This window comes from Oncorhynchus kisutch, linkage group LG27, assembly GCF_002021735.2.
Source record: "Oncorhynchus kisutch isolate 150728-3 linkage group LG27, Okis_V2, whole genome shotgun sequence".
Taxonomy (NCBI): domain Eukaryota; kingdom Metazoa; phylum Chordata; class Actinopteri; order Salmoniformes; family Salmonidae; genus Oncorhynchus; species Oncorhynchus kisutch.
Window position 1 is genome coordinate 15,693,213 of NC_034200.2, and position 144,179 is coordinate 15,837,391.

At 41.6% G+C, this 144,179-nt stretch overlaps 4 protein-coding genes across 12 annotated transcripts; 2 read left to right on the top strand and 2 right to left on the bottom strand.

Moving 5' to 3' along the window:
• Positions 1-24,874: 24,874 nt before the first annotated feature.
• LOC109871689 (serine/arginine-rich splicing factor 11) lies at positions 24,875-31,834 on the top strand. Of its 7 annotated transcripts, none has more exons than XM_031807148.1 (13): positions 24,887-25,188; positions 25,503-25,636; positions 26,415-27,797; positions 28,095-28,210; positions 28,413-28,499; positions 28,641-28,690; positions 29,101-29,246; positions 29,365-29,443; positions 29,567-29,692; positions 29,858-29,947; positions 30,070-30,153; positions 30,456-30,615; positions 30,824-31,829. In XM_031807148.1, the coding sequence occupies exons 4-13, from the start codon at positions 28,196-28,198 to the stop codon at positions 31,025-31,027; spliced, it is 1,041 nt and encodes a 346-aa protein (XP_031663008.1). In that variant the 5' UTR covers positions 24,887-25,188; positions 25,503-25,636; positions 26,415-27,797; positions 28,095-28,195; the 3' UTR covers positions 31,028-31,829. The 7 variants fall into 7 exon arrangements, with proteins under 7 accessions (XP_020318244.1, XP_031663007.1, XP_031663008.1 ...); XM_031807150.1 differs by having other exon boundaries at positions 24,890-25,188; positions 27,680-27,797; positions 30,824-31,832; XM_031807146.1 differs by having other exon boundaries at positions 24,890-25,188; positions 27,680-27,797; positions 28,095-28,252; positions 30,824-31,786.
• Positions 31,835-32,355: 521 nt separating this feature from the next.
• LOC109871688 (ankyrin repeat domain-containing protein 13C-like) lies at positions 32,356-42,993 on the bottom strand. 2 transcript variants are annotated; one of them, XM_031807144.1, is made up of 14 exons: positions 42,120-42,993; positions 41,461-41,892; positions 40,632-40,673; positions 39,880-39,984; positions 36,900-36,985; positions 36,408-36,453; positions 35,976-36,042; positions 35,692-35,836; positions 35,353-35,484; positions 34,904-35,065; positions 34,683-34,762; positions 34,391-34,489; positions 34,014-34,114; positions 32,356-33,885 (listed from the first exon to the last, which is right to left on the bottom strand). In XM_031807144.1, the coding sequence occupies exons 2-14, from the start codon at positions 41,858-41,860 to the stop codon at positions 33,755-33,757; spliced, it is 1,596 nt and encodes a 531-aa protein (XP_031663004.1). In that variant the 5' UTR covers positions 41,861-41,892; positions 42,120-42,993; the 3' UTR covers positions 32,356-33,754. The 2 variants fall into 2 exon arrangements, with proteins under 2 accessions (XP_031663004.1, XP_020318242.1); XM_020462653.2 differs by having other exon boundaries at positions 41,461-42,993.
• On the top strand, positions 42,264-43,850 carry LOC109871691 (zinc finger protein 830). The gene has a single exon (XM_020462656.2). The coding sequence runs from the start codon at positions 42,567-42,569 to the stop codon at positions 43,608-43,610; it is 1,044 nt and encodes a 347-aa protein (XP_020318245.1). The 5' UTR covers positions 42,264-42,566; the 3' UTR covers positions 43,611-43,850.
• A 2,343-nt stretch (positions 43,851-46,193) lies between these two features.
• On the bottom strand, positions 46,194-68,323 carry LOC109871945 (EF-hand calcium-binding domain-containing protein 14). Of its 2 annotated transcripts, none has more exons than XM_020462986.2 (10): positions 67,505-68,323; positions 60,926-61,074; positions 60,532-60,677; positions 60,242-60,340; positions 58,269-58,379; positions 57,661-57,750; positions 57,178-57,342; positions 54,987-55,113; positions 54,755-54,877; positions 46,194-47,098 (listed from the first exon to the last, which is right to left on the bottom strand). In XM_020462986.2, the coding sequence occupies exons 1-10, from the start codon at positions 67,681-67,683 to the stop codon at positions 46,920-46,922; spliced, it is 1,368 nt and encodes a 455-aa protein (XP_020318575.1). In that variant the 5' UTR covers positions 67,684-68,323; the 3' UTR covers positions 46,194-46,919. The 2 variants fall into 2 exon arrangements, with proteins under 2 accessions (XP_020318575.1, XP_020318576.1); XM_020462987.2 differs by having other exon boundaries at positions 60,926-61,071; positions 67,505-68,277.
• Between the last annotated feature and the right edge of the window lie 75,856 nt (positions 68,324-144,179).

Genomic DNA, 144,179 nt, shown 5'->3' on the forward strand with positions numbered 1-144,179 from the left:
CCTCATTGCCAAATCCAGAACTATCCCTATAATGACTGATCAGCTGTCCTGATTTGCATATTCCCAGAATTTCACTTCACAACCACAGACAACTGTACCTAGGTGTGATTGTTCATTAACAAAAAATATCATATGTAAAATATATACTTTGCCCATGATTTTTTTCAAGGGTACTTTTCAAAGTAGTTGTAAAACCGTAATAGATGAGGTCGAGGCTGCTGTGGCACTATATAACAACATCAACCCTGTCTCTGTTTCTGTGGGTGGAAGCTCATCATAGAGGTCACATGCAGGGTGCTTGTCACTCAACCAATCACCTTGGGGAAGGTCTGAGACAAGAGCCAATCACTTCCCTAGCAGGGTATCACCTGATCTGGGTGAGTGAGTGCACAGAGAATATGAGCCATTGTGAGTTGTCTTTACAGGAGAAACCAGCCAGTGCAGCTCTCCAGCACTACTGGTGGATGTGACCTCACTGGCTTGGAAACACTCATGGCTGGCATATGAGTGCAATGTGTGAGTTGGAGTACACCTCCAGAACCCAATTCAGACTACTCTCTGCCCACAGTTTTATTCTCAAACTACATTTACTCTTTCAACTAAATAAACAAACACATTTATTATTCAAATTTCCGTTACTATGTGACTACCCACAGATAAAGAGCCTCATTGCCAAATCCAGAACTATCCCTATAATGACTGATCAGCTGTCCTGATTTGCATATTCCCAGAATTTCACTTCACAACCACAGACAACTGTACCTAGGTGTGATTGTTCATTAACAAAAAATATCATATGTAAAATATATACTTTGCCCATGATTTTTTTCAAGGGTACTTTTCAAAGTAGTTGTAAAACCGTAATAGATGAGGTCGAGGCTGCTGTGGCACTATATAACAACATCAACCCTGTCTCTGTTTCTGTGGGTGGAAGCTCATCATAGAGGTCACATGCAGGGTGCTCGTCACTCAACCAATCACCTTGGGGAAGGTCTGAGACAAGAGCCAATCACTTCCCTAGCAGGGTATCACCTGATCTGGGTGAGTGAGTGCACAGAGAATATGAGCCATTGTGAGTTGTCTTTACAGGAGAAACCAGCCAGTGCAGCTCTCCAGCACTACTGGTGGATGTGACCTCACTGGCTTGGAAACACTCATGGCTGGCATATGAGTGCAATGTGTGAGTTGGAGTACACCTCCAGAACCCAATTCAGACTACTCTCTGCCCACAGTTTTATTCTCAAACTACATTTACTCTTTCAACTAAATAAACAAACACATTTATTATTCAAATTTCCGTTACTATGTGACTACCCACAGATAAAGAGCCTCATTGCCAAATCCAGAACTATCCCTATAATGACTGATCAGCTGTCCTGATTTGCATATTCCCAGAATTTCACTTCACAACCACAGACAACTGTACCTAGGTGTGATTGTTCATTAACAAAAAATATCATATGTAAAATATATACTTTGCCCATGATTTTTTTCAAGGGTACTTTTCAAAGTAGTTGTAAAACCGTAATAGATGAGGTCGAGGCTGCTGTGGCACTATATAACAACATCAACCCTGTCTCTGTTTCTGTGGGTGGAAGCTCATCATAGAGGTCACATGCAGGGTGCTTGTCACTCAACCAATCACCTTGGGGAAGGTCTGAGACAAGAGCCAATCACTTCCCTAGCAGGGTATCACCTGATCTGGGTGAGTGAGTGCACAGAGAATATGAGCCATTGTGAGTTGTCTTTACAGGAGAAACCAGCCAGTGCAGCTCTCCAGCACTACTGGTGGATGTGACCTCACTGGCTTGGAAACACTCATGGCTGGCATATGAGTGCAATGTGTGAGTTGGAGTACACCTCCAGAACCCAATTCAGACTACTCTCTGCCCACAGTTTTATTCTCAAACTACATTTACTCTTTCAACTAAATAAACAAACACATTTATTATTCAAATTTCCGTTACTATGTGACTACCCACAGATAAAGAGCCTCATTGCCAAATCCAGAACTATCCCTATAATGACTGATCAGCTGTCCTGATTTGCATATTCCCAGAATTTCACTTCACAACCACAGACAACTGTACCTAGGTGTGATTGTTCATTAACAAAAAATATCATATGTAAAATATATACTTTGCCCATGATTTTTTTCAAGGGTACTTTTCAAAGTAGTTGTAAAACCGTAATAGATGAGGTCGAGGCTGCTGTGGCACTATATAACAACATCAACCCTGTCTCTGTTTCTGTGGGTGGAAGCTCATCATAGAGGTCACATGCAGGGTGCTCGTCACTCAACCAATCACCTTGGGGAAGGTCTGAGACAAGAGCCAATCACTTCCCTAGCAGGGTATCACCTGATCTGGGTGAGTGAGTGCACAGAGAATATGAGCCATTGTGAGTTGTCTTTACAGGAGAAACCAGCCAGTGCAGCTCTCCAGCACTACTGGTGGATGTGACCTCACTGGCTTGGAAACACTCATGGCTGGCATATGAGTGCAATGTGTGAGTTGGAGTACACCTCCAGAACCCAATTCAGACTACTCTCTGCCCACAGTTTTATTCTCAAACTACATTTACTCTTTCAACTAAATAAACAAACACATTTATTATTCAAATTTCCGTTACTATGTGACTACCCACAGATAAAGAGCCTCATTGCCAAATCCAGAACTATCCCTATAATGACTGATCAGCTGTCCTGATTTGCATATTCCCAGAATTTCACTTCACAACCACAGACAACTGTACCTAGGTGTGATTGTTCATTAACAAAAAATATCATATGTAAAATATATACTTTGCCCATGATTTTTTTCAAGGGTACTTTTCAAAGTAGTTGTAAAACCGTAATAGATGAGGTCGAGGCTGCTGTGGCACTATATAACAACATCAACCCTGTCTCTGTTTCTGTGGGTGGAAGCTCATCATAGAGGTCACATGCAGGGTGCTTGTCACTCAACCAATCACCTTGGGGAAGGTCTGAGACAAGAGCCAATCACTTCCCTAGCAGGGTATCACCTGATCTGGGTGAGTGAGTGCACAGAGAATATGAGCCATTGTGAGTTGTCTTTACAGAGAAACCAGCCAGTACAGCTCTCCAGCACTACTGGTGGATGTGACCTCACTGGCTTGGAAACACTCATGGCTGGCATATGAGTGCAATGTGTGAGTTGGAGTACACCTCCAGAACCCAATTCAGACTACTCTCTGCCCACAGTTTTATTCTCAAACTACATTTACTCTTTCAACTAAATAAACAAACACATTTATTATTCAAATTTCCGTTACTATGTGACTACCCACAGATAAAGAGCCTCATTGCCAAATCCAGAACTATCCCTATAATGACTGATCAGCTGTCCTGATTTGCATATTCCCAGAATTTCACTTCACAACCACAGACAACTGTACCTAGGTGTGATTGTTCATTAACAAAAAATATCATATGTAAAATATATACTTTGCCCATGATTTTTTTCAAGGGTACTTTTCAAAGTAGTTGTAAAACCGTAATAGATGAGGTCGAGGCTGCTGTGGCACTATATAACAACATCAACCCTGTCTCTGTTTCTGTGGGTGGAAGCTCATCATAGAGGTCACATGCAGGGTGCTTGTCACTCAACCAATCACCTTGGGGAAGGTCTGAGACAAGAGCCAATCACTTCCCTAGCAGGGTATCACCTGATCTGGGTGAGTGAGTGCACAGAGAATATGAGCCATTGTGAGTTGTCTTTACAGGAGAAACCAGCCAGTGCAGCTCTCCAGCACTACTGGTGGATGTGACCTCACTGGCTTGGAAACACTCATGGCTGGCATATGAGTGCAATGTGTGAGTTGGAGTACACCTCCAGAACCCAATTCAGACTACTCTCTGCCCACAGTTTTATTCTCAAACTACATTTACTCTTTCAACTAAATAAACAAACACATTTATTATTCAAATTTCCGTTACTATGTGACTACCCACAGATAAAGAGCCTCATTGCCAAATCCAGAACTATCCCTATAATGACTGATCAGCTGTCCTGATTTGCATATTCCCAGAATTTCACTTCACAACCACAGACAACTGTACCTAGGTGTGATTGTTCATTAACAAAAAATATCATATGTAAAATATATACTTTGCCCATGATTTTTTTCAAGGGTACTTTTCAAAGTAGTTGTAAAACCGTAATAGATGAGGTCGAGGCTGCTGTGGCACTATATAACAACATCAACCCTGTCTCTGTTTCTGTGGGTGGAAGCTCATCATAGAGGTCACATGCAGGGTGCTTGTCACTCAACCAATCACCTTGGGGAAGGTCTGAGACAAGAGCCAATCACTTCCCTAGCAGGGTATCACCTGATCTGGGTGAGTGAGTGCACAGAGAATATGAGCCATTGTGAGTTGTCTTTACAGGAGAAACCAGCCAGTGCAGCTCTCCTAGCACTACTGGTGGATGTGACCTCACTGGCTTGGAAACACTCATGGCTGGCATATGAGTGCAATGTGTGAGTTGGAGTACACCTCCAGAACCCAATTCAGACTACTCTCTGCCCACAGTTTTATTCTCAAACTACATTTACTCTTTCAACTAAATAAACAAACACATTTATTATTCAAATTTCCGTTACTATGTGACTACCCACAGATAAAGAGCCTCATTGCCAAATCCAGAACTATCCCTATAATGACTGATCAGCTGTCCTGATTTGCATATTCCCAGAATTTCACTTCACAACCACAGACAACTGTACCTAGGTGTGATTGTTCATTAACAAAAAATATCATATGTAAAATATATACTTTGCCCATGATTTTTTTCAAGGGTACTTTTCAAAGTAGTTGTAAAACCGTAATAGATGAGGTCGAGGCTGCTGTGGCACTATATAACAACATCAACCCTGTCTCTGTTTCTGTGGGTGGAAGCTCATCATAGAGGTCACATGCAGGGTGCTTGTCACTCAACCAATCACCTTGGGGAAGGTCTGAGACAAGAGCCAATCACTTCCCTAGCAGGGTATCACCTGATCTGGGTGAGTGAGTGCACAGAGAATATGAGCCATTGTGAGTTGTCTTTACAGAAGAAACCAGCCAGTACAGCTCTCCAGCACTACTGGTGGATGTGACCTCACTGGCTTGGAAACACTCATGGCTGGCATATGAGTGCAATGTGTGAGTTGGAGTACACCTCCAGAACCCAATTCAGACTACTCTCTGCCCACAGTTTTATTCTCAAACTACATTTACTCTTTCAACTAAATAAACAAACACATTTATTATTCAAATTTCCGTTACTATGTGACTACCCACAGATAAAGAGCCTCATTGCCAAATCCAGAACTATCCCTATAATGACTGATCAGCTGTCCTGATTTGCATATTCCCAGAATTTCACTTCACAACCACAGACAACTGTACCTAGGTGTGATTGTTCATTAACAAAAAATATCATATGTAAAATATATACTTTGCCCATGATTTTTTTCAAGGGTACTTTTCAAAGTAGTTGTAAAACCGTAATAGATGAGGTCGAGGCTGCTGTGGCACTATATAACAACATCAACCCTGTCTCTGTTTCTGTGGGTGGAAGCTCATCATAGAGGTCACATGCAGGGTGCTTGTCACTCAACCAATCACCTTGGGGAAGGTCTGAGACAAGAGCCAATCACTTCCCTAGCAGGGTATCACCTGATCTGGGTGAGTGAGTGCACAGAGAATATGAGCCATTGTGAGTTGTCTTTACAGGAGAAACCAGCCAGTGCAGCTCTCCAGCACTACTGGTGGATGTGACCTCACTGGCTTGGAAACACTCATGGCTGGCATATGAGTGCAATGTGTGATTTGGAGTACACCTCCAGAACCCAATTCAGACTACTCTCTGCCCACAGTTTTATTCTCAAACTACATTTACTCTTTCAACTAAATAAACAAACACATTTATTATTCAAATTTCCGTTACTATGTGACTACCCACAGATAAAGAGCCTCATTGCCAAATCCAGAACTATCCCTATAATGACTGATCAGCTGTCCTGATTTGCATATTCCCAGAATTTCACTTCACAACCACAGACAACTGTACCTAGCTGTGATTGTTCATTAACAAAAAATATCATATGTAAAATATATACTTTGCCCATGATTTTTTTCAAGGGTACTTTTCAAAGTAGTTGTAAAACCGTAATAGATGAGGTCGAGGCTGCTGTGGCACTATATAACAACATCAACCCTGTCTCTGTTTCTGTGGGTGGAAGCTCATCATAGAGGTCACATGCAGGGTGCTTGTCACTCAACCAATCACCTTGGGGAAGGTCTGAGACAAGAGCCAATCACTTCCCTAGCAGGGTATCACCTGATCTGGGTGAGTGAGTGCACAGAGAATATGAGCCATTGTGAGTTGTCTTTACAGGAGAAACCAGCCAGTGCAGCTCTCCAGCACTACTGGTGGATGTGACCTCACTGGCTTGGAAACACTCATGGCTGGCATATGAGTGCAATGTGTGAGTTGGAGTACACCTCCAGAACCCAATTCAGACTACTCTCTGGCCACAGTTTTATTCTCAAACTACATTTACTCTTTCAACTAAATAAACAAACACATTTATTATTCAAATTTCCGTTACTATGTGACTACCCACAGATAAAGAGCCTCATTGCCAAATCCAGAACTATCCCTATAATGACTGATCAGCTGTCCTGATTTGCATATTCCCAGGATTTCACTTCACAACCACAGACAACTGTACCTAGGTGTGATTGTTCATTAACAAAAAATATCATATGTAAAATATATACTTTGCCCATGATTTTTTTCAAGGGTACTTTTCAAAGTAGTTGTAAAACCGTAATAGATGAGGTCGAGGCTGCTGTGGCACTATATAACAACATCAACCCTGTCTCTGTTTCTGTGGGTGGAAGCTCATCATAGAGGTCACATGCAGGGTGCTTGTCACTCAACCAATCACCTTGGGGAAGGTCTGAGACAAGAGCCAATCACTTCCCTAGCAGGGCATCACCTGATCTGATTGAGTGCACAGAGAATATGAGCCATTGTGAGTTGTCTTTACAGGAGAAACCAGCCAGTGCAGCTCTCCAGCACTACTGGTTGATGTGACCTCACTGGCTTGGAAACACTCATGGCTGGCATATGAGTGCAATGTGTGAGTTGGAGTACACCTCCAGAACCCAATTCAGACTACTCTCTGGCCACAGTTTTATTCTCAAACTACATTTACTCTTTCAACTAAATAAACAAACACATTTATTATTCAAATTTCCGTTACTATGTGACTACCCACAGATAAAGAGCCTCATTGCCAAATCCAGAACTATCCCTATAATGACTGATCAGCTGTCCTGATTTGCATATTCCCAGAATTTCACTTCACAACCACAGACAACTGTACCTAGCTGTGATTGTTCATTAACAAAAAATATCATATGTAAAATATATACTTTGCCCATGATTTTTTTCAAGGGTACTTTTCAAAGTAGTTGTAAAACCGTAATAGATGAGGTCGAGGCTGCTGTGGCACTATATAACAACATCAACCCTGTCTCTGTTTCTGTGGGTGGAAGCTCATCATAGAGGTCACATGCAGGGTGCTTGTCACTCAACCAATCACCTTGGGGAAGGTCTGAGACAAGAGCCAATCACTTCCCTAGCAGGGTATCACCTGATCTGGTGAGTGAGTGCACAGAGAATATGAGCCATTGTGAGCTGTCTTTACAGGAGAAACCAGCCAGTGCAGCTCTCCAGCACTACTGGTGGATGTGACCTCACTGGCTTGGAAACACTCATGGCTGGCATATGAGTGCAATGTGTGAGTTGGAGTACACCTCCAGAACCCAATTCAGACTACTCTCTGGCCACAGTTTTATTCTCAAACTACATTTACTCTTTCAACTAAATAAACAAACACATTTATTATTCAAATTTCCGTTACTATGTGACTACCCACAGATAAAGAGCCTCATTGCCAAATCCAGAACTATCCCTATAATGACTGATCAGCTGTCCTGATTTGCATATTCCCAGAATTTCACTTCACAACCACAGACAACTGTACCTAGGTGTGATTGTTCATTAACAAAAAATATCATATGTAAAATATATACTTTGCCCATGATTTTTTTCAAGGGTACTTTTCAAAGTAGTTGTAAAACCGTAATAGATGAGGTCGAGGCTGCTGTGGCACTATATAACAACATCAACCCTGTCTCTGTTTCTGTGGGTGGAAGCTCATCATAGAGGTCACATGCAGGGTGCTTGTCACTCAACCAATCACCTTGGGGAAGGTCTGAGACAAGAGCCAATCACTTCCCTAGCAGGGTATCACCTGATCTGGGTGAGTGAGTGCACAGAGAATATGAGCCATTGTGAGTTGTCTTTACAGGAGAAACCAGCCAGTGCAGCTCTCTAGCACTACTGGTGGATGTGACCTCACTGGCTTGGAAACACTCATGGCTGGCATATGAGTGCAATGTGTGAGTTGGAGTACACCTCCAGAACCCAATTCAGACTACTCTCTGCCCACAGTTTTATTCTCAAACTACATTTACTCTTTCAACTAAATAAACAAACACATTTATTATTCAAATTTCCGTTACTATGTGACTACCCACAGATAAAGAGCCTCATTGCCAAATCCAGAACTATCCCTATAATGACTGATCAGCTGTCCTGATTTGCATATTTCCAGAATTTCACTTCACAACCACAGACAACTGTACCTAGGCTGTGATTGTTCATTAACAAAAAATATCATATGTAAAATATATACTTTGCCCATGATTTTTTTCAAGGGTACTTTTCAAAGTAGTTGTAAAACCGTAATAGATGAGGTCGAGGCTGCTGTGGCACTATATAACAACATCAACCCTGTCTCTGTTTCTGTGGGTGGAAGCTCATCATAGAGGTCACATGCAGGGTGCTTGTCACTCAACCAATCACCTTGGGGAAGGTCTGAGACAAGAGCCAATCACTTCCCTAGCAGGGTATCACCTGATCTGGGTGAGTGAGTGCACAGAGAATATGAGCCATTGTGAGTTGTCTTTACAGAAGAAACCAGCCAGTACAGCTCTCCAGCACAACTGGTGGATGTGACCTCACTGGCTTGGAAACACTCATGGCTGGCATATGAGTGCAATGTGTGAGTTGGAGTACACCTCCAGAACCCAATTCAGACTACTCTCTGCCCACAGTTTTATTCTCAAACTACATTTACTCTTTCAACTAAATAAACAAACACATTTATTATTCAAATTTCCGTTACTATGTGACTACCCACAGATAAAGAGCCTCATTGCCAAATCCAGAACTATCCCTATAATGACTGATCAGCTGTCCTGATTTGCATATTTCCAGAATTTCACTTCACAACCACAGACAACTGTACCTAGGTGTGATTGTTCATTAACAAAAAATATCATATGTAAAATATATACTTTGCCCATGATTTTTTTCAAGGGTACTTTTCAAAGTAGTTGTAAAACCGTAATAGATGAGGTCGAGGCTGCTGTGGCACTATATAACAACATCAACCCTGTCTCTGTTTCTGTGGGTGGAAGCTCATCATAGAGGTCACATGCAGGGTGCTTGTCACTCAACAAATCACCTTGGGGAAGGTCTGAGACAAGAGCCAATCACTTCCCTAGCAGGGCATCACCTGATCTGAGTGAGTGCACAGAGAATATGATCCGTTGTGAGTTGTCTTTACAGGAGAAACCAGCCAGTGCAGCTCTCCAGCACTACTGGTGGATGTGACCTCACTGGCTTGGAAACAATGGCTGGCATATGAGTGCAATGTGTGAGTTGGAGTACACCTCCAGAACCCAATTCAGACTACTCTCTGCCCACAGTTTTATTCTCAAACTACATTTACTCTTTCAACTAAATAAACAAACACATTTATTATTCAAATTTCCGTTACTATGTGACTACCCACAGATAAAGAGCCTCATTGCCAAATCCAGAACTATCCCTATAATGACTGATCAGCTGTCCTGATTTGCATATTCCCAGAATTTCACTTCACAACCACAGACAACTGTACCTAGGTGTGATTGTTCATTAACAAAAAATATCATATGTAAAATATATACTTTGCCCATGATTTTTTTCAAGGGTACTTTTCAAAGTAGTTGTAATACCGTAATAGATGAGGTCGAGGCTGCTGTGGCACTATATAACAACATCAACCCTGTCTCTGTTTTTGTGGGTGGAAGCTCATCATAGAGGTGGTCACATGCAGGGTGCTCATCACTCAACCAATCACCTTGGGGAAGGTCTGAGACAAGAGCCAATCACTTCCCTAGCAGGGTATCACCTGATCTGGGCGAGTGAGTGCACAGAGAATATGAGCCATTGTGAGTTGTCTTTACAGGAGAAACCAGCCAGTGCAGCTCTCCAGCACTACTGGTGGATGTTATCTCACTGGCTTGGAAACACTCATGGCTGGCATATGAGTGCAATGTGTGAGTTGGAGTACACCTCCAGAACCCAATTCAGACTACTCTCTGCCCACAGTTTTATTCTCAAACTACATTTACTCTTTCAACTAAATAAACAAACACATTTATTATTCAAATTTCCGTTACTATGTGACTACCCACAGATAAAGAGCCTCATTGCCAAATCCAGAACTATCCCTATAATGACTGATCAGCTGTCCTGATTTGCATATTCCCAGAATTTCACTTCACAACCACAGACAACTGTACCTAGGTGTGATTGTTCATTAACAAAAAAGATCATATGTAAAATATATACTTTGCCCATGATTTTTTTCAAGGGTACTTTTCAAAGTAGTTGTAAAACCGTAATAGATGAGGTCGAGGCTGCTGTGGCACTATATAACAACATCAACCCTGTCTCTGTTTCTGTGGGTGGAAGCTCATCATAGAGGTCACATGCAGGGTGCTAATCACTCAACCAATCACCCTTGGACAAGAGCCAATCACTGCCCTAGTAGGACTTCACTTGATCTGGGTGAGTGAGTACACATAGGATATTGGCCATTGTGAGCGCTCTTCACAGGAGATTACCAGTCAGTTAGACTCTAGTGATTGTGACCTACCTTGCTTGTAAACACTCATGGTTGGCATATGAGTGCAATGTGTGATTTGGATTATACCTCCAGAACCCAATTCAGACTACTCTCTGTCCAGTTCTATTCTTAAACTACCATCTCTCTTTCACATTTACTCTTTCAACTAAATAAACAAACATATTTATTAGTCAAATTTCCGTTACTATGCGACTACCCACAGATAAAGAGCCTCATTGCCAAATCCAGAACACTCCCTTTAATGACTGATCAGCTGTCCTGATTTGCATATTCCCAGAATTTCACTTCACAACCACAGACAACTGTACCTAGGTGTGATTGTTCATTAACAAAAAATTATCAAATGTAAAATATATACTTTGCCCATGATTTTTTTCAAGGGTACTTTTCAAAGTAGTTGTAAAACCGTAATAGATGAGGTCGTGGCTGCTGTGGCACTATATAACAACATCAACCCTGTCTCTGTTTCTGTGGGTGGAAGCTCATCATAGAGGTCACATGCAGAGTGCTCATCACTCAAAAAATCACCTTGGGGAAGGTCTGAGAAAAGAGCCAATCACTTCCTTATCAGGGTATCACCTGATCTGGGTGAGTGAGTGCACAGAGAATATGAGCCATTGTGAGTTGTCTGTACAGAAGAAACCAGCCAGTACAGCTCTCCAGCACAACTGGTGGATGTGACCTCACTGGCTTGGAAACACTCATGGCTGGCATATGAGTGCAATGTGTGAGTTGGAGTACACCTCCAGAACCCAATTCAGACTACTCTCTGCCCACAGTTTTATTCTCAAACTACATTTACTCTTTCAACTAAATAAACAAACACATTTATTATTCAAATTTCCGTTACTATGTGACTACCCACAGATAAAGAGCCTCATTGCCAAATCCAGAACTATCCCTATAATGACTGATCAGCTGTCCTGATTTGCATATTCCCAGAATTTCACTTCACAACCACAGACAACTGTACCTAGGTGTGATTGTTCATTAACAAAAAAGATCATATGTAAAATATATACTTTGCCCATGATTTTTTTCAAGGGTACTTTTCAAAGTAGTTGTAAAACCGTAATAGATGAGGTCGAGGCTGCTGTGGCACTATATAACAACATCAACCCTGTCTCTGTTTTTGTGGGTGGAAGCTCATCATAGAGGTGGTCACATGCAGGGTGCTCATCACTCAACCAATCACCTTGGGGAAGGTCTGAGACAAGAGCCAATCACTTCCCTAGCAGGGTATCACCTGATCTGGGCGAGTGAGTGCACAGAGAATATGAGCCATTGTGAGTTATCTTTACAGAAGAAACCAGCCAGTGCAGCTCTCCAGCACTACTACTGGTGGATGTGACCTCACTGGCTTTGAAACACTCATGGCTGGCATATGAGTGCAATGTGTGAGTTGGAGTATACCTCCAGAACCCAATTCAGACTACTCTCTGCCCACAGTTTTATTCTCAAACTACATTTACTCTTTCAAATAAACAAACACATTTATTATTCAAATTTCCGTTACTATGTGACTACCCACAGATAAGGAGCCTCATTGCCAAATCCAGAACTATCCCTATAATGACTGATCAGCTGTCCTGATTTGCATATTCCCAGAATTTCACTTCACAACCACAGACAACTGTACCTAGGTGTGATTGTTCATTAACAAAAAATATCATATGTAAAATATATACTTTGCCCATGATTTTTTTCAAGGGTACTTTTCAAAGTAGTTGTAAAACCGTAATAGATGAGGTCGAGGGTGCTGTGGCTCTACAGTGCCTTGCGAAAGTATTCGGCCGCCTTGAACTTTGCGACCTTTTGCCACATTTCAGGCTTCAAACATAAAGATATAAAACTGTATTTTTTTGTGAAGAATCAACAACAAGTGGGACACAATCATGAAGTGGAACGACATTTATTGGATATTTCAAACTTTTTTAACAAATCAAAAACTGAAAAATTGGGCGTGCAAAATTATTCAGCCCCCTTAAGTTAATACTTTGTAGCGCCACCTTTTGCTGCGATTACAGCTGTAAGTCGCTTGGGGTATGTCTCTATCAGTTTTGCACATCGAGAGACTGAAATTTTTTCCCATTCATCCTTGCAAAACAGCTCGAGCTCAGTGAGGTTGGATGGAGAGCATTTGTGAACAGCAGTTTTCAGTTCTTTCCACAGATTCTCGATTGGATTCAGGTCTGGACTTTGACTTGGCCATTCTAACACCTGGATATGTTTATTTTTGAACCATTCCATTGTAGATTTTGCTTTATGTTTTGGATCATTGTCTTGTTGGAAGACAAATCTCCGTCCCAGTCTCAGGTCTTTTGCAGACTCCATCAGGTTTTCTTCCAGAATGGTCCTGTATTTGGCTCCATCCAGCTTCCCAGCAATTGTAACCATCTTCCCTGTCCCTGCTGAAGAAAAGCAGGCCCAAACCATGATGCTGCCACCACCATGTTTGACAGTGGGGATGGTAGGTTCAGGGTGATGAGCTGTGTTGCTTTTACGCCAAACATAATGTTTTGCATTGTTGCCAAAAAGTTCCATTTTGGTTTCATCTGACCAGAGCACCTTCTTCCACATGTTTGGTGTGTCTCCCAGGTGGCTTGTGGCAAACTTTAAACAACACTTTTTATGGATATATTTAAGAAATGGCTTTCTTCTTGCCACTCTTCCATAAAGGCCAGATTTGTGCAATAAACGACTGATTGTTGTCCTATGGACAGAGTCTCCCACCTCAGCTGTAGATCTCTGCAGTTCATCCAGAGTGATCATGGGCCTCTTTGCTGCATCTCTGATCAGTCTTCTCCTTGTATGAGCTGAAAGTTTAGAGGGACGGCCAGGTCTTGGTAGATTTGCAGTGGTCTGATACTCCTTCCATTTCAATATTATCGCTTGCACAGTGCTCCTTGGGATGTTTAAAGCTTGGGAAATCTTTTTGTATCCAAATCCGGCTTTAAACTTCTTCACAACAGTATCTCGGACCTGCCTGATGTGTTCCTTGTTCTTCATGATGCTCTCTGCGCTTTTAACGGACCTCTGAGACTATCACAGTGCAGGTGCATTTATACGGAGACTTGATTACACACATATGGATCGTATTTATCATCATTAGTCATTTAGGTCAACATTGGATCATTCAGAGATCCTCACTGAACTTCTGGAGAGAGTTTGCTGCACTGAAAGTAAAGGGGCTGAATAATTTTGCACGCCCAATTTTTCAGTTTTTGATTTGTTAAAAGTTTGAAATATCCAATAAATGTCGTTCCACTTCATGATTGTGTCCCACTTGTTGTTGATTTTTCACAAAAAAATACCGTTTTATATCTTTATGTTTGAAGCCTGAAATGTGTCAAAAGGTCGCAAAGTTCAAGGGGGCCGAATACTTTCGCAAGGCACTGTATGTCAACAAACATGGCTACACAGCTGGAATTAGCTTAGCTCATCATAATCAGTACAACCTTCAAAAAAGTATTTTACACACATAATATGTGCTCATTACAATCTGTGCAAGAATCGGAATGCATGATTTGTCACCTAGAATTGAAAACGTGAATAAAACCGTAAATACACAAATAATTGCCACACAAAACATTTTCTGATAGTGATTTATTGATACAAGTGGCGCGTGCCGGCAGTCAACCACGTAACCTCCCACTCTGGGCCATTCAGTGTTGTTGTTTATGTATGTAGCTAGTGAGCTAAGCTGTAGCATTAACAATGTCTTTCAAAAGGAGACAACTCACAAATGTGGAAATTCTGGAGATTTTTTAAAATTCTGACAATGAGTCTGAGTATGAAAGTCAGGAATCAGATTCTGACAGTGAGGAGCTGCCCCCCAACCTTGTAGCCATTGAGAACCCTGAATCTGAATTTCCCTTGTCCACTGACGAAGTACCAGGTCCCTTTGAAGATGCTGGTGGTGATGGAGGCAGACCGACAGTGGATAAAGTACAGGAGTTCTGTGGTAGCTGGAAGGCCACCAGTCATTTCACCGCTTCCTAGTTTTGCTGCGATGCCTGCATTTCGTCAACAATGCTACTGCCAACCTAAATGACCCGTTACACAAAATAAGAAATGTTCTTATCAGCCTGACATCAGCATTTGGTCGGGTCTTTGTGCCATACAAGGACCTATGCATTGATGAGTCCCTGATGTTATGGAAAGGTAGGCTGGCGTTCCGTCAATATATTCCCTCCAAAAGGCACAGGTTGGAGTCAAGTTCTTTGTCATGTGCTACGTGAAGACAGGATTTGTCCAGGACATTATAGTTTACACAGGGTTCACCATTGACATCAAACATTATGAGGGGCTTGGGGTGTCAGGGTCCGTGGTGATGACCATGCTGGCTCCTCATCTCGGCAAGGGACACACTTTGTACGTGGACAATTGGTACAGCAGTCCCACACTCTTCCAGCATCTGCTCTCCAACAGCACAGGGGCCTGTGGCATAGTCAGGTCGAACCGGAAGGGGATGCCGGCATTCGGATGCAGGAAGATACAGAGAGGGGAGGTGGAGTTCCAGGAGAACGGTCAACAGCTGGCAGTAAAGTGGCATGACAAGCGAGACGTCCATGTCCTCTCCACTGTCCATACAGCAACCATGTCGGCCACAGGGAAGGTGGACCACCTGACCGGAGAGAGATTGATCAAACCAGATTGTGTGCTTGATTATAACCTCAAAATGGGGGCCGTGGATAAGGCGGACATGATAGACAGCTTTGTGGAATGCACTCGGAAAACGACCAAGTGGTATAAGAATATATTTTTTCCATCTGATCGACACTGCTGTCCTCAACGGCAGCATAGTTCACCGCCAACTAACAGGTGAGATGATTACTGAACAAGGTATTTTTGTCATTGGATGTACAGTTCACATACAAATCCATTATGCAATTATAGTGACAATATCTCACCCACCTACCCACTGCCTCATCATCCTCTAACTTTCCTCATCCTCCCCACTCCCTCATAGGTAAAGTAATTACCTACCAAAAATACAGAGAGAACCTCATGAGAGAGCTGCTAGAGGAGCACCACACCCCTCTGCGCCCATCCACTGGGGGTCGTCCTGCTGCAGACAATCCCCTACGCCTCACTGCACGGCATTTTCCCTGCAAAGTCCCTCAAACTGATTCTCAAGGTAGTCGCACACGGAGGCATTGCAAAGTCTGCCTGTCTGGCGCCAGGAGAAGTAAGCAGAGGAAGATGACAAAATACATGTGTTTAGCTTGTGATACACCTCTATGTATTTCACCATGCTTTGAGGAGTATCACATGCTCAAGCATTATTGAGCACATCTGCAGCAATAAGTGACTGACTGACCTGACAGGTGACCTGCCATGATACTATGCCTTTAGAGATGGGGGTGGAAATGCAGTTGTTGTTCAGTCACTGCATGGATATTAAATATGGGTTATGCATATTCAGTTTTTTGTCCTCTAGTAAAACAAGTTGTTGAACCAACTACCAATACTGCAATAAAATAGATGACTATTACATATTGGCATACGTGTTTTCTTGCTGTGTTTTCATCCAGTAAAACTGTCAAGGAGTGTACGTTAGCATACAAAAGCTGTCCTCATTCTTCAGCTCCAAAGATGTCCAGCTCCAGTTATGATATTGGAAAATAATGTTTCTAGTTTCTGAAAGCACAGAATAAAGAGGAATTATTCATTAGAATACAATATAAGGATATAGCAATAAAACAATACTACAAAGAAGTAACATAATAAACACTGCTATAAAAAATAGTTTATTGCATTGACAAAATCACAGATTTGAGTTATAACAGTAAGAATCTAACTTTTGAGCTCCACAAGGGGGCAAGGCAGGGCAGAACAGAGCTATGCTGAATAGACCAAATAAACAAACCATGGTCATATTTTATATTTATTTAACAAGGCAAGTAATTTAAGAACAAATTATTATTTACAATGATGGCCTACTCCAGCCAAACTCAGACAACACTGGGCCAATTGTGCGCTGCACTATGGGACTCCCAATGACAGCCAGTTGTGATACAGCCTGGATTTGAACCAGGGTGTCTGTAGTGATGCCTCTAGCACTGAGATATAGTGCCATAGACCACTGCACCACTTGGGAGTCATAAGGCCAGGGTAGCTTCAAAATACAACACAAGCTAATAGTTTTCTGACGCAACTAGCATTGTTTTACAGAGCTAATAGAATAATGTAGCTAGGTAAGCATGATTGACAATAACACCATAAAGGTTATAAAATGTGTAACGTTACCTCACGTTACCTTAAAACAACCTATAAATATAAACAGGCTGCGTGCTTTAGTTTGAGGGCAGCGCGGATAAAATGTACTGTTACGTATCAATCACATTCTGGAATGGAGAGAACATTCTAACATCACGTGCATAAAAAAACTCGTTAGAGATATTTGGAACTCACACATGAAAGGGTGGCCTAATGGAAGCCTCTCAAACATAATCCAGATAGAATCAGGAATTCCCCAGGGCAGCTGTCTAGGCCCCTTTTTTCTTCAATCATTACTAATGACATGCCAGTGGTTTGGTCAGCTACTACAATGACTGAAATGACTGCAACACTTAACAAAGAGCTGCAGTTCATCTCTGAATGGTTGGGAAGGAATATGTTAGTCCTAAATAGTTCAAACTAAAAACATTGTATTTGCGACAAATCATTCACTAAAACCTAAACCTCAACTAAATCTTGTAATAAATAATGTTGAGAGTAACCTTGCTTGGTAAGTAACCCTGCTTGGAGTAACCCTGGATTGTAAACTATCATGGTCAAAACATATACAACAGTAGCTAAGATGAGGAGAAGTCTATCCATAATAAAGCGCTGCTCTACCTTCTTAACAGCACTATCAACAAGGCAGGTCCTACAGGCTCTAGTTTTGTTGCACCTGGACTACTGATCTGTTGTGTGGTTAGGTGCCACAAAGAGGGACTTAGGAAAATTGCAATTGGCTCAGAACAGGGAAACATGGCTGGCCCTTGGATGTACACAGAGAGGAGAGATTGACTTCATCACTACTTGTATTTGTGAGAGGTATTGACATGTTGAATGCATCGAGCTGTCTGGTAAAAGACTAGCACACAGCTCAGACACCCATGCATACCCCACAAGACATGCCACAAGAGGTCTCTTCACGGTCCCCAGGTCCAGAATAGACTATGGGAGGTGCACATTACTACATAGAGCCATGACTACATGGAACTCTATTCCACATCAGGTAACCGATGCAAGCAATAGAATCAGATTTTAAAAAACTGATAAAAATACACCTTGTGGAACAGCGGGGACTGTGAAGCAACACAAAGATAGGTACAGACACATGCATACACACACATGATAACATACTCACTATACACACATGTACACATAGATTTTTTGTTGTAGATATATGGTAGTGGAGTATGGGCCTGAAGGCACACACTTAGTGTGTTGTGAATTCTGTAATGAATGTATTATAATGTTTTTAAAATAGCTGCCTTAATTTTGCCAGACCTCAGGAAGAGTAGCCTAAAAGGGATCCATAATAAATACTAAATACAAATTCTAATGAGGAGTACTCAAAACCATACCATATTTTGCTGTTAATTGTCCATCTGATGATTTCTCAATTTCTTTTATTTTGGTTCTGGTCGTGGAAGTTTCCTTGTATACAAGCTAGTTCTTGAGCTAGCTAGCTGATCTGGCTATCTAATATCGTTGCTACCTTATGAGTTTTAGAGGTGAATAACTTGCAGAAAGTAATCAATTACTTTTGTAAACTAACTAAACCATATTCAGACAGGGGTTTTATACCTTAGAAATGACCAAATTGTCATATTTGGATGAGGAAATCCAATAATTCCTTCAGCTACCAAAAAACGCATCTGCAATAACTGTCAACTTGCGTGCGCCCCATTCCAGATGTATAAATGTGAAGCATCCGCTTGGCGTAATGAGGAGAAGTGCAGTGGACAGAAGTGGGAGAAGATGGAATGATTTTGTCTGATATTCCGCAAATGTGGTGGGAAACGGTGGTGGGAAATGGTGAAGGGTAGGACGAGGACCTTCTTCAGAGAGATAGGAAAGACGAAAAGGAAAGACACAGATAGACGCATGGTGGGACTGCAGAGGCGACTGGAAAGGTATTTTAATCTAGGTCAACAGGGCTTTGATTTTAACCATGAAATTAAAGAAGTAAAAAAGGAAACTGCATTTTTTAGCAGAACAGAAAAGTAAGAGGGTTATTTTAAGAAGTAAGGAAAGGGAATTAGAAGAGGGGGAGAAGTGCACAAGGTACTTTTTTAAGAAAATAGTTAGTAAAGGTAGAACAATGACAGATAAAAAAAAATTAAGATGGGCTTTTAAAAACAGATACAGAAGGAATAAAGGAAGTAGTTTTTATGGGGAACTGTTTGGAGTAAAGGATGTGTGTGAGGAAACCATGGGGGACGTTTTAACATACAGTCGTGGCCAAAAGTTTTGAGAATGACACAAATATTAATTCCCACAAAAGTTTGCTGCTTCTGTGTCTTTTGATATTTTGTCAAATGTTACTATGGAATGCTGAAGTACAATTACAAGCATGTAAAAGGTTTTTATTGACAATTACATGAAGTTGATGCAAAGAGTCAATATTTGCAATGTTGACTCTTCCTTTTCAAGACCTCTGCAATCCGCCCTGTCATGCTGTCAATTAACTTCTGGGCCACATCCTGACTGATGGCAGCCCATTCTTACATAATCAATGCTTGGAGTTTGTCAGAATTTGTGGGTTTTTGTTTGTCCACGCGCCTCTTGAGGATTGACCACAAGTTCTCAATGGGATTAAGGTCTGGGGAGTTTCCTGGCCTTGGACCCAAAATATCGATGTTTTGTTCCCCGAGCCACTTAGGTTGGGAGAAGTTGCTCTCGGAGGATGTGTTGGTACCATTCTTTATTCATGGCTGTGTTCTTAGGCAAAATTGTGAGTGAGCCCACTCCCTTGGCTGAGAAGCAAACCCACACATGAATGGTCTCAGGATGCTTTACACAGGACTGATGGTAGCGCTCACCTTGTCTTCCCCTGACAAGCTTTTTTCCGGATGCCCCAAACAATTGAAAATGACTTTACCCCAGTCCTCAGCAGTCCAATCCCTGTACCTTTTGCAGAATATCAGTCTGTCCCTGATGTTTTTCCTGGAGAGAAGTGGCTTCTTTGCTGACGTTCTTGACACCAGGCCATCCTCCAAAAGTCTTTGCCTCACTGTGCGTGCAGATGCACTCCCACCTGCCTGCTGCCATTCCTGAGCAAGCTCTGTACTGGTGGTGCCCCGATCCCGCAGCTGAATCAACTTTAGGAGACGGTCCTGGCACTTGCTGAACTTTCTTGGGCGCCCTGAAGCCTTCTTCACAACAATTGAACCGCTCTCCTTGAAGTTCTTGATGATCCGATAAATGGTTGATTTAGGTGCAATCTTACTGGCAGCAATATCCTTGCCAGTAAGGATAACTGTGGTTGACAGAGGTAACTGTGGTTGACAGAGGAAGAACAATGATTCCAAGCACCACCCTCCTTTTGAAGCATGTCTGTATTTCGAACTCAATCAGCATGACAGACTGATCTCCAGCCTTGTCCTCGCCAACACTCACACCTGTGTTAACAAGAGAATCACTGACATGATGTCAGCTTGTCCTTTTGTGGCAGGGCTAAAATGCAGTGGAAATGTTTTGGGGGGATTCAGTTCATTTGCATGTTAAAGAGAGACTTTGCAATGAATCTAAATAACATTCTGGAGTATATGAAAATTGCCATCATACTGAGGCAGCAGACTTTGTGAAAATGTATTTGTTACTTGAACTATCTGAAGCATTTATTTGCGCTGCAATTTCTGAGGTTGGTAACTGTAATGAACTTATCCTCTGCAGCAGAGGTAACTGTTACAGGAATTAAATTCCTTTATGTTTTATTTAACCAATTTAATCAATTTAACACTCTGCCCACTCCTAAGAATTTGTAAGATCCTTATTTGCATAAAATGGACAGAGACCAGTCTCAAAATCAATCAGTAGCGTTTATTCTCGAGAGTCCTGAACACGATACAATTTACCACAGGTTATAAACTGAAAATGACGTCATTAGTTTTCGAACTGTCCCATCTCTTCTCCACTCTGGTACAATGGCAGTATAGTTCTCCCACCAATTTATATAATTTATGACCGAGCCAAGGTCTTTCTGTGTAGATAAGCATACTAGCCAGTCTGACGATAAGTTCATTAATTTCCACCAAGGAACAGACAGTCATTGTTCTAATTCTTGATTATAATTACACACCTTATATTCAGTACTAGGATTAAAAGAAAATTCATACATCTATACAGTAACATAATAATATTCTGATTAGTCAGTCCTGATTGAAATGTATACATAATTAGTCATTATTGATTTTTTAAAAATCCCTTAACAGTAACTCAAATGGGTTATTTCATAGTTTGATGTCTTCACTATTATTCTACAATGTCGAAAATAGTAAAAATAAAGAAAAGGCCTGGAATGAGTAGGTGTGTCCAAACGTTTGACTGGCACTGTATTTATATATTTACATATTAAAAATATAATCCCTGTAATATTGCTATCCACCTAACATTTTTATGAAGTTGGGCATGAGACCTCTGGGTGTATATACATCTTTTTTTTTTCTGATGTGAGCAGTTCTGGGGTTAAAGCCCCAAATTATCAAAAATAAACCGTTTCAAAATAAATACTTTTTTTTTTAAAAGCACTCTTTCGTATGATTTTCATTTTACTAAGACTAACACATTATTTTCTTAAAGTACACTGCTGCTGTCTACTGGATTGAAATGGGATGAACATAAATTACATCCATGAGTGGTATCCACTTGGGGAAGTAGAAATCACAAACAAAATCACAAACGATCCCTTAACTTGCCAATCATAGCTGTCCTGATTTGCATATTCCCATGATGCTTCACTGTAGTTTGTCTGATTTTGTACTATATGCAGAAACAAACGCAGACAACTGTGCCTATGTGGGAATTTTCATATAAATAATACATATAAAAAATGTATGCTATAATTATGGTTAATTTTAGAAGTTAATTTTAAATGTTGTCATAAAACCGTAATAGAGATTGTCTGGGCTGATTTCAAACTATATAAGATCATTCACGCTTCCTCTGGTCATGTGGGAGGAAGCTCATTGTAGAGGTCACATGCAGGGTGCTAGTCACTCAACCAATCACCTTGGGGAAGGTCTGAGACAAGAGCCAATCACTGCCCTAGCAGGGTATCACCTGATCTGGGTGAGTGAGTGCACAGAGAATATGGGCCATTGTGAGCTGTCTTTACAGGAGAAACCAGCCAGTGCAGCTCTCCAGCACTACTGGTGGATGTGAACCTCACTGGCTTGGAAACACTCATGGCTGGCATATGAGTGCGATGTATGAGTTGGAGTACACCTCCAGAACCCAATTCAGACTACTCTCCCCCCACGCTTTTAAATAAACTACCTCTTTTTTTCCCCCATGACAATTCTTTCCACAGCACTTTTAATATTTATTTCAATTTATCGGCATGGGAAATGCAAGTGAAATGGAATAAAGACAAGTGAAATAGATAATAAACAAAAGTGTCAAATAAATGACACAGAAAAGTTCCAATATGACATTTCAAATGTCATATTATGTTGCAAATAGTTCAAATACAAATGGGAAATTAAATAAACATAAGGTTAGATTTACAATGGGTTATATTTACAATGGTGTTTGTTCTTCACTGGTTGCCCTTTTCTTGTGGCACCATGCCACAAATCTTTCTGCTGTGGTTGTACACTGTGGTATTTCACCCAATAGATATGTGAGTTTATCAACATTGGATTTATTTTGGAAATTCTTTGTGAGTCTGTCTAATCTGAGGGAAATATTAGTCTCTAATAAGGTCATACATTTGGCAGGAGGTTAGGAAGTGCAGCTCAGTTTTCACCTCACGATTTATCAAACTACTCTCCCCCTGTCATAGTGTTTTACAGCAATCTTGTAGTTAATTAGTGTCATTTTGGAATAAGCTCAATAACTATCTCTAGTTTAATTACTATTTTAGTGGCATACTCCACTTCTCCACCTGTAGGCTACCTAATCAGTCAGTGCCCAGGACTGGATCTAATGTCTGTGTCTGTGTTTGCTCAGAAGTGTGTGAGACCAAATTAGATATGAAGGTAATAGAGTGTATTCACAAACAACACACAGTACAGACTGAAAACACACTAAATGAACACATAATTCTTATAATAGTGCTTGGTTGAGGTCAAGTGGCATAACCAAAAACATTTACAAACTTTATGGAGATAAAGAGGGACCTTCAACCGAATAACAGGTTGTGTACTCCCACAGCCCTTTACAGCATCAGATACAAATGACCTTCAAAAATGAATGACAAACAGACGATAGGCCAGAATACCACCACCCCTGAGATTTGGACTGAGCTAAAGGAGCTGAGAGACATGGCGCAAAACAGTGAGGACCAGACAGAAGAGTAACAATTGCTCTTGCTTGTTTGTTTCACTTTTGTGAAAGCATATTCAAAGAGTCAATGTCTGTTTTCATTATGATTACCATCTGAACATAAAATATCTATTGGCCTGAGTTGCACCATCTATTTCAATTAGCCTAGAAATCAAATTCACTGTTTATTAGGGGGAACACTCCCCTATCCACATCGATGGAACAGTAGTGGAGAGGGTAGCAAGTTAGCATCACAGACAAACTGAATTGGTCCACTCACACAGACAGCATCGTGAAGAAGGCGCAGCAGCGCCTCTTCAACCTCAGGAGGCTGAAGAAATTCGGCTTGTCACCAAAAGCACTCACAAACTTCTACAGATGCACAATCGAGAGCATCCTGGCGGGCTGTAGCACCGCCTGGTACGGCAACTGCTCCGCCCTCAACCGTAAGGCTCTCCAGAGGGTAGTGAGGTCTGCACAACGCATCACCGGGGGCAAACTACCTGCCCTCTAGGACACCTACACCACCCGATGTTACAGGAAGGCCATAAAGATCATCAAGGACATCAACCACCCGAGCCACTGCCTGTTCACCCCGCTATCATTCAGAAGGCGAGGTCAGTATAGGTGCATCAAAGCTGGGACCGAGAGACTGAAAAACAGCTTCTATCTCAAGGCCATCAGACTGTTAAACAGCCACCACTAACATTGAGTGGCTGCTTCCAACACACTGACACTGACTCAACTCCAGCCACTTTAATAATGGGAATTGATGGGAAATGATGTAAATATATCACTAGCCACTTTAAACAATGCTACCTTATATAATGTTACTTAACCTACATTATTCATCTCATATGCATACGTATATACTGTACTCTATATCATCGACTGTATCCTTATGTAATACATGTATCACTAGCCACTTTAACTATGCCACTTTGTTTACATACTCATCTCATATGTATATACTGTACTCGATACCATCTACCGTATCTTGTCTATGCTGCTCTGTACCATCACTCATTCATATATCCTTATGTACATATTCTTTATCCCCTTACACTGTGTATAAGACAGTAGTTTTGGAATTGTTAGTTAGATTACTTGTTGGTTATTACTGCATTGTCGGAACTAGAAGCACAAGCATTTCGCTACACTCGCATTAACATCTGCTAACCATGTGTATGTGACAAATAAAATGTGATTTGATTTGATTTGATTTATTACATGCCACCGAAACGTGAGAAATTTCACATTTGATTCCTGGGAGAGAGCGACCTCTCCTGGCACACATCACCACTAGCTACATTACCGCAGGACTTTCACAATGCGCATGCGCTGTTTTGTGTATTCAAGCTAAACAACATGGCGGCGAAACGAATCGAGATCTTTATTTGAGTTTATAAAACGCCTTCGACGAGGATAGCAACTAATTGGCTATATGTATACAATAATACTTCTGAAATAGAGAGGTAATTGTTTATATATATATTTGTTTTTAGTATTTTGTGAAAACATGAATTGTACCACGAACGTAGTGCAGGTGACGAACGTGTCGCCAAGCACAACATCCGAGCAGATGCGAATGCTGTTCGGGTTTCTTGGAACCATTGAAGAACTCAAATTGTTTCCACCAGAGTAAGTAGCTCATATTTGTTGAACGGTTGTTGCTAACTATATACAGTTATTGTTTGTTTAGTTAATCACTCCTTACCACTTTGTGATTTAATTGATTTCAATGTAGTATTATTATTAACGATGCTAACGTTAGCATCAGGAGGCCCCATCTCGGGCCGTCCCCGAAACCTAAGAAGGCGAATCATTAACTACTATAGTTGGGTAACGATAGTTTGCCTAGCTACTTCGGGGATGTTTTGCTATATACAATCTATTATGGTGTCGCTAGCGGACTAACTAACGTTAGTTAACTACAAAAACGTGTTTTATTGCAGTGAGTCGCCTCTGCCAGTGACGTCGCGTGTGTGTTTTGTGAAGTTCAAAGAGTCCGAGTCCGTGGGGGTGTCTCAACATCTGACCAACACAGTCTTCGTGGACAGGGCGCTGATCGTCGTCCCTTTTGCCGAAGGTTGGTGATTTGTTCTTCCCTTTCTGTATGAATGATCCTTGATTGTATAATGTAGTGATGAGAGAGTGACGCCTGACGCCCCCATTGATTTCAGGATGGAGTGATATGAGCCTGTGGCTTGATCCACTGTTAAGAGTGTATCCTAACTATTTCAGATTATATCAGTTTCACTTGCTTTGGCAATGTAAACATATGTTTCCCATGCCAATAAACCCCATTGAATTGAATAGTAACCATTTTTGATCTGACAAGCCTATCTGATTCTGTGATCAATGATGTCATGCCACTCTTTCTGTCCTATCTTGTACGACCCCTCTGCTAATTGCAAGGAGAGAGGTGTCTATACCAGCTCTCACAACCCAGACCCTTGGTATACTGTGGAACTAAAGACCATACCTATAACCATACACGTATGTCTTGTATAAAGTTTCTGCCACACTGTAAGGTCATAATGTCTTCCATGATGCATTGGACTTGGTAGACACTAAACAACACAGATGACCTTGAGTAGTCTGTAGTAGTCTCCAGAGCCAATTCTTTGTCCTCCTCCACCAGTAAGCACAGTATACCAAGGTCTGCTTTAGGGACTGGGACTTGCTCCGACTGAGAGGGCTGAACAAGCCCAGACCCATGGGCAGACAGACGCACCTCCTCCAAAGAAAGCAGAGATGAACTTACATGTGTATAAAAACTTAACCATGCTTTTTATTTTCTCCCCCATATTGGACTATCCTCTATTAAACTTCTCTCTGTTATTTGTGTGTGTGATTTGTTGTAGTGGAGAAGGCAAAAGCAGAGCCCCCTCCTTGATGGCTGAAAGTGGTCCTCTGCCTGCCAACAGGGGATTGTAGGCATTTACAAAAGGCCAGCAAGCGTTCAAGCAGCCCCCCCAGACCCTTCTCTTTCTCTTTTTTCCTGTGTCCTTTCTTCTCTTTCTCTCTCATTTTCTCTTCTTTAGGGTATTTTAGTTTAAATTGAATGCAGTAGCATATATACTACTGTTAATACTATAATGCATATCACATGTATTACACAAATATTTCTTGACTGCTCACAAGTACATATTTATCAAAACAGGTGTGTTAATAATCTGACCTGTATAATGTCCAATCTGGTTTTCTCATTGGATCCAAGTGGTAAGAAAGTTAACCATAGCAGAGTAACAGAACAGTAAACTATACACTTCTCAATAACACAGCTATTGGTATACCTGCATTTCATATTTTTTCACCTTTAGCGTTAAGGCACTTCCTGGTTTGGGGAATTGGGTGACCAATGGTATCCAATTTAAATTTAGCAAGAAATTACATGCACTCACTCACCACTCTGTCCCTGAAATTGGCGGATTAAAATAGCAAATCTCTGTGTTTTCTATGTTGTACTTTAAGGTTCCTGACTGTATCTAGTTGTTAATTGTCTTAGATATCCACCCCACATGGCAATGGCAACTGGTTCAGTGCTCTCTCTTTAACAGTGGTCTTTCTTTTTTGTTGTTGTGTTTTACAGTTCTTTTTCCTGGCTCAGCCAGTCCTGTATACCAGGCCCCGCTGAAAATACCACCCAACCGTTTTGTCTCCTGCAGCTAAATTCTCTCCCCCGTGTGCCCTTTTTAAATGTTGTTTGTGAGTGTGTTTGTGTGTCTTCTGTAAAAAAAAAAAATGTTATTTTTGCTATTGTATCTTGATTAAGATATTGTATGTTTTCTTTTTTTAGGTAGCAATGGCAACATTGAGATCTGAAACCATAGTTTTTTTTTCTGATCACTATGTTAGGCAAACAAGCTAATCTAATGTTGCCAAGTTGATTTTACACTTAAATAAAAGGCATTGGTTCATTTGTTGCATATTTAATGCAGTGACAGGTAAGGTTCTTGGGAGCGTAGATATCACCTACCCAAAATGTGAATGCTAGCTGGGTTTTTTTTCCTACTTATAACTGTATTGCTGGTAAGTAGTAGAAAATGTCAGTAATCATTGTTGACCTCCAACTCTCTGAAATTCTTTTTGTTTTGTGTATCTCGATTTTTCTCTGTGTGCTCCTTAGTAGTGAAGCCGCCAACGTGAGTCGCTTGTTCAATCTATATGAAAATTGAGAGCACACCCCACTGGAGAAGCCGCTGTGCTAGCTAACGTTTGGTTCATGACTTAAAAAACACGTTCAGGTGATACAATCTTGGCAGTGTTCACTGGAGTAGTGTGTATTGTGATATACTATTTTCCCAATCGTAGTTGTTTTTCAATCTACACTGGTTAAAATAATAAAGGGAACAAACCTTCTCAAATCTAGCAGCTATCAAAGGTAACAGTATTGAAACCTTTACAAATGTTTTTGAAGAATACTTGAGCAAGTCATCTGTTTTTTTGTGTTTTTTCTTTTCTTCAAAATGTCTCTCCTTTTCTGTAGAGTCTAGACGTTGATGTTCTCTTCTTCCCCTAATGCCTGTTTGGTTTTTCTGTAGGCGTTATCCCGGAGGAGGCTAAAGCTTTGTCACTGCTGGCGCCAGCAAATGCTGTTGCAGGGATTCTGCCCGGAGGAGGCCTCCTTCCAACACCAAACCCCATGTCTAATCCACAGGTAGGACTTCTCCCAACACCAAACCCCATGTCCTATCCACAGGTGGGTCCTCAGCACAGAGATGCAATGTTTAATTGTTCTGTTTAATTCTGTGGTCCTTAAGTTATTCAAATTAAACATCTGCCTTAATGACTTGATAATTGTCCGCTCGTGTATATATAGACAATGAAAGGGTTAATGGTGTGCTGTTGTTTTTTTGTAGATGGGTGGCAATCCTTTCGGCGGTCCCTCCTTGGAAGCGATGGCAGCGTTCGGGTTTCCAAACCCCAATATGAATATGAACCCCCAGGTGAGTGTTGGCTTGAAATCTGGTGATATTTTTGTGTGCGCACACAACTGCTGGTGTTGAAGGGAAATGTTTAAAGGATATCAGATATCTAACTTGTATATTATATATTTCACACTTTTCTTCACTCTTCTTCCCCAACAGTCATTTCCCACTGACCAGCTTCTGAAGTTTATGTCGCAGGTGGATCCAAAGTAAGTCATCATGCCTCTAGAACATTTCCATTACAAGACATCAAACACCTATGAGCTGTTAATTTGTTGGATGACCCTCCAGTGTGTTCTAATTAAGGCCTGAGGAGGTGTGTTATATAGCCAATATACCACGCCTAAGTGCTGTTCTTGTGCACGGAGGGCCTAGATACAGCACTTAGCAGATGTATATTGGCTATATACCACACCTCCTCATACCACAAACCTGAGGTGCCTTATTGCTTTGTAAACCGTTTGCCAACATTCGTATGACAGTAAACTTGTAGTTTTGTGTCATACCCTTAGTATATGGTCTGATATACACACGGCTGGAATGCTGTTTCAGCCTATCAGCATCTCGGACCCAAACTACCCGGTTTAAAATCACCACTAAATAATGTCCTCTTCTTCAGAATGAACCACATGGGTGTAGGGATGAACATGAACATCAACATGAATCCGGGCCTGAAGGCAGACTCCTCCAACAAAGAGATAGAAGAGGCCATGAAGAGGGTCAGAGAGGCTCAGTCACTCATCTCTGCTGCCATCGAGCCTGGGAGTGAGTAGCCCAAGCATTGCATCTCCAAAGGATATATTATATCTGATAAATTACTGGTAGCCCTAGCTATAAGCTATTATTTGCTCTACCAAAGTAATTTCATGTTTTGTTTGTGCAGACAAGGAGAGCAAGAGGAAGCACTCGCGTTCCAGGTCTAGGTCTAGACGCAGAAGGTCCCGTTCTCGCTCCAGACACAGGTGAACACAAACTCTATTCCCCTGACAAATAATTTGGATTGTGTTAAAAGTAAAGGTAGTACGTTTTTTGTTTTGTTTTCAAATTAAGGGTAGAGACTAATGTTGTGTTTGTGTGATCTGCAGGCGTTCAAAGAGCAGGTCAAGGCGACGCTCGCACTCCAGGAACAGGAGGCGCTCCAAGAGCCCCCGAAGGAGGAGTGGGAGGTCCCACTCCAAAGACCGGAGCAGACCATCACCAAGCAAGTCCAGGTGAGCCACAGAGCACAGACTTGACCCATTCTTAATCCTCAAGCTGCACGATCTGAACTTCTGAGACCGCCCTGTGATTACTCTCTACCTCGTTATCACAACTCTAATCCCAATATACAATAAGAAATGTTGATCAGATGTAATTAACTTGTCTCCGATCCACAGGGATAGGAAGAAGGAGGAGCGGGATAAAAAGCGCTCCAAAACACCTCCGAAAAGCTACAGTACTGCCAGGAGGTCTCGCAGTATCGATCGGTTAGTGCAGCGTTCGTTGGTCAGAGCCGCATGTCTGACTTGTGGCTCTGTTTCACCATTGTGTCTCATCATGTTGTTGATTGGTCAGATATTTACATTTTTTTTCATGCTGTTGGGTATAGAAAGCGGAGAAGGACTCGCAGTGCCAGCCGATCTCCTAAGAAATCCCCCAAGAGGAAAGTCTCCAGGACTCCCTCTCCTAGAAGGTTGGTGTTTTGGGGATCTCGATTCTCATAGAACAAGAGCATTTCCTTAGTGAACACATTTTCAATATGCTGCCAGTGATATTTCATTGCTATTTTGAGACTGAAAATGATGAGACATTTTGTTTACAAAGTATAACTGTAAATGCCCTGAGAACACTCACTCAAATCATTTATTTAGATTCAAATGTAAAGGTTTCTTTAAGGTAACCTGGAAATAAGCCATTTTAGACAGTCAACTACTACACTTCTCTTTGGATTTGGAGACTTTGTTTCATAAGCTTTTAACTTTCCTCTCCCTACAGACATAAGAAGGAGAAGAAGAGGGACAAGGAAAGAGAGAAGGACCGTGAGCGCAGGAGTGATAAAGACCGCAGTCGGGATGAAAGGAAGGAAAAGAAAGAAAGGAGTAAAGACAAAGAAAAGGAAAGGGAGAAAACTGACGGGGAGAAAGGAGATGGAAAGGTCAGCACCAATGACTGAATGATTTGTCTTGTGTTATACACCTCATGTAAGATGTGTAGGATGTCCGTGTTCATTTTCTTTCTTTCTTCCTTCTGTATTCTGACCTCTGTTCGAGATCCAGCGTTTTACTTGCCGTGTATGAAAGAATAACAAGTAATATGAAATGAGTGTCCGATATATTAAACTTAGTCATTTCAAATTTCCTTAGACGTCTTTGCAGGTCACCAGAGACTATGATGAGGAAGAGCAGGGCTACGACAGTGAGAAGGAGAGGGAGAGGCTGGACAAGAAAGAGTCCGACCAGGACTCCGGAGCCCAGTCTCCTCACTCGGTGGAAGGCAATGGCACTGGGCTTTCCAAAGTCAACGGAGACGACCACCGTGAAGAAGACGACATGGATGTCAGTGATTGAGTCACCCAATAATAGAGACCGATGTATAGACCTCTATGTACCCAACCCTCCATTGTACCAAAACCTCCATGCCCCACCGAGCTTACTGTATTTGGGCTTCATTCAACTCGATCCTTCTTTATCTCAGTTCAATTGTTAGTTTTCCTTTTGGATTGACGAGACAAAATCGATCAAGTAGAAGACGAACCGAAAGATTAACCTGAAGATTTTTCTGTTTTGTCATTTTGTGTATGTATTATAATGATTTGGTCCTATTTTGATGGTGAAAATGTGAAAAGGGTTGGTTGAAACTTTTATTGCTGTAATTTGATAGTGGATTCTATTTGGCAAAGTGTGCGACTTGATTTTCTTTTTTCAAGCAGAGCTTTGATGATGATGATGATAATGGCTTTTGTGTATTTTTTTGTTGTTTAAATCTAGTTTCTACACATTGCTAGGAGCGGAAGCAGCCAGTTACACTGCTTAACAAGTTCACCGTATGTCCATTTTCATCAGACAACATGGCTGCTACATAGAACAGTGCTGTGGACTTAGCTTTTTATTATTGAGCTTCTGTACGGAAGTCGCCTCAATAAATTCACCATCTATTTTCTGTCACTCCTATACGTGGTATATTGTGTTTATATCCCATCCGTTATTATACGGAAGATGTATACTTATACTGGGTCTTGTGGCGCCAAAATAATCTGTCCTATCTCTCACCTATTCACAATACCCAGTAGATCTGATGCTCGTTGTAATTCTTAAAGTTTGTATTGTTTTATCAGTGATTTTTTTTATATACAATAAAAACCTGGGGAAAGATTATTTATTTTGTTTTAAACTTCAGGTGCTCATTTTAGGTTTCGGGCAAAGTTTTAACATGGGCCCTTGTATGACCCCGTATCAAATGCTGAGCTGAGGCCTGAATAGTATGGTTGATCAATAGAGCAATTAGGCCAGGGGCTCTATTCAATCTGTATCGTGGACGTTCAGTGTGATTTCATTTTAAAGGCAATGGTGTTGTGTTAGTGGAGGCTGCGTTCACGGTATATAGCCTACACTTTCTCATTAACTTGTAACATGGGTAGGGTATAAGGGTGGGTGTGGTTTTGTGACTGACCACGAGCAGCAATTCACCAAATTTGACAGCTCCAACGTAGTTACACCGCCGACAAAAGCGGTCGGCTACCGTGGGTTAACGATGATCGGATTGAATCCAAATTACACTCCCATTGGATTATGGCCAATGTCTTGGAGGCTTGACTCTGGATTCAGAGACACCTAGCTACAGTCTGCTGGAGACTACAATTAAAATACCACTGAATAAAATACAAAGAAACAGACAGTGCTGAGACATGATGGTGCTGGTGCTTTATTTAAAGGGATGGGAAGTTGGAAAGCTGCAGTACATTTAGAAATACCAGTAGGCCCGAAGCCAGATACACATCTGATTTCAAAGACCATACAGATCTTACATTTTAATGAGCTTATACAGTCCAACAGTAAGCTCATTGAAATGTAATGAAATTGTACAGGAAAGTAAAGTAATACGGACAGGTATACACTCAATGAAAGTTGCAGTTAATGCTTAAACCACCTAAGTACATTTGACCAAAGGGTTTTTAGTGTGATTACAATATTTATACGGTAGATGTTAAGTCTTCCTGAATAATCAGAAAGGATAGGGAGATGGTAGCAGGTATAACAAGTGTAGGAAATATACGCTCAAGAGTATACAAGGAATCCAATTGGGTCAACGTAGCATGCGATTAAATATACTTAATGTCAGTGCAGTATCAAACTAGAACAGCTTTCCTGATACCCCATCTGGGTTCACTCACACAATCTCACACACAACACAAAACCCTTTAAAGTCCTCTCTCACACACAAAACAGATTAAATTCACAGTCACTTGAAACAGACAGTGATAGCCGGGAGGTAAGATAGATGAGCTAACCTGCACTAGAGAGAAAAGGCTTGGGTGTTGATATCTTTGAAAGAATGCAGTTTTACACCATACTTTCCTCCCAGCTGGTTTAAAAAAACATTCTTATGTACTGGAAATGTATTGCTACACAGTGTTGCTCCTTTGACATACATACAGTACGTTTGGTACATCATTTTCTCAGTTCAGTTATGACATCTTCATATTTCTGACACTTCATTTATACCGTAGTCATTTACAGGCAATGAATGTCTAAGGGTACTTAAACATGTTGAGAAAGGGGCAGTCCCCAAAGGGCAGACGCTAGATAAACTGGGCGCAGTGAGTGCTAAACCTGGAGAAGTGCACGGTTAAGATGTCACAGATGAAGCCAACTCCATGACGTTTCACAGGAGCTGGTTTGCAGTACAAAGCAGTGATCACGTAGTCGGTGAACAATAAGCTGTTACGGAGATGACATCAAATATTTTTTCAAACTCCTCATCCCCTCAATTCTTCTCTTCTGGAGTTTGACCTCATGCTGTTGTTGCTACACAGCTGAAAATGGTTGATTCTTGTTTGCTATAAGGAAATATCTACAAAATGTAAATTAAAAAAACTCAGGGCCAAGAGATAATTCCCCTTTTTCATCAGAACACACAGACAGATATCAAATAATATATTGGCATCCTCCTATTTAATCTCAACTGTCGTTAGTTGGTTCTTTTCCTTTTAATAGTGTAGGTAGGTAGAGTTTGTTTCTCTGTCAGTTTCCGAATGGGCGGGGCCGGGGAACCCTCTGGTTGCTACGACAACCAGGTCAGAGGTCAGGGAAGCGACTGGGATCCTCCTTGTAGTCCGCTGGGATGGAGAAGATGGACTCCTCAAAGTCATCATAGCGGAACTCCTGGAAGGTGACCGTAGCTGTGATAGTGGGGAACACAGGGATGTCTGGCACACAGAAATAGGAGAGGATATTTAGTGTGTTTAATATGTCAACTTCTTCATTATTTCACTTTATTTTTTTACTTTCAAATAAAATCGTCCATGTGGCCACACAATGTACAGTAGATGCATACCAAGTTTGACTGGGAACCCAGGAGGAAGCTTCAATTGAACAAATTCTCTGAGTTTGTTGAAGTGCTTAAATGGGGCTATGACCTCCAACACGTTCAGTAACCTGGAAGACCGAAGAAAAAGGGGAAAAGTTAAATCATTAGGGTCGGGGTTAAATCAAGAATGTTCTTACAGTACATTATTTGATGAGGTTTTTAAATAGGAAAAAGGGGCATTTGAAAAGCATTAGCTAGACACGAATCTGCAACAGCCTAATATACATTGAACTAGAACCTGTGTGCACAACAGTGATCAATACATGGACGTTTCCAATAGCACTGCAGTCAGCGATGAGACTGACCAGAGAATATTAGCCAATAAGAGGAAGGATTCTACTCACGACTCAATGCCCAAAGGGAAGTCCTGGCTCATGGCTACGTTCGCTTTGAAGTTCTTCTTGCTCTCCTTACACACAAGCTCTCTCCCAAGATGAGGTGCCCTAGGGATGAACACACTGGCTAAGTCAGCATCATTGGCGTATACATTTGGAGGATTAACAGTAAGCCACTGCTAGTAATGATCTTCAATGCACCGACTTGTCAATAACTCAATAATGAACACAGTTGCTTGAAATTCCTCCGGACAGTAGTGTCATCTGTGACCTTTCTTAAAAGGAATTATGCAGGGCTTACTTTCCGTGCTCTGCAGAGATGTACTCCTCCCAGGAGATAGTGTTAGGACCTGGAGCCATGAGGGACAGCCTTCTCTGAGGCTGAGGGAAAGACCGCGAGGGAGAGGATCACATGTAGGCTTACTTTAATATCCATCTAATGTGCACCACACCACAACCACCACTTAAGAAGAGACCAAAGACTCAAAGCCTCCCTCCCTTCCATCCCTCATCCTCCCTCACCTCATAGTTCTGCTCCACCAGGTTCCCTCCTTTGCTCAGGCTCTCCACAATGGCCTTGTTCCTCAGAATGTCCTCCTCACTCAGGTGCTCCCGGCGCTTCCTGGACTCCAGCACCAGGCCGTTCACAGAGTAAAAGTCTGCCAGGAAGTTACCAACCCTCTCCTTCATGGACAGACACAAGACAGATGTATAATACACACTGGCTGAGTTAGGACACCCTATTCCCCATACAGTACACAGATTATGAGATCCATTGTATTACAAGCTTTATATTCCAGTGACTGGCCTGGTTTGACCACAGGGTCGTATTCAGTAGGACACACCGTAGGGAAATGTTTTGCAACCGGTCAAACAAATCTGTGTTCTTATTGGACAACTCCCGGTAGATCCCCATTTCAAAACATTTTGCCCCCCTCTGAACAGGACCCAGGACGGGGAGGGGTGCTTACCGTCTTGTCCTCCCTGAAGAGCCAGCCGATCTGACTGCGGGAGAAGGTGATGGACTTGGTGGACAGGGTGGCAGAATAGACGTCACTGCTCATCAGGATGTCCACCTCCTCCTCAGTCTCCATCTCAGACTCCTGCAGGGACACAACAGGCAGTCAGCCAGATAGTATCACACTGGATGGTGACATAACTTCTGCACAATATTGAATCCGTGCAAATGTTCATTTTACTGTGACCCCCTGGAGATCTTTCAGTCAATACAAGCATTTGCAATGCAAGCAGTTCTGTAAGAGCGGTTGGCTTGGAGGATGGTGATGTTAAATGCAGACCAGACAGCTCACCTCGTGGTGAATACGCTGGTACACCTTCTGCTCATTGTCCAGAACATAGAAGGACTTGGCAGGCGGAGCGTCTCCATTGAAGATGAAGCTGAGGTCTCCTCTCTGACACTTCATATCTGTGAAGTCTACCAGAGTGGTGTCCAGTCTGTCAGCGGTGAGAGGGGAGAGAAAGTGTGCACAGGGTTAACTCTGGAAGGTGAGTGGTTACAGACGCCAGCTATACTCCTCACAACTTGTGAGGAGTACAGCTGGCGTCTGTGTCAGACGTGTATTTGATGCCTTACCTGATGTTGATCCCCTGCTTGTAGATCTTGCAGTTATCAGATGGCAGAATCCGGGAGAGCAAGGGCACTATGAGAAGGGAGAAAGAGAAAGTAATGATCGACAGCATTTGATTCATAAGATTAACTAAGAAACTGAAGAGATAATACGTGGTATCATTACGTGGTATATAAATGAACACGGCTGTGGCTAGGCGCTGAATCCCCGAGCCAAGAGACAGAGAGCCCCAAACCCACTGAGCAACTAACACATCACACTAACAGCCAGGATAGAATGGGAACAAAACGCTAATTAGATTGGAGAATGAATTGACTTGGCTAAGGTGTCCTCCACCAAGAATAACAATGAACGGAGACAGAGCGTGTGAAAGGAGATGTTGGCCCATCGCTGTAGCTTATTTTAACGTATTGCAATATGATGTAGAGCCGACTCACCCCAACTTTGAAAGTCCCAGTGAAGCTCCAAGTAGAAGTCCCCAAGCTATGGGAAAAAAAAAAAAAAAAGGTTGTAAATTATTATCTTGTCATGCAAGCCACAAAACACCAAAACAAAATCCACCCATACTTTTTCTTTATAGCTGGAGGAATAACTTGTTAGAGCATTTTAATAAGGGAAAGAGCGTGTTTTGGTGAGCGGTAGGGGCTGTTACATCGGACAGATGCTAATGTTGGAGAAAAGGGGTAAAGGTATAGCAAGATAGTAATTGTAAACCGAAACTCGGTATGGAGTGGATCAGACCTGCCTCAAATGCATATCAAATCCGTCCAAATACTTTTGGGACTATTCCATTTATTCCACTGTACCGGCCAAACTAAATCAAGTGCAATGCAGCTCAAGTATTTGACATATGTATATAGAGTGCAAAGATCCTATTTCTAACCAGATACTGTAGTAGTCCCTAGTCTAGTCGGCTGTCAGAACCTCACCTCTTTCAGTGCTCTTAGCAGTTTGGGCCTCTTGTCCTCCACACTCTCTCTGGACTGCTGCTTCAGCTTCCGCAGTAGAGCCGTAACTGAGGAGGGGAGAGGAGGGAGATAAACAAAGCCTTAACAAAGCACACCACCACACAAAAAGAGACAATATATTCCACACACAGCAGAAGGGATTACAAGGTCACATGATCTTTCAAAAAGCAACTTTCACTAAAGTGAAAAGTGAACTTAGCAAACCCGCACTTCAATGACAGTGAAAGTCATGAGCAATAAATCATTCAACCAAGTGATATACTGTAACAGTAATCCGATGGGGTTTAGGATGATACTACTGACAACGACAGTGTAAGTGAGTGGTAAGGTGACCCCAGCTCTTCTCTCCAAAGCGTGTCACGTCGCTGCATATCATCATGAAACACACGTGTGTGACTGTTACAAGACATGAAGGCTCAACACTGACGCAGCCAGCAATCTGGACCGTGGCTTGTTGGTGCAGTAGAGTTTTCAGGGGAGGCTACACATGACATGAGTCACCTTACACACGGCTCGTTCTAATATGCAATTTAATACAGGCTGAACCTCAGTTATATAACCCCACTTAGGACTTGTGAGTTTTCGGACAGATTGCTAAGTGTGTGCTCTCTTGCAATGAATTATAATTGGGGTGATCTTCTATCCAGTAATCTTGACCAGTGAGAAACATTAGTGGGGATTTTGAGTGTGAGGAAGTGCTGACAAAGCAAGCACTCGCTGCAGGGGCAGAGCAGTGTTGCATGGCAGATATAGACACCTAGCGTGAGCTGCTGTCGCAGTGCGTGTGTGTGAGAGAGATGAAAGTCTAGTTACTATGACATGATTTGATCTTACGCAATTGAAAAAGAAGGGGGGGGGGGGAAATCAAGGCTCCATCTATACGGGATGACCTTTCTCTTCTCGCCGTAGGCCTCCCTCTCTGTATCTCTCTCAATAATAAGCCATAGCACAGTACCCCCAACATAACACATTTTTGTTGTGGCCCCGGACAAAAACCGCCAGATTCAACTCGTGGAGGGCCTGGTGATTAGTTGACAAGTAGAATCAGGTGTGATTGTCCGGGGCTACAGTAAAAAGTGTACTGTTGGGGGCACTCGAGGACTGGAGTTGGGAAGCACTGCCCTAGTATACGCGGCATTATTTTCATTTTACCACTACTAGTACTGACCCAGTCACTGGCCAGTTTGGCTGCCTTTGCGTGTCCTTGCTGTACTGTGTGGCTTGAGCCATGCTGTCCTTTCCTCTGATCCCTGCCCCCCACACCCCTCACTGAGATCTGACCTTCCCATGCCTGACCTCTGTGTCCCCAGTCTGCCAAATAATCCCTGCTGCAGGCCTGGAGCTGCATACTAATGCATGCTAGGGTGACAGGGTCATAGTGCTAACCCGCTCAACATATATCAGGGAATATAATAGGAGGGAAATAAAGATTTGTATACTGAACAAAAATATAAAACATTTAAAGTGTTGGTCCCATATTTCATGAGCTGAAATACAAGATCCCAGAAACGGTCCATATGCAAAGAAACTTATTTCTCTCAAATTGTGTGCACAAATTAGTTGACATCCCCATTAATGAGCATTTCTCCTTTTCCAAGGTATATCAAGAATCTGATTAAATAGCATGATCATTACACAGGTGCACATTGTGCTGAAGACAATAAAATGGTACTTTAAAAATGTGCAGTTTGTCACACAACACAATGCCACAGATGTCTCAAGTTGAGGGAGTGTGCAATTGGCATGCTGACTGCAGGAATGCGCTGTTGTCAGAGAATTTAATGTTAATTTCTCCACCATAAGCCACCTCCAACATTGTTTTAGAGAATTTGGCAGTACGTCCAACCGCAGACCACGTGTAACCACGCCAGCCTGGGTCCTCCACATCCGGCTTCTTCACCTGCGGGAAGCTGATGACAGCTGAGCAAACCGAGGAGTATTTGTCTGTAATAAAGCCCGTGTGGGGCAAAACTCATTCTGATTGGCTGGGCCTGGCTCCCCAGTGGTTGGGCCTGGCTCCCAAGTGGGTTGACCTATGCCCGCCCATGGCTGCACCCCTGCCCAGTCATCTGAAATCCATAGATTAGGGCCTCATTTATTTATTTCAATTGACTGATTTCCTTATATGAACTGTAACGCTGTAAAATCATTTGAATTGTTGCTTTTATATTTTTGTTCAGTGTACATTACCAGTATCTTTTGAGTAAAATTATTTGCCTAACCTTAACAACTACTCACATGGAATTTTTGATGAACTAGCCCATTTATAATATTATTTTATATTTTGCAGGTAGATTTTTTTTGCTAACAAGGCATTAAAACAGAAAGCTAGTAAAGCTCATGGGGAAAACATGGCATTGGATTCAATCTTCTCTACACTACTCCCACCATAAAAAAATAAAAATAACTCCACTTAACTGGCATTCCTTTACAAACACTCAAATAATCAATACACATAAAACATATATTGAGGCCTTTAGTTTACAGTGCTGTGTTAAAAGCATTAGGATGGGGCATTAAATGTGAACAGAGAGAGGAAGCCAGCCAACTGTAAAGCTGCTCAGTGCCCTCGCAGTCACACTAAGCCCTTGGCCAGGCTGTGTTCCAGGCCGTATGGATGTGGATAGAGTGCTCAGAGAAAATCCCCTGCATGGCTTTGGCTGGCTAGGGCAACCTACAACCCAACCTCTCATCAGCATCAGAGAGTAACAGAGTCTACAGCCCAGGAAGGATCCAATTAGGATCAAACAAATAGAGGGAGGACCATGAACTTGAGAGAACCTGAGTGTAAATGTGTAGACTTAAATACAGAATAAACTCAAATATATGTAAAGAAAAAACAGGGATGGAACATCACTGTTCAATGATGCAGTATCTATAATATAAAATAGCTTTCCGGTCCCGGGTACAAAAAAGGATATAAAATATCCCATATCCTTACTCATCTGTCGGTCTCCATAGCTGATGGCCTCTGCCAGGGGACTCCAGCCCTGTGCATTCTTCACTTTCACAGGGGCATTATGGGCCAGGAGCAGGAGGGCACACTCTGTAGCAAAAAAAAACATCAAGCTACTTTTAAGATGATTATTTTTTGGCTAAGCCTACTACCCGTCTCCATGGCCTTTGTACTTGGACAGTGGATTCTCATTACCATAGTTAATTATGTTACCAGTATATTACATTTTGACAGTTCATTTACCGTGTCTATGACCTTCACATAAGAGAGATGCTGCTTTGCATTTGAGTCAAACTAATCAACGGGATTAAGGGATCCTGTGGACCTGTCCCACCCATGGGACCAGCCGCTGCCATGCTGCTCTGAGACGACTAGACTATGTAACACACTGCAGTGTGCCAGGATAAGCTCAGTACGGCAGAACAGAAAGGGAATTTTATCCCAGAAAATAAAAGGCATACGGAGGATTTACTGAAGGAGAGCTGGAAAACATGGTGATTATGTTATGTGAATGGCAAAACCCCTGGCTGGGGTTAGGTTTAGGCCAGAGATGAGAATATGAGGCAAAACATCCCGTCAAACTCTGGCGATATGTGATGTTTAGAGGAAAGTAGTAAAGATGTACTGGTCAGTCTGCTCCCAATGGGAAACAAGGCTGTTTGCATGTCTCTGTCCTGCCTATGTAGCTGTTATTCTCCATATTAGATATTGTTGATTACAAAAGTCAAAGCCCTTACCTTTGTGGCCCATCATCACAGCTAAGTGAAGAGGTGTGTTTCCTGGAAAGATAGACAGATAACTGTTATGAGATCATTTGTCAGAGCTGGTGCACAAGGACAATGTTTGTGTAAATCAATGTACTTGTTGTGAGCAAGCAGTGACTATGTTGGTCACATGATTGTCAGGTAAGATTTCATGGATCCAGAAGTGATAGCCTAGCTATGTGATTTCCTAAGTCAATTACATGTACTAAGTTTGGGTTACCTTGATTTTGAAAACCCTTCTTATCTGCAGGGTTTTCAGCAGTTATCTCCCAGTTGGCTGCATGTTAACTCCAATTCTGACTCTGTGTTTTAACGTTTAGAAACGTCAATAACCACTGCTTGCAAAACAGTTTAAAACATATGCTGATATGCCCTTTATCTTTTATATCAGCTAGAGATAATCTTTAAAAAATATATTTAAAAAATACACACAGCAGTGTTGCATAGATCCATACGCTGTGTGCCTCAAGTTGACAAACTACACTTCCTCCCCAGTTATGCGTACACACAGGTGTTCAGAGGATGCTAGACAGCTGAAGCCCAAGTGGCTGCCAATGTCTTCCATAAACATGCGCTGTAACATGGAAATATGGCTGTATGGGAACACTACCCTTATAAAAAAAAAAGTGTGTAGTAATTTAACCTTTTGTTTTTTGACAATTATTTCCTGCTGATATGAAACCCGTTTTAACGAGCGTTCGGGCCTTATCAAAACAACCCCTGACAGAAGATACTAGCTATCATCAATAGGCGCTAAAGGTAGTTAGCGTCTATAAATGGGTAAGGGTTACCATGCACTCACCATGTACATCTTTCTGGGAGATGTTCTGGGTCCGAATGAGTGAGGACAAGCGACGCACATCTCCTTTGAACACACATTCGTGAACAGGGAATTCCAAATTGAAGCCCTCATTGCCATTGGTCAGAAGGATTGGGTTCTTGTTATTGTCATCGATGATGCTGACAACGGATTGATTGCCATTGATATTGTTTGCATTGATATTCGACAACTGCTGCAGTACCAAAGGTTTCACCGTCTTGTTATAATTCTTGTTTGATTTGTACGTGATGGTGGTACCGTTGGGAGTTGGAGATGATATTGTCCCATTTGTAGATTCATCATAGGTTTCCATTATATCCCCATCCTTACTGGGCTTGTTGTTATGGTCTTTCCGCAACGTGCGAATCTTTTCCCCGGTCATGATTTAACGTAACTAACCAGCAAGCAGACTACCTAAAATAAATGTTGTATTAATGATGTTGAATAATTGCCAACGACACCTGCAATTGCTACCTTAACAGTTAGTATTTAGCTAACCTAGTTAGCAGTTTTGCTAGCATAGAATGGATGTGGGTAGAGGTGCAGTGTTGACAACAGCAGAAACAACACACACACGTAAAAACAATGCAGATGGAAAATATACTCTCACTGTTGTAACAATCGATTAAGAATGGAAATACCAATTTTTTTTCGGCTACATCCTTGATAATACTTGTTTCAAAAAAAATGCCCGTTGCAGCTTGAGGTGTGGTTGTTTGCTTGCCTTGGTTAACTAACTAGCTAGAAAACAAGACTACCGAGTGAAAAGACCATCTGCCATTTTCCGCTTAGTAACTCACCAGAATGACAAACATCAGACCACGTTCCCTTAGATATCGCGATAATTAGGTATGCATCATCTATTTAGAAATGCAAAATATTTTTTAAGGCACACAAAATATATTGTTGTAAACTCGTGATGATACATGCAATGTAAAAGTACCAGCTTTGGGTATCATTTACAGTATTTGTTCTCAAACTTAAATCTGGCAATATGTTTGACGCCAACTATGGGTCCTGAATGAAGACACACAGTGTTGTTTTCTTTCCCAAGGTTTCTGAAATTTGGTTTGAAACTCAATGAAAGAATGCCTCCAAAAAATAAGCAGAAGAAAGTGATACATCAAGATGAACTGCGACGGTTAATGAGAGAGAAACAAAGGCAAACGATAGATAAGAAGCGTGTCGAATCCCCATATGCCAAGTACAACAGTCTCGATCACCTTAGCTGCGTACTCTGCAACGAGCGAGTAAAGAATGAACTATTGTGGCAGACTCACATTCTTGGAAAACAGCACAAGGAGAAACTTTCCGAGCTCAAGGGGTCTAAACAAAGTTCTACAAGTCAAGGACCCCAGCCTCTACTTAAAAGGAAAGCTTCTGAAGACACGAATGGGAAGAAGTTTAAACCAGTGGCAGTTACAGAGCAGTTGTCTACGCCAGGGCTACCTGATGATTTCTTTGCTAAACCTGCCCCGCCGGGGCCGAAGAAACTATCAGGAATATTGAAAAAAACGACATCTGCTGGGCTGAGTCTTTTGGCCGGAGTCGATGATGAAGACAGTGATGAAGAGGAGGCTGGTGACCAGGGGGCAGATTCTTGCTTGGGTGTGCAGAAGGGGGCACCTGCCTCAGGACTCCCATCTGATTTCCTCGACAACAGCACCATTCCAGCTGTCCCAGCTGCTTCTCATTCAGGGTCTATCCTCAAACCAGATGAAACTGAGAAGAGTGTGGAGAAGAAGGGAAATACACCTGAAGCGCTACCAGAAGGCTTCTTTGATGACCCAGTGAGAGATGCCAAAGTCCGTAATGTCGATGCTCCCAAAGATCAAATGGATAAGGAGTGGGAAGAGTTCCAAAAGGAAATGCGGCAGGTGAACACCAAATCAGAGGCCATTGTAGCCGAGGATGACGAGGAGGGTCGTCTTGAGCGTCAGATTGATGAAATCGATGAGCAAATTGAATGTTACCGGAGGGTTGAGGAATTGAGAGATAAGCAAGATGTGGTGAAGAAGGTTGTGAAGGAGAAAACAGAAGACCAGGAAGACTCCAGCAGAAGTGATGAGGATGAAGAAGAGCTGCTCCACTTGTTGTCAAGGGATTGGAGGGCCAAAGGGGCCCTTGCTTAAAATTCCCAGGGCATTTTGACCCTAACTTGATCAAAAGGTTTCTCCAGATTATAAATAAAAGAGCGAAGTTGCAAAGGAAGCCACTTCTTTCCTCCCACCATGTCAATGACAAACATTTGTTGAGGATATTGAATGTCTATATAACATGCTTTTGTGGTAAACACTGTTTTTCTACTGTCAGACTGTCGCACACTTGCGGAAATACTGTACTATCAGCATTCATTAAAAAAATTAACAGGAGCCAAATCCTAAATTCTCATTCCTGGAGCCCTTACACACAGCTCAGACACATAAAATGCACACTCATTTAGTTTCCTCTGTGGTTGCACAACAAATATACAATCACAGCTAATACAAACAAAACATATTCAATTTACACCCCATGTGTTCCTCATTATTGGAACCTGGTGCATACCGGTACATGATACACTGCATTCCAAAACAAAAACTAGAGTCCTTTATGAGAACCTTGACTTGAATACCGTCTAATGTTTGAAAAAGTATGGAAACTACAGATTGTAAAATCCTGTTAATCCACATGTTCATTTATTCATTAGTGCTCGCACAAAACAATAAAATTCCCAAAGCACACGTTTGTAGGGACAATATTCCTGTCGGAAATCTAAATGACATTTCAAAATCTATTTAGCCTAATTGAGTTACAGAATTCCACACCATTACCCTGCAAACCAAAATTACGTTCAAACAGTCCTTTATGTTAAACTTATAAATTACACATTTATTCATGTTACATTGAAAAACATGCAAAGCACAACTTCATAAAACTATTTCCGTTACAATGCTGAGGATGATCTACAGTCCTCTAGCTATACAAAGCAGCCCAAGCCCCCCCCCCCCCCCAAACAAGTCAATCTTACATGATGCCATATAAAACAATTCTACCATATTTACATCATACGACAGTGTTGAGTGATTTGACAAGTCCTGATTTGTACATTTGCATTTCATTATGTAAAGGCCCACACAAAATGACAGAATCAAGTAAAGAGGGATCAGTGCTTCTCTCACTATCAGCCAGGTGTGCTTACTTTTGTCTTTGTTCTGTACTACTACACACAACACTTACAGTACCAGTCAAAAGTTTGGACACACCTACTCATTCCAGGGTTTTTATTTTTTTAACTATTTTCTACATTGTAGAGTCATAGTGAAGACAGCAAAACTATGAAATAACACATATGGAATCATGTAGTAACCAAAAAAGTGTGAAACAAATCAAAATGTATTTTATATGAGGTTCTTCAAAGTCAACACCCGTTGCCTTGATGACAGCTTTTCACACTCTTGCTATTCTCTCAACCAGCTTCATGAGGTAGTCACCTGGAATGCATTTCAATTAACAAGTGTGCCTCTAAGTTCATTTGTGGAATTTCTTACCTTCTTAATGCATTTGAGCCAATCAGTTGTTGTGACAAGGTAGGGGTGGTATACAGAAGATAGCCCTATTTGGTAAAAGACCAAGTCCATATTATGGCAAGAACAGCTCAAATAAGCAAAGCGAAACGACAGTCCATCATTACTTTAAGACATGAAGGTCAGTCAATACGGAACATTTCAAGAACTTTTAAAGTTCCTTCAAGTGCAGGCGCAAAAACCATCAAGCGCTATGATGAAACTGGCTCTTATGAGGACCGCCACAGGAAAGGAAGACCCAGAGTTACCTCTGCTGCAGAGGATAAGTTCATTAGAGTTACCAGCCTCAGAAATTGCAGGCCAAATAAATGCTGCAGAGTAGAAGTAACAGACACATTTCAACAACTGTTCAGAGGAGACTGCGTGAATCAGGTCTTCATGGTCAAATTGCTGCAAAGAAACCACTACTAAAGGACACCAATAAGAGGAAGAGACTTGCTTGGGCCAAGAAACACGAGCAATGGACAGACTGGTGGAAATCTGTCCTTTGGTCTGACGAGTCCAAATGTGAGATTTTTTACTCAAACCGCTGTCTTTGTGAAACGCAGAGTAGGTTAACGGATGATCTCTGCATATGTAGTTCCCTCCGCGAAGCATGGTGGTGTGGGGGTGCTTTGCTGGGGACACTGTCAGTGATTTATTTAGAATTCAAGGCACACTTAACCAGCATGGCTACCACAGCATTCTGCAGCAATTCGCCATCCCATCTGGTTTGCGCTTAGTGGGACTATCATTTGTTTTTCAACAGAACACTGACCCAAAACACCTCCAGGCTGTGTAAGGGCTATTTAACAAAGGCGAGTGAAGGAGTGCTGCATCAGATGACCTGGCCTCCACAATCACCCGACCTCAACCCAATTGAGATGGGTTGGGATGAGTTGGGCCGCAGAGTGAAGGAAAAGCAGTCAACAAGTGCTCAGCATATGTGGGAACTCCTTCAAGACTGTTGGAAAAGTATTCCAGGTTAAGCTGGTTGGAGAGAAGGCAAAGGGTTGCTACTATGAAGAATCTAAAATATATTTGTTTAACACTTTTTTGGTTACTACATGATTCCATATGTGTTATTTCATAGTTTTGCTGTCTTCACTATGACTCTACAATGTAGAAAACAGTACAAATAAAGAAAAACCCTTGAATGAGATGAGTAGGTGTGTCCAAACTTTTGACTGGTACTGTATATATACTGCAAATTGAAGTGATCACTATAGTCTGTTAGTATAAGCTCATTTACATTGTATTATTGCTACATATGCTTCAGGAGTTAATATTTCAACATGATTCATTCTGAACTAGTTAAAAGTGTGTTTATAGCCCTTCAAATATTGCAGACTTAAAAACAACTTAAAAATAAACTATGGTTGGGTTAAGGATATGTCTACAGTCTCTGTGTTACATTAAAATCCAAATAAGAATGCAGAAAATAACTCAAGACTTACAACAAAACATGTATAAAGAAGACAGAAAATAAGCAAAGACGATCTGAACTTATCTAAAATGGGAGTGTGTGTGTGGTAGGAACTACATTATAATAGGTGATATTTTGACCCTCCTCAACAATTCATTTGACATCAACTGGTCATAAATTAATAAAACAAATATTTCTTTAAAGTACAATTTTGGAAACTGTTTTGGAAAATAATATAGAAATATCAAAGCTTGGATCTGAGTTGCTTACTCTAGCTTAGGCGTGTAGGACCAGTGAGGCGTGTGTGTGTGTGGGGGGGGGGGGGGGGGGGCATGCCAGTGCTACTGTTCAACATTCAGTTTGTTATTAAATACTCAGTTCAATAAAAGTGCAACCATCTTCACTGTGAGTCACTCCACACACACCAGAGACCACTTCTCCTTCCACTGTTGCCTCTGCCACTCCTCTTCTCACAGACCTGCAGCAGCTTTCATTTCAGCCAGTGAGAACCTCTGGTCCCCGTCTTTGTCGTAGCGTTCCAGGCTTTGGGGATCTGGCGTTGCTGTGTCAAATAATTTCTTCAGGACTTGGTAAGACATCCCCTGAGAGGTGGGGTCGGTACCAGAGCGCTCAAAGAGCTCTTTGAGATCTATTGGAAGTAGAAGAGAGGTTTCAGGCGATTGTTAATTGGCCACAAAATAAAATGCAATCTGACTTTTACAGTTGCATTTCTCCTTGTGTATGCAGGATACTCTGTAAACAAGCACGTTTCCATCCACAGTTTTTATGTGAGTAAAGTCATGCAGTATAAAATAAAATGACAGGCGTGATGGAAACAGGAAGTGTCGGTACAATGTCAAATGTCGAGAGACAATTTGTTCGTTCGACATGGTGGGATCTTTGTGTCGGTAAAATCATTATGCATCAATTGTCTTGGAAACTCCTTTATGTGCAAATATTGATATCATAAACCATGTTGAAGAAAACTTGGAGTCACAGGATGAAATACTACGTTGTACTACCACTACAACGTGAAACGCATTAAGAGGTTATAGACAGATTAAATCAAATGAACTTCATGGTGGTTAATGATGGACGGTGATAAAATGGAAGTGTTCATTGTACATTCCTTATGCCTGCCTATACCATAACCCCACTGCCGACATGGGGCACTCGGTTCACAACTTTGACATTGGCAAACCGCTCGCCCACACGACGCTGTCTGCCATCTGCCCAGTACAGTTGAAAACAGGATTAATCCGTGAAGAGCACACTTCTCAAGTGTGCCAGTTGCCATCGAAGGTGAGCATTTGCCCACTTAAGTCAGTTACGACGGCAAACTGCAGTCAGGTCAAGACCCTTGTGAGGACGACGAGCACACATGAGCTTCCCTGAGACGGATTCTGACAGTTTGTGCACAAGTTCATCGGTTGTGCAAACCCACAGTTTCATCAGCTGTCCGAGTGGCTGGTTTCAGACGATCCCACAGGTGAAGAAGCGGGATGTGGAGGTCCTGCGCTGGCGTGGTAACATGTGGTCTGCGGCTGTGAGGCCGGTTGGACATACTGTCAAATTCTCTAAAATGACGTTGGAGGCGGCTTATGGTAGAGAAATTAACATTAAATTCTCTGGCAACAGCTCTGGTGAACATTCTTGCAGTCAGCATGCCAATTGCACTCTCCCTCAAAACTTGAGGCATTTGTGACATTGTGTTGTGTGACAAAACTGCACATGTTAGAGTGGCCTTTAATTCTCCCCAGCACAAGGTGCACCATTGTAATGATAATGCTGTTTAATCAGGTTCTTAATATGCCACACCGGTCAGGTGGATTATCTTGTACTTTTCACACCATACATTTTCCTTAACAGCCAAAAGTACTAATTTAGTTTTGAATGCTAAACAGGATAGGAAAATGCAACTTATACACTCAAGAGAACATACCTGGTCATCCCTACCACCGCTGATCTATTGGACTCACTAAACACAAATACGTTGTAAATTATGCGTTGGAGTGGCAAAAAAAACAAAAACAAGGTGCCGTCTGGTTTTCTTAATATAAGGACTTTTAAAAGTATTCCTTTAATTTGGACACTTAAGTAAATTTAAAACCAAATGCTTTTAGACTTTTACTCAAGTAGTATTTTACTGGGTAACTTTCACTTGAGTCATTTTCTATTAAAAATCCATTAGCAGTCTAAGCCCTGTCTAATCCATTCTTAAATGGAAGAAGGTTGGATCACCAAGAATCTTCCTAGAGCTGGCCGCCCGGCCAAACTGAGCAATCGGGGGAGAAGTTCCTTGGTCAGGGAGGTGACCAAGAACCTGATGGTCACTCTGACAGAGCTCCAGAATTACTCTGTGGAGATGGGAGAACCTTCTAGGACAAACATCTCTGCAGCACTCACCAATCAGGCCTTTATGGAAGAGTAGCAAGATGGGAAGCCACACCTCTGTAAAAGGCACATGATAGCCCGCTTAGAGTTTACCAAAAGATACCTAAATACCCTCAGACCATTCTTTGGCCTGAATGCCAAGCGTCACGTCAGGAGGAAACCTGAAACCATCCCTACGGTGAAGCATGGTGGTGGCAGCATCATGCTGCAGGGATCTTTTTCAGCTGATTGGACTGGGAGACTAGTAAGGATCAAGGGAAAGATGTAGGGAGCAAAGTACAGAGAGATCCTTGAAGAAAACCTGTACAAAGCGCTCAGGACCTCAGACTGGGGTGAAGGTTCACCTTCCAACTGGACAACAACCCTAAGCACACAGCCAAGACAACGCAAGAGGGGCTTCAGGACAAGTCTCTGAATGTCCTTGAGTGGCCCAGCCATAGCCCGGACATGAACCCGATCGAAAATAGCTGTGCAGCGATGCTCCCCATCCAACCAGACAGAGCTTGAGAGGATCTGCAGAGAAGCATGGGAGAAACTCCCCACCTACAGGTGTGCCAAGCTTGTAGCGTCATACTCAAGAAGACTCGAGGCGGTAATTGCTGCCGAAGGTGCTTCAACAATGTACTGAGTAAAGGGTCTGAATACTTATGTAAATACAATTTAAATACAAATACAAAAATTGCAAAAATGTCTAAAAATATTTTTTTTGCTTTGTCTTAATGGGGAATTATGTGTAGATTGAATTGAATCTATTTAAGAAAAAGGCTGTAACGTAACAAAATGTGGAACAAGTCAAGGGGTCGGAATACTTTCCGAATGCAATGTAAATACAAAAGTATGTGGACACCCTTTCAAATTAGTGGATTAGGCTATTTCAGCCACTCGTTCAGCCCCTTATAGACAAACACTGGCAGTAGAATGGCCTTTCTGAAGAGCTCAGTGACTTTCGATGTACCGTCATAGGATGCCACCTTTCCAACAAGTCAGTTAGTCAAATTTCTGCCCTGCTAGAGCTGCCACAGTCAACTTGAACTATTGTTATTGTGAAGTGGAAACGTCTAGGAGCAACAACGGTTCAGATGCAAAGTGGTAGGCAACACAAGGTCACAGAAAAAAAATCTTCTGTCCTCGGTTGCAACACTCACTACTGAGTTTCAAACTGCCCCTGGAAGCAACGTCAGCACAAGAACTGTTCGTTGGGAGCTTCATGAATTGGGTTTCCATGGCAGATTAGCCGCACACCACGTTCGGATACTACAAACAATTTTGTGAGAAAACCGATTTTCGGGACATCTCATGGTCTGACAAACACTGCTCTTGCTTCATCACCATTCACTCCAGATGTGGAAGTGCAACATTGGTGGATGCAGTGGATTGCGACGCATCCAGTTGTTGGGGTTCTGAGAATATGAAAATATACTTATTCATGTCACTGATGGAGTGCTGAGGTTTAGAGGGTCTACACCAGAAGTTAATGGATATAGGAGGAAGGTATATAGATTGCTCAACTAAGCTTGGAATGTGTTGAGTGCATGGAAGCGATTATATGTGGCAGGCATTGATAAGGGGAGAGAGCCATGGATTGGTGATCAAATCAAATTTTATTGGTCACATACACACACATGGTTAGCCAGTGTTAATGCGAGTGTAGCGAAATGCTTGTGCTTCTAGTTCTGACCATGCAGTAATATCTAACAAGTAATCTAACAATTTAACAACAACTACCTTTTATACACAAGTGTAAAGGAATGAATAAGAATATGTACATATAAATATATGGATGAGCGATGGCCGAACGGCATAGACAAGATGCAGTAGATGGTATAGAGTATAGCATATGCATATGAGACAAGTAATGTAGGGTATGTAAACATTATATAAAGTGGCATTGTTTAAAGTGACTAGTGATACATTTATTACATCAATTTTTCCATTATTAAAGTGGCTGGAGTTGAGTCAGTATGTTGGCAGCAGCCACTCATTGTTAGTGATGGCTGTTTAACAGTCTGATGGCCTTGAGATAGAAGCTGTTTTTTAGTCTCTTGGTCCCAGCTTTGATGCACCTGTACTGACCTCGCCTTCTGGATGATAGCGGGGTGAACAGGCAGTGGCTCGCTCGGGTGGTTGTACGTCCTTGATGATCTTTTTGGCCTTCCTGTGATATCGGGTATTGTAGGTGTCCTGGAGGGCAGGTAGTTTGTCCCCGGTGATGTGTTGTGCAGACCTCCTCACTACCCTCTGAAGAGCCTTACGGGTATGGGTGGAGCAGTTGCCGTACCAGACGGTGATACAGCCCAACAGGATGCTCTCGATTGTGCATCTGTAAAGTTTATGAGTGTTTTTGGTGACAAGCCAAATTTTTTCAGCCTCCTGAGGTTGAAGAGGCGCTGTTGCGTCTTCTTCACCACGCTGTCTGTGTGGGTGGACCATTTCAGTTTGTCCGTGATGGGTATGCCGAGGAACTTAAAACTTTCCACCTTCTCCACTACTGTCCCGTCGATGTGGATAGGGGGGTGCTCCCTCTGCTGTTCCCTGAAGTCCATGATCATCTCCTTTGTTTTGTTGACATTGAGTGAGAGGTTATTTTCCTGACACCACACTCCGAGGGCCTTCACCTCCTCCCTGTAGGCCGTCTCGTCGTTGTTGGTAATCAAGCCTACCACTATAGTGTCGTCTGCAAACTTGATGATTGAGTTGGAGGCGTGCATGGCCCCGCAGTCATGGGTGACCAGGGAGTACAGGAGAGGGCTGAGAATGCACCCTTGTGGGGCCCCAGTGTTGAGGATCAGCGGGGTGGAGATGTTGTTTCCTACGCTCACCACCTGGGGGCGTCCCGTCAGAAAGTCCACCACCCACTTGCACAGGGTGGGGACGAGACACAGGGTCTCGAGCTTAATGACAAGTTTGGAGGGTACTATGGTGTTAAATGCTGAGCCATAGTCGATGAACAGCATTCTTACATAGGTATTCCTCTTGTCCAGATAGGTTAGGGCAGTGTGCAGTGTGATTGCGTCGTCTGTGGAACTATTGGGGCGGTAAGCAAATTGGAGTGGATCTAGGGTGTCAGGTAGGGTGGAGGTGATATGATCCTTGACTAGTCTCTCAAAGCACGTTATGATGACGGAAGTGAGTGCTACGGGGCGATAGTTGTTTAGCTCAATTACCTTAGCTTTCTTGGGAACAGGAACAATGGTGGCCCTCTTGAAGCATGTGGGAACAGCAGACTGGGATAAGGCTTGATTAAATATGTCCGTAAACACACCAGCCAGCTGGTCTGCGCATGCTCTGAGGACGCGGCTAGGGATAATGTTTGGGCCGGCAGCCTTGCGAGGGTTAACATGTTTAAATGTTTTACTCACGTTGGCTGAGGTGAAGGAGAGCCCGCAGGTTTTGCTAGCGGGCCATGTCGGTGGCATTGTATTGTCCTCAAAGCGAGCAAAGAAGTTGTTTAATTTGTCTGGAAGCAAGACATCGGGGTCTGCAACGAGGCTGGTTTTCTTTTTGTAGTCCGTGATTGACTGTAGACCCTGCCAAATACCTCTCGTGTCTGAGCCATTGAATTGCGACTCCACTTTGTCTCTATACGGAGGCTTAGCTTGTTTGATTGCCTTGTGGAGGGAATAGCTACACTGTTCGGCAATGTTTCCGGTCGCCTTGCCCTGATTCAAAGCAGTGGGTTCGTGCTTTCAGTTTTGCGCGAATGCTGCCATCAATCCACGGTTTCTGGTTGGGGAAGGTTTTAATAGTCGCCGTGGGTACAACCTCACCGATGCACTTACTAATAAACTCGCTCACCAAAACAGCGTATACATCAATGTTGTTGTTCGACGCTATCCAGAACATATTCCTATCCACGTGATCGAAGCAATGTTGAAGCGTGGAATCAGATTGGTCGGATCAGCGTTGAACAGACCTGAGCACGGGCGTTTCCTGTTTTAGTTTCTGTCTATAGGCTGGGAACAACAAAATGGAGTCATGGTCAGATTTGCCAAAAGGAGGGCGAGGGAGGGCTTTGTATGCGTCGCGGAAGTTAGAGTAACAATGATCCAGAATTTTGCCAGCGTGGGTCACGCATTCGATATGCTGATTGGAGGGGGGGGTTGAGGTTAGGGAGAAATAAAAGTTTATGGCTCATATCACTAGTGTCCTGCCTAGCAGTAAATAACGATGTTTGTTCAGATGTGTAGGAGACTCGGCATAAAAGGAACAGATAAATATCTGTGCTTGTGTGAAAATGTTTCTGTCTAATGCAGTTGTATTGATCCTCTGGGAAGAATTAAACTTGGTTAAGCTCTCATAGTGTCCTTGGAGTTTTTTTTAAAGCCTAACACAGTAAAAAAAAACAGATCTCTCTAGCTTAAACGGACTGATTTTTATGGGGATTTAAAAACATTTATGCTAATTAGACTTCCGTGGGGGCACAGACCGACTCTGGGGGTTAAGGTATGTTTACTTTTACTCCAGTACAGCGGTGAAAGTAGATTTAATTTCTTACCAGTACGGGACACCCAAGTGCGCGTACACTTTCTTTAATACTACAAAAATTACTGTGTAGCCTGCTCTGCCGACATTGACAAAAAAAACAGATGAATAAAAACAATGTCTGATCCATATAATCGGCCTACGAAAAGGGGAGACACAAATACAATATAACGTCCATCTAACCTGGAGGAAATTATTGTCCAAAAACAAACAAAAGTGGCACTGACCCAATGATAAAGACAGTGAATATGCACACTCACCGGCAATATGGCCAATGTTCTCCGCTGGTGCCAATAAGATGTTCGCTCAATTAAGTTACGAATTTTGATAACTAAAAGACAGATTGGAGTATTTTCATTGTCATCTCTTTACAGCAATAGCCATTTGCTTTCCAAACAGTTTTTCCACAATGGTATTTTTAAATATTGCTATATGCCTGGCCGGATTGCTCTGCTTTCACTGACAGTCGCAACTCAACAATATATTTGGTATCTGCAGTGAGCCCTGCACAAATTGTAGGCCCTTCCAACTGTAGGCTATGAGATTAAAACAATCCACAGCTTTTTTTTTGTTAGAAGCTAATGATCCTCTGTGATCAAATCCTTTTTTTTCTGGTGTAGTAGCCTATTTTGAATGATTTTCTTTCTTTTTGTATAGACAGGAGTAAGCTAATTTTGGCTATTTAATTCTATTTACTTTAGGGAAAGCTTAGCTTCCACTAGCCTTATGAACACCCCGCCTATTTGTTTATTTTTTACCTTTATTTAACTAGGCAAGTCAGTTAAGAACAAATTCTTATTTTCAATGACTGCCTAGGAACAGTGGGTTAACTGCCTGTTCAGGGGCAGAATGACAGATTTGTACCTTGTCAGCTCCGAGATTTGAACTTGCAACCTTCCGGCTACTAGTCCAACGCTCTAACCACTAGGCTACCCTGCCACCCCAGGCCTATGCCTTTTAATGTGGCGTAAACACAACCAGTCATGTTTTCATCCGATTGTCAAACAATCACTTAAAGGTACTCCTGTAGGCTACATTCTGCGATTGTCATTAGGCCTAGACTTGTAACATGAATTGATGCATCCACTGTTGTCTACGCACGCCTCGGTCTTGGCCACTCATCTCCGACTTGACAAAATATAAGTGTTCTCCTCGAACCACACGGTTTCCAGTTAATTCGCTAACTTTTCCATGCGGCTGACATACAGTAATGCTAACTAATAGGGTAATAGCCTATAGTTTATTGGGCATGTTGTATTAATTGCGATAGGCTCATATTTCACCGGGACAGAGTACCCCCACTATTTATTTTGCCGGGACGCCATACCGCCATATGACAATTTGGTACTTTTCCCACCACTGCGTATGACTAAGATTGTGATCTATGATCACAGATATTAAACTTCATAACTAAAAATGTATCCAATACCTTTCAGAGAGCTGACTCCAGGGAATGACACAATCTTTGGGCTTTCTGTTCCAGACTCTCTCTTGGTGCGGTTTGGAGTCAAAAACCATGGACGCCTCGTTGGCTTTGAACCTGTGGATTTTTCTGGAGAAAGAACAGGCCAAAGTCATCCAAAGGTAACATTGTACATCACTGCACTTATTTTTTTAATGAAAATGTAATAGACAATTAAGCTTTCTTGTCTTATTTATACCATGTGTAGCTTCTGAAGTTGCTGCTTTAAGTCCATCTGCATTGGTGTACCTCTCTGTGACCAGGTCCTTCACTGGTTCTGTTGCATCTCCACTGACAGGCAATTGTTCAAATACCTCCACAAGGTCCTTAGAGGTTGAAATGTAAATTTCCTTTTATACACAGTGCATTCATAAAGTATTCAGACCCCTTCCCTTTCTCCACATTTTGTTAAGTTACAGCCGTATTCTAAAATTGATATATATATTATTTATATTATTATTTATATATATTTTTTCCATTTAAGTGATCATAGCATAATTGATGGTGTTTTGATACATGCGAGCACAACTATAAAATCATGAATGCCCCAATTTGAAATACAGCTCAACTCCAGTGCAGTAAGAACAGTACATCTTATCTGGGGAAAAAGACACTGAGTGGCAAGCAGCTCTTTCTACAGCTGATTCTGAATCTGTATCTTATCGGTCTGTGTGCCATAACAGGACTATATAATCTGAACCATCTGTAACAGGAATTTCAAGGTGAACCAAAAGGAGAGCAATCATTGATAAACTCAATCAGAAATAAATCCGGTTTATTCCAAGTTGCAACAGAGAGACACCTCCAGAACAGAACCAGAATTTTTTTTTAACGGGCCTCTTGGAGACAGGCCCTTTACGTTCTAATCAGAAAGTGACAAATGTCCTCTAAACCTCAGCCGGAGAAGCTTGAACCATGTACAAAGTCAAAACAAAAGATAATGACTTTGCCAGCTGCTACAAACGATATGGGGCGATTCCACGGCAGGAAGGCCCAGAAATATTTTCTGCCTCTCAGATTGTTGTTCTCAAGTCTCACATTGGGAGGAAGGCTATTTGATATTCTTTTTACATTTGTATCACAAACCATATGAGAAAATCGATGAAAGTGGCCATTTTAGGCCCCTTTTAGACCTATACATGCCTTCTGTAAGAACCTATGATCCGTGAACCATACATGATACAGACATTGTGGTGTCATTATACTCATTATAGATGTGCTCTAAAATATGGAGCAAGTCTAGATTCTGAAATACAATTTTTCACATAAATGTATTTTACATTAGTAAAAATGTATATGAATATCTCAAAAGTACCCTTTATGATTTTGTAAATTTTTAGACATGTACTTTAAAACAATACTCTACAAGTACATCAATTTATCAGAGTGGGTACTCTGTTACAGTACTTCTGAAGTCATGATACATTTTATGAGTACCACCACAGTGAATGGGAAAATGGATTCAAAGAGAACTCCTTCTGCTGGTGATTTGTTGATGACCTATAAATATAAATTTCTATGATGTAGAGTTTCTTTCCAAAACGCTATATAAATATCCATGTTCAGAAATGTTTATTGTTTAAAGAAACTAAAGAGATTGGTGTGTTTTTTCACCATCGAATCATGGCATGGGATGGTGTATTTGTTTGAAATCTATCATTGATGGTTTCATTTGAGACAAAAAAATTAATAAATGCAAAACGCTATATAAATAAGTAGTACTGCTAGGTTTTATACAGTCAAATGTAACACAACTACATTTTTAATAAAGCACTGCACAAATGATACATTTGGCATCAATATTATAAATGTTGTATTATTATTATCATCATCAATTACAGTTTAAGACATTTTATTCATTTAACAGATGCTCTTATCCAGAGGGACTTAGTTTGTGCATTCATCTTAAGATAGCTAGCTGAGACAACTAAATATCAGTCAAATATACAAATATTCCATTCCAGCTAAACAATGGATATATAGCGTTTTGCAAAATAACATTATAACACACAATCTATGAATTAAATATCGGAAAACAGTAATATTTTACAAATAAATGAAGGTACCCATAAGCAATAATTTCTGGTAAAAAAAAAAAGGTGAAAAATTGGTGGATATAGCGTTTTAGAAATAAACTCATCATGTATAAAATGGATCACATCTTCAAAAGTAAGCAGAGCACCCACTCTGGAAATGTGACATGTTGAGAGAGTACTGTAATGTTCCAAACAACACATCATTTATTTTAATTTTTTAAAGATCAACCAAAAAGGGTACTTCTGAGATATTCATATAAATATTTTTAATGTTGAATACATTTTGAAGTCTTAAATTACTGAATATTTATTCATCGTAAATATTCCCATTACACCATCCATGTCATTACTCACACTGTGTGGTGTTGTCTGAGGGGAGCTCTGCTCCATGGAAGACACCCTCTGAGTGAGGTTGGACACAGCGGTTTGGAGATTCTGGATCTGGTCACCAGTCCAGGAGTGGTACAGCCCTTGAGTCTTGTTAACCTCGCTCACAACCTCTCTCAGGTGAGTTACATCCTGTAAGAATACAACACAAACAAACAAATATATATTATTTCTTAATCTGATTGATGGACATATGTGTTAAAAATGAATTTTTGATTAAGGAACTGATCAGCACTACCATCAGTCCAGTTTGATTAGATAAATATGTAAGAAACGGACTTTATAAAATCATATTAAATTAACCACGCTCTATTTTATCCCAACAAAGTACTTTTGTGTGAGAAAATGAATTCATGAGAAGAATACTCAGTATTCTACCCTTCATAAATGGAATGCTTTGAAAGGGTATGAGAATGGAATTGATCAACAGTAAGAGTAGTGTACCAGTACCTGGTTTTGAGCTAACGTTGATGAGCGGTTGCTCGTTTCTTTTTCAACTGAGGCTGTCGATTTCACATTTGATTCTTTAGCCTCGGCATCCTATTTTGCCCACAGAGAATAAAATAGCAAGTCTTTAGTTGATCTGACAGAAACTGACCCAGATTCACTTTGCAGGCTGGCCTGTTTAATATGCCAAAAAAGGGATCAGCACTTGTGCGGATACTGTTAGATTGTTTCATGTAATGTGGATGACGCACGCACACACAGATAATCCCATCCATGTTACACATTGAACATAGGGCCCCATGTTTATTTCACCTATAATCTGCCACAACATTCAAAAGGTGCACAACAAATCAGTGGGGAGAGTTGCTAGTTCTGCCAGCTATATAAAAATAAAAATAAATTGTAGCTAGTTCAAGGATAGATTAGTGTACTGACCTCAGTTACTTCTTTCTACTGGTCTAGATGTTGTATAATCTGTCATCTAGTTCATTCTGCAGCTCATGCATTTGGACATTGGTACCGCTAACTGGCTCAGACAAACTAAAAGCAGGCATAGGTTCAAGCTGAAAAGAGCAGAGTGTAAAGGAAGCTAGTATTTTTATGTTCTTTACCATGGTCTTCTTGAGGTCGTCTGTTTCTTTCTTCTGGTCCTCAAGGGCCGTCTGTATTGTCTTGACATCATGCTGCACACTGGTTAAAGTGCTGCCGATTGAAGCCACACTCTGCAAATGAAAACATTTAAGCCTCACTTTCCAGATGCATAAACTTTTTTTAGTGGCAATATGACAACCCAATAGACCGTGGGTGAATACCGAGCAATATTGATGGCAATAATTGCAAACAAACATGGCAAATACTTCTGAATATACAGTTGAAGTCAGAAGTTTACATACACCTTAGCCAAACACATTTAAACTCAGTAATTCACAATTCCTGACATTTAATCCTAGTAAAAATTCCCTGTCTTGGGTCAGTTAGGGTCACCACTTTATTTTAAGAATGTGAAATGTCAAAATAATAGTAGAGAATGCTTTATTTAATCTTTTATTTATTTCATCACATTCCCAGTGGGTCAGAAGTTTACATAATCAATTAGTATTTGGTAGCATTGCCTTTCAATTGTTTAACTTGGGTCAAATGTTTCAGGTTGCCTTCCACAAGCTTCCCACAATCAGTTGGGTAAAGTTTGGCCCATTCCTCCTGACAGAGCTGGTGTAACTGAGTCAGGTTTGTAGGCCTCCTTGCTCCCACACACTTTTTCAGTTCTGCCCACAAATTTTCTATGGGATTGAGGTCAGGGCTTTGTGATGGCCACTCCAATACCTTGACTGTTGTCCTTAAGGCATTTTGCCACAACTTTGGAAGTATGCTTGGGGTCATTGTCCAGTTGGAAGACCCATTTGCAACCAAGCATCAACTTCCTGACTGATGTCTTGAGATGTTGCTTCAATATATCTACATAATTTTCCTGCCTCATGATGCCATCTATTTTGTGTAGTGCACCAGTCCCTCCTGCAGCAAAGTACACCCACAACATGATGCCGCCACCCCCGTGTTTCACGGTTAGGATGGTGTTCTTCGGCTTGCAAGCCTCCCTATTTTTTCTCCAAACATAACAGTGGTCATTATGGTTAACAGTTCTATATTTGTTTCATCAGACCATTTCTCCAAAAAGTACGATCTTTGTCCCCATGTGCAGTTGCAAACCGTAGTCTGGCTTTTTTAATTGCGGTTTTGGAGCAGTGGCTTCTTCCTTGCTGAGCGGCCTTTCAGGTTATGTCGATATAGGACTTGTTTTACAGTGGATATAGATACTTTTGTACCCGTTTTCTCCAGAATCTTCACAAGGTCATTTGCTGTTGTTCTGGGATTGATTTGCAGTTTTTTCCCAAAGTACGTTCATGTCTAGGAGACAGAACGTGTCTCCTTCCTGAGCGGTATGAAGGCTGCGTGGTCCCATGGGGTTTATACTTGCGTACTATTATTTGTACAGATGAAAGTGGTACCTTCAGGCGTTTGGAAATTGCTCCCAAGGATGAACCAGACTTGTGGAGGTCAACAATTTTTTTCTGAGGTCTTGGCTGATTTCTTTTCATTTTCCCATGATGTCAAGCAAAGAGGTACTGAGTTTGAAGGTAGGCCTTGAAATACATCCACAGGTACACCTCTAATTGACTCAAATTATGTCAATTAACCTATCAGAAGCTTCTAAAGCCATGACATTTTCGGGAATTTTCCAAACTGTTTAAAGGCACAGTCAATTTAGTGTATGTAAACTTCTGATCCTCTGGAATTGTGATACAGTGAATTATAAGTGAAATAATCTGTTTGCAAACAATTGTTGGAAAAATTACTTGTGTCATGCACAAAGTAGATGTCCTAACCGACTTGCCAAAACTATAGTTTGTTATCAAGAAATTTGTGGAGTGGTTGAAAAACAAATTTTAATGACTCCAAGTGTATGTAAAATACCGACTTCAACTGTACATATGAGAAACCTTACTTGTCTCGCTTTTGCATCTCAATTATGCTTCAAATGCTTGCATTTTGTATATCTCACAGAAGTGATCAAGTTTAGATCTACCTTTTGGAGCTCTTCAACTGTGGTCGGAAGGTTGATTAAGTCTGAGGCTGATTTGATGTTGGCCTTTAGATGGTTCACCGCAGTGTCCAGAAAACTGATCTAATGAGAGAGAAGCATTCCAGAACACAGAACATTCAATTACACGTGGCAAACAGACTTCCTTTTCACTCTACCTTGTTTTAACCTTGATTTAACCTGCCATGGTGTGAGAGGTTTCACAACAATGGGGCTGACGGATGACAAAACAAGATAGTTCTACAGATAACATCACTTTCCTTTTAGCACTGTACCTTTCTGTTCATCTCTGTAAGGTTGGACCACAGTTTGTTCAGACCCTTGTCTCCACTTTCAATGTCCTCCAGTTCTCTCTGCTTTGTCTTCAGATCTTCACTTAGTTTTGGTATTTCATGTGACGACACCTTCTGGCCGGATTCCACTGTAGAGAAAATATGCAGTAAAAAACAAAAACAAACACACAATGTACTAAAACTGTAGTCACTGGGCTGTATGATTGTAAAACTCAGCCATAAGCAATTGATGTGCAAAGGTTAGCCTACTATTTATTGCGAAGTAAAGTGGGATAGTGTGTACTATTGTGGCTTAATTCATGCTTGAACCTGATGGCCTTTTCTAAAGATTGACATGGGACAAATGACAGGTTGCAGTGTTTGTCTGATGGCTTACTTGTATGCAGCTTTTCTTTGAGGGAGTCTAGATCTTCTTTCAGGGCAATCTGCATCCATATCAGTCCGGCACAAGCCGTAACACAGGCAGCCAGTATGATGAACAGGAACAAGGGATAGCAGACATTGCAGCACTTCACGTAACTTCTTCTATGGTGAATGAGAAAGTTTTTATTCATATTTTACATTCACAAGCTTTATGCACCATAGCCAAATAATGGACTAACGTTACTCCTTATAGTCCAAGGACCGTACACGTTCTGTTCAGAGATGAATTGGCTCCGTCAGCCAAAACAGCCAAATACTCCATCTAAACGTGAATGGATTCTCAAGTCCAATACGGTTCTAGAAACATAAATCCCTCTAGTTTCATATCACATCAAAATAATTTCACAAATGCAAAATACACACTTACTGTACACTGTTTTAACACAGTGACAACATGCTTGTGGCGTCCATCTTCCATTCGGAGACACAGATAGCTCATTAGCATAGTATATGCCTCCATTGTCAATGGAGCAGTCTGTCAACGCTATGTTGGAGGTGCCTCACTATGCCATGTCTACCAGATGCGCATGCGTTTTGCCATATGTTGTTTTTGCCGGATGTCTAGCCCGTATTTTCCTGTACTTAATGCACAGGTGCTTCGCAGAGCTGCAGAACGGTTTGCAGCACGAAGTATATCATTTTCGCCCTGTTCGACCAATCGAGCTACTTATTTCATATACTGTAGGGCTACCAACAGACTGGTCAATCAAATCAATCAAATGTATTTATAAACCCCTTCTTACATCAGCTGATGTCACAAAGTGCTATACAGAAACCCAGCCTAAAACTCCAAACAGCAAGCAAAGCAGGTGTAGAAGCACGGTGGCTAGGAAAAACTCCTAGGCCAGAACCTGGGAAGAAACCTAGAGAGGAACCAGGCTATGAGGGATGGCCAGTCCTCTTCTGGATGTGCCAGGTGGAGATTATAACAGAACATGGCAAAAATGTTCAAATGTTCATAGATGACCTGCAGGGTCATGTAATAATAATAGGGTTAGGGTTAGTCACAGTGGTTGTCGAGGTGTGCACAAGGGCGCATTACAACAATTAATCTAGTTTGTTTCTATTCTTCAGTCACCCATCTCTAGCAACATCAATAAATTGAACTGGTTGTTCCCATATAGATTACTGATTTCAAATCACTAGCTTGCTAAATTACGTATTCATTTTGCATGCCATTCTGTTGGCTAGTTTTGTGAAAACTAGCTCACTAAGCAAGTGTAGTAATGACAAATTGCCCTAGCGTCATTCTTAACTGAGACAAATTTCCAGTCATTCAGCCGGTATTTTCTCACAATAGTCATTATCATTTGGCCTCTGTATGGTGCCACCCCATTGGAACTTTTACGAACTTCTGTTTGTACCACTGCATGGCAATGCAACTCACAACTTGAAAGTATTGAACGCTTGCGGTACACTGAACCCACCGTAACCTAGTGCGGCATCCCTAACTTTGCAGACTGCTCCATTGACAACTCGTGCGTTGCTTTGGTACTATCGGAAGTACACAGACTCCAACTACTGTAGCTAGCTTGAAGCACATGAGCATCAAGTAAGGAAAATGCTGACTAGACATCCGGCAAAAGAAAACGCATATGGTGGACAACGGCATAGTCCACTCTGCCCTCTGTCTGTTTCCGTAAACAAGCACTGTAACATGGAAATATGACCGTGTGGGAACCTTAACCCTAGAAAAATGTATATATGAATTTAGCCTTTTTAAACATTTGTTTTATTATTTATCACCGATATGAAAAATAAGGTCCGCAAGCGATGCGTGTTAATCTTCAGACCGAGAGTCAGGGCTCTTAGCAAAACTTCCCCATAGGGAAGAAGCCTTCGTCCAATGACTTGTGTAATGTAAATGGAACTAAGAGTCATGTTCAAGTAAGGCTACATGCATCATTGATAGACATATGTGACCCGTTTCAAGAAGCTTGGCGTATGTGTTTTTTGGGGGGAAAATCCTTTCTGGAACATGTTAACTTTCATCTGCCTTAATAACAACTTGCCATCTGGTAATAAGAATAAAACATTAGAATTACGAGCCTAGTTGGTTTAGCCACAGAAAAAAGACAGGAACCTTCCCGCTAGCCATGATTGGCTGAGAAAATGGATGGGCTTGGACATGCCGAGAGAGGAGTTTGGATTGGTCTGCCACGTAGCACGCTTCTGTCTATAACATGAGCTGCTCAGCATGTGTAGATAATCCTTGCTAATGTGGCCTTTTTGAAAGATATAACATTAGCCATGGAGAACTGCAAAAGTGTTGCTATGGATCAAGTGCACAGAATTTAGCAGGCACTATCGACAAAGATCAGTGGGAAAACATTGATATGGACTACTTTTTGCACACGGTCAGTGTCAACCGGAGTGACTTGACACAACGGGCCAAACAAGCTGTAGCTAGCTACAAAACAAACGGAAAGACACGCTGCCGTGGAGCGTTCATCCATGTATACGGGTAAGAGTCTAGCTACATTCCATATATTTTACATTTCTAATTTTGTCAGAAAGCTGTTTTCGTTGAAAATTAAAGCGTACCATTTGATAACTAGCGAATGTTAACGTTAGCTAGCGAGCCAGCAAGCTAAGTGTATGATCCGTGTAGTAATACTAGTCGTATCTCAGTAAGCCATTTGCATTTCTAGTCATTGCCTAATGTTAACTAGCTAGCTAACATTGCACTTAGCTAACCAACTAAAGTCAGAATGTACATTAGTTTCATATTTTTTCCCTACCCTTGCCACACTTGTTAGATATTATGCACATCGACAGCTTGATATCAAATGTCCTCGCCATGTGATTTATCATAGTAGCAGGAAACAGCAATCTAAATGATCAGACTGAAAACATGCAAGGAAAAGTGATCGGTGAAATTATGAAGTGAGTGGGACAGGACAAATACAGCTTCATTCTATCCAATCAGAGCAGCAGGATCAATGTACAGCCCACCCTTCTCTTTGAAAACAGGCAAACTAGACAGTTGAGTTTTGACCACGCACATGACTGACTCAAAGACAGTACAGTATGGTTTAGAAAGCCTGACTGACACGAGAAACATGCTTGCTGGCACCCACATTTTTTAAATATTTTATCATAGATAATAAAATATATATATATACTTGGAGCATAACCGTATCCAGAAAATTGTACACATCCATTACGATACTCGTTTTGTCTGACTACTCAGCACACCCTTAGTGTCTGGGTAAGCATCATCTAATAATGATACAATATTTTTTATTTGGACAATTTCTATTTTTGATATTGCTACTATGCAAATAACCATTTCACTATACTGTTTCCACCTATGTATCCTATGAATGTGACAAATAAACTTGTGAAGAACAACATGACCTGCACCAAAGTCAGATTAGGATATAGGACTAGAAAAAGTGTATTTTTACCTGGAGTTTTTCCTCATTGTAGGCTACTACTTTCACCACTTTTAGTCTTGAAATCTTTGGTTGTTTATTACACTACCTTACTCACTCTATTTAGCACATGGCCTCACATGTGATTCCCTAAAGAGATGGGTGGGGCTAAGGCTTTCGAGGGTGTGAACTAGAAGTCGACCGATTATGATTTTTCAACGCCGATACTGATACCAATTAGAGGACCAAAAAAATCTGATACCGATTAAAATCGCCCAATTTTTATTTATTTGTAATAAATTACAATTACAACAATATTGAATGAACAATGAACACTTAAATTAATATAATACAGAAATAAAATCAATTTAGTCTCATAAATAATGAAACATGTTCAATTTGGTTTAAATAATGCAAAAACAGTGTTGGCGAAGAAAGTAAAAGTGCAAATGTGCCATGCAAAAAAGCGAACGTTTAAGTTCCTTGCTCAGAACATGAGGACATATGAAAGCTGGTGGTTCCTTTTAACATGCGTCTTCAATATTCCCAGTTAAGAAGTTTTAGGTTGTAGTTATAGGACTATTTCTCTCTATACCATTTGTATTTCATACACCTTTGACTATTGGATGTTCTTATAGGAGCTTTAGTATTGCCAAGCCTATCAACTCCCGAAATTAGGCTGAAGTCATAAACAGCGCTCTGCATCCCAGCATTGCTAAGAGCTGCTGTTGCCTACCACCGCTCAGTCAGACTGCTCTATCAAATAACAAATCATATACTTAATTATAATATAATAAACACACAGAAATACAAACCTTTGGTCATTATTATGGTCAAATCTGGAAACAAAAGGTTTATTCTTTCAGTGAAATACAGAACCGTTCCGTATTTTATCGAACGGTTGGCAACCCTAAGTCTAAATATTACTGTTACATTGCACAACCTTCAATGTTATGTCATAATTAAGTAAAATTCTGGCAAATTAATGATGGTCTTTGTTAGGAATGAATGGTCTTTCAACAGTTCACAAGCCAGATGGCCCAAACTGCTGCATATACCCTTACCCTGCTTGCACTGAACGCAAGAGAAGTGACACAATTTCCCTAGTTAATACTGCCTGCTAACATGAATTTATTTTAACTACATATGCAGGTAAAAAAAATATATACTTGTGTTTTGATTTTAAGAAATGCATTGATGTTTATGGTTAGGTACATTTGTGCAACGAATGTGCTTTTTTCGTGAATGCGCTTTTGTTAAATCAAGTTGAAGTAGGCTGTGATTCAATGATAAATTAGCAGGCGCCGCATTGAACATATGCAATGCAGAACAAGCTAGTTAACCTAGTAATATCGTCAACCATGTGTAGCTAACTAGTGATTATGTGAAAATAGTTTTTTAAGATAAGTTTAATGCTAGCTAGCAACTTACCTTGGCTCCTTGCAGCCACAAGGTCTTTTTGATGCTGCACTCACGTAAAAGGTGGTCAAGCCTGCCACGCAGTCTCCTCGTGGATTGCAATGTAATCCACAAGGATTATTAAGAGCCTATGAAAACTTGAAATCGGCACTAATTAATAGGCCATGCCGATTAATCGGTCAACCTAGTGTGAACGATGCTGAGTAGGTGTAGACAAAGAGCTCTTTTTTTAAATTTAACCTTTATTTAACTAGGCATATCAGTTAACAACTAATTCTAAATGTACCATTTTTTTATTTAACCTTTATTTAACCAGTTAGGCTAGTTGAGAACAAAGTTCTCATTTACAACTGCGACCTGGTCAAGATAAAGCAGAGCAGTGTGGCACAGACAACAGAGTTACACATGGAGTAAACAATAAACAAGACAATAACACAATAAACAAGTCATTGACACAGTAGAAAAAAAGAAAGTCTATATACAGTGTGTGCAAAAGGCACAAGATAGACAATAAATAGGCAATAAATAGGTCATAGTAGCGAAGAATTACAATTTAGCAGATTAACACTGGAGTGATAAATGAGCAAATGATGAAGTAGAGATACTGGTGTGCAAAGGAGCAGGAAAGTAAATAAAAACAGTATGGGGTTGAGGAAGGTAGATTGGGTGAGCTATTTACAGATGGACTATGTACAGCTGCAGTGATCGGTTAGCTGCTCAGATAGCTGATGTTTAAAGTTGGTGAGGGAAATATAAGTCTCCAACTTCAGCGATTATTGCAATTCGTTCCAGTCACTGGCAGCAGAGAACTGGAAGGAAAGGCGGCCAAATGAGGTGTTGGCTTTGGGGATGATCAGTGAGATATACCTGCTGGAACATGTGCTACGGGTGGGTGTTGTTATCGTGACCAGTGAACTGAGATAAGGCAGAGCTTTACCTAGCATAGACTTATAGATGACCAGGAGCCAGTGGGTCTGGCGACGAATATGTAGCGAGGGCCAGCCGACGAGAGCATACAGGTCACAGTGGTGGGTGGTATAAGGTGATTTGGTAACAAAACAGATGGCACTGTGATAGCAAACTGGATGCAGTCTAAGTAGAGTATTGGAAGCTATTTTGTAGAGGACATCCCCGAAGTCGAGGATCGGAGGGATAGTGCGTTTTACTAGGGTAAGTTGGGAGGTGTGAGTGAAGCAGGCTTTGTTGCGAAATAGAAAGCCGATTCAAGATTTGGTTTTGGATGGGAGATGTTTAATATGAGTCTGGAAGGAGAGTTCACAGTCTAGCCAGACACCTAGGTACAATAACGGCCTACCCCGGCCAAACCCTAACAACTTTGTGCCGCCCTAAGGGACTCCCAATCACGGCCGGTTGTGATATAGCCTGGAATCAAACCAGGGTCTGTAGTGACGCCTCTAGCACCGAGATGCGGTGCCTTTGACCGCTGTGCCACTAGTAGGTGTACCAACACATTTAAGGGCCATTTTCTCAAAAGTGGGGTTACAAGTTTATCAACTTTCAAAGCAGAATTACTTTCCCATTGTTCCTCAACTGCAGTATAGCATGTTGTAGCTCTGAGTCTCTACTTTTATCATATGTAAAAAAAAAACTTTAAAAAAAACGATTTAAAATGTTACTACATAAGACCAAATTGAGGCACGTCAGTCACATATTTGGAATGGACGTTGTGTCTGCGGAAAATACACAGGGGCTAAGTAGCTAGATCGATCACTTACTTTCCAAAAGCAGCGACAGTAGCAAGGTTGCTGAATTCATCATCATCTGAACTTGATTCGGATTCTGAGTCTAGTGGAGGCTCGGTTCTGAGGAGCCTGTGGCCGGACCCCTTTTTGGTTTTCTTCCTTTTACTGTCCCCAAGTCCGATTAATGCATCGAGTTCCTTCCTCTTCTTCATCCTCTTCTGTGGGGTCAGCGAACCCGCTGAGCCCGACTTAAAACCGACCAAATCCAACGTTTTATCCAGTTTGGTTGTTGTATAAAAGTCCTCTAGGTAGCTAGCCAGTACCACAAGCTACAGTTAATTATCTGATAAGGCTTGTTGTTAGCCAACTAGATAGTCGCTTGGCTAACTAGCTACCTGGCTAACGTCGTAATTTCTAACTACTACCATGAGCTACCAAGCATGTAGCCAAGCTTGTTAGACAGCTAGCATGATATTTTAAAAGCTCGTTGTACTGGGTTAACGTCTAAAATAGTGAGCAACCCAGCTAGCAGCTATCTTGACACTGGCCGCTCAACCCACCGCCCAAGGCACAACCAGAAGTTAAAATGGCGATTTTGAGATAGCTATTGAGCGAAAGACGGTAAACAGTATAAGCTATACATCAGGTTACTTTTAGTAGCACTTCCAATACAGTATGCATCTAACCAAAATGGTTTAAATGTCAGCGCAGTCGTAAATGCATCTGACGCGCTAATAATGTTGTTTTGATGTTGAACATCTGACAGAGCCGCCCACACTAGCAGCTTCCTTGATGTTCTTCTTTGCTATCATTCCGTTCGCACATTTCGTTGTGCATGCCGCCACCTACTGTGTCGGAGTGTGGTCAATCACGTTGCATTTTGCGATAACAAAAATAAAGGGGAAAGGCATAAATTGCACCACCAATTTACCCTACGCCTATATACCACCATTTAACCCTTGTGTGGTGTTCATGTTTTGTTATTCACCCAATGTTCGCGGGTCTGATGGACCCACAACATTATTGGGTTTTTAAAACAATACAGCCATAACAATTTACGTAAAAATACTTAATACTTAGATGTTGACTTACATCAATTACAAGCAATATAGACAGCCTACATGGTTAATATGTGCCATTTACCTTTGCTAGATCACATTTATCAATAAAAGCAATATTAGTTTGCTTTGATAAAATGTGATTTTTGTAAACAACATTTTTTTTTCACCTCTATTTAACCAGGTAGGCTAGTTGAGAACAAGTTCTCATTTGCAACTGCGACCTGGCCAAGATAAAGCAAAGCAGTTCAACACATACAACAACACAGAGTTACGCATGGAATAAACAAAACATACAGTCAATAATACGGTAGAAAAATCTATATACAGCATGTGCAAATGAGGTAGAATAAGAGAGGTATGGCAATAAATAGGCTGTGGTGGCAAAGTAATTACAATATAGCAATTAAACACTGGAATGGTAGAATGGGCAGAAGATGAATGTGCAAGTAGAGATACTGGAGTGCAAAGGAGCAAGATAAATAAATAAATACAGTATGAGGATGAGGTAGATTGGATGGGCTACTTACAGATGAGCTATGTACAGGTGCAGTGATCCGTGAGCTGCTCTGACAGCTGGTGCTTAAAGCTAGTGAGGGAGGTAAAAGTGTCCAGCTTTTGTGATTTTTACAGTTCGTTCCAGTCATTGGCAGCAGAGAACTGGAAGGAGAGGCGGCCAAAGGAAGAATTCGCTTTGAGGGTGACCAGTGAGATATACCTGCTGGAGCGCGGGCTACGGGTGGGTGCTGCTATGGTGACCAGAGCTGAGATAAGGCGGGGCTTTACCTAGCAGAGACTTGTAGATGACCTGGAGCCAGTGGGTTTGGCGACGAGTATGAAGCGAGGGCCAACCAACGAGAGTGTACAGGTTGCAGTGGTGGGTAGAGTATGGGGCTTTGGTGACAAAACGGATGGCACTGTGATAGACTGCATCCAATTTGTTGAGTAGAGTGTTGGAGGCTATTTTGTAAATTACATCGCCGAAGTCGAGGATCAGTAGGATTGTCAGTTTTACGAGGGTATGTTTGGCAGCATGAGTGAAGGATGCTTTGTTGTGAAATAGGAAACCGATTCTAGATTTAATTTTGGATTGGAGATGTTTAATGTGAGTCTGGAGTCTGAGAGTTTACAGTCTAACCAGACACCTAGGTATTTGTAGTTGTCCACATATTCTAAGTCAGAACCGTCCAGAGTAGTGATGCTGGACGGGCGGGCAGGTGCGGGCAGCGAACGGTTGAAGAGCATGCATTTAGTTTTACTTGCATTTAAGAGCAGTTGGAGGCCACGGAAGGAGAGTTGTATGACATTGAAGCTCATCTGGAGGTTAGTTAACACAGTGTCCAAAGAAGGGCCAGAGGTATACAGAATGGTGTCGTCTGCATAGAGGTGGGTCAAAGAATCACCAGCAGCAAGAGCGACATCATTGATGTGTACAGAGAAGAGAGTCGGTCCGAGAATTGAACCCTGTGGCATCCCCATAGAGACTGCCAGAGGTCCGGACAACAGGCCCTCCGATTTGACATACTGAACTCTATCAGAGAAAGTAGTTGGTGAACCAGGCGAGGCAATCATTTGAGAAACCAAGGCTGTTGAGTCTGCCAATAAGAATGTTGTGATTGACAGAGTCGAAAGCCTTAGCCAGGTCGATGAATACGGTTGCACAGTAATGTCTCTTATCGATGGCGGTTATGATATCGTTTAGAACCTTGAGCGTGGCTGAGGTGCACCCATGACCAGCTCTGAAACCAGATTGCATAGCGGGATTCAAAATGGTCGGTAATCTGTTTGTTAACTTGGCTTTCGAAGTCCTTAGAAAGGCAGGGTAGACTAAATATAGTTCTGTAGCAGTTTGGGTCTAGAGTGTCTCCCCTTTGAAGAGGGGGATGACCGCGGCAGCTTTCCAATCTATGGGAATCTCAGACGATAGGATGAACAGGCTAGTAATAGGGGTTGCGACAATTTCGGCAGATAATTTTAGAAAGAGAGGGTCCAGATTGTCTAGCCCGGCTGATTTGTAGGGGTCCAGATTTGGCAGCTCTTTCAGAACATCAGCTATCTGGATTTGGGTGAAGGAGAAGTGGGGAAGGTTTGGGCGAGTTTCTGTGGGGAGCGCAGGGCTGTTGACCATGGTAGGGGTAGCCAGGTGGAAAGCATGGCCAGCCGTGAAAAAACGCTTTTGAAATGTTCAATTATAGTGGATTTATCAGTGGTAACAGTGTTTCCTAGCCTCAGTGCAGTGTGCAGCTTTGAGGAGGTGCTCTTATTCTCCATGGACTTTACAGTGTCCCAGAACTTTTTTGAGTTTGTGCTACAGGATGCACATTTCTGCTTGAAAAAGCTAGCCTTAGCTTTCCTAACTGCCTGTGTATATTTGTTCCTAACTTCCCTGAAAAGTTGCATATCACGGGGGCTGTTCGATGCTAATAATCAAGACATGGGTGGAGTAAATCATGTTTATCTTGAACAAATATAACTGAAACAAGGTTTTCATTACTATAGATGTTTATTGCTTTGAACTGAACAAATTGGAAGGACACATTTTACATACAGTATTTTATGGAAATTATAATTGAGCCCCATTAAACACAAATTAAGGCAGGTCTACACACCACATGATGGACCGAGTTTGACTGTTTGTTGCAAATGTATTTTTGCACTTGATGCATGTGTACTGTGTCTTCCTGTCCTTCTTGGGTCCACACACATCGCAGTCCATCTTCTTGTTGCTCCTGGCTGCAATCTAGAATGTTAAACACTAGGGATGCACGTTATATCGGTCAATTTATCGGAATCAGACGATATTAGCTAAAAATGCCAACATAGGCAACTGCCCGATGTCTAGTTTAACGCCGATGTGCAAAACCAATGTCTAAGCTGATGTGCATACCTATATAACATAGGTACATGACGTAATGACGCCACATAACGCCACAGCTCCTCCACCTGGCTTCCCCGTATACTCTTGCAAGTTCCACGCATATGATGAAGCAGCATCACTGGCAGCCCAGATCTTGATTCCAAATTTTGTGGGTTTAGACGGTATGTACTGCCTGAAGGTGCAGCTCATCAACAGTTACAGTACATACATACATACATACATACATACATACATACATACATACATACATACATACATACATACATACATACATACATACATATACACATAGACACATAGACACATAGACTAATAGATACACAAATACAGTGCCTTGCAAAAGTATTCATCTCCCTTAAATGGGAAAAATTACTTGTTTCAAAAATTTATACAAAAATCTAACGGAAAAGTGGTGCATGCATATGTATTTACCCCCTTTGCTATGAAGCCCCTAAATAAGATCTGGTGCAAAAAAAGTCCACCTGTGTGCAATCTAAGTGTCACATGATCTGTGATCTGTCACATGATCTCAGTATATATACACCTGTTCTGAAAGGTCGCAGAGTCAGCAACACCACCAAGCAAGCGGCACCACGAACACCAAGTAGCTCTCCAAAGTTGTGGGGAAGTACAGATCAGGGTTGGGTTATAAAAAAATATCAGAAACTTTGAACATCTCACAGAGCACCATTGAATCCATTATTTAAAAAATTGAAAGAATATTGCACCACAACAAACCTGAAAAGAGAGTGCCGCCCACCAAAACTCAAGGACCAGGCAAGCAGGGCATTAATCAGAGGCAACAAAGAGACCAAAGATAACCCTGAAGGAGCTATGAGCTCCACAGCGGAGATTGGAGTATCTGTCCATAGGACCACCTTAAGCCGTACACTCCACAGAGCTGGGCTTTACAGAAGAGTGGACAGAAAAAAAGCCATTGCTTAAAGAAATAAATATCATGTCTCGCCAATTCTTCATTAACGGAGTTGATCTTTATGTTGACCTCTGTGGCGAGAATTGCTATTTGTGTGGATAGGTCAGTGGATAATGACTCCACCTTTGCCATCACAGTCTGTTCAGATTTAATGATAGCCTCCATTACCTTGGCTCGGTTGGGGGGAGCCCGTGGCGTCAGGTGAGCCCGTGGCGTCAGGTGAGCCCGTGGCGTCAGGTGAGCCCGAGGCGTCAGGTGAGCCCGAGGCTTCAGCAGAAGCCTGCTCCTTTGTGGCCCACGGCTGTTGTCTCGACATTTTACGATTAAAAGAACAACATTTTCAGACAAAAAAAGACAGATTAGTACATTGGGTTAGGTTACAAATGAAATGTTACAAAATGAACACGGTGGGGGAGGTGGTGATCAAGTATTAATAGTAAATTGTTCGCCTTGGATAGGAGCACCGAGAAAACGTGTCTTCACATGTTGCTGCTCACCACCGCCCCCCCACACTGAGAAACTTTAACGCAAGGGTGAAAACGTCAAATTCCCCCAAAAACTGAAATCAAAGAGGCAACAAAAAACTCAGTCTTATTCATGTCTACTCAGATCCCTACAAAGGCTCTGGGGCCTGAGAGGAGGGGGGGGGGGACTTATTCTGAGAGTATTCCCTGCAACGTCTTTCGGCTGTGAAGTCCTTGAGATCCAAAAACCTTTTACCTGCATTCACAATGATATCCCGTTTCTTAGATGTCTTGTTAGTTTGGCCAGTATAATTTATCATCTGCGCAATAAATGCAAAAAGTCCACTTTCTTCACGATCAGTGTTTCAGGATTCCTTAACGGCTGAACAACATTCTCAGCATGCTGCAGGGACATACACTGCCATGTCTTCCTCCTCTCCATTCCATCCTTCAACTATTTCCACGGCTTACTTCTTACACTTGCAACATTGTAGTGGGTTTTGCACATACACTTTCAAACCGTATCTCACATACCCCAGCATGACGTGTCGGGGGAACGTCATGATACAGCACTAAAACCAATAGGTTTCATCCCTTTTCCCATCCACAATACGAGCCAAATGACGCTTCCTTGTGTTAATACTAGGGATACTTTAAGTAACTTTTTGAAGTATCCCTGTTGCTACTGCCCCCAAAAGGTCTGTTTAGTCAGTGCACAGAATTATGTCTCAGAGCCATCTGTACATTGTTCATAATTTGTCTGCATGAGGAAATATCACTCATCTCAATGAATACCAAAGATTGTACATTTACTACCATCTATTTGAATACATTCACTGACAAACAATTCCTTAAATTGAGAAATTTCTTGAATTTGAAATCACATGGTTTTGGGCACATGTTTAGCAATTAACACTGGAACTTCCATGGTTGAAGTATTCGTCACCTTTCTTCTGGTACTTAAATGGTTTAACACGTTTGCTGTTTAATGCTACTGTCTCTGATGTACCCTTCTCCATTTATCTTCCCAGACATAGCATCAGTGGGGAGCCATCAGTTCCTGACAGAGCTGAACTGAAGCTGCCAAGGCCCTGTTGAGTGAACTTTGACCTTGGCCTGACCTGTCTCCTCTGGGGTGGAACCCCACTGTGAACCTCCTGGCTGGAATTGCCCTGACCTTTTGCACTTGACCCTTCGGCCTGTATGGGCTACTGCGCTATAGGCTACAGTGCACGTGCTTATTAGATCATAAATAAAAGTTAAATAAAAAAATAATGACCCAATGCATATCTTAATTCTATCAACTCACTAATTTCACTCACATTCCTGCTTAAGTGATTAATACCGCTACCACACGGTTCTCTCTGTACACCAAACCGGCAAAGATCGAGGGTAAGAGGCCACTAAGTTCCAGTGAAGGGAAATCTTAACCTACAGCATACAATGACATTCTAAACAATTCTGTGCTTCCAACTTTGTGGCAACAGTTTGGGGTAGGCCCTTTCCTGTTTCAGCATGACAATGCCCCCGTGCACAAAGCGAGGTCCATACAGAAATAGTTTGTCGAGACCGATGTGGAAGAACTTGACTGGCCTGCACAGATCCCTGACCTCAACCCCATCGAAAACCTTTGGGATGAATTGGAACGCCGACTGCGAGCCACGCCTAATTGCTCCATATCAGTGCCAGACCTCACTAATGCTCTTGTGGCTGAATGGAAACAAGTCTCTGCAGCAATGTTCCAACATCTAGAAAGCCTTCCCAGAAGAGTGGAGGCTGTTATAGCAGTATCAATGCCCATTATTTTAGAATGAGATGTTTGACGAGCAGGTGTCCACATACTTTTGGTCATATAGTGTACTATGATACTCTGCCTTTGTGCTGCAATGGGAATGAACAGGATATAAACTATTGTGCTCAATCAAATACATCCAGTATAGCAGTAGAGGCATGTAGGTGGTAGAGTAAAAATTTAATCAGAGGCTCACCTCTACTTAGAACACCTGGTGAGGGGACATGCGTCACGCTGTGGGTCTTTGCTAAACCCTCAGCATGACGCTCCAATTCAAAGCATCGGGGGATGTTTCATCTCTTCGCCGGATTTTTCACTTTTTCATCTTGGGGTTAAGACTGAAAAGGATGGCATTTTAACATGCCGCCTAGTCACAGCCATGAAGCAGGGATTGGGTGGTATTACCAGTCTACCGTACTCTTGATTACAATAAAACACTTGTTTGCACACTTTGTTCACAGTAGGGGTCCCCCTATTCTCATCAGGACTGATCCCCGCCAACGCAACTGTCTGTCAGGCAGCAATCTCTCTCGTGCGTTGAGTGAGAATGTAAATTGTTGGCATGATGGGAGATACTGCATAGAATTGACTACTAATTGGATGCTTTCATCTGACATGGCAGCCTGCTCGAATACAGATTAACAGCGTCAGTTTGTGGAAGGGCCGCTCCTGGAATACTGATTCTGCTCACTCGGGGCCTATGTTACCCATTTATTGTGGTCCATGGACCTTCATGTTTAATAGCTGTATCCATACATCTCCATCAGGAATTATATTCGAGACGGTCCTATTGTCTATGATGCAAGGCCTAAGGCTAAAACAGTACGTGGTACTCAGTTGAAGAAGAGCTACGCTGAACAAAAATACGGAACGCAACATGCAACAATTTCAAAGATTTCACTGAGTTTCAATTCAGACCAGGAAATCAGTCAATTGAAATAAACATTAATTAGGCCCTAATCTATTGATTTCACATGACTGGGAATATGCATCTGTTGGTCACAGATACCTTAAAAAAACAGTAGGGACGTGGATCAGAAAAGCAGTCAGTATCTGGTGTGACCACCATTTGCCTCATGCAGCGCGACACTTCTCGTACACATAGAGTTGATCAGGCTGTTGGTTGTGGCCTGTGGAATGTTGATCAGGCTGTTTGAAGTTGCTGGATATTGGCGGGAACTGGAACACGCTGTTGTACACGTCGATCCAGAGCATCCCAAACACACTCAATTGGTGACATGTCTGGTGAGTATGCAGGCCATTGAAGAACGGGGAAATGTTCAGCTTCCAGGAATTGTGTACAGATCCTTGTGACATGGGGCCATGCATTATCATGAATGGCACGACAATGGGCCTTAGGATCTCGTCAAGGTATCTTTGTCCATTCAAGTTGCCATTGATAAAATGCAAATTGTGTTCATTGTCCGTAGCTTATGCCTGCCCATACCATAACCCCACCGCCACCATGGGGCACTCTGTTCACAACGTTGACATCAGCAAACCGCTCGCACACACAACACCATACACGCTGTCTGCCATCTGCCCGGTACAGTTGAAACCGGGATTCATCTGTGAAGAGTACATTTCTCCAGCGTGGCAGTGGCCATCGAAGGTGAGCATTTGGCCACTGAAGTTGGTTACAACGCCGAACCTTCGTCGGGTCAAGACCCTTGTAACGGTTCTCTTCTTCCTCTTCCTCTGAAGAAGAGGTGTAGCAGGGATCGGACCAAGACGCAGCGTAGTTATAATTCATGGTTCTTTTAATAACAAAACTATGCATGAAATAGACTACAAAACAAGAAACATGCAAACCCGAAACAGTCCCGTGTGGTACAAACACTGACACAGGAGACAACCACCCACAAAACCCAACACAAAACAGGCTACCTAAATATGGTTCCCAATCAGAGACAATGACTAACACCTGCCTCTGATTGAGAACCATATCAGGCCAAACATAGAAATAGACAAACCAGACACACAACATAGAATGCCCACCCAGCTCACGTCCTGACCAACACTAAAACAAGGAAAACACACAAGAACGATGGTCAGAACGTAACAACCCTGCTGAGGACGACAAGCACGAGATGAGCTTCCCTGAGATGGTTTCTGACAGTTTGTGCAGAAATTCCTCGGCTGTCTAAACCCACAGTTTCATCAGCTGTCCAGGTGGCTCGTCTCAAACCATCCCGCAGATGAAGAAGCCAGATGTGTAGGTCCTGGGCTGATGTGGTTACACGTGGTCTGCGGTTGTGAGGTCAAATTCTCTGAAAAGACAGTGACTTATGGTAGAGAAATTAACATTAAATTCTCTAGCAACAGCTCTGGTGGACATTCCTTCATGCATGCCAATTACACATTCCTCAAAACGTGAGACATCTGTAGCATTGTGTTGTGTGACAAAACTGCACATTTTAGAGTGGTGTTTTATTGTCCCGAGCACAAGCTGCACCTGTCTAATGATCATGCTGTTTAATCCTCAAGAGTCTAGTGACACACCTGTGTGTCAATTTAAGTAACATAATAAAAAAATCCCTATCAAAATCCATCAGTTTAAGATAGAGATATCCCCTCCACCCCTACTAACCCCTCCACCCCTACTAACCCCTCCACCCCTACTATGGGGGGGGGGGGGTAATAGGGGTGGAGGGGATATTAGGGTTGGAGGCGATGGTAGCAGTAGAGGGGATATCGCTTGCGTTTTCATGGGCTGTGTCACAATCTGCCACCTCCGCCTATGGCGACCTTCCGCATCTGCGGTGGAAGGTGGCCGAGCTAGAGCGGTGTTTGTCAGACCATGAGACATCCCGAAAATTGATGGTGTTCTCCACAAGTGTCACAGGACTCATCTGAAGGTAACCCATACAAACGAATATGTCTAAAAAAATATAAAAAGACAAATCTCCTGAGTTTTCTTATACCTCCTAGATATAGGACATTTGTCAAAATCGTTATCCTTATGATTTCATTTCTGACTGCCTTTTTTACCATTTATGAATGTGCAATTCAATGCGCTTCAATTTTTCTAGTATACCTTAAGGGTCCCTAAAATTCAAAATCAAATAGCTAAATGATCCATGGTATTACCATCTTAAAACAATCCCCCCCCCTCCCCTCAGCTTCTTGACATATGTTGCTTGTCAGGTGGATGGATTATCATAGCCTACTCACTAACAGGGATGTAAACAAATTTATGCATACAATTTGAGAGAAATTAGCTTTTTGTGCATTAGGAACATTTCTGTGATATTTTATTTCAGCTCAGGATACACGAGACCATAAGAAATATATCTATTAATATCATTGGTCTCTACACAGTATGCTTCAAGCTACTTTTTTTTCTCTCCGAATGAGCTGGTATATAGGCTATTGATCATTCATTGACATTCATCCCTGTACTGCACATTGTTGGTTCAGCAAAGATTTAGCCTCATGAGACATTTGAGACATCCAATTGGAGTTCACTAAACGGAATATTAGAAACCAGTACATGGGCGTTTCGTCCTATACCAGAGCTATTCAATCACAACATTGAAGGACCACATCACTGCTGGTTTTTATTCTTTCCTTAAGATTCCCAATGTGAAATAATGCTGTGTTGATAACCCATCCACTTAACCCCGGAAGCCAGCCACACCAATATGTCAGAGGAAACACAGTTCAACTGACAACCGAAGTCAGCCTGCAGGTGCCCGGCCTGTCAAAAGGAGTCGCTAAAGCGCGATGAGCCCCCTGCCAAACCCTACCCTAAAAATGTTGGGCCAATTGTGCGAAGCCCCAAGTGACTCCCGGTCACAGCCGGTTGTGACACAGCCTGGGATCAAACCCAGGCCTGTAGTGATGCCTCAAGAACTGCAATGTGATGCAGTGCCTTAGACCGCTGCTCCATTCGGGAGGTAGTTACTTTTCTGTTTTTATAGTATTTGCTTGTGTATATCAGCAGGGGGCAATGTTCTCATATAATACAATCTGGCATCTGCCATGCCTGTCAGATAGAGCATGGCAGAGAGTTTGTGTGCAGTGCAGAGTTGACGACCCAGCAAATAAAAGGTCAAGCTAGCAGATGGAAGTATTGTTACTGAGGTGTCAGCAAAATTATATGTCAGTTTGATATTCATTTTATTTCAATCATGTGATCATCAATAATGAATTTGCGTATTTGTTGATGATCAATGACATATTGATCAGTAAATATTTACATATCTGTCAGTGCGTCTGTAGTTTGAACATACGGTACCTGTCAAAGGTTTTGACACACCTACTCATTCAGGGGATTTTCTTTATTTAAAAAAATCTTTTCTACATTATAGAATAATAGTGAAGACATCAAAACTATGAAATAACACATATTGAATCATGTAGTAACCAAAAAAGTGTTAAACAAATCAAAATATATTTTTGATTTTAGATTCTTCAAAGTAGCGACCCTTTGCCTTGATGACAACTTTGCGCACTCTTGGCATTCTCTAAACCAGCTTCACCTGGAATGCTTTTCCAACAGTCTTGAAGGAGATCGCACATATGCTGTGCACTTGTTGGTTGCTTTTCCTTCACTCTGCAGTTAAGGTCAGGTGATTATGGAGGCCAGGTCATCTGATGCAGCACTCCATCAATCTCCTTCATTGTAAAATAGCCCTTACACAGCCTGGAAGTGTGTTGGGTCATTGTCCTGTTGACAAACAAATGATAGTCCCAATAAGTGCAAACCAGATGGGATGGCGTATCGCTGCAGAATGCTGTGGTAGCCATGCTGGTTAAGTGTGCATTGAATTCAAAATAAATGACTGACAGTGTAACCAGCAAAGCACCCCCACACCATCACACCTCCTCTTCCATTCTTCACTGTTGGAACCATACATGCGGAGATCATCCATTCAGCTACCTGGCATCTCACAAAGACACAGCAGTCGGAATCAGAAATCTCAAATTTGGACTCATCAGATCAAAGGACAGATTTCCACTGGTTTAATGTCCATTGCTTGTGTTTCTTGGCTCAAGAAAGTCTCTGCTTCTTATTGGTGTTCTTTAGTAGTGGTTTCTTTGCAGCAATTCGACCATGAAGGCCTGATTCACGCAATCTCCTCTGAACAGTTGATGTTGAGATGTATCTGTTACTTGAACTCTGTAAAGCATTTACTTGAATTCTGTGAATAATTTTTAGGGGCTGCAATCTGAGGTGCAGTTAACTCTAATGAACGTATCCTTTGCAAATCAAATCAAAGTTTATTTGTCATGTGCGCCGAATACAACAAGTGTAGACCTTACAGTGAAATGCTTACTTACAGGCTCTAACCAATAGTGCAAAAAAAGGTGTTAGGTGAACAATAGGTAAGTAAAGAAATTAAACAACAGTAAAAAGACAGGCTATATACAGTAGCGAGGCTATATACAGTAACGAGGCTATAAATGTAGCGAGGCTACATACAGACACCAGTTAGTCAGGCTGATTGAGGTAGTATGTACATGTAGATATGGTAAAGTGACTATGCATATATGATGAACAGAGAGTAGCAGTAGCGTAAAAGAGCGGTTGGCAGGTGGTGGGTGGCGGGACACAATGCAGATAGCCCGGTTAGCCAATGTGTGGGAGCACTGGTTTGTCGGTCCAATTGAGGTAGTATGTACATAAATGTATAGTTAAAGTGACTATGCATATATGATAAACAGAGAGTAGCAGCAGCATAAAAAGAGGGTTGGGAGGGAGGGAGGGTCACACAATGCAAATAGTCCGGGTAGCCATTTGATGACCTGTTCAGGAGTCTTATGGCTTGGGGGTAAAAACTGTTGAGAAGCATTTTTGTCCTAGACTTGGCACTCCGGTACCTCTTGCCATGTGGCAGTAGAGAGAACAGTCTATGACTGGGGTGGCTGGGGTCTTTGACAATTTTTAGGGCCTTACTCTGACACCGCCTGGTGTAGAGGTCCTGGATGGCAGGCAGCTTAGCCCCAGTGATGTACTGGGCCGTACGCACTACCCTCTGTAGTGCCTTGCGGTCAGAGGCCGAGCAATTGCCGTACCAAGCAGTGATGCTCTCGATGTTGTAGCTGTAGAACCTTTAGAGGTTCTCAGGACCCATGCCAAATCTTTTACGTTTCCTAAGGGGGAATAGACTTTGTCATGCCCTCTTCACGACTGTCTTGGTGTGTTTGGACCATTCTAGTTGTTGTTGATGTGGACACCAAGGAACTTGAAGCTCTCAGCCTGCTCCACTACAGCCCCCTCAATGAGAATGGTGGCGTGCTCGGTCCACTTTTTCCGGTAGTCCACAATCATCTCCTTAGTCGTGGTTACGTTGAGGAATAGCTTGTTATTCTGGCACCACCCGGCCAGGTCTCTGACCTCCTCCCTATAGGCTGTTTTGTCGTTGTCGGTGATCAGACCTACCACTGTTGTGTCGTCTGCAAACTTAATGATGGTGTTGGAGTTGTGCCTGCCATGCAGTCGTGGGTGAACAGGGAGTACAAGAGGGGACTGAGCACGCACCCCTGTGGAGCTCCAGTGTTGAGGATCAGCGTGGCAGACGTGTTGCTACCTACCCTCACCACCTGGGGGCGGCCAGTCAGGAAGTCAGGATCCAGTTGCAGAGGGTAGAGTTTAGTCCCAGGATCCTTAGCTTAGTGATGAGCTTTGAGGGTACTATGGTGTTGAAAGCTAAGCTTTCGTCAATGAATAGCATTCTCACATAAGTGTTCTTTTTGTCCAGGTGGGAAAGGGCAGTGTGGAGTGCAATATAGATTGCATCAAAGATCATCATGGATCTTTTGGGTAGTATGCAAATTGGAGTGGGTCTAGGGTTTCTGGGATAGTGGTGTTGATGTGAGCCATTACCATCCTTTCAAAGCACTTTATGGCTACGGACGTAGGGTCGGTAGTCATTTAGGCAGGTTGCCTTTGTTTTCTTGGGCACAGGGACTATGGTAGTCTGCTTGAAACATGTTGGTATTACAGACTCAATCAGGTACATGTTGAAAATATCAGTGAAGACACCTGCCAGTTGGTCAGCACATGCCGGGAGCACACGTCCTGGTAATCCATCTGGCCCCGCAGCTCTGGTAGGCTCGTGTCACTGAGCAGCTCACGGCTGTGATTCCCTTTGTAGTCTGTAATAGTTTGCAAGCCCTGCCACATAAGACGAGCATCGGAGCCGGTGTAGTATGATTCAATCCTAGCCCTGTATTGATGCTTTGCCTGTTTGATGGTTTGTCGCAGGGCATAGCAGGATTTCTTGTAAGCTTCCGTATTAAAGTCAGTGACTGATGTGGTGTACTCCTCAATGCCATCGGAAGAATCCCGGAACACGTTGCAGTCTGTGATAGCAAAACAGTCCTGTAGTTTAGCATCTGCTTCATCTGACCACTTTTTTATAGACCTAGTCACTGGTGCTTCCTGCTTTCATTTTTTGTTTGTACGCAGGAATCAGGAGGATAAAGTTGTGGTCGGATTTACCAAATGGAGGGCGAGGGAGAGCTTTGTACATGTCTCTGTGTGTGGATTACAGGTGATCCAGAATTTTTTTCTCTGGTTGCACATTTTACATGTTGATAGAAATTTAGTTTCCCTGCAGTAAAGTCTCCGGGCCACTAGGAGTGCCACCTCTGGGTGAGTGGTTTCCTGTTTGCTTATTTCCTTATACAGCTGATGCCAGCATCTGTCTGTGGTGGTAAATAAACAGCCACGAAAAGTATGAAAACTCTCTAGGCAAGTAGTGTGGCCTGCAATTCATCACAAAATACTCTACTTCAGGCGAGCAAAATCTAGAGACTTCCTTAGATTTCGTGCACCAGCTGTCGTTTACGAATATGCACAGACCCCCCCCCCCCCCCCCCCGTCTTACTGGAGTGTGCTGTTCTATCTTGCCTGTGCAGTGTATATCCCGCTAGCTGAATATCCATGTCGTCATTCAGCCACGTTTCCGTGAAACGTATTACAGTTTTTGATGTCCCGTTGGTAGGATATTCGTGATCGTACCTCGTCTAATTTATTGTCCAATGATTACACATTGGCGAGTAGTATTGACGTAAAGGCAGCTTTCTCAGTCGTCTTCTCCGGGTCCTGACCAGGCATCCGGCTCTTTGTCCTCTTTACCTGCGTTGCTTCCTCTTGCAAATAACGGGGATGTCGGCCCTGTGGGTTGTTTGGAGAATGTCTGGTGCGTTGTCTAATCCGAGGTGAGTGATCGCTGTCCTGATAACCAGAATCTCTTTTTAGCTGTAAGATACGGTTGCAGAAACATTATGTACAAAATAAGTTACAAATAACGTGGAAAACCCCCCACATAATAGCACAATTTGTTGGGCGCCAGTAAAACTGCTGCCATTTCTTTTCCTGTAGCAGTCGTCATGAGAGCCAGTTTCATCATAGCACTTGATGGTTTTTGCGACTGCACTTGAAGAAACTTTTCAAGTTCTTGAAATTTTCCAGTGACTGACCTTTCTGTCTTAAAGTAATGATGGACTGTCGTTTCTCTTTGCTTATTTTAGCTGTTCTTACCATAATATGGACTTGGTCTTTTACCAACACTTTTTTTGGTTAATACATGATTCCATATGTGTTATTTCATCGTTTTTATGTCTTCACTATTGTGATGTAAACAATGTAAAAAATATATATCTATATATATTATTCTACAATGTAGAAAATAGTAAAACAAAGGAAAAACCCTTGAATGACTATGTCACGTTGTTCGTCGTAATGATGAGACCAAGGCGCAGCGTGCATAGAGTTCCACATATTTTTTATAAACTGAATCTCACCAAACAAAACAATGAAGAACAAACGAAACGTGTAGCTACTGGTGTGCACATAGGCACCTATCTGTAGACAAGATCCCACACCAGGAAGTGGGAAAAAGGGCTGCCTAAATATGATCCCCAATCAGAGACAATGATAAACAGCTGTCTCTGATTGAGAACCATATCAGGCCAACATAGAATGCCCACCCCAAATCACACCCTGACCTAACCAAATAGAGAAATAAAACGGCTCTCTAAGGTCAGGGCGTGACAGAGTAGGTGTCCAAGCTTTTGACTGGTACTGTATAAGTACCATGGTTTTCTGATCCACGCCCCTACGTCTTTTTTATGTATCGGTGACCAATTTATTTCAGTTGACTGATTTCCTTATATGAACTGTAACTCAGTAAAATATTTGAAATTGTAGCATGTTGCATTCACATTTTTGTTCAGTTTATTTAATTACTACCAATGATATATTGTTTAAAGTGTTGCATACTCAAAGAACTTTATCATTCCTGGCTACTCACATTACAAACTAGTTACATTTTAGACAAAAAAACGTGTGTCCGAGTGGATGTTTCTGATTACCATTCTTCAAGTTCCTGTACAAAGTAATTTATAATTTTTTTATTTATAATTTTTATTTTGTTTTACCCATAACGCATTACTAAGAAGAGAAGATCAACGATGGCTACAAGGTAAGCTAGCGTTTTCGTTTTGAAATACTTGATGTTTGAGCAAAATTATTGATTCAACTATATACAGTATAATAGATTAGAAAGAGCATGAATTGATTATGTATTTTTCTTCTGCCGTAATGGCTTCTGAAATTGTTAGCTACATTTGCTAAGGGCTTCTCATTACCATAATACCCATTTCCCATGATGCCATATGGTTGTCTGTTACAGTAATTAGAAGTTCAGTTACGGTAATGATAAAAACTGTTTCTGATGCATGTACAATGTAACTATCACACCGCTAACCAAACAACAGTGCTAGGTGCATGCACACCTGAATGAAAGGGTAACTACACTACAAAATCTTGAATGTGTCCCAGACCTGAAAAAGTGTCTCCTGGTATGGTTTAAGCTTTGCTGGCACATCTAATGTTGCAGGGTCAAATAATAATAATCACAGTGGTTGTCGAGGGTGCAACAGGTCAGCACCTCAGGAGTAAATGTCAGTTGGCCTTTCATAGCCGATCATTCAGAGTATTAGAAAGGTGTGACAGTGTGAAAACCTGAAGAAAAAATCTGAACAACCGCCACCCCTTCCCCCTTTCACGGCCTTTTCAGTACCACCACTGCTAGAGAAAATATACTGTAGGGGCCACACTGAGTTACCATATATAATTAGGCTTTTTAAAGGCACATTACACTTACAAATCTAAAGTTTGTCTGTTTTCAGAACTCAGAATTGGTCTTCTGTCAACAAATGTTCCCATCCTAGACCCTCTGTTTTGATCCAGCTGTTTGCAAACAATCCAAAACAAACGGAAAAAATTACCCCCAAATAATTTCCAGTTTTGATGTGCTTATCTTTTACACTAAAAACTAAAGTTCTTGGTGTTCTATTAGATTGTACACTGTCATGTTCAAAGTATATTGATTCTATTGTTGTAAACGATGGGGAGAGGTTTGTCGGTGATAAAGAAATGCTCTGTTTTTTAACCTCACATGCGACTCAACAAGTCCTGCAGTGCTCAGGTTTTGTCGCATCTTGATTTACTTTCCAGTTGTATGGTCAGGTGTGGCAAAATAGGACTCAGAAAAGCTGCAGCTGGCCCCGAACAGAGCAGCACGTCTGGCTCTCAAATGTACACAGAGGGCCAATGTCAATAACATGCAGGTTAGTCTTTACTTGTTTAAGGTGGTAGAGAGATTGTCTGCATCACTACTGGTCTTTGTTATAAGTATTGACATGCTGAAAGTACCAAATTGTCTGTTCAGCCAGTTAATTATTCGTAGTTTAAATTTCTGTTTCTGTTCTTGTACATTAGTGTTCTGTATTTGCTCTGTTTTATTTTTATTTATTTATTTTATTTATTTTACCTTTATTTAACCAGGTAGGCAAGTTGAGAACAAGTTCTCATTTACAATTGCGACCTGGCCAAGATAAAGCAAAGCAGTTCGACAGATAAAACGACACAGAGTTACACATGGAGTAAAAACAAACATACAGTCAATAATGCAGTATAAACAAGTCTATATACAATGTGAGCAAATGAGGTGAGAAGGGAGGTAAAGGCAAAAAAAGGCCATGATGGCAAAGTAAATACAATATAGCAAGTAAAATACTGGAATGGTAGTTTTGCAATGGAAGAATGTGCAAAGTAGAAATAAAAAATAATGGGGTGCAAAGGAGCAAAATAAATAAATAAATAAAAATTAAATACAGTTGGGAAAGAGGTAGTTGTTTGGGCTAAATTTTAGGTGGGCTATGTACAGGTGCAGTAATCTGTGAGCTGCTCTGACAGTTGGTGCTTAAAGCTAGTGAGGGAGATAAGTGTTTCCAGTTTCAGAGATTTTTGTAGTTCGTTCCAGTCATTGGCAGCAGAGAACTGGAAGGAGAGGCGGCCAAAGAAAGAATTGGTCTTGGGGGTGACTAGAGAGATATACCTGCTGGAGCGTGTGCTACAGGTGGGAGATGCTATGGTGACCAGCGAGCTGAGATAAGGGGGGACTTTACCTAGCAGGGTCTTGTAGATGACATGGAGCCAGTGGGTTTGGCGACGAGTATGAAGCGAGGGCCAGCCAACGAGAGCGTACAGGTCGCAATGGTGGGTAGTATATGGGGCTTTGGTGATAAAACGGATTGCACTGTGATAGACTGCATCCAATTTGTTGAGTAGGGTATTGGAGGCTATTTTGTAAATGACATCGCCAAAGTCGAGGATTGGTAGGATGGTCAGTTTTACAAGGGTATGTTTGGCAGCATGAGTGAAGGATGCTTTGTTGCGAAATAGGAAGCCAATTCTAGATTTAACTTTGGATTGGAGATGTTTGATATGGGTCTGGAAGGAGAGTTTACAGTCTAACCAGACACCTAAGTATTTGTAGTGTTATGTTTTCTGTGGACCCCAAGAAGAATAGCTGTTGCTTCTTCAACAGCTAATGGGGATCCAAATAAAAATAAATACAATTATTCATTTGGAGTTGATGCATATAGCACAATGTTCTAATTGTTTGCATGCGTAGTGGACTCTTGACATTGTGCTACTTTTGAGATCTGAAAACACTTGACAAACTTTGATATAAACTGTTAAAGGGGCGTTACACACTCAAATGTCAAAAGATCAATTGTCAGATTGAATGCAAGAAGGTTGACGAAACGGTGGTTTACCCATAGACATTACTGGGAGCTTATACATAGTGTGTGACTATCTTTATTTTATAGCTTACTCATGGTTAATCAGCACCTCTACTAACTTTTATGCAATTGATTGTGTAGAGCCAGCTGTATGCCTCAACACCAACAGGAAAAAAGGAACGCCATATGATTTCCATATCTTATTTGCTGCTTATCTTTTCTTATTCATGTGGGGGTTTTTGCATATAGGTGTGTCTACACAATTAATGCCCTGGGATGTGGACTTAAAGGGATAGTTCACACAAATGACATATCAGTTTCCCTACCCTGTCAGCAGTCTATGAACAACATAAGACAGCAATCCATGCTTGGGTTTTGTTTACCTGGTCACTGTCTCCTTTTTAGCTTTCAGAGCACAAAACCAATGCATGTGAAAATCCCTGATATTAGCATTTTTCGCTTTTCATTTCCAAATCATCTTGAGGCAACTTTATTGAGCCATGCAATCAATTGTTGACACCTTTGGGAGGATTTGGACTTGGAATGTGAAGATGCTTATATTGAGGATACCCACCTTGCATTGGTTTTGTGCTATAAAATGCTAAACAAAACCAAAGCAGAGAATGCGGTCTTACCTTGTCCAATGACTGCTTACAGGTTAAGGAAACCGATGTACCAATGATGCAATCTGGGTGAACTATCCCCATAAATATACTTTTCAGGTATCAAAACATCCGACAGACTCAACATGTTTTGAGTGTAATGCCCATGTAGGGGTTGTGTAGTGATGTAGTAGTCTAATAAACAGAACAATTGTGTTCATCTAAACGTCTTGTTGTTAAGATTGGCAGATAAGGAAAGGGGGTTGCATCAGAAGCCAGGGTGGAAAAGCATAGATAGTAACTGTACAGAAATCCAGAGCTTCTTGAGGAGTACAGAAGAAAGGAAAATAGGTATATAGAGAAAGGTTGCAGACAAGAGTGTTATTGCTGACTCCCTTGTCCTTACAGAAGTGTTTGGTAACAATGCACAACGTTGCTTTTATACCTGTTTTGTAATAATAATGATATAATAATAATAATAATAATATTTTTTTAATAATGTTCAATGGTAACACTGTTTTTCATTGGTAGAAATGTTAGGAGCACCACATACAATTTAGAAGCACCAGAAAAAAAGATTTTTAAATTGATTGAGATTTGGCCTACATTGGGCCAACGTGAATCCCTACTTACTTTTGAAGCTCATCTCCTGAAGAAGACAGCCATTTTCCTTTCTTTCTGTGCCACCAAATGTTTGCATATACTGTCACCAAGTTGTTAGTAGGGCTGCACGATATGGGCAAAAAAAAACATATTGCTATTTTTCAACCAAAGATTGCGATTTGACCTGCGCTATAGATCAGAACACTTGGGTTAACTGTTTTAATCATAGAAATATATGAGTTATTCTAATTCTATGGTTGGTGCTGTTTGGCATGACAACAAATGAAAAAGCCAAGTAGGAGTTATGGTAGGGTAGGAACCAAAGTGTTGGCTGATGTTTCCCAGGGGACCCTAATCACATTTGAATAGCATTTAAACAAAGATTTTAGAATAGGCTGATTCAGAACATGCCATTGCACAAACAACATGCTGATCTAGATTGTAGCACCACCACTTGTAGCAACCTGTATTAGAGCTAATGTTTGCTTTGCCCTAGCTAGTGCGTTTAGCTAAATGGCATTTAGCTAGCCAGCCAGCTAGTTAGCGATTAGCATTATTTTAGGCGTTGGTTGTAACATTGTAAGTCTACACTAGTAAAACTGTAATCATGTTATTGCATTGTAATTGCATGCTTAATGGAGTTTAGATGTGTATGTAATTACACAAGAGGAATAGGGAGGAGCTGGGCAGTGGTGGGGAGTTAATGATTCCTTTGTTGTGATGATTAAAGCATAGCTTAATGCTTCAGATTGTTACTATGTTTAAAAATTATATATTTTTTGCTCTTGATGAAGCACTGTTTGCTCATTTGCTCATTACCATAATGCAGTCTCTCATCTACTGTAACATGGATCTCATTACCAAAATGCAACATCAATGATCAAATATTCCTAGAATATTATTACAGAATTCAAAATATTTGAGCTGTGCATAAAATGATTTGCTCTCTATATTTGTGTACTTTTGAAACGATAATAATAATAATTGTTTAAAACATAAATAATAAACAATCCAGGTTATGAACATGCCACACGTTACAGTAATGAGAACGGATTCAAATGGAAATATATTTAAAATCAAAAAGTCATTATTTTAATCAAACGTTTATTTTTGAAACTCTCCAGCATTTTAGGATTTTTTAATATTTTTTGAACATTTCCACCTTCCTATGTTTTTTGTTTGTTTTTACTTTACAAGTGTTACGGAAATGAGATTTTCTTGTGCATGGTCTTGGAAAATGTGTAAAAAATCATTCAATCTGAACAGTTAAGAATATTAATTTAACATGGACAATAATTACAGATGGTATTTAATCCATTACAAAACATGCAATTTTTGTCTTTGTGTTTTCAAAATGTACCAAGAGTAATATCAAGTAAAGTAAAAGACCATCGATGGAGTTTTAGGAGTAGATGACCACAGTACGGTGACACTTTCTGTAGACTGCAATTACACTGATACAGCAAAGGTTGGATAACATCTCAGATGGATGAAAGAGAATAGATTAATACATTTAGTAAATGAAAGAGGGCAGGGAGATCGAGCAAGAAGCATTTGATTCATGGCAAATAAATGTATTTAATAAGCCTATCAGCCCCCTGATGTATTGCATTTAAACTTTTATTTGGTGAATAATTTCATAAATTATGCTCTTAATTCATCACTCAGTTAGACATTTAAAAATACAAGACATTTAATACACATAGCGAATAGCCTGCTGAGAAACACAGTCACAGTAATTTTGTGTGGTACTAATTCAAAGGTATGCTTGAGCATCCACAGGTAAAACACACAGAGAGAGTCAAAGACTGAGCATGTGTAATCAATATAGGGATCAATAGTTCATAGAAATACAGATGTTATTGAGACATCTTCTACCAAATAATATTTACTTAATAATTTTGACAATAATACATTAATATCAAAATGAATGAATTCTTATGCAATGGTAAACATTTTTTTTTTAAACAACCTTAATTCTGACGTTTTAGATACAATCCGCAAGCCACTTAAAAATGAAAAGGGAGTATTAATACTTGCTATTATGTGCAAGGTTTATTTTTTTGCTTATAGCTCACGCCTTGTTGAATAGGATTTGTAATTCTATTGTTGTGGTAGAGAAAGAGGCGTCCCTGTTTGGGTCTTCCTGTGTTTGACTGTATTCATGTACTGAGGTTGATCAGGGATTCTCTTTGTATGGGCTTCTCTCCCTGCACAACTTAACAGGCCAGACACAAAGAGAGAGAGAGAGAGAGAGAGAGAGAAAGAAAGAAAGAAAGAAAGAAAGAAAGAGAGAGAGAGAGAGAGAGAGAGAGAGAGAGAGAGAGAGAGAAAGAACCCTTGATGAGGTGCAGAAGAGGGAAACCAGCACATTCATTCGGCTATAACCAACCTTTTTCAAAGCATTCTCAGGGAACTGGATCATATATGCTCCAGCTAGAGGCACGGAAAACAGCCACACTGCACATTGGGAAAGTGAAATGCCATATTTTGTCATCATATTTTGTGTGTTAGGACTCTAAGGTCTAGTGTTACTCTCAATAATATGAGTGTGAAACTGCGGCAGAGAGACAATCTAAATAGAAGAATATATCTGCTGCTAATGAGACCAAGAGCAAATGAGAAAGGTATATTTTACAGGAGAAAAGGAGGAAGAGAGAGGATTAGGAGTGGATTCATATGTAGTCTCCCACTAAGGCAAGCATGTCCTGCTGTGGAGTGCCCTGTAGATGGCAGGGCAGGGGGTGGAGAGGACTGAGGAGTTCCCTGTGGATGGCAGGGCAGGGGACAAGGGATTAGTCTAACATTGGGCTGTTCAGAATGGAAATGACTGACAGGCAAAGACAAAAAGTTGTAGGGAGAACACATGCAAAATGTCAACTATTGTTGTGATGGCGACAGTGATGTTGATGGATAGGGGTGATGCTGATGATAGTAGTGAGGGTGAGCGGGATGATGATGATGATGATGATGGTAGTCTTGGTGGCTGGCTTTATGCTGCTGTAGGCTACTGAAAGTGTGTTCTATTTAACCTGAGTTTGTGTGTCACAGGAAAACATTTCTTATGAGAGGCTCCATTCCATATTCTGAAAACAATTGGCTTTGATGTTCAACAGAATAACACTCAAGGCAGTTCAGATGGTTCTTTCAACTCACTAATAAGAGATGACGAAGGTAAGACTTTGCCCTTCTGGGAAATTGCCGCAAAGAAACCTAGCTAGCAGCCTCATGCATATTCATGAGGTGTTGATGGTTATCAAGTCATCACAATCAAAACAAACATCCAGGGCCATCGTTATTGGTTTGTAAATTACACCAGGAAATAGGACCCAAACAGCTCGGCACCAGATGGAATCCTCAAAGCACTGTGAAATTTGACAAGGAAAACCATGTTGTGTTTTTATTGGAGAAACTATCCATTGGTCCGTGTTGATCAGACAAATATATATTACTGATGAGAACGGACAAAATCTTTGCAGGATGTGTTGTTTAGGGGTCCAAATGTCTGGTTTAGAGATGATAGCAAGTATTTCTTTCTCAGCATGGCAATTGAATTGAATCGTGTTAATGGGATAACAAATAGAAAAACAACAAGTCCAAATATCAAGAAAACTTCATATGAAAATTGAAATGACTAAATAGTAATAGCAGTGTATTTCAAGGTTCTGACATGCATCAACATTGATCTAAATTTGACCCAAGTGGACTGCAAAAGTATGATTCGAAAGGCCATTGTTGTTACAATGGTTACAGATAATGCCGCACATGAACCAGAAACAAGCAAAAAATGTATAATACCCCTGCATTCTTCCTACTGAACTAGTAGGTGTTTAGATCTGAAGTCCAACTTTCCTAATTGGAGCTATTACTATGCTGAAGGGAACACAGTTTGACTGGCGTTGAAACAGGTCCAGAGATGTAAAACCATATCCTTATCATCCAATCAATTACTATGCTGAAGGGAACACAGCTTGGCTGGCCTTGAAACAGGTCCAGAGATGTAAAACCATATCCTTATCATCCAATCAATTACTATGCTGAAGGGAACACAGTTTGGCTGGCCTTGAAACAGGTCCAGAGATGTAAAACCATATCCTTATCATCCAATCAATTACTATGCGGAAGGGAACGCAGTTTGGCTGGCCTTGAAACAGGTCCAGAGATGTAGAACCGTATCCTTATCATCCAATCAATTACTACACTGCAAGGAACACAGTTTGGCTGGCTTTAAAACAGGTCCAGAGATGTAAAACCATATCCTTATCATCCAATCAATTACTACGCTGAAGGGAACACAGTTTGGCTGGCTTTGAAACAGGTCCAGAGATGTAAAACCATATCCTTATCATCCAATCAATTACTACGCTGCAGGGAACACAGTTTGGCTGGCTTTGAAACAGGTCCAGAGATGTAAAACCATATCCTTATCATCCAATCAATTACTACGCTGCAGGGAACACAGTTTGGCTGGCTTTGAAACAGGTCCAGAGATGTAAAACCATATCCTTATCATCCAATCAAGGTAATAACAGGCTTGATTGATATTGGCAATGCGAATATTAACAATTTTATGGAAAGTAATGATAGTATACGGTACACGATTTGCCTATTTTCCCACGTGGAATATAGGCAATTGAAAGGACAGTTACTTATTGAAAGTACACTTACTGATTTTGTCCAAGGCCAGTACTGCTGTCCGGGAAGTACAGTGGATAAATAAATAAATAAAATGACTGAAAATCCATTATTTCTGTGTGCGGAGGTTTTACAGTGGAATAGCGGTGACATCATTGTTCCAACATATTGTAAAATCTCCCTCACTATGCCTCTAAGAGCTCCTTAAATCGTATCAGTCAGACCATTTAGGTTTTTCCCTGCAATCTTCAAACGCTTATCGGGTTGACCACCCTACCAATTACTGCTCAGCCATGCTGCAGGGCCTCATACACCAACACCACACAGAGCACATCGTAGAGTCAGAAACACATTCAGAAATACACACTCCACTCAAGACATACAGTGACAGTTTTTTTTTAACGAACACAGGTCTTAAATCACAGTTCCATTTGGATAACACAAAATGATCACGCATGGACTTCACTGCATGTAATATAATCACGTCACATTGGTAGTTACATTGGTAGTGAAGGGAAGTGGCTCGTCCAGGTTAAAGGTATGCTACAGTAAATGTGTTCAACTCACATTGTCTTCTTATAAAGTCAGAGCTATTTAATCAAGCTAAATATGAAACGGGAGGATTCTGCACAGTGTGCAAAGTGAGTAGGAAGATACTTCTCATGATAAAATATGCAATTTTCAATTAACCAAAACCACCTGTGAAACAGTCTGTTTGGCTGGATAATGAAACAAATCGCCATGGTGACACAGAGGCAATGAGGATGAAGGAGGAGGATATTCCCTGTTTCCCTCACTGTCTACCAGTGTGTGTATGTTTCAGTGTGTGGGTTTCAGTGTGTGTACATTCTCCTCAGTTACCCAGAGGGATTACCAAGGGAGAGGAACACTTATACCATCCAATTCCTGTTTCATAAATTACTGCTTCTTGGGTTATTTCCAGGAGGAAAAATAGGCCTGTGTCGTGTTTAATTCTCCTATAGTACCTTCAGAAATAGAGAATCTCTTCCCAAGCAGGATCCCAGCTCACCTTTTTTTGACATTCTGTAAGAACAATTACTAGAAAACTTTTACCAACTTCCACTCTGGGCCGTTTTCAATCAAATTCGCACTGCAGAAAAATTTGATAATTTCCATTTACATCAAAATGTGTTTTGTTTTATTTTAAATTGCCTGAGCTCCACAAGTTTGATTGAAACCCAACCTGTAAGCAGCTCAATTAATTAAATCCAACTGGTATTGCAATTTTGACACAGTAGCTCAACCTTCATCACAGAGTGGTTTTGGGTAATATAAAACTCTAACGTGTGTATATTTCAAATTATGAAGACTGTTTTTTGCTCATTAAGATGAGTTTTGAAATGAAATTCAAATAAAATAAGTGTCATGAATATTGGCTTAGAGGGACATTTCAGAATATTTCTACTTAATATTCATCAACTCAAGCATCACCCCAACATCAACAAATGGCATGTTTCTACAGCACCAGTCAAAAGTTGACACACACCTACTCTTTATTTTTTATATTTTCTACATTGTAGAATAATAGTGAAGACATCAAAACTATGAAATTATACATATTAAATAATGTATTAACAAAGAAAGTGTTAAACAAATCAAAATACATTTGAGATTTTAGATTATTCAAAGTAGCCACCCTTTGCCTTGATGACAGATTTGCACACTCTTGGCATTCTCTCAACCAGCTTCACCTGGAATGCTTTTAAACAGTCTTGAAGGAGTTCCCACATATCCTGAGCACTTGTTGGCTGCTTTTCCTTCACTCTATGGTCCAACTCATCCCAAGCCATCTCAATTTGGTTGAGGTCAGGTGAATATGGAGGCCAGGTCATCTGATGCAGCACTCCATCACTCTCCTTCTTGGTCAAATAGCCTTTACATAGCCTAGAAGTGTGTTGGGTCATTGCCCTGTGGAAAAACAAATGATAGTCCCACTAAGCTTAAACCAGATGGGATGGTATATTGCTGTGGAATACTGTGGTAGCCACGCTGGTTAAGTTTGCCTTGAATTCTAAATAAATCACAGACATTGTCACCAGCAAAGCACCCCCACACCATCACACCTCCTCTTCCATGCTTCACGGTGGGAACCACATATGAGATCATCCGTTCACCTGCTCTGTGTCTCACAAAGACACAGCTGTTAGAACCAAACATCTCAAATTTGGACTCATTAGACCAAAGGACAGATTTCCACCGGTCTAATGTTCGTTGCTCGTGTTTCTTGGCCCAAGCAAGTCTCTTCTTCTTATTGGTGTTGTTTAGTAGTGGTTTCTTTGCAGCAATTAGACCATGAACAGATCTGAACAGATGATATTGAGATGTCTCTGTTACTTGAACTCTGTGAAGAATTGATTTGGTCTACAATTTCTGAGGCTGGTAACTCTAATGAACTTATCCTCTGCAGCAGAGGTAACTCTGGAGTCTTCCTTTCCTGTGGCGGTTCTCACAAGAGACAGTTTCATCATAGCGCTTGATGGTTTTTGTGACTGCACTTTAAGAAACCTTTGAAGTTCTTGAAATGTTCCTTACTTACTGACCTTCACGTCTGAAATAAATTATGGACTGTTGTTTCTCTTTACTTATTTGAGCTGTTCTTGCCATAATATGGACTTGTTTTTTTTAACCAAATAGGGCTATCTTCTGTATACCACCCCTACCTTGTCACAACACAATTGATTGGCTCAAAGGCATTAAGAAAGAAAGAAATTCCACAAATAAATGTTTAACAAGGAACACCTGTTAATTGAAATGCATTCCAGGTGACTAACTCACGAAGCTGGTTGATAGAATGCCAAGAGTGTGCAAAGCTGCCATCAAGGCAAAGGGTGGCTACTTTGAGAATACAAATTATATTCTGATTTATTTAACACTTTTTGGGTTACTACATGATTCCATGTGTTATTTCATAGTTTTGATGTACTCATTATTATTCTACAATGTAGAAAATAGTAAAAATAAAGAAAAATTGAAGGAGTAGGTGTGTCCAAACGTTTGACTGGTACTGTATGTTCTGTGGAAAAACAGATAGAGGAAGATAAGTTTTTCTAATGACATCGGTGTGCATCAAATAATTGTAACCAATTATGAGTAGACATTGCCTACTAATTGCTTCCTTGCCTACTAACCAATTAATTGCCTACTAATTGGTTGATGATGTCATTGGAAACACTTATCTTCCTCTAACTATTTTGAAATTTCCTGTAACGGATTTCCTCCCGTGTCTGAGGAGGAGTAAGGATCGGACCAAAACACAGCGTGGTAAGTGTCCATATTGATTTATTCAAAAACAACTGAACACTGGAACAAAATAATAAACGTGAAATATACAAAACCGAAACAGGTCCGTGTGGCCCAAACACTCACACGGAAACAAACACCCACAAACCAAAAGTGAAACCCAGGCTACCTAAGTATGATTCTCAATCAGAGACAACTAACGACACCTGCCCTCTGATTGAGAACCATACTAGGCTGAACACAAAAACCAACATAGAAAAACAAACAGACTGACCACCCCAACTCATGCCCTGACCATACTAAAACAAAGAAACTAAGGTCAGAACGTGACATTTCCCTTTAAATATAATAGCTGTGGATGGATTATTTAATCATTTATGTTCACTTGTATCCTTGATTATTCCAGTCATAACACAAAATATGTTGACTTCAGATTCATCATAACCAAAGGTAAAATATTCAAATAATAATGCAAGTTATTCAATTATAAAATGCCAAATTTGAACTAATTGGGAAGTTCTTAGTTGGGATGCTGAAGTTTTTGTTGATGCTGAAATGTAATTCCTTTTCATTTTAATAATGACTTTCCTATGTCATTGAGCTGTTCTCAGAGTCATGGGACAATTCTCTTTAGCTCCATGGTCGTAGAATTGAGAGCCCAACCTTCTCACATAACATGGTTTATATACGGGATGTGAGGTCACTTTTCCATCCTTGAATGAGACAGTGACTATACCCAAAGGGATTTTTAAAACTCTGTAAGAAGGCTGCATGGAAAGACAGTCTCTCAGGTGTCATGTCAATCATAGCAGGGATCATGGTCTGACATCCATTTGACGTGTGTTTGCATTTTCTCAATTTCCCTCCATTTTGGAGAGCAGATCTACTCTATGATAATGTCCTGGAGTCAAACTCTAATACCCTTGGTGCCCATAGATTCATCCGGTGAACTACAATTGATATATAGTGTGACAGGAAAGTCCTCACTTATATTTGTCCAATAGCTGTGCACAATTGAAGCACACAATAATAATAGTATTAATAAATAACTAACTTCATCAATATTATTTCAGTAATTATAACACCAAACTAAGAGTCCAGACTAATTTGTGCAAAACATGTAATTATAGAGGCATTATTTCAGGGTAACTATAAGGGAAAGGATTTATGTCATTACAATGTATCTGTCACGTTCGTCGTATAGAGGAGACCAAGGCGCAGCTTGATATGAATACATTCCTCTTTTAATAAAGAAAGAGCACTAAACAAACATGACGCTATATAGAACGAGTGCTGACATGCAACTACACACAGACAATAACCCACCAAACCAAAATGGCAACCTAAATAGAATCCCCAATCAGAGACAACGATAAACAGCTGCCTCTGATTGGGAACCAATTCAGGCCACCATAGACCTACATTACCTAGACATACAAAACCCCCATAGAATGTACAAAAAACCCTAGACAAGACAAAAACACACATACCAACCTCGTCACACCCTGACCTAACCAAAATAATAAAGAAAACAAAGATAACTAAGGTCAGGGCGTGACAGTACCAGGCATCTTAGAATAGTTTGTAGCATAATACCTGGCTAATTTCTAACTAAATCCAAACATATGAGATCCAAATACAACCACAAATGTAACTTATTACCAGCTTGTTACAGTAAGCACAAAGGTTATTCATCTGCAGTTACTCAGCAATAAGTCAACATAGTTGTACTCCGCCTCAGTTTTGCTAAATATTTAGATCAACGACAAATATTTTATTTAATCCGTTGGTCAGAGAGCCATGTGAAAACTTAAGATGTTTCATATTGATATTTCATATGAAAACCCTATTCATATCGAGAGGTTTAAGGTCTGAACCTTGCTCCAGCATACACTCAGCAGATAAATGTGTGTCCTTCACACTGGAGAAGCTCTCAATGGTAGGAGTCAAGGTTCATTACTTTTCCATTCCCATACAGTTGTCTCCTCTACAGAGGCCAACATATGATATATGCCGCACTCTTCTTTGATTCCCTGTAAGCATAGAAGGTGGTAATAATTTATTGCACAGTTTAACTCTTAACAGGCAGAAAAGAAGGAGACACAACTGTGGTAAGCCAGCCAAAGAAAGGAACACACTATCTGTCTGAAAGTGACACACTAGAGACAATTGAAAACAATTATTTTCTGACAGAACACCATTGGGAATATCAGGTAATATCAAGACCTTTCCTTTTGAGAACATATGGTTTTGATATATCATCATGGCTGCAATCCTTTTTTTTTTAAAGGACGTCATGTATGACATTTATATAAAGCAATTATTTTATAATGGACTGTATAAAGAAAAACATGCCATGGATTCAAATTCGTGTGCTGTGCATAGACATCATGATTTTCTGTCTCTGTCTCTGACAATTTCCCTCTAGCAAGCACCTGCCGTGAAACAAAAGACAGTATTTCAGCCCCCAATAAGTGCTTCTCTGCATTTACAGTGAGGTCTGAAATTATTGACACCTTTGATAATGATGAGAAAAAATGACCGTATAAAATAAGGAATTATGATACAGCCGCACACAATCCTAAGATCACCAAGCGTCTGCTGGAGTGGTGTAAAGCTCGCCGCCATTGGACTCTGGGGCAGTGGAAATGAGTTCTCTGGAGTGATGAATCACGCTTCACCATCTGTCAGTCTGACAGACTAATTTGGGTTTGGTGGATACTAGGAAAACGCTACCTGCCCCAATGCATAGTGCAACTGTAAAATTTGGTGGAGGAGGAATAATGGTCTGGGGCTGTTTTTCATGGTTTGGGCTAGGCCTTCTTAGGTCCAGTGAAGGGAAATCTTAATGCTATATACTTTTGGTAATGCAGTGTATATTGTATGCACAACAAAAATACTAGGGGAAATCTATTATTTTATACTAATCCAAGTATAACATTTTTTTAAAGGTAGTGGTCAAAATGATTGACACCCCTATTTTCAATATCTCACCTTGTGAAGATAAGGCACTGGGCCTTTTTCTAAAATGTTTTATGAGTTGGTGAATCCTTCCAGATGATTTGATATCCTTCGTCTGTGCTTGTGGACTGCCCTCTTCAATTCATAACCCAGGTTTTCAATGGGTTTCAAGTCCGGAGACTGAGATGGCTATTGCAAAATGTTGATTTTTGTTTACAATTAACATTTTCTTCATGGATTTTGATGTGTGCTTGGGGTTATTGTCTTACTGGAAGATTCACTTTTTCTAAAACACCCTGCGGGGCTAATCAGGATGGCCTACTTTTCCTGTCTTCCTTTTTAAGTCCTCCTGATGGATTTTTAAAATTCTAATCCTCTGAATTTTCATGAGGAGTGAGGAGACCGAGACAGGTCTTTAAATGAAGGTGTATTTTGGCAACAATGTGCATATTTTAAAGAACACACACTGAGATTTACGTATACACAACCAGTAAGAAGTTGGATGATCTCATGAACAAGCTGGGAAATGTAGGTACATTTTTCAGGAGCAAGTCGAGGACATATTTTGCCATGCTTTTAAATGATTTGGTCTGTGTGGGTGGCAAACCAAACCGATATGATCTATTATCTGGGGGGCCACTGATGTCTGTCTTTTAAATCTTGTTGATCTCAATTCTGGAATTCTGTGGAATCCCAATTTTTATTAAATTGTTTCAATAATTTGAAATAATAAGATCCCTGGGAGCTATTGCAACAGTGACCAAACCACAGTAATTGTGACTCAAATCCTTTTTGACACTCATCTTGTGTTTAAGGCCAGTCCCAGAAAGCATATTCCTTGGGTGTATAATTCCCCCTACACTCTGCCAGCACAATGTTCTGTGTCGTACTCATCACGACACAACGCATTTGTCAGACACTCTCCACCTCGTTTCCTCCATCCATCAGCCTGTGTTTGTGTAAACATTCAGAGTGGCCAGGCACATGGACATACAGCTGTCAATGGACTACAATTACAGTTACAGCGCACACAACAGCAGTTTACACAATAACAACACCACTCAAAACAGAACAAGTTTGCTAAGCCAAGAGAGATAAACTGTTGCCACTGGGAAGTTGGACAGTAAAACGAAAGGAGGATGCCATAACAAGATATCCAATTGACTGACATTAGTGTCAGGTCGTATGTGAAGGCTGTTGGGCACACAGTTACCGAAATGTCACGTAGTGCACAATACTTTACATAGTTACATGGTGCCAGAACATGTCCAGTACACAAGAGCAAAATTTGTATAATAGCTGCTAGCTCTGGGTGACTGGTGCCCTCACTATAACCATTGATAGAGGGCTTCAAATCAAATCAAATTGTATGTCACATGCACCGAATACAACTAGTGTAGAATTCACCATCAAATGCTTGCTTTACGAACCCTTCCCAAAATGCAGAGGAATCAAATAAAATACACAAGAAAGGAGCTATATACTGGGAGTACTAGTACCAGGAGTAGCGATAGTTAATTTTGAATTTTATCAAATCCATGTTGACTGAACGATCAATTATTCTGAAACACAAAATACTGGAATAAGCCATACCATGGAACTAACTTATCATATTTGTATGCACTATGCCAATATAAATAGACAGACCATCAGCAACAGGACAATGCGAGTGTAGATATCATGACCAACTAGTGAGCTGCTGTCTTTGGGAATATGACATAATATGAAGGTACAGGGCTGGCGTTATGGGTGGGCCTTAAGGGGCCTGGTCCGCCCTACCGTACGTCCTTGCCCGTCCAAATAAAATATGAATAATGTATTTGACACACCGAGACACACCCATAAAGCTGTCATCAAGACAAAGGGTGACTATTTGAAGAAACTCAAATATAAAATATATTTGGAACACTTTTTTGTTTACTACATGATTCCATATATGTTATTACATAGTTTTGATGTCTCCACTATTATTTTACAATGTAGAAAATAGATAAAAATTAAGAAAAACCCTTGAATGAGTAGGTATTCCTAAACATTTGACCGGTAGTGTAAGTTAAATGCATTGGATACAAAACAAACACTGGTATATTATAACGGAGAATATATCCAATGTAATTATATTGATTCATATCAAACAAGAAAATACAGCACATTCAGAAAAGTATTCAGACCCCTTTCATTTTCCCACATTTTGTTACATTACAACCTTATTCTGAAATGGTTTAAACCGTTTTCCCAATCCTCAACCTACATACAATACCACATAATGACAAAGCAAAAACAGGTTTGTAGACATTTTTGTAAATTTATAAAAAATAAAAACAGAAATACTGATTTTTACATAAGTATTTAGACCCTTTGCTTTGAGACTCAAAATTGAGCTCAGGTGCATCCTAGATATGTTTCTACAACCAGATTGGAGTAAATTCAAATGATTGGACATGATTTGGAAAGGCACACCTGTCTATATAAGGTCCCACAGTTGACAGTGCATGTCAGAGCAAAAACCAAGCCATGAGGTCGAAGGAATTGTGCGTAGAGCTCCAAGACAGGATTATTGGGAGACACAGATTTGGGGAAGAGTACCAAGACTCTTCCTAGAGCTGGCCGCCCAGCCAAACTGAGCAAACGGGGGAAAGGGACCTTGGTTAGAGAGGAGACCAAGAACCCAATGGTCACTCTGACAGAGCACCAGAGATCCTCTTTGGAGATGGGATAACCTTCCAGAAGAACAACCATCGCTGCAGCACTCCACCAATTAGGCCTTTATGGTAGAGTGGCCAGACGGAAGACACCTCAATAAAAGGCATATGACAGACCGCTTGGAGTTTGCCAAATGCACCTAAATGACTCTCAGACCATGAGAAACAAGATTCTCCGGTGTGATGAAACCAAGATTGAACTCCTTGCCCTGAATGCCAAGAATCAGGTCTGGAGGAAACCAGGCACCGCTCATCGCCTGGCAAACACCACCCCTACGGTGAAGCATGGTGGTGGCAGCATCATGCTGTTATGATGTTTTTCAGCAGCAGCGACTGGCAGACTAGTCAGAATCGAGGGAAAGATGAACGCAGCAAAGTACAGAAAGATTGTTGATGAAAACCTTCTCCAGAGCACTCAGGACCTCAGAGTGGGGAGAAGGTTCACCTTTCAACATGACAACGACCCTAAGCACACAGCCAAGACAACGTAGGAGTGGGTTCGGGACAAGTCTCTCAATGTCCTTGAGTGGCCCAACCAGAGCCTGGACTTGAACACGATCGAACATCTCTGGAGAGACCTGGAAATAGCCGTGCAGAGACGCTCCAAATCCAATGTGATAGAGCTTGAGAGGATCTGCAGAGAAGAATGGGAGAAACTCCCCAAGAAGGCTCAATGCTTTAATCGCTGCCAAATGTAACAAAATGTGAAAAATGTCAAGGGGTCTGAATATTTTCCGAATGCACTGTATATTCAGTTAAATCAATACACCATTGTAATATTATGAATGCTTTTCTCTCTCCTTGCAGGGGATTAGACAGAGCCTCAAAACCAGAACCCTGGGGAGACATGAACACTTCTCATGTTTAATAAATATGAACACCTTTATTGTTTTTCCAGTATGTGTGCATTAATCCTTAGAACACAGTCCATTGTACAAAATAAGTCAAGTTTTATTAGTCGTATGTACAGGATACACATAGTCCAACGAAATGATGACTTGCAGGTTCCTTCTCGACAATTCAACAACAATAAGAAATAATAAAAGATAAGAATATGAACATAAAGTAAATGGCTCAGTAGAATAAACAATTTAGCATCCTCATGTGAGGGACATCAAGGAGATTAACATTCGAAAGCTTGTTCAGCACATGATGGCAAACCAGAGGTTTTTTGTACACTGGACAAGAGCTCACAGGTTTTTGTTCCAACCAATTACTAACACCTCGTTCAACTAATTGTGCTCTAAATTGTAGACAATTAATAGTTGATCATGGTGTTTGCTCGGCAGGAATTAAAACTTGCACAGAGCAGTACCCTGGGGCAGAAATCACCCACGTCTATTTTATAATGAGCTACAATAAGATGACAATCCTGCAAGATAGAGAATAATGTGTGGATCTACTTCTAACATAGTGATGCTGCACACTGCTGAATAAACTCCTGACTAAACTCCTGGGATAGGGTGATTTTCCTGGTGGATGGGAGGTTCCCAAGTTCTTTACATCTGTTTGGGTGATGGGGTGGGATGTGCTTCAACCTGAGGAGAACAGAGAAGAAACATAAGGCCAAGGGAGGAGAAATTAACCTCACTGCTCAAAAATGAACCATGCGTGCCACAACACTACAGCCAAAATGGGAGCCACTTTCAAAAACTACAAATTCTAGCAAAGTTTTCAAAAAACAAGCCTGAAACTCTTTCTAAAGACTGTTGACATCTGCTGGAAGCCCTAGGAACTGCGTGATGCATGAAGAAACCGGGTGGCTGTATCGACTCTGACAACATATCCTGAGTGAGCCATGTTTCCGTGAAACAGAGAATGTTACAATCTCTGATGTCTCTCTGGAAGGCAACTCGTGCCTTAACTTCATCCACCTTGTTATCTAGAGATTGGACATTGGCGAGTAATATGCTCGGAAGCGGTGGACAGTGTGCTCGTTGTTTTGTGTCGGCCTCTGGGATAAGATCCCATGTCCAGGATGGAGGTCCGAACAAACTTATTCCTGGTCGTAATGATGGTAAATTGACATCACTTTTATATCCAATAGTTCTTCCCGGCTGTATGTAATAACACTTGAGATTTTCTGGGCTAACAATGTAAGAAATAATACATCAAAAAACAAATAAATGCATAGTTTCCTAAGGACCTGAAGCGAGGCGACCATCTCTGTCAACATCATGTTACACAAATAAGATTGTGATTGTAAAAGCTGATGCATTGGTCCAGAGCCAGGTGTCATTGGCAGAGAGTCAGGCAGAGAATGACTCGTTGAAGAGGGCGAGGAACGAGATGGAGTCACAATCCATGCCAGGCACACCTGTGAGCTCTGGAACTCCACCTCCTGTTTGTGGACTCTGCAAACAATGTGACCTTGATGAAAATACCTGTTTATTCGTGGAAAAATCACCCTGATTAACTCTTTAGTCATATCACAGTTAACCTATTTGCTTATGGTTTTGCCTACACCTGTTTAAATTATTTGAGCAAAAAACATATTTTGTTCAAGAATGGCCTTTTTCCCTTTATGCAGATTACAACTGCTCACTTTTGGTTATTTAAAAACGAAAAATCGGTAGTCTAAAATGTGGCACAAATTGACTGATCTGTTTGTAAATTACTGGAGGTGTTTTCCTATTGAATAATCAGATGCGTGTTGCACTTTAAACATTTGGATAATAAAACATTTAAAGACTGACATTTTGTCACATCCTGACCTTAGTTCCTTTTTTATGTCTCTATTTTAGTTTGGTCAGGGCGTGAGTTGGGGTGGGCATTCTATGTTTTGTTCTGTGTGTTACATTTCTATGTGTTTGGCCTGGTATGGTTCCCAATCAGAGAAAGCTGTCAATCGTTGTCTCTGATTGAGAACCATACTTAGGCAGCCTGGTTTCCCACTATGGGTTGTGGGTTGTTTTATGTTTTGTGTGTATTGCACCTTGCAGAACTGTTCGTTTGTTGTTTTTTTGTTCAAGTATTCGTATGTATTAAAAGTATTATGAATACTTACCACCAATCGTTACACATTTGTTGATTTTAATACTTCTGACAATCAGAACAAACATTCCCAGAAGGCATGGATTATTATAACCTGCTGCAGGCCTAAAACCTATGGGTGCAAACGTTTCTATGATGGGCTATTAGCAGTACAATAGAATCCTATCAAAAGGATAGCTAGGCTAAGTGTGAATAAAAATCCCTCCAACTTGCAATGTGTTAAGTACTCTAAAGTTTTACATTTCTAACTCCAAACCTCATGCAACCGCAACATGTAGGATGAAGCATATACTGTACAGTATTTCTTCATCAACATCTTTATGCTTTCTTTAAAAAAAAACAAAGATTAAAAAAATACTCTTTCAAGATGCAGATGTTGATTTCAATTATCAGCAGGATAATATACTCTTGCCAAGTTGAGGGACTTTAAGTATATTAATGGAACAAATTACTATAGGAAGAGAAATCACTGGATGACATGGGAACTGGTCTTGATATATCAATCAGATTTTTATTTGGAAATGTTCTTCACTATCACAATATTAAAAACATTCAAATGCATTCATGAATTAAATCGCTTTAGCCGACATGTTGCGGTACATCTGATGAAGGTGCACATGGGCCTATTTATATAATGAATATGAATTCCAGGGGCAGAAATGATTAAATATTCAAGCATTAGACCTCTCACTAAAGGTGTCTGTCACGCCTTGGTCTTAGTATTTTGTGTTTTCTTTAATTATTTGTTCAGGCCAGGGTGTGACATGGGTTATTGTGTTGTCGTATTGTTTTTTTTTTGTAGGCATTGGGATTGTGGTTGATTAGGGGTGTGTCGAGTGTAGACTTGGCTGCCTGAGGTGGTTCTCGATCAGAGTCAGGTGCTTCTCGTTGCCTCTGATTGGGAACCGTATTTAGGTAGCCTGAGTTCGCTTTGTATTTCGTGGGTGATTGTTCCCGTCTCTGTGTAGTTTCACCAGATAGGCTGTAATTAGGGTTCACGTTCCGTTTGTTGTTTTTTGTATTTATAAGTTAGTTCATGTATCGTTCCGTCATTTGTTTTCATTAAAGATCATGATTAACCACCACGCTGCATTTCGGTCCTCTCCTTCAACAAACGAAGAACGCCGTTACAGTGTCAGTCATACTAAATTTATACTTAAATCCAAACTGGTTCTCTAGCAAATTAGTAAGAATGCCTCACACAAATAGCTAACACAAATATATGGAAATGTCTGCTCTACACAAAATTACAACCAACTAATTGCAGCATTACCGCAAAAATGGAAGAGGCAAGTGGAAGGGGGAGAAAAGTAAGGAACTTGTCTGTCGGCCCGGGAGGCATTTTGATGCTCCAAAATGCTTGTTTTTCACAAGGGCTATTATCAGGACAGTAGACACGATGTGGTCCCAAAAACACCTCTCTGACATAGGGTCCAGCATATATTTTGATGATGTCATTGAATGTCTCACCAGCCTTGATCCATGCCTGGGCCTGCAGCAAGCAAATGTCTTTGTTTGTCAGCCCAATCATTGGGTCGAAACTACAGAACAGTACAAAGCAAGAGAACACACATGTTTAATGTTCTGAAGAAAAAATAGATATAAAACATGTCTTACAGAGTCTTTCCATAAGTCCACTCAAATTCCTTCAACTGTCTTCTGACTGTGATTAGAGCTGATGTTGTGCTGTGATGCCAGCGGATTCCAAATTGCCTTTGCTGATTGCTCATCATCTTCAACCATTAGTGAGTTGATGGCTTGAATGATCTCACTGGAAATGGAATACAATGTCAAAATGTGCAGCATACAGTAAAGACCAGCAGTAGATTTATTTAAGCATTATTTTTTTGCATTATTAGGCCTACTTTACAGTATTGTAGCCTACTGTACCTGTTAATTTTCCTGGGCTTTCGCGTTCGGCGTAACACTGGCAAATAGCACTGTCCGTGACCATAATCCCCAAGGTCACACACGCCTCCAACTCAATCATCAAGTTTGCACACGACACAACAGTAGTAGGCCTGATTACCAACAATGATGAGACAGTCTACAGGGAGGAGGTGAGGGCCCTGGCAGAGTGGTACCAGGAAAATACCCTCTCCTTCAACATCAACAAAACAAAGGAGCTGATCGTGGACTTCAGGAGACTGCAGAGGGAGCACGCAACTATCCACATCAAGACCACAGGCGAGAAGTTCATTCAGAGACTTGTCTCGAAGCCACTCCTGCGTTGTCTTGGCTATGTGCTTGGCTATGGGTCGTTGTCCTGTTGGAAGGTGAACCATCACCCCAGTCTGAGGTCCTGAGCCCCCTGGAGCATGTTTTGATCAAGGATCTCTCTGTACTTTGCTCCGTTCACTTTTCCCTTGAACCTGATTAGTCTCCCAGTCCCTGCCGCAGAAAACATCCCCACAGCATGATGCTGCCACCACCATGCTTCACCGTAGGGATGGTGCCAGGTTTCCTCCAGAAGTGACGCTTGGTATTCAGGCCAAAGAGTTCAATCTTGGTTTCATCAGATCAGAGAATCTTGTTTCTCATTGTCGGAGTCTTTTAGGTGCCTTTTGGCAAACTCCAAGTGGGCTGTCATGTGCCTTTTACTGAGGTGTGGCTTCCGTCTGGCCACTCTACCTTAAAGGCCTGATTGGTGGAGTGCTGCAGAGATTGTTGTCCTTCTGGAAGGTTCTCCCATCTCCACAGAGGATCTCTGGAGCTCTTGGTTTCTTGGTCACCTCCCTGACCAAGGCCCTTCTCCCCCGATTGCTCAGTTTGGCTGGGCGGCCAGCTCTAGTTAGTCTTGGTGGTTCCAAACTTCTTCCATTGAAGATTGATGGAGGCCACTCTGTTCTTGCACCTTCAATGCTGCAGAAATGTTGTGGTACCCTTCCCCAGATCTGTGTCTCGACACAATCCTGTCTCGGAGCTCTGTGGACAATTCCTTCAACCTCATGGCTTGGTTTTTGCTTTGACATGAACTGTCAACTGTGGGACCTTATATAGATAGGTGTGTGCCTTTCCAAATCATGTTCAATCAATTGAATTTACCACCGGTGGACTCCAATCAAGTTGTAGAAACATCTCAAGGATGATCAATGGAAACAGTGGCACCTGAGCTCAATTTTGAGTTTCATAGCAAAGGGTCTTAATACTTATGTAAATAAGGAAATTCAGTTTATAATTTGTCATAAATTTGCAAACATTTCAAAAAAATAATTTTGTCCATTTTAGAATAAGGCTGTAACATAACAAAATGTGGAAAAAGAGAAAGGGTCTGAATACTTTCAGAATGCCCTGTAGATTCAGACTACTGATGGAGCTAGGAACACAAACATTTCGCTACACCTGCAATAACATCTGCTAAATATGTGTACTTGATCACTAAATTTAGATTTGATGTGATCATTTGGCAATGTCTGATTTCTGATTGTCTTAACTCACCACATCCACCAAGTCTAACTTCTCAGTAATTGTTTCTTCACATCACACATTGTAAAATAAGTATATATATTTTTTTTTACATCCATTATAAATGATAGTTATTCTGTATTTTAAATCCTTTTCCAACACTCCCTGCCTCGATAATAACCAAACCTCGGTGTGATTGAGCAATATTTCCAGTGGAGCTCACTGGCACGAAAAGCTCTGTGGGCCCGGAATATTCTAGTTGATGCAAGTTCGCAGGCAACAGCTTCAGGCTGAATCAGGTTGATAATTTAACACAAATGTTGCACTTCACTAGCAATAGATCAAGTCAAGACAGATAGAAAGGGAGGCTGACAGGCAGATAGAGAGATAAAGGTGATTGTAAAGAACCAGAATCTTCATCAAGATATTGTCTACTGTTTTTTTTTGTCGGCTTTAGGCCTATGTATTTTACTTAGCAGTAGGTCTACATTGTCAACTCACTATCTCTGTGTTGCATAAACTCAGTTCTTTAGCTGCTAATGGATCATGGTGTATCAATGTGTCCATATGGCAGAGGATGGTGCTCTCTCCTTAGATGAATTAGTACTTTTAGATTTTTATCATTTCACTTCAGATATTTACGATTAACCACATGACAGTGATTTTGAGAAAATAAAGTTATTATTGAAATGAAACTGTTCCACGAAAATGTGCGTATAAAAATAACTTGCACTACAGATCGGTAGAAATGGTCGGATAAATTGTAAGCTTCACCAAACTTGAAACTCACAAGCTGCCTATGGCCTTTACTATAATGCAAGCGCGTGCACACATAGGAGGTCCCGTGAAAGAAAAGTGCCCCCCTATGGATATCAAAGTCCCGTCCAACTGATTCGTTCTGGCCCAGGGAAGGTAGTATGAGGAGCAAACTACCTGATAATCCCTAGCACATTAAATCCAAAAGTAATAGGAAAATAGCCTGCCATAAAAAGTCAGTGGGGAGTCGAGTGAGAAGAGAAAATAAAGGAATAATAAATGGTGGAGGACCTGTACTGGACAGTCGGACAAGAAAACACAACACCTAATCAGATACATGTCATTGAGAATTGAGTCCTGAAATAGAGTGAACAAATTCCCTGCTTGTTTATGTCACAGAAAAATGATAACCATGTAATTTGGAATTAAAGACATTACACAATTCCAGGAGGGTCTGGTCCAGGCTTAACTTTCAATCAGATATGGGAAATATATATATCCTAACCACAAGAGATAACAAAGGCAACATATTTTGTAGAGTGGTCACTCTTCGATAGCGTCTAGCAATGGACATATTTGTTGATTTGAAACATTGATGGACAAAATCAGATATGTTTCCATTCCCAGCAGCATTCCCGAAAAATGTACAAATCTACCAGGGTTCTCAATGTCAGTGTCAGGAATAAAGTTCATTCTGCTAGAGTACTTCCATTCTTTAAAACGGGTTTAACCTATACAATAATATACATATTACTTTATTCCTAGCCTATATAAACTCTGCAAAAAAAGAAACATCCTCTCACTGTCAACTGCATTTATTTTCATCAAACTTAACATGTGTAAATATTTGTATGAACATAAGATTCAACAACTGAGATATAAACTGAACAAGTTCCACAGACATGTGACTAACAGAAATGGAATAATGAGTCCCTGAACAAAGGGGGGTGTCAAAATGAGAAGTAACTGTCAATATGTGGTGTGGCCACCAGCTGCATTAAGTACTGCAGTGCATCTCCTCCTCATGGACTGCACCAGATTTGCCAGTTTTTGCTGTGAGATGTTAACCCATTCTTCCACCAACGCACATGCAAGTTCCCAGACATTTCTGGGGGGAATGGCCCTAGCCCTCATCCTCCGATCCAACAGGTCCCAGACGTGCTCAATGGGATTGAGTTCCGGGCCCTTCGCTGGCCATGGCAGAACACTGACATTCCTGTCTTGCAGGAAATTACGCATAGAATGAGCAGTATGGCAGGTGGCATTGTCATGCTAGAGGGTCATGTCAGGATGAGCCTGCAGGAAGGGTACCACATGAGGGAGGAGGATGTCTTCCCTGTAACGCATAACGTTGAGATTGCCTGCAATGACAACAAGCTCAGTCCGATGAGGCTGTGACACATCTCCCCAGTCCATGATGGACCCTCCACCTCCAAATCGATCCTGCCCCAGAGTACAGGTCTCGGTGTAACGCTCATTCCTTCGACGACAAACGCGAATCAGACCATCACCCCTGGTGAGACAAACCCGTGACTCGTCAGTGAAGAGCACTTTTGCCAGTCCTGTCGGGTCCAGTGACGATGGGTTTGTGCCTATAGGCAACGTTGTTGATTTCTGGAGAGGATCTGCCGCTCCAAAACCGCCATAAAAAAGCTAGACTACAGTTTGCAACTGCACATGGGGACAAATATCATACTTTTTGGAGAAATGTCCTCTGGTCTGATGAAACAAAAATAGAACTGTTTGGCCATAATGACCACCATTATGTTTGGAGAAAAAAGGGGGGGACTTGCAAGCCGTGAAGCTTGCATCCCAACCGTGAAGCACGGGGGTGGCAGCATCATCATCATTTGCTGCAGGAGGGACTGGTGCACTTCACAAAATAAATGGCATTATGAGGAAGGGAAATTATGTGGATATATTGAAGCAACATCTCAAGACATCAGTCAGGAAGTTAAAGCTTGGTCGCAAATGGGTCTTCCAAATGGACAATGACCCCAAGCATACTTCCAAAGTTGTGGCAAAATGACTTAAGGACAACAATGTCAAGGTATTGGAGTGGCCATCACAAAGCCCTGACCTCAACCCTATAGAATTTTTTTGGGCAGAACTGAAAAAGCGTGTGCGAGCAAGGAGGCCTACAAACCTGACTCAGTTACACCAGCTCTGTCAGGAGGAATGGGCCAAAATTCACCCAACTTATTGTGGGAAGCTTGTCGAAGGCTACCCGAAACGTTAAACAATTTAAAGGTAATGCTACCAAATATTAATTGAGTGTATGTAAATAAATAAAATATTAAATAAATTATACTCACTAATATTATTCTGACATTTCACATTCTTAAAATGAAGTGGTGATCCTAACTGACCTAAGGCAGGGAATTTTTATTGAATTAAATGTCAGGAATTGTGAAAAACTGAGTTTAAATGTATTTGGCTAAGGTGTATGTAAACTTCCGACTTCAACTGTAGGTATTCCTCTTTTTTAGGTGGGCAGTGTGGAGTGCAATTGAGATTGCGTCGTCTGTGGATCTGTTGGGACAGTATGCAAATTGGAGTGGGTCCAGGGTGTCTGGTATGATGGAGTTGATGTGTGGCATGATCAGGCTTTCAAAGCATTTCATTACTACAGATGTGTGCTAGAGGGCAGTAGTCATTGTGGCAGGAAGCTTTAGAGTTTTGGGGAACAGGAAGGATGGTAGTCAGTTTGAAACATGTGGGGATTACAGACTTGGACAAGGAGAGATTGAAAATGTCTGAAAATGACTGTCAGCTGATCAGCACATGCCCTGAGATCATCAGCTTGGTCTGCCCTTATACATTCGTATGCCCACATAAGTCACACCAAAGATTTTACGGCACATATCAATAGCCAAGATACTCCGCTTTTCGCAGACAGATAGGAGCTACCATTCTCATACCAGACTGAATTGAATAAAAAAATCTAATAGGGTCCCCAAATATGGGGACTTTACATTTAAGAGGTTAAAATCATTGAATTAGTCTGGTAGAGAGGCAACATTGGGCAGATCACGGCAAGGACTTCCTTTGTAGTCTGTAATTTACTGTAGCCCCTGCCAAGTGTCGAGCATCGGAGCCGGTATATTAGGATTAGATTCCGATATTGTCCTTTTTGCCTGTTTGATGGCTTTGGGGAAGTCGTATCAGCACTTCTTGTACGCATTAGTGTCCTCAGCCGTAGCCGTTAGCTGTGAGTGGTAGATCTGTCCGTTAGCTTAGCACGGACCTATTTCATTGGGGAAGCAGCGAACCTTCACTGTGGGGACAACATCACCGATGCATTTCCTGATGAAGCCAGTGACGGAGGTGCTGCTGCATAGCCTCTGCTTTGGTAGACCTTCGGTAGACCATGGGTACAGGGACTCTGCTGATAGTTTCGACTAGCTAACCATCGGTCACCGGCAACATCAGGAAATGCATCACTGACGTCATCCCCACAGTGAAGGTTTGCTGCTTCCTTAATCAAAAGCTCTGGATTGGCACCTCACCTCTTTCCTCTGGCCGGCTGGAATCACTGCATATAGTCATCTAACTCTCACCGCTCCTTCTTTCGCATCCATATCACTACTTTGAATGAGCTATACTAGTACTTCTGTCTTCTTACAGTCAAAGGAGAAAGTTTTGCTCGCAGTCTTTGATGTGGTTGTTGCTCCATTCACCTCCACCCATCCTGTGAAGGGGATGGCTGTCTGATTAACCTTTTTAACTGTCCCAGATCCCAGGATCTCTTCTGTGCTGCACACCATTGTGTGTGGGAGGTGGTCTTGTCTCCATTCCTCGTTGAGGAGACTGACCTGCGACACTGTATCCCACAATGCTTGAGTCGCAAATCCATTGTAGAAACAGCCCCATACACTTTTTCCCAATCAGGTTCAGTAGCTTTGAGTGACGCAGTATGGAGAAGTGGCTTACATAGGTGGACCCCTCCAAATTACTCCCTGACCCCTATTGACTCTGCTTTGCAGCCTCACTAGCCTCTAACTCTCTGATTCTATCACACAGAAGCTCATGAGCATTGTCACATTGTTCTTCTTGGCTCTGAAATAATACGTTTGGCGGTGACAGTGTGGCCTGCTACGTTCACCTGATCAGTTTTTCCCACTGGCTTCCTTTGTGCTCTACAGCCCTTTGAGAAGTTCCCAGGTTGTCCACACTTAAAGTAGTGTTCACACCGATCCCCTGTATCATTTTCCTGACAGACTCGGCATCCTCTCTTTCCATTCCATCTAGGCTGATGAGCAGGCGCAGGGGGGTTGTGTATACTTTTCTGCATTTCCTCCACTTCCTCCCTCAGTTTCTTCACCATTTCATAAAACTCAGCATCCATTTGACTAGCTGCTGCTGGTGGTTTGCAACTCTTACAACTTGAGAATGTTGATCTTGGACCCCTAACATTGTCTCTGCGCCGCTGTTACTTTGCTGCTGGATCTGCACCTTAGGTCTGTAGTTCACTCATTTTGATTACTGTACTGCTTGTGTTCTTTCTCAGATTGCTTCGTCTTTCGTACTCAAAGCTAGCCGTTTCATTAATCTTGTCAATTAACATATTGTCTGTCACTCTTTAATCATCGAGGTAATGTTTCAGTTGAAACTTATTGTGATCACTCAACAGCTCTGTACTAACTGACCTGAATAATTTCTTCTGTATGAGCTCTGGACTGTACTTCTCACTTGAACCTGCCTCTCTGGCAGAAACCTCTCTTACAACTCAATTGTTCTGAACAGAATGTTCTGTGGGAACTCACGACTGTCTTGGGTTATATTTACTGGCCTGTGGTACTGGTCATTGGAACTGTCGCCCTTGAAATGCCCCTTTAAGATTTCCCCGTATGGCTCAGTTGGTAGAGTCTGGCACTTGCAATGCCAGGGTTGTGGATTTGATTCCTATTGGGGACCAGTATGAACAGATATGAACAATATGCACTCACTACTGTAAGTTGATCTGGATAAGAGTGTCTGTTAAATGTATTTATTTAACCCTTATTTTACCAGGTAAGTTGACTGAGAACACATGCTCATTTACAGCAACGACCTGGGGAGTAGTTACAGGGGAGAGGAGGGGGGGATGAATGAGTCAATTGTAAGCTGGGGATGATTAAGTGACTGTAATGCTGTGAGTATCATGACACTAGGGGAGACCCAAATGCAGACACAGGAGGCAGATGGTTGGAGTTTAAGATGTTTAATAAATCCAAAGGGAATAGGCAAGAGAATGGTCGTGGACAGGCAAAGGGTCATAACCAGATCAGAGTCCAGGAGGTACAGAGGGGCAGGCAGGCTCGAGGTCAGGGCAGGCAGAATGGTCAGGCAACTGGGTACAGAGTTCAGAACAAGAAAGGGTCAAAATCGGGAGGACTAGAAAACGGAGAAAAGGCCACAGGAAACCGGGAAAAACCACTGGTAGGCTTGGAAATACAAGACAAACTGGCTCAGAGAGACAGGAAACACAGGAATAAATACACTGGGGAAAACAAGCGACACCTGGGGGGAGGGGGTGGAGACAATAAGGAGGACAGGTGAAATAGATCAGGGTGTGACAATGAGAGAGTCTAAATGACTTGAATGTTAATGGAAGGGTGAAGTCACTTTTTATTTCAAGCATATCATGTATGGCCTACACTACAGCTTCAATGACTTCAGCTTCACTGTGTCCCTTGTTCAGTCCCATGTCAATCTGATGCATCAGATTTGTGTATGAGAGTTTGTTTCTTTGTCTCCTCTTCCCAATCTGTCCACAAATCTGGAACTGTCTGCTTAACGTCACTTCAGCTAATCGATTTGACTGTGGATGTAGCACACTGTTTCACTGGCCCTGGGCTGTGTCCTGTGTGTCCCACTTTCTCAAGCAACCTCTTTGATTTTCAAAGCTAAGGCCTGGGTAGCTGACTAAAAACTCAACTGGAGATCTGAGTATTGTTTTTTTCTATCACTTTGCTTTAGCAGGTCATTCAGATACTGCTTGGCTACATCCCAATCTTCTTTTACAAATAACTTCCATTAATTCCATAACTAGGTGTATTAAAACCTCTCTGGGATATTCGGGACGGTAGCGTCCCACCTCAACAACAGCCAGTGAAAGTGCAGGGCGCCAAATTCAAAACAACAGAAATCCCATAATTAAAATTCCTCAAACATACAAGTATTTCACACCATTTTAAAGATACACTTGTTGTAAATCCAGCCACAGTGTCCGATTCCAAAAAGGCTTTACGATGAAAGCACACCAAACGATTATGTTAGGTCACAGAAAAACACAGCCCTTTTTCCAGCCAAAGAGAGGAGTCACAAAAAGCAGAAATAGAGAGAATTAATCACTAACCTTTGATGATCTTCATCAGATGACACTCATAGGACTTCATGTTACACACTACATGTATGTTTTGTTCGATAAAGTTCATATTTATATCCAAAAATCTCAGTTTACATTGGCACGTTACGTTCAGTAGTTCCAAAACATCCAGTGATTTTGCAGAGCCACATCAATTTACAGAAATACTCATAATAAACATTGCTAAAAGATACAAGTGTTATGCATGGAATTTTAGATCCACTTCTCCTTAATGCAACCGCTGTGTCAGATTTAAAAAAAGCTTTACCGAAAAAGCACACCATGCAATAATCTGAGTACAGCGCTCAGACAACAAAGCAAGACATACAGATATCCGCCATGTTGTGGAGTCAACAAAGTCAGAAATAGCATTATAAATCTTCACTTACCTTTGATGATCTTTATCAGAATGCACTCCCAGGAATCCCAGTTCGACCATAAATGTTTGATTTGTTCGATAAAGTCCATCAATTATGTCCAAATACCTCCGTTTTGTTTGCACGTTTAGTACACAATCCAAACTCATGACGCGCAGGCAAGTCCAGGTGAAAGTTCAGACGAAAAATCATATTACAGTTCGTAGAAACATGTCAAACGAAGTATGTCTGTAGAAATGCGATGGAACTCAGCAAACTCTCATGTGAGCGCGCGTGACCAGCTCATGCCACTCTGGCAGACCTCTGACTCATTCAGCTCCCATTCCCCCCTCTATCACAGTAGAAGCATCAAACAAGGATCTAAAGACTGTTGACATCTAGTGGAAGCCTTAGGACGTGCAATATGACCCAATTTCCACTGTATCTTGGATAGGCAAAGAGTTGAATAACTACAAACCTCAGATTTCCCACTTCCTGGTTTTCTTAGGTTTTTGCATGCCATATGAGTTCTGTTATACTCACAGACATCATTCAATCAGTTTTAGAAACGTCATTGTTTTCTATCCAGATCTACTAATTATATGCATATTCTAGCTTTTAGGACTGAGATCAGGCAGTTTACTCTGGGCACCTTTTAATCCAAGCTACTCAATACTGCCCCCCTGCAGTATTGAGAAGTTAACGTTTGCCTGTCTCTTTCAGCTGGGACTTTAACATGAACACACACTTCTTTTAGCTGTTACAGACTAGGGCGCAGTAGTTTCTCACTCATCGTATATTGGCACTGTTCCAGCGCCATACTCTCTGGCCATGTCTAGACTTGACTGTTCATGCAGCTTTAGTATTCTGATTATAGAGTTCTGATCATGGAATTTCGAACGCGCCAGGCATCTACGCCTACATTTAAATGTGTCTACCATGTCCAGATTCCCTTTCCCGCACTATATTAAAATGCCAGTATGCATTCTACAAATGGTGGAATAGGCAAAATATGATAACACAACATCTGACGACAGTAGCTAACTACTGTAGCCAACTAGCCAGCTAACCTCTGTGGCTAGCCAGCACCTGGTAAGCAATACTAAAGGGTTTGCAAATGGGTTAGCATAACTTTAGCCAAGCAAAATAATTGTTTGTCTAAATATTAGCTAGCTGGCTAGCATTTATGAGGCCAGCAAACACATTCTTCACACGCTAGAAACATATTTCCTCCAACGTTATAATGAAAAGGAGCCTCTCTGTCCCAAAACCAAAACACAATTTTTCTGGAGACTTGTGGGAGGAGTGTTGATGACGTCGCCCACTGAATGGCTTTCGGTAGCCTGATTGTGTCCATACTTAGGAGAAATCCACAAACAATGCATCCCTGACCATGTCCTGAAGTGGTCAGCCAGATCTGAACACCCGTCTTTTGAATGCGATCTTCAATTCTGATTGCAGAAGTCGCATGTAAGTGGCAAGTGTAGACACAACCCATGTGTATGCTGCCTCTCTTCCTGCAGAGCACTGTCAATCGAGGTCCGGTTCTATTTTTAGCCGCGTCACCCACGCCGTGGCACAATGTTTTCCCTGGCTAGCTCGACAATTTTATTGCACAATGTAATAATGATGACTTTCAAGCGTGCAGGAGATGAGAACGTTTACTTTTCTTTTCTGAAATCACAAGACATACATGCACATCAGACATGCTGCCTGTATCACCACTCGCTCTCTTTCACTGATGGCCAATAATCTTTAACTCAAATATGTACATTTTCATTCTCTTAAAGGATATAAACTTATACAAAACACCTTTCTAACATGAACAAACATAGCGAAATACTGATAATATGGGCACATTCACATTTCCGTATTCTCTGTTACATATGGCTAATTTCATATGTCATCTAGCCAGTTGACTAGCTAGGCATTCGGTTAGCATACGACACAGTAGGTATATTTCTCCATATCTGGCAAACTTTTACACACACCTCATTTGTTTCCCTGATACCCTTACTGGTGTATACATTCACTTAACATGTGCAAAATACACATTTTATGCACTTCAGGACTTCTTGGCTCACCTGAAATCACAACACGACACATCAGACAGACTGTGTCATCACTAGGTCTCCTTCTACTGATGGTCAATAATCTAAGACCCGTAAGACCTCTGAGATCTCTTAGCTCGTCTAACAGTGCCTGACATTGAGCATTATTAAGTAATTACCACAACAACCATCTCATGTCCTAATATACTAGTCTGCTTTACAGTACCATGTGAATGAGCCACATGTCTAAAGATATTCTGAAAAAGGGGGGTCTATTCCTTATGCCTAATGTAAACAATAGAGTCCCACACAAAAGCTCCACACCTAAGTATAAAGTACATTGGCGCAAACACTCAAAGTCAACTGACAAAATAAAAATGACTGACATGAAACAGTTGAAAGTGTATGAAGCCGGCGATGACGTCCCTGAGCAATGATGCTCTTTTCATGCCACACACTACTTGTCTATCCTTGTTTTTTGTGTGCCTTGGAAACCCATCAACTGAATATGAACAGCCCTGGTGGGTATTGCTGATGCTTACCCACCAGGGCCGATTCAGATGACACCAAAATGAGTATGGGTGCCGCGGCCGCACTGTATCATTCTTTTGAGCTCTTAATTACAACTTGTATATAAAAAAGGTGATTTCATAAGTATTGTCACAAGCACTCTGAGGGCACCTTGCTCAGGAGGGTGGGACAGGCCTGTCAAGATGCTCACTTCAGGGCATCAGACAGAGTTGCTTTTTTCCAACAATATTGTACATGTTCCCGGGGAATATTTGACAGCCATATTGCTTTTTAAACTGTGGTTACAGTAATTACATAGAGCTGCTTTTCAGGAGAAGCTGAGGCCAGCTTTGAACGAACCGCTGGAATTTAAATCAGACTCATACCCAACAAGGATATTTCTCTATCATTTCTCCCCCTAAACTCTCTCTGACCATCCAATCTCAGAATCTACCACTTCAATGGACCATACTTTCTCGGAATCTAACAATTCAAGGGATACATCATGTAAAAGGCGTGAGCTCTTGAATGCAGTCTCATGGACTGTTAGCACAGGCATTCCTTATTGTTAATTAAAGGCGTGGCCTCTAGAAAAATGGTTAGCTGTCAGTTCAATCAGGGGATCCGGTTGAGCTGTGTACCAAAATCAAATCAAATCAAATCAAATCAAATTTATTTATATAGCCCTTCGTACATCAGCTGATATCTCAAAGTGCTGTACAGAAACCCAGCCTAAAACCCCAAACAGCAAGCAATGCAGGTGTAGAAGCACGGTGGCTAGGAAAAACTCCCTAGAAAAGGCCAATACCTAGGAAGAAACCTAGAGAGGAACCAGGCTATGTGGGGTGGCCAGTCCTCTTCTGGCTGTGCCGGGTGGAGATTATAACAGAACATGGCCAAGATGTTCAATGTTCATAAATGACCAGCATGGTCGAATAATAATAAGGCAGAACAGTTGAAACTAGAGCAGCAGCACAGTCAGGTGGAAGTTGAAACTGGAGCAGCAGCATGGCCAGGTAGACTGGGGACAGCAGAGAGCTCTGAAGGTATTCCACCACAATGGGTGTAGAACAGAGTTTGGGGTTTGTTTTTCTGTGTGTGGCCACTGCTCATGCTCTCCGGGCCATCAGCAAAGTTGGGAGAAGAGGAATATTTGGACAGGGACACAGAAAGGTGGATTTCTGAGGTGGGATGGAGGAGAAAAAAGAGGAAGAAGAGGTCAAAGGTTGGATTTGAATTTGAGGAAGATGGTGATAAGAATAGAGATGGGGTGTCGAAGAAGATTGGTGTCAAGTGCAAACTGAGTGGGCCGTGCGCCAGACTGAGTTCTGGAGGTGAAAATGAAGTGAAGTTAGGTGGAAGGTGTGGTAAAGAGCTCGGAACCAAAGCCTGGCATCAAAGGACATGATAAAGAAGAAGGAGTGACATTTTTTTCAAGAAAGTGGATCCCTGCCTTTTGGTGGATTCCTTTGTGGTTTGGGTTGGAAAGGAGTTGGGTGTAGTTGAATCAGTGAAGGTAACCTGTAGTGGACTTGAGATATTTGTTTGTGTTTCTTCTGACCAGAGGGAGTGAACGGTCCGTGTCACGTAACTTGGGCCATGATCTGTTTCTTGCTATGCTCTTAGGAACAGGGCACTATTGAAATTAGTGATTTCTGGGGCAGAGTTAAGTGTGGAGGTGGAACATTTGAAGTTTAAAATTCGTGGTGTTTGTGGTGCCTGCCCTTTGGTGCGACACAGACGCAATGGCGAGCGTGATGAAACAGAGGAGTCACTGTCAGTTCTTTTGAGTTTTGAGTCAGTCTTTAAAAAAGAATCATATTAGGATATATCAGTCATCCTGTTAGAGCTTTTGTGCCGAATCCAATGGGGTGTTTCAGGTGCAACGTTTATGGTCAAGTTGCAGTAGTTTGTAGGAGGGAGATTCCAAGATAAGGGAAGTGTGCAGGAGGGCATGGGATAGAGGATTGTGTAGTTTTGGTGGATAAAGTGTGTGTCTGCTGTAGGGGTGCCCATGTTGCTGGGGATCAGAAGTGTCCGGTGCGAAAGAGGCAGGTTGAGGTGGAAGAGTCAGAGTAGTGCAGAAGATGTGTTCTGCTGAAGCAGTAAAGAAAGTAGAGGAGGATGGGTCAAGGGTGAGTGAATAGTCAATATGTGCCAGCACAGAGGGATAGGCCAACGAGTGATATATGCTTCAGTAAGGTTGGCTTCTTAGTGTTCATAGCAATGGTTATCAACTGTATCGCACAAATGGAACGTAAATAACTGGTGGCACCAGAGAAGTATTTGGGTATATGAGATTTGACATCAGAAGAGTTACAGGGTGTGTTGAGTGGTGGTGTCTGTCCTCCCAGGCCATTGGCATTTTCAGGAGGAGATAGGGTCAAAGTAGTGGAATCAGGTAGTGGGTTTTTAATGAGTGTAGGGTTAATTGGAAGGGTGTTTTATTTTGTAATTTTTTATTGTAGTTATATATATTTTTTTGTATCACAACTGTAATGGATTTATATTATAGACCAGTGGTAATGCAACATCTTGGATGTCAACCGCTGTCAAACTCCAAAGAAGAAGAAGTCAGGGGATCCCCTTTGTTGGTTGGAGTGCTCTGGGAGGACAGGAGGTGTGATGGGTGTTTTGTACCCTCTGAAAGTAAGTATAATCAATTTAAAAGTAGTTTTATGGCAATGCTCTTAGTCCACCTAGAACCATTATCCTTCTCCCTGGGCACACCTTCCAGTAAGTGTTGGAACATTACTACATTCACATCCGCACAGTAACTCATATCCCTCTTATGGTCTTATTTGGGATAAGCTGTTTACATGCAAATTTGATATCCCACTCACGAGTATCCCTGTATCCATGAATAAACAGAATATTCCTCATTTAAGTGGATTAAATGGAATTGTAAGTGAAATATGGACACTGACAGTAGGCCTAAAACTCTCGCATGTAGCGTAATATAATATTAACTCCTGCGGAATTATGCATTTCTTTCAGTAAATTTATACAACAGGAGTGGGGAACAGGAGAAATATGATTTCTTTCTTTCAGCATCTCTTGAGAAAATTTGACTGCGCATGTAATGTGTAATCTTTGACACTTACGCTAGCAGAGAGTATTTCAACCACATTAAATATGCACAAAAGACGAACTGAAGACTTAAAAAAAAAAGTTTTCTCAGCTTTTCATTTCCTTAAAACCGCTCAAACTCATGACATTTGGACATTTTGCACAGGACCAATCCTTCCACTGTTTTGGAGTTATTGCGTTTTCCCCCAGTCACCAACCAAAACAAACAACTTTACCGGTGTTAACTAGATTAGATTAACTAGAACCTTGTTCTGAACACCTCCAAAACAAAGGTCATGTGGTTTGGTGAGAAGAATACTCCTCTCCCCACAGGTGTGATTACTACTTCTGAGGGTATAGAGCTTGAGGTAGTCATCTCATACAAGTACTTGGAAAGCACATATCAAAGCTGCAGGCTAAAGTTAAATCTGGACTTGGTTTCCTCTATCGTAATCACTCCTCTTTCACCCCAGCTGCCAAACTAACCATCCTACCAATGCTAGATTACGGAGATGTAATTTATTGATCGACAGGTAAGGGTGCTCTCGAGCGGCTAGATGTTCTTTACCATTCGGCCATCAGATTTTCCACCAGTGCTCCTTATACGACACATCACTGCAATCTATACTCCTCTGTAAACTGGTCATCTCTGTATACCTGTCCCCCCGTCGCAAGACCCACTGGTTGATGCTTATTTATAAAACCCTCTTAGGCCTCACTCCCCCCTATCTGAGATATCTACTGCAGCCCTCATCCTCCACATACAACACCCGTTCTGCCAGTCACATTTTGTTATGGTCCCCAAAGCACACACATCCCTGGGTCGCTCATCTTTTTAGCTCGCTGCAGCTAGCGACTTGAACGAGCTGCAATAAACACTCAAACTGGACAGTTTTATCTCAGTCTCCTCATTCAAAGAATCAATCATGGACACTCTTGCTGACAGTTGTGGCTGCTTTATGTGATGTATTGTTGTCTCTACCTTCTTGCCCTTTGTGCTGTCTGTGCCCAATAATGTTTGTACCCTGTTTTTGCTGCTACCATGTTTTGCTGTTGCCATGTTGTGTTACTACCGTGTTGTGTTGCTACCATGCTGTCTTGTTATGTGTTGCTGCCATGCTATGTTGTCGTCTTAGGTTTCTCTTTACATAGTGTGGTGTTGTCTCTCTTGTCATGATGTGTGCTTTGTCCTAGATTTTTATTTCATTCATTTGTATTTTTAATCCCAGCCCCCGTCCCCACAGGAGGCCTTTTTCCTTTTGGTAGGCCGTCATTGTAAATAAGAATTTGTTCTTAACTGACTTGCCTAGTTAAATAGAGGTTAAATAACAAGATAAATAAAAGATTACTAATGCATCCATTCTATTGATCTAAGACATTATTCTGGGGAGCACTACTCTTATTTACTCTTCTGGGGCAACAAGTTATGACAGAAGAGAAGCTGCATCTAACTATAGTGGACAAAGAACTGGCCGACTAAATGTCGGAACTGATACGGCCTACCAAATATTGGAAATTATTATCAGGAACTTAGGGGTGAAAGTACCCAGTAGGCTATGTGATCCAGTACAGAATATCAGAACAATTCATTAGAATGTTGGATGGAACAGCGCAGGTAAGGCTTAGTGATTTATTTGACAATCAGATGAAAACATTATACAACAACCATGATATGCAAAACTGATTCTGTGCAGACCGCGGAAAACGACAGTAAACAGGATAAGATGTTTACCTGCCACAGTATCCCATCGAAGATATCCCAGGCATCTAATCCGGGTTTCTCATAACCGGGATACAAGCTTTATCAGGTTATTGTAAACTGGATATGTTAAAATGCGTCAACTCAAAAACAGAAAACTTGAGTATCCCAAATAATAATAGGATATCGGTGTGCATGTAAACATGGTCCCTGTCTTGTTTTGATTGAAACAAATCTATATTGGCAGCAACTCTAAACTGAATCACTGTCTGTAGTACAGCATGGAGCTCGTATTGATTATCTGATTATTGTGCATTTGTGAACTACGAGAAGCAGAAAATAAATTGTTACACTTTCTTCGTTGTTTATTCTCAGGCTCCACCCTTGATGTACAATAACATGTTTTACCTTGGTATTGTTTAGTTGTATTTAGTTGTTTAGCAGAGGACCTCACCTCTTTAAACCAGGGGGTGTAGATTGACTACAATCATCCATGGTGCTTACAATCCCTTTTTCCATGACATGAATGGAATTGAATAAGACCAACGTCCCTAAGTGGAAAGAAAGCAAAATACAAATAATTAAAGATACATTAATCTCTATGAAATTGAACCTGCATCAAAGCAAATTAGTTGTACAGTACATGTTGACTTGGAATATTAAAAACCTTGCCTCGCTGAAAGAGGCATCGGGCTGGAAGGAGATGAAAGAACAGTTTCATACATGCATGCGATGATCATTTGTTCACTGTGCAATTTGAAATGGTATGGGAGCAGAGAAGGAAAGATTGCTAGCCTACTCACACCTGCTGTAGTGAGACTCCCACACACAAATCCTAACCCCCTAACAGTTTGCAATACAAAAATCACTTACACATAAGTAAAAAGTGTGGCTGGAATCATCATTCGGTAAGTGGTGGTAGTTGTACTAAAGGTAGCAGAAGTAGTAGTGGTAGGTATAATAGATGCAGTGGTATAACATGTTATTGAATGTGAAATAAATGGCTGAAATAAGAGTTGCTGATGCTAGGCTGTCTCCCAGCCCAGGAGAGAAGCCCAGGGATTAGCCTGTAGCAATGTTGCAGAGGAAAGCAAAGGATGGCCTGGGGAGAGGCTGGGACTAACACTATACAACTGGACTCTCTAGGCTGCATCACACTGCTGTGGTTTAGTACACCATGTGTCACACTGCGATATGTAGGTGTCACAAACAAGAAGTCTGTTCTGCACACTGTCAAGAAGGCCTTCACATAGAAGAATGAAAGACAGCCGGGAGAGTGAGTGGGAGCGATTAAAAAATGTGAAAGAAAGTACAAAATTCTCAACAGATTTTTAGCACCTCTTGAGAGAAGGTTAGTAAAGTTGTGAAATTTGCTTGGGGTAGAGAATATATATTTCTTGTCCTTCTTGTCAGAATTTGAAAGAGTTGGTGGGATAATATAATTGGTTCCAGGAGTGTGAGAGCAGGAGGAGGAGGAAGGGAGTACTTATACAGACCCCAACAATCTGACAGTACATACAGAAAAAAGAAATGCTAAATAAACGTAAGTTGACAGGCAAAATGGGGACAGTTAGGCTTAGTGTTATTACCATGACAAAGAGTAAAAGAGTGTTGTGTCTACTCCCTGCATGGAGGGTGAAGGGGTTTAAGGGCAGAGCAGCAGGAGAGGAGGAAATAGGATGCCTGTGTGTGTGTGTGTGTGTGTGTGTGTGTGTGTGTGTGTGTGTGTGTGTGTGTGTGTGTGCGTGTGTGTGTGTGTCTATTACTTCTTTCACATAGGATTCACAGTATGTTGCCTGTAAAAACAATTGGGCAATGTTTATATGATCCCTTTTCAAAAAGCTCAGTCTTTACTGCTCTTGTCAGCATGCACCTTTTATATTGCCATTGATTTGACGGCAACCGAGCAGGAGATTAAACTTTGACCCTATTGTAGCCACCGTTGTCATGGTAACCTGACACAGCAAGCAACATTTATCAAGTTCTAAATTCCTTGATTGGACGGAATGCAATGCACTGCTTTAATTTCTTCACATTCACAACACTAAGTTAACAGCTCACCATATATGTAAATAATTACCTTGTAATGTGTTAATTTTCCTCTTATGGTGAATACAAGTTGGCTACAGTTAAACTCAAAACAGTGTCAGATATGTTCTAGTAATTACATGAGCTTGCTAGCCAACTAGATCGCTATAACAGGGTGGACTGAGAGACAAGGGGTTAATTTGAGTCAAGAGATTTGTGATGTTTCTATTGGATAGTTTGAACTGTGAATGCTGTTGCTAATTGTCTGTTGCATTGATTGTTTTCAGGTGTGCATCTACCTGCCAAAACAGATTGCAGTCAGAGTGCATGATAACTGCAGTATTTTTTACTGCAGTAATGTTGTACTGTTACTGCAGTTAAGAGTGCAGTATAACTTAGTACACTCAAATCAAATCAAATTGTATTAGTCACATGCGCCAAATACAAGCCCCTAACCAACATTTAAAAAAAATCTGATAAGAATAAGAGATAAAGGTATAGCAAGTAATTAAAGAGCAGCAGTAAAATAACAATAGCAAGACTATATACAGGGGGCTACCGATACAGAGTCAATTTGCGGCGACACCGGTTAGTTGAGGTAGTATTGTACATGTAAGTAGAGTTATTAAAGTGACTATGCACAGATGACAACAGAGAGTAGCAGTGGTGTAAAGAGGAGGGGGGAGCAACAATGCAAATAGTCTAGGTAGCCATTTGACTAGATGTTCAGGAGTCTTATGCCTTGGGGTTATAAGCTGTTTAGAAGCCTCTTGGACTTAGACTTGGCGCTCCGGTACCACTTGCCGTGCGGTAGCTAAGAGCACAGTCTATGACTAGGGTGGCTGGAGTCTGTGAAAAACTTCCTTTGACACCGCCAGGTATAGAGGTCCTGGATGGCAGGAAGCTTGGCCCCAGTGATGTGATGCAATCAGCCAGGATGCTCTCGATGGTGCAGCTGTAGAACATTTTGAGGTTCTGAAGATCCATGCCAAATCTTTTCAGTCTCCTGAGGGGGGATAGGTTTTGTCATGTCCTCTTCACAACTGTTGTGGTAGGCTTGGACCATGTTAGTTTGTTGGTGATGTGGACACTGAGAAACTTGAAGCTCTCAACCTGCTCCACTGCAGCTCCGTCGATGAGAATGGGGGCGTGCTCGGTCCTCTTTTTCCTGTAGTCCGCGATCATCTCCTTTGTCTTGATCACATTGAGGGAGAGGTTGTTGTCCTGGCACCACTTGGCCAGGTATTGACCTCCTCCCTATAGACTGTTTCATCGTTGTCGGTGATCAGGCCTACCACTGTTATGTCATCGGCAAATTTAACGATGGTGTTGGATTCATGCCTGGCCGTGCAGTCATGAGTGAAGAAGGAGTACAGGAGGGGACTGAGAATGCACCCCTGAGGGGCCCCTGTGTTGAGGATCAGCATGACGGGTGTGTTGCTACCTACCCTTACCACCTGGGGAAGTCCAGGATCCAGTTACAGAGGGAGGTGTTTAGTCCCCGGGTCCTTAGCTTATTGATGAGCTATGAGGGCACTATGGTGTTCAATACTGAGCTGTAGTCAATGAATAGCATTCTCACATAGGTGTTCCTTTTGTCCAGGTGGGAAAGGGCAGTGTGGAGTGTAATAGAGATTGCATCATCTGTGGATCTGTTGGGGCTGTATGCAAACTGGAGTGGGTCTAGGGTTTTTGGGACGATGGTGTTGATGTGAGCAATGACCAGCCTTTCAAAGCTATTCATGGCTACAGACGTGAGTGCTATGGGTCGGTAGTCATTTAGGCAGGTTACATTAGTGTTGGTATCACAGACTCGGACAGGGAGAGGTTGAAAATGTCTGTGAAGACACTTGCCAGTTGGTCAGCGCATGCTCGCAGTACCCGTCCTGGTAATCTGTGGGGCCCTGCGACCTTGTGAATGTTGACCTGTTTAAAGGTCTTACTCATATCGGCTGCAGAGAGCGTGATCACACAGTCTTCCGGAACAGCTGGTGCTCTCATGCACGTTTCAGTGTTATTTGCCTCGAAACGAGCATAGAAGTAGTTTAGCTCGTCTGTTAGGCTCGTGTCACTGGGCAGCTCTCGGCTGTGCTTCCCTTTATAATTTATAATGGTTTGTAAGCCCTGCCACATCAGACAAACGTCAGAGCCGGTGTAGTACGATTCGATCTTAGTCCTGTATTGACGCTTGCCTGTTTGAGGGTTCATTAGAGGGCATAGTGGGATGTCTTATAAGCTTCCGGGTTATAGTCCTGCTCCTTGGAGCGGCAGCTCTAGCCTTTAGCTCAAGGCGGATGCTGCCTGTTATCCATGGCTTCTGGTTGGGGTATGTACTTCTGGTTGGGTCACTGTGGGGACGACATCATTGATGCACTTATTGATGAAGCCAATGACTGATGTGGCGTACTCCTCATTGCCATCGGAGGAATCCTTGAACATATTCCGGTCTGTGCTAGCAAAGCATTCCTGTAGCTTAGCATCTGCTTCATCTGACCACTTTTTTATTGATCTAGTCACTGGTGCTTCCTGCTTTAATTTTTGCTTTGTAAGCAGGAATCAGGAGGATAGAATTATGCTCAGATTTGCCAAATGGAGGGCGAGGTAGAGCTTTGTATGCATCTCTGTGTTATGAGGAAAGGTGGTGCAGAGTTCTTTTTCCTCTGGTTGCACATATAACATGCTGATAGAAATTTGGTAAAATGGATTTAAGTTTCACTGCATTTAACTCCCCGGCTACTAAGAGCGCCACCTCTGGGTGAGCGTTTTCTAGTTTGCTTATAGCGGAATACAGCTCATTAAATGCTGTCTTAGTGCCAGCCTCTGACTGTGGTGATATGTAAACAGCTACGAAGAATACAGATGAAAACTCTCTCGGTAGGTAGTGGGGTCTACAGCTATTCATGATATACTCTACCTCACGTGAGCAATAGCTCGAGACTTCCTTAGATATCATGCACCTGCTGTTATTCACAAAAATATGTAGTCCGCCGCCCCTTGTCTACCAGACGTCGCTGTTCTATCCTGCCGGTACATCGTATAACCAGCCAGCTGTATGTTGATATTGTCGTCGTTCAGCCACGGCTCCGTGAATCATAAGATGTTACAGTTTTTAATGTCCCGTTGGTAGTTTAATCTTACGTGTAACTCGTAGATTTTTTTCTCCAAGGATTGCACATTTGCTAGCAGAATGGAGGGAAGTGGGGGTTTATTCGATCAAATTCTCAGAAGGCAGCCCGCCCTTCGGCCCCTCTCTCTCCAACTCCTCTTCACGCAGATCGCGATAGTAAGACTAATGCCACAGCAGTTATTGCAATTACTGCGTCTAAAATACCAGTCGACTGCAGTTACAAAACGGCAATCATTTTTGTAACGGTGGGGTTTAATTAAAAGGGATGTGTATTTCCCGTTCTGGAGAATTAAGGGAATGACAGGGACAGCAGTTGTTGTTTCCAAATCTATATGCTGCGCTTAACAAAGAAGCAAAGTTTGGTGTCTACTGTTTGAACTGTCACGCCCTGACCTTAGTTCCTTTTTTATGTCTCTATTTTGTTTTGGTTGGGGTGTAAGTTGGGGTGGGCATTCTATGTTGTTGTTCTATGTTTTCTTTTCTATGTGTTTGGCCTGGTATGGTTCCCAATCAGAGGCAGCTATCGTTGTCTCTGATTGAGAACCATACTTAGGTAGCCTTTTCCCACCTGGTGTTTGTGGGTAGTTGTTTCCTGTTTTGTGTTGTATCACCTTTCAGGACTGTTTCGATTTTCGTTGTTTCACTTTGTTATTTTGTATTTCGTGTTCAGTTATATTAAATTAACATGGACACTCTACCACACTGCGTTTTGGTCCGATCTTTCCTGTTCCTCAGATGAAGGAGATCGTTACACTATTTCTCTGTATACAGGGCCAGTCCGGGCCGTTCTGCCTCCCTAAGCGAGACCAAAAAATTGCCACAGTCCGAAAGGCGTCGGCCCATGCTTGCTGAGGTATAGCCTACAGTGTCGCCTGAAATTGAGTTTTAGGAATGCCCATCTATGTGGTAGGCCCACCATTTGTAAAACATATCGTTGCATTGGCTTTATTAATCATGATTCCTGTGACTAATCAATTTGGTTATTTAAGCTCTGAATATTAGCTACCCAACTTTATCAGGAGTTATCCTTAGACTATTTGCAATGTGTTAACACAGCGGAAAATGCAACATTTAATTTTTTGCTATGATCAGCTCGTTAAAAATGTAAGGATAGAAACCACTGATCATGACAATTTAGCCCAAGGGATGAAACTCCTGGACCCCAGTTGTTAGTAGCCTACAGTAATTGTCCATTTTACTTTGACCTGTCCTGTTTTTAGGATAGGCTATGTTTTCAAAATGGCCAGAAACAAAGTCCTTTCTTCTGAAACTCGTCAGTCTATTCTTGTTCTGAGAAATGAAGGCTATTCCAAGAAACTGAAGATCTTGTACAATGCTGTGTTCAACTCCATTCACAGAACAGAGCAAACGGGCTCTAACCAGAACAGATAGAGGAGTGGGAGGCCCCGGTGCACAACTGAGCAAGAGGACAAGTACATTAGAGTGTCTTCCCTGATCCAGTATTCAGTTTAGGTCTTTATTGGCTTTTAGTTAGCCACCAAGCCAGCAACAAACTAAAGTCGGGTGGTACAGCGGTCTAAGGCACTGCATCACAATGCTAGAGGCGTCACTACAGACCCGGGTTTGATCCTGGGATGTATCACAACCGGCTGTGATCAGAAGTCCCATATGGTGCACAATTGGCCCAGCATTGTCTGAGTTAGTGAGGGTTTGGGTTTGGCCAAGGATTGTCGTCATTGTAAATAAGAATTTGTTCTTAACTGACTTGCCTAGTCAAATAAAATAAAAAGTATTTTTGTCTAGAAAGATTACTTTATTTTTTGTGTAAAAAATAGCAGGCAATGTTGTTATTTGTACCAGAATGCTGCATGCAGAATAGACTTGTTTATATGCTTTTTCATAATGACAAGGCCAACAATAGAATGTTCTTAACGAGTGCCAAGGCCTGTAAGAGGAAAGTGGACATTTATAGTTGGCAGGACTTTTAAAGATACCGCAATCATGACTCGGTCAGTTGGCAGAAATTAAAGTATGGGAGAGTGGGGCAAGTTGAGCCACCCTTGTTTCTAGGAAACACACACAAAATGTATAATTTGAAAAGGTCATTTCATGGAGTTTGAAGGGGAAAAAACACAGTGGAAAGACAAGTTGGCGAGTTTCACCAAGTCAAATGAATTTGTTAGAGGTTTCATGATTCTTGTCTCGAAACCAAAGCTGACCATTTCAAGATTGTTTTATACATCATTTGGGGTCTCTATACGCTTCAATAGGAGGTCCTAAATCTAGCATTGAAATACATCCTTGTAACTGTGGGCTAATGAAGTCAATGTTTGCGTTGGGTAACTAACGCAAGGCATTATTGCTGGGATATGCGGTAACAAGGCCTGGCCTATGTTAAAAGTGATTTAAAAAAGTACTAGTGATAAGCTTGTTTAAAAGATGCTTAAAATGTTTAAAATACAAAAGTGTTGAATTGTTTGGGAAATAAAGAAAATATTTTTTTAAGGTAGGGGTAATATTTAATTCAGAACAGAAATTTGTAGGTGGCCCTGGTCAGCTCTCGACCTTCGCCTCTTCTGAGTCCGTAGGAAGTTGCAGCAATGGGAAAAGACTATAACTACCAATTGGATATCACGAAATTGGGGAGAAAAACTTACCCCATGCCTGGTTCGTGCCAAGATATTTTTTTTGTGACAAGCTATGTCTTCTAAACTGTTCACATGAATTATTTCCAATGAAACATCCTGAAACATGTACAGTACCAGTCAAAGGCTTGGACGCAACTACTCATTCCAGGGTTTTTCTTTATTTTTACTATTTTCTACATTGTAGAATAATAGTGAATACATCAAACTATTAAATAACACACATGGAATCATGTAGTAACCAAAAAAGTGTTAAACTGTCTGTGATTTATTTAAACTCAAGGCTCAACACTTAACCAGCATGGCTACCACAGCATTCTGCAGCGATACGCCATCCCATCTGATTTGCACCTAGTGGGACTATCATTTTGTTTTTCAACAGGACAACTACCCAACACACCTCCAGGCTGTGTAAGGGCTATTTGACCAATAAGGAGAATAATGGAGTGCTGCATCAGATGACCTGGCCTCGACAATCACCCGACCTCAACCCAATTGAGATGGTTTGGGATAAGTTGGACCGCAGAGTGAAGGAAAAGCAGCCAACAAGTGCTCAGCATATATAGGAACTCCATCAAGACTGTTGGAAAAGCATTCCAGGTGAAGCATGTTGAGAGAATGCCAAAAGTGTGCAAAGCTGTCATCAAGGCAAAGGGTGGCAACTTTGAAGAATCTCAAATATAAAAAACATTTTGATTTGTTAAAAATTTTTTGGGTTACGACATGTGTTATTTCAAATCAAATCAAATCAAATCAATTCAAATTGTATTTGTCACATACACATGGTTAGCAGATGTTAATGCGAGTGTAGCGAAATGCTTGTGCTTCTAGTTCCGACAATGCAGTAATAACCAACAAGTAATCTAACTAACAATTCCAAAACTACTGTCTTATACACAGTGTAAGGGGATAAAGAATATGTACATAAGGATATATGAATGAGTGATGGTACAGAGCAGCATAGGCAAGATACAGTAGATGATATCGAGTACAGTATATACATATGAGATGAGTATGTAAACAAAGTGGCATAGTTAAAGTGGCTAGTGATACATGTATTACATAAGGATGCAGTCGATGATATAGAGTACAGTATATACGTATGCATATGAGATGAATAATGTAGGGTAAGTAACATTATATAATATTTCATAGTTTTGATGTTTTCACTATTATTCTACAATGTAGAAAAAAATATAAAGAAAAACCCTGGAATGAGTAGGTGTGTCCAAACTTTTGATTGGTACTGTAGATATCTTTGTTAGAAAGAATACTATTTCCCTTGATGGAGTGATGCTGAATGTAAAAAAAAATGCTCAATTTGCTCCACTGTCCCCTACGGGCTTTGTTGTCGGCAATACCTTTCAGATTAAGAAGTCTGCAAAAAGTTTGCGGCAAAACGTATTGGATTCTCTAAGCTTCTCTCCTATCTAGGCCTACAAAGTTTAACTTCTGCATGTAGAAGTTTGTCCCTTTCAATATCACATGACGTCTGCACTTTGAACACAGACTTAGAAAGCCTCCCGGTGCGCACTGGTTTTAATGACTAATATTAAATGATTAAGTATGTTTGTTATTTCTACATAGAAGACGAAGTGGTGTTAGTCAGCTGGAAGAGAGATTAAAAGCCTGGTCCCACCTCAGGGGCCCCTCAGGCAAAACAAGAGACAAATTACTCTTCTGCAAGGCAATAAGTGATATCATTCTTGGCTGGAAAATGTTATGAAGAGAACTTGCAATAGACTAGAGTCCTCAAAGTCAACTCAGGACCTCAAAGCCAGTATCACTGCTTTTTTTTCACCTGGTGGTTACAGTTGAGTATCAAGTAAAACCGAAAACCAGCAGGCTCTGGGCCCCTGGACTAGAGCATGCCTCACATAGGTAGACCACATACATGAGTATATAGACTAGGGATTTGTGTGCGTACGTGTGCACAGTGCACCTTGCCCCTGAACATCAAAGAGCATAGGCCTGCATTTGTTAATTTCTCCCTGTGGTATTATGGCGGTACAGTGCCTTGCAAAAGTATTCATCCCCCTTGCCGTTTTTCCTATTTTATTGCGTTAAAACCTGTAATTTCAATTGATTTTAATTCGGATTTCAAGTAATGGACATACAAAAAAATTACTTGTTTCAGAAAGATTAACAACGGAAAAGTGGTGCGTGTATATAGTGGGGAGAACAAGTATTTGATACACTGCCGATTTTGCAGGTTTTCCTACTTACAAAGCATGTAGAGGTCTGTCATTTTTTAAATCATAGGTACACTTCAAATGTGAGAAAACGGAATCTAAAACAAAAATCCAGAAAATCACATTGTATGAATTTTAAGTAATTAATTTGCATTTTATTGCATGACATAAGTATTTGATACATCAGAAATGCAGAACTTAACATTTGGTACAGAAACCTTTGTTTGCAATTACAGAGATCATACGTTTCCTGTAGTTCTTGACCAGGTTTGCACACACTGCAGCAGGGATTTTGGCCCACTCCTCCATACAGACCTTCTCCAGATCCTTCAGGTTTCGGGGCTGTCGCTGGGCAATACGGACTTTCAGCTCCCTCCAAAGATGTTATTTTTGGGTTCAGGTCTGGAGACTGGCTAGGCCACTCCAGGACCTTGAGATGCTTCTTACGGAGCCACTCCTTAGTTGCCCTGGCTGTGTGTTTCGGGTCGTTGTCATGCTGGAAGACCCAGCCACGACCAATCTTCAATGCTCTTACTGAGGGAAGGAGGTTGTTGGCCAAGATCTCACGATACATGGCCCCATCCATCCTCCCCTCAATATGGTGCACTTGTCCTGTCCCCTTTGCAGAAAAGCATCCCCAAAGAATGATGTTTCCACCTCCATGCTTCCCGGTTGGGATGGTGTTCTGGGCTGATCCCTCACCTTCCTCATGATCATTGATGCCCCACGAGGTGAGATCTTGCATGGAGCCCCAGACCGAGGGTGATTGACCGTCATCTTGAACTTCTTCCATTTTCTAATAATTGCGCCAAAAGTTGTTGCCTTCTCACCATGCTGTTTGCCTATTGTCCTGTAGCCCATCCCAGCCTTGTGCAGGTCTACAATTTAACCCTGATGTCCTTACACAGCTCTCTGGTCTTGGCCATTGTGGAGAGGTTGGAGTCTGTTTGATTGAGTGTGTGGACAGGTGTCTTTTTATACAGGTAACGAGTGGAGAACAGGAGGGATTCTTAAAGAAAAACTAACAGGTCTGTGAGAGACGGAATTCTTACTGGTTGGTAGGTGATCAAATACTTATGTAATGCAATAAAATGCAAATTAATTACTTAAAAATCATACAATGTGATTTTCTGGATTTTGTTTTAGATTCCGTCTCTCACAGTTGAAGTGTACCTATGATAAAAAATTACAGACGTCTACATGCTTTGTAAGTAGGAAAACCTGCAAAATCGGCAGTGTATCAAATACTTGTTCTCCCCACTGTATATATTCACCACCTTTGCCATGAAGCCCCTAAATAAGATCTGGTGCAACCAATTACCTTCAGAAGTCACATAATTAGTCAACTAAAGTCCACCTGTGTGCAATCTAAGTGTCACATGATCTCCGTATATATACACCTGTTCGGAAAGATCCCAGACTCTGCAACACCACTAAGCAAGGGGCACCACCAAGAAAGAGGCACCGTGAAGACCAAGCAGAAGTACAGATCAGAAACTTTGAACATCCCACGGAGCACCATTAAATCCATTATTAAAACATGGAAAGAATATGGCACCACAACAAACCTGCCAAGAGAGGGCCGCCCACCAAAACTCATGGACCAGGCAAGGAATGCATTAATCAGAGAGGCAACAAAGAGACCAAAGATAACCCTGAAGGAACTACAAAGCTCCACAGGGCAGATTGGAGCATCTGTCCATAGGATCACTTTAAGCCATACACTCCACAGAGCTGGGCTTTACAGAAGAAGGGCCAGAAAAAAGCCATTGCTTAAAGAAAAAATAAACAAACACATTTGGTGTTCGCCAAAAGGCATGTGGGAGACTCCCCAAACATTTGGAAGAAGGTACTCTGGTCAGATGAGACTAAAATGTAGCTTTTTGGCCATCAAGGAAAACGCTAAGTCTGGTGCGAACCCAACACCTCTCATCACTCCGAGAACACCTTCCCATGTTTTTCATCGGCAGGGACTGGAAAACTTGTCATAATTGAAGGAATGATGGATGGCACTAAATACAGGGAAATTCTTGAGGGAAACCTGTTTCAGTCTTCCAGAGATTTGAGACGAGGATGGAGGCTCACCTTCCAGCAGGACAATGACCCTAAGCGTACTGCTAAAGCAACACTCAAGTGGTTTAAGGGGAAAAATTTAAATGTCTTGGAATGGCCCTGTCAAAGCCCAGACCTCAATCCAATTGAGAATCTGTGGTATGACTTAAAGATTGCTGTACACCAGCGGAACCCATCCAACTTGAATGAGCTGGAGCAGTTTTGCCTTGAAGAATGGGCAAAAATCCCAGTGGCTAGATGTGCTAAGCTTATAGAGACATACCACAAGAGACTTGCAGCTGTAATTTCTGTAAAAGGTGGCTCTACAAAGAATTTACTTTGGTGGTGGTGAATAGTTATGCACGCTCAAGTTTTCATTTTTTTGTCTTATTTCTTGTTTGTTTCACAAGAAAAAATATTTTGTATCTTCAAAGTGGCATGTTGTGTAAATCAAATGATACAACCCCCCCAAAAAATCCATTTTAATTCCAGGTTGTAAGGCAACAAAATAGGAAAAATGCCACGGGGGTGAATACTTTTGCAAGCCACTGTATATCTCCCACCGCATTTAATCATGGAAAGGGGGCTGGGAATTTGGCCGAATATAAAGAGTGTAGTTATTCCCCCCCGCAAGGCAATCAAACAAGTGAAATGTCGGTTTAGGGACAAAGTGGAGTTCAATTCAACGGCTCAGACACAAAACGTATATAGCAGGGTCTACAGGCAATCACGGACTACAAAAATAAAACCAGCCACGTCACGGACACCAACGTCTTGCTTCCAGACAAACACCTTCTTTGCCTGCTTTGAGGAAAATACAGTGGCACCATCGCAAGGACAAGGAATCCAGCACCCCCTTCTCCTTCTCCGTGGCCAACGTGAGTAAGACAATTAAACGTGTTAACTCTTGTCTTATTTCAATGTATAGCCTCTAGCCCTGCTCAATATGCCTTAACCTACCATTTAGTTCCACCTCCCACATATGCGGTGACATCACCTGGTTTAAACGTCTCTAGAGACAATATCTCTCTCATCATTACTCAATGCCTAGGTTTACCTCCAATGTACTCACATCCTACCGTACCTCTGTCTGTACATTATGCCTTGAATCTATTCTCTTACGCCCAGAAACCTGCTCTTTTACCTCTCTGCTCTGAACGCACTAAACTACCAGTCCTGATAGCCTTTAGCCGTACCCTCATCCTACTCCTCCTCTGTTCCTCTGGTGATGTAGAGGTTAATCCAGGCCCTGAAGTGCCTAGCTCCATTTCTACTCCCTAGGTGCTCTCATTTGTTGACTTCTGTAACCGTAAAAGCCTTGGTTTCATGCATGTTAACATTAGAAGCCTCCTCCCTAAGTTTGTTTTATTCACTGCTTTAGCACACTCTGCCAACCCGGATGTCCTAGCCATGTGTGAATCCTGGTTTAGGATTCACCAAAAACCCTGAAATTTCCATCCCTAACTATAACATTTCCCGACAAGATAGAACTGCCAAAGGGGGCCGTGTTGCAATCGACTGCAGAGAGAGCCTGCAGAATTCTGTCTTACTATCCAGGTCTGTACCTAAACAATTCGAAGTTCTATTTTTAAAAATCCATCTTTCCAGAAACAAGTCTCTCACTGTTGCCGCTTGCTATAGACCACCCTCTGCCCCCAGCTGTGCCCTGGACACCATATGTGAATTGATTGCCCCCCCATCTATCTTCATAGCTCGTGCTGCTTGGTGACCTAAACTGTGACATGCTTACCACCCCGGCCATCCTACAATCTAAGCTTGATGCCCTCAATCTCACACAAATTATTAATGAACCCACCAGGTACAACCCCAAATCTGTAAACACGAGCACCGTCATAGATATCATCCTAACCAACTTGCCCTCCAAATACACCTCTGCTGTTTTCAACCAAGATCTCAGCGAACACTGCCTCATTGCCTGCATCCGTAATGGGTCTGCGGTCAAACGACCACCCCTCATCACTGTCAAACGCTCCCTAAAACACTTCAGCGAGCAGGCCTTTCTAATCGACCTGAAAGGACATTCACCTCATCCTGTCAGTAGAAGATGCCTGGTTATTCTTTAAAAGTGCCTTCCTCACCACCTTAAATAAGCATGCCCCATTCAAAACATGTAGAACCAGGAACAGATATAGCCCTTGGTTCTCTCCAGACCAGACTGCCCTTGACCAGCACAAAAACATCCTGTAGCGTTCTGCATTAGCATCGAACAGCCCCCGTGATATGCAACTTTTCAGGGAAGTTACGAACAAATATACACAGGCAGTTAGGAAAGCTAAGGCTAGCTTTTTCAAGCAGAAATGTGTATCCTGTAGCACAAACTCAAAAAAGTTTGGGGACACTGTAAAGTCCATGGAGAATAAGAACACCTCCTCCTAGCTGCCCACTGCACTGAGGCTAGGAAACACTGTTTCCACCGATAAATCCACTATAATTGAGAATTTCAATAAGCATTTTTCTATGGCTGGCCATGCTTTCCGCCTGGCTACCCCTACCCCAGTCAACAGACCTGCGCTCCCCACAGCAACTCGCCCAAACCTCCCCCATTTCTCCTTCACCCAAATCCAGATAGCTGATGTTCTGAAAGAGCTGCCAAATCTGGACCCCAACAAATCAGCCGGGCTAGACAATCTGGACCCTTTCTTTCTAAAATTATCTGCCAAAATTGTTGCAACCCATATTACTAGCCTGTTCAACCTCTCTTTCGTATCGCCTGAGATTCACATAGATTGGAAAGCTGACATGGTCATCCCGTCCTCCTAAGGGGGAGACACTCTAGACCCAAACTGCTACAGACCTATATCTATTCTACCCTGCCTTTCTAAGGTCCTCGAAAGCCAAGTTAACAAACAGATTACCAACCATTTCAAATCCCACCGTACCTTCTCCGCTATGCAATCTGGTCATGGGTGCACCTCAGCCACACTCAAGGTCCTAAACGATATCATAACCGCCAAGAGACATTACTGTGCAGCCGTATTCAACGACCTGTCTAAGGCTTTAAACTCTGTCAATCACAACATTCTTATTGGCAGACTCAACAGCCTTGGTTTCTCAAATGATTGCCTCGCCTGGTTCACCAACTACTTCTCTGATAGAGTTCAGTATGTCAAATTGGAGGGCCTGTTGTCCGGACCTCTGGCAGTCTCTATGTGGGTGCCACAGGGTTCAATTCTCGGGCCGACTTTCTTCTCTGTATACATCAATGATATCGCTCTTGCTGCTGGTGATTCTTTGATCCACCTCTATGCAGTTGACACCATTCTGTATACCTCTGGCCCTTCTTTGTACACTGTGTTAAATAACCTCCAGATGAGCTTCAGTGCCATACAACTCTCCTTCCATGGCCTCCAACTGCTCTTAAATGCAAGTAAAACTAAATTCATGCTCTTCAATCGATCGCTGCCTGCACCTGCCTGCCCGTCCAGCATCACTACTCTGGACGGTTCTGACTTAGAATATGTGGACAACTACAAATACCTAGGTGTCTGGTTAGACTGTAAACTTTCCTTCCAGACTTTAACCATCTCCAATACAAAATTAAATCTAGAATCGGCTTCCTATTTTGCAACAAAGCATCCTTTACTCATGCTGTCAAACATACCCTCGTAAAACTGACCATCCTACCGATCCACGACTTCGGCAATGTCATTTACAAAATTGCCTCCAACACTCTACTCAACAATTTGGATGCAGTCTATCACAGTGCCATCTGTTTTGTCACCAAAGCTCCATATACTATCCACCACTGCAACCTGTATACTCTCGTTGGCTGTCCCTCGCTTCATACTCGTCGCCAAACCCACTGGCTCCAGGTCATCTACAAGTCTCTGCTAGGTAAAGCCCCGCCTTATCTCAGCTCACTGGTCACCATAGCAGCACCCACCCGTAGCACACGCTCCAGCAGATATATCTCACTGGTCACCCCCAAATTCTTCCTTTGGCCGCCTCTCCTTCCAGTTCTCTGCTGCCAATGACTGGAACGAACTGCAAAAATCACTAAAGCTGGAGTCTCTAACCTCCCTCACTAGCTTTAAGCACCAACTGTAGCTCATCTGTAAATAGCCCATGCAATCTACCTCATCCCCATTCTGCATTTATTAATTTATCTTGCACCTTTGCACCCAGTATCTCTACTTACACATTCATCTTCTGCACATTCTACCATTCCAGTGTTTAATTGCTATATTGTAATTACTTCGCCACCATGGCCTATTTATTACCTTACCTCTCTTATTCTACCTCATTTGCACATGCTGTATATAGATTTTTCTGCTGTATTATTGACTGTAAGTTTGTTTATTCCATGTGTAACTCTGTGTTGTATGTGTTGAACTGCTTTGCTTTATCTTGGCCAGGTCGCAGTTGAATATGAGAACTTGTATTCAACTAGCCTACCTGGTTAAATAAAGGTGAAATAATAATAAAACAATAAAATAAACTCAACACTGGCACTCGGAGTGTGGTGTCAGGAAAACAACCTTTCACTCAACGTCAACAAAACAAAGGAGATGATCGTGGACTTTAGGAAACAGCAGAGGGAGCACCCCCCATCCACATCAAAGGGACAGTAGTGGAGAAGGTGAAAAGTTTCTCGGCGTACACATCACAGAAACACTGAAATGGTCCACCCACACAGACAGTGTGGTGAAGAAGGCGCAACAGCTCAGGAGGCTGAAGAAATGTGGCTTGTCACCTAAAACCCTGACAAACTTTTACAGATGCAGAATCGAGAGCATCCTGTCTGGCTTTATCACATCCTGGCACGGCAACTGCACCTCTCTCAACCGCAAGGCTCTCCAGTAGGGGGTGTGGTCTGCACAACGCATCACCGGGGGCAAACTACCTGCCCTCAAGGACACCTACACCACCCGATGTCACAAGAAGGCCAAAAAGATCATCAAGGACAAAAACCACCCGAGCCACTGCCTGTTCACCCCGCTACCATCCAGAAGGCGAAGTCAGTACAGCTGCATCAAAGCTGGGACCGAGAGCCTGAAAAACAGCTTCTATCCCAAGGCCATCAGACTGCTACAACAGCCATCACTAACTCAGAGAGGCTGCTGCCTACATAGAGGCTCAAATCACTGGCCACTTTAATAAATGGATCACTAGTCACTTTAAACAATGCCACTTTAATAATGTTAACATATCTTACATTACTCATTTCATATGTATATACTGTACCTTATACTACCTATTGCACCTCGCCTATGCCACTTGGCCATCGCTCATCCATATATTTATATGTATATATTCTTATTCCATCCCTTTAGATTTGTGTGTATTAGGTAGCTGTTGGGAATTGTTAGATTACTTGTTAGATATTACTGCACTCTCGGGAACTAGAAGCACAAGCATTTCACTGAACTCACATTAACATTTGCTAACCATATGTACGTGACCAATACAATTTGAATTGGCGATTTATTAACAATGCTGTAAGAGCCATTTTGATTTGGAAAAGAAATTGTATAGAAATGCTTATGTACAGTATATATTGGAAACATACTGTACTCTTTATTTGTGGGGAATCCCTCTTATTGCTATTGTGACACCTAGTGGCCACCTTTTGGGTTTACCTGCAGGCTAGCATAAGGGGGTTATGGGTAAAGATGGCGGTAGAGGTGACTCAGCACGTCTGTCACTAGGAGCAGGAACAGCAAGGAAACGTGGCTGAAGCGGATGTTCTGTTTGAAACTGATGGGTCATTGAGTGGAGATGGAATGGATTACAATGGTGAACAACAAAGCAAAGGAGAAGTAAAGTGGTGGTGAAATCTAGTAAATCCTAGCATAGTTCTGACAGTTTTTGACATCTCTGTGAAAATCACAGATGCATTGGATGAGGTGGTGTCAGTGGTAATAAGAAGTGGGCTTATTTTGGATTTACGTGTGTCTGTAGAGCAGAAGGAGCGTGCTTTGCGCCTCAAAACGTTATTGGATTGTAATGTGTGTGGATCTTCGAAGCAGGGCACCTATGAAGGGGGTTATCCCTGGCATGGCGCCAGAAGGGAATGCACAGGATATAACTGAAGAAATAGATTGAGTGGTTGGTGCACCCCGACTGACCTGTATCCATTCTATTGTTCTTTGAAGAAGGGGTCGCTCCCTTCTCACGTATTTTGGGGTTATGTGAGATACCCTGTAAGAGCCTTCGTGCCCAAACCCATGCATTGTGGGTATATTTGTACATCGTATGCCAGCTGAGGTTAAATGCTGCAACTGTGGTGGTGAATATGCGCCCAAATTCCTTAAGTGCCCTGTTGTGGTGAAGGAGACCGTGGCAAGAATAAGCGGTGTCCAGTGCGCCTCCTAGGCGGTGAGAAGAGTGTAAGAAGGAAGTAATGTTGAAGAAACAATGGTAGTAGGATTAGAAGCACCAGTGGAAGATGCAACAGAGTGCCAAACAGAGTGATCCTGACATGTTGCATGTTGAAGGGGCAATCAGTAGTTGCTACATCCATTTTTGGAAAAGGAATGATATGTACCCATTGAGCCTTGAAGAATACAACTTAGAAATGGCTTATGAGCTTAGCCCATTGGAAACCAAAATATAAACATGTTTTACTCCAATGTTTGTAAACAAAGTAAATGAAAAACAAATACTCTATAGCCTAAAAACTTAGTTAAAACTATCATGGTCAGTCCTTGCATCCATAGCACTGCCTTTTGAATTGAAGAGTTATTACTTTTCTCCATGATGGCAGCCATAGAAGGCAGGTATTCATCAAGTCAAGGTAACAGCAACAGACAGGCTTTCTCCGCATTCCAATCCCCCATCCAGTTATGCTAGTTATGCCCTAAAGAAGACTGCAGAGGACAACAAGAGCAGCTTCTTAGCTGAGGAAATTGACACCATTAATGACAACTTCTATGTAGATGACTGTTGAAGTCATCTACAATGAAAGGCAAGCCATAGCGCTGTGTGAAGAACTCAGGACTGTCTATGCAAAGGGTTGTTTTCTCTTGACAAAATGGATCAGCAAAAGACTAGCTGGGTTGGCCTTGATTCCAGGCAGAAAGAGAAAAGGAGGTGAAGGACCTCGACTTGGACAAAGAACACCTATCTTTAGAATGAGCCATGGGGGTTTAGTGGTGTGTGTGGAAGAGAATACGCCAAGTTTCAAGTGTCCATGAAGAATCAATCCTTTATCAGGAGAGGTATTCTGTCTACTGTTAGTTGTGTGTAAGATCCCCTTGGATTTCTTGCTTCATTCAAATTCACTGAAAAAGCACATCCTGCAGGAGTTATCCCAGCTTAACCAAGGCAAAGGTGGCTGGTAGGGCTACAGCAGATGGAGGGCTTCAGCATTGACAGGTGCATCAAGTCAAAGAACTTTGGAAAGATCAAGTCAGCCCTACTGCAACATTTCTGTGATGCAAGTAAATCAGGGTACGGCATCGTAAGCTACTTAAGACTGACAACGTCTGAAGATCAGGTGCACTTAGCTTTCATAATGGGAAAGGCAAGAGTAGCACCGTTGAAATGGATGACAATACAAAGCATGGAACTTGCTGCAGCAGTGCTGAGTGTTGAAAGGATGCCGGCTACAGAGCTACAGCTTCCACTGGAGAAATCTACAATTTGGACAGATGGTGAATTTGTCTTGAAGTACATCAAGAATGAGACCAAAAGATGTCAGACGTTTGTGGCAAACAGGGTAAGCACCATCAGAGAAGCGTCAGATATCACGCATGTTAACACAAAGGTCAACCCTGCAGACCATGCACAGCTCAAGACTTTGGGACTATAAGGTTCTATCTGACATTTTTGTCAAAAATGAGTTGGTCACATAATTGACAGTTAGATGATTCTACATATGATTGAAGTTCGCTAAAAACATTTTTAAAGTATACTTTAAATGAGAATCAACTAGAAAGTTCTATCTGCATAAACCCATTTCAATTTAGCGCTATAAGAATCTATCTGCAATACAATCACAAGCCTGAACAGATACAGGCGGACTGAGCAGAATAAGCCTTTGCCATCTAGGTATGGTCTAGTCTAGTCAGCATTAATGGCAAGCAGGCAAAAAATTTAACGGTTGTCTTCCTCCTCTGACGAGGAGGAGGAGTAGTAGGGGGGATCGGAGGACCAATGCGCAGCGTGGTAAGTGTTCATGATATTTATTATAACTCAGAACACTAAAGAATTAAACAAACAGAACGAAATGAAACCGAAACAGTTCTGTCTGGTGCAGACACAAAACAGAAAACAGAAAATAATCACCCACGACTCAAGGGTGAAAACAGGCGGCCTAAGTATGGTTCTCAATCAGGGACAACGATTGACAGCTGCCTCTGATTGAGAGCCATACCAGGCCAAACACAGAAATACCAAATCATAGAAAAATTAACATAGACAACCCACCCAACTCACACCCTGACCATACTAAAACAAAGACAAAACAAAGGTACTAAGGTCAGAACATGACAAAAAAACAACACTGTCAGAAATCTTAGTAAGATCACTATTCAGTGATGACAGTAATTCATCTGATGATCCTAATACATTTCTTAACGTAATTGATGATGTGTTCTGACTCCATCTTCGTAAAAATGTGCTATTCAATTTTTCTTAAACTGAACCATGATAAATAAGAAACTTACACCATCTTTGGTAAAGGCACAAACCAAGAAGGCAGAATTCCTTTCCTTAAATGTACCCACAATGGAAAGAAAATAGGTTTTTATTCATGTGTATGGTCCAAATTGATATGATCCTGCATTTTTTGGATTCTCTGAACAGCATATTGTTAGAATGAACAGAAGTCCAACTGGTTATTGGAACAGACATGAATGCCATTCTGGACGTGTGGGACAAGTCTAATAAGACCAACTACAATCCACAGGCAGCCGAGGCTGTTTAACATATATTCTCTGATGACAACCTAATTGATGCCTAGTGAGCTCATAACCCTAAAGTTAAAGAGTACACCATCTATTCAAACAGGCACAAAAGATTCTCCCGAATCGAGTTTGTGCTATTATCTACTCCTCTATTTTCTTTTAATCAAGAAAATAGAAATTCGACATATTGCCAGATACAAATGTCAGAATCTCCTAAAAGAGCCACAAGATGGTGCTTTAATGTTTCCTTACAAAAAAATTATACTCTCTGTGAACAATTTGAAACTGAGTTGAATGAATTCATAATCATTAACAAAAATTCAGTCAACGGTCTTCTGATTATATGGGACGCCATTAAAGGTTTTACTAAAAATAATGCAACTTCATTTGCATCCGGGCTGAATAAATCACACAAAAAAGTTGTTTATGACATTAGAGCGACTACTCTACTACCAGGTAGTGACTACTCTCTTCAAAGTCAAGACTGAACCAAATACATTAAGGCAGAGCATAATTTGCCATCCATCGAGTTAGACCCTTACTTCCATGGTAATCGACCCAGTCGTCTACTGACTAACAAGCCTCGCAGTAATGATATTTCAACTATTAAATCTGAATCGGATGAATTACAATCAGAACCCAAATTAATCAACCAAAGATTATCTTGTTTCTATATAGAATTGTGCAGCTCTGACTGTAAATCCAC

What these genes read in the sequence shown, in the direction of transcription:
- LOC109871689 (XM_020462654.2), top strand. Translation starts at nt 25,067, where the DNA reads ATGAATTGTACCACGAACGTAGTGCAGGTGACGAACGTGTCGCCAAGC. An exon ending in ACCCCATGTCCTATCCACAG is followed by an intron (nt 28,253 to 28,412) that starts GTGGGTCCTCAG and finishes GTTTTTTTGTAG; the next exon opens with ATGGGTGGCAATCCTTTCGG. An exon ending in TGCTGCCATCGAGCCTGGGA is followed by an intron (nt 29,247 to 29,364) that starts GTGAGTAGCCCA and finishes TTGTTTGTGCAG; the next exon opens with ACAAGGAGAGCAAGAGGAAG.
- LOC109871688 (XM_031807144.1), bottom strand. Translation starts at nt 41,860, where the DNA reads ATGACCGGGGAAAAGATTCGCACGTTGCGGAAAGACCATAACAACAAG. An exon ending in ATCTCTGCAGAGCACGGAAA is followed by an intron (nt 34,490 to 34,682) that starts GTAAGCCCTGCA and finishes GTTCATCCCTAG; the next exon opens with GGCACCTCATCTTGGGAGAG. An exon ending in TTCCCTTTGGGCATTGAGTC is followed by an intron (nt 34,115 to 34,390) that starts GTGAGTAGAATC and finishes TCGGTCTTCCAG; the next exon opens with GTTACTGAACGTGTTGGAGG.
- LOC109871691 (XM_020462656.2), top strand. Translation starts at nt 42,567, where the DNA reads ATGCCTCCAAAAAATAAGCAGAAGAAAGTGATACATCAAGATGAACTG.
- LOC109871945 (XM_020462986.2), bottom strand. Translation starts at nt 67,683, where the DNA reads ATGAAGAAGAGGAAGGAACTCGATGCATTAATCGGACTTGGGGACAGT. An exon ending in CAAAGAAAAGCTGCATACAA is followed by an intron (nt 60,678 to 60,925) that starts GTAAGCCATCAG and finishes TTTTCTCTACAG; the next exon opens with TGGAATCCGGCCAGAAGGTG. An exon ending in CTCAGACAACACCACACAGT is followed by an intron (nt 55,114 to 57,177) that starts GTGAGTAATGAC and finishes TCAACCTCTAAG; the next exon opens with GACCTTGTGGAGGTATTTGA.